This window comes from Oncorhynchus mykiss, chromosome 21 (genome assembly GCF_013265735.2).
Source record: "Oncorhynchus mykiss isolate Arlee chromosome 21, USDA_OmykA_1.1, whole genome shotgun sequence".
Taxonomy (NCBI): domain Eukaryota; kingdom Metazoa; phylum Chordata; class Actinopteri; order Salmoniformes; family Salmonidae; genus Oncorhynchus; species Oncorhynchus mykiss.
Genome location: NC_048585.1, coordinates 14280220 through 14424398, shown reverse-complemented (window position 1 = coordinate 14424398; position 144179 = coordinate 14280220). Strand labels below are relative to the sequence as shown.

Here is a 144179-nt window from a genome sequence, read left to right as displayed (position 1 = left end):
CTTTCTGGCACAGTCTTAGGAACTATGTTTGACGGGTAAACAGGCCAGCATAGTGCTCCTCTGCCTGACTAGACTCAGTAGGGTTGAAAAGGTAAAATAGTCAAAGATGAGTGTCAGTGGGAATGATGACCAATCCTCCACACACCATTATAGTTTAGAGTGTCAGTGGGAATGATGAACAATCTTCCACACACCATTATAGTTTAGAGTGTCAGTGGGAATGATGAACAATCCTCCACACACCATTATAGTTTAGAGTGTCAGTGGGAATGATGAACAATCTTCCACACACCATTATAGTTTAGAGTGTCAGTGGGAATGATGACCAATCCTCCACACACCATTATAGTTTAGAGTGTCAGTGGGAATGATGAACAATCCTCCACACACCATTATAGTTTAGAGTGTCAGTGGGAATGATGAACAATCCTCCACACACCATTATAGTTTAGAGTGTCAGTGGGAATGATGAACAATCCTCCACACACCATTATAGTTTATAGTGTCAGTGGGAATGATGACCAATCCTCCACACACCATTATAGTTTAGAGTGTCAGTGGGAATGATGAACAATCCTCCACACACCATTATAGTGTGTCAGTGGGAATGATGAACAATCCTCCACACACCATTATAGTTTAGAATGAGAAGCACTAACAGAGGGTGTCATCCTTTCTCTTTAACCTAATTGGCCGGTTGGGGTCAACTGTATGAACATCATATTCATCATTCTACATGAGAGACGAGGACAGCCTTTTCCCCCTTTTCTTAAGACATATCCCAATAGCCCTGTGGTGTCAGACCACATTGCCCAGTGGCCTTTCTGTTCTCTCACAGAACAGTCTTGAAAATGACCGATTTGTGTACCGCATATCTGCAAGGGCAGTCTGTAAAGGAAAATGTGAAGGACTTGACTTTCACTTTGCAGTTTAGTTCAACAAAGGAATGGCCGTCATTTACCATGGTTGTGTGGAGTCGCAGTAAGTTTCAAGGATTTGTGATAAGTAATTCTGCCTCTGTGCTCACAGTATAGACTCTGAAACACATCTAGACTCTGAGCAGATGCAGGTTCTTAATTTGAGCCAGTTTGCTACAGCAGGAAATGTGAATTACTACTACTATTATAATCAATGGCCATTTTTGTAGGGGTTAATACATTTTTTATAAGGGAAAATCAAATCTGACATTTCAAAGTGGAAATTCCAAACTTCAGAAGCCTTTTAAAACCTTAAATACACTACAAGTATTACATTTCCTGCATGGCAGGAAAGTTCTCCTGCAGAAGGGTGATCAAATTAAGATCCTACATCTGTAAAAGTCAACAACTCATATGCAGCCTGTTGGTTTCCCATTGGACGTCATGTACTGTAACACAACACCTTTCTTTAGGGGAGAGGGAACCGGTTCACTTGTAACATATTTGACTTGCAGTTTCCATCTAACCAATACATGTACATAGTATGATGTAGTATATGACAAAGTTTGATCTAAGAAAAATACTTGTTCTGCTAAGATGTACGTTTCCTGCCCCCATCTCTGTAATTTTACTTCACCTGGGTCAGTGAAGTAAGTGAATCCCAAATGGCGCCCTATTAGCTTTGTCGTGCACTACATTTGACCAGGGCCCATAGGGTAATGCACTATATAGGGAATAGGGTGCCATTTAGGACTCACAGAGTGTGTACATCCCTTAGTGAAACTTACTACAGTGTGATATTGCTATTCCCCGCCTGTTATTTTCACACCCAGGGAGTCCGTTGAGTCATCGTCTGAGACGGCTGCTCCGTACAGCTCTCTGCCAGGCCCGTGTGCTTCTGTCTTTACTCCCTCTGTCCGAATGACGGATGTAGCGCCGGGCTCCAGTCCCGTGTAAATACTTCAGAAGACGTCTGCTCGAGAATTCTGCCGGAAAGGATGAACACGTACCCACGGTCTTGAGAAGTGCAGTCACTGAGCATGTGTGTCTCACTCTGGTTTTCCCTTTCACCCTCTCTATCTCGCTCTTTATCTCTCCTCTCTGCACCTCAGAGATCTAAACCATTTAGACCCATTTAGACCCATTTAGACCATTTAGACCCCCCCCCAAGAGCGAAGGCTGCCAGATAACCCACATGCCTACACTACTTCCATTTGATAAAGAATGAAACCTCGTAAAATGCAGAGGGCGATGCTTTATTTTGATGTACATTGCATTTGTCTTCAAAAGACCATCGCACAGTGATCAGAAAATGATACATTTTGGATGATGTTAAAGGGCTTGTGTTGAATGGGGCTTTGTCATGTTGAGATGAGCAGATTCTTAAGGCTGGCAGAGGAGCTGAAGGAAGGGAACTGTCCAAAAGAATCCATTTAAATCTAATTACAAGTACAGAACTATTTCGCCCCCGGTATCAACCAGAAAAAAGTGCATTGGAAATTGCCCAGGCTTTCAGCTATTTGAGCATGGAGCCTTTCTCATTGCCAATTGAGGAATCAAACTTGATAGTTGAAGAAATTAAATATTCTTCTTGCTTTTTCGGAGTGTATCTATTCATTTTGAGGTTTTGTATGAACAATTGACCACGATATCACAACTGAAACAAATTGGAATGCTCTGCAGTATTGCACCAATGTTCAATATTAGAACGTGTTGGACCAAGGTGGTATGGCTGATATTTCACTTGCTGTCAATCAGGGGTGGACTGGGACTCAAATACAAATAGTTTTCCTTCTAGGCCCCCACACTGGCCCATTTTTCCTAAAGGCCTCCATTATTAGCCAAATAATTATAATTTTGAGCCACCTGAGCTAAAGACAGACCAGCCCATCTGGCATTTGCCAGAATTGCCCGATGGGCCCGTTTGTCCCTGCTCTTGATTCTCTCTGAAATACAGCCATCACAAGGTGTAAGAATTAGGTAAATAATAAAGTGAATTAAATGGATCCTGATATATGATCAGTACCAATTCAGCCAACTCCAAAGCAATCATTACCATCATTGGGGGTGTAATAATAGTAGTAGTGGTGGTAATAGTAGTAATAGCAGTCTCGTGGGTGATAAAGCAATCATTTGCCCCAGTCCCTAATCACACACTTGACCCTACACGCTAACCAGCCATTTTAACCCACTGTGGAACAATAAACTCACTCTTCAACACATTGAAATGATGGGCCTCTTTACCATTGTTGTTACGCCCTGACCTTAGAGATCCTTATTATTCTCTATGTTTGGTTAGGTCAGGGTGTGACTCGGGTGGGAATTTCTATGTCTTCTGTTTCTTTGTTTTTGGCCGAGTGTGGTTCCCAATCAGAGGCAGCTGTCTATCGTTGTCTCTGATTGGGGATCATACTTAGACAGCCCTTTTTCCCACCATTAGGTTGTGGGATCTTGTTTTCTGTTTAGTTTCTTAGCCTTACAGAACTGTGCGCTTTCGCTTTTTGTCTTTGTTATTTTGTTTTGGTGTCATCAATAAAAAGACAATGTACGTCTACCACGCTGCACCTTGGTCCACTCTTCATTCTACAAACGAGAGCCGTTACAATTGTGACAAAAGCTGCCGCTTTCAAGGAGTGGGACTCTAACCCAGAAGCTATGCCTTCCGACGAATCATCAAATAGGCAAAGCTCAGGACTAAGATTGAGTCGTGCTCTGACACTCGTCAGATGTGGCAGAGCTTGCAAGCCATTACAGACTACAAAGGGAAGCCCAGCCGAGAGCTGCCTAGTGACACGAGCCTACCAGATGAGCTAAACTACTTCAATGCTCGCTTCGAGGCAAATAACACTGAAACATGCATGAGAGCACCAGCTGTACCGGAAGACAGTGTGATCACGCTCTCCGCAGCCGTTGTGAGTAAGACCTTTAGACAGGTCAATATTCACAAGGCCGCAGGGCCAGACGGATTACCAGGATGTGTACTGCGAGCATGCACTGACCAACTAGCAAGTGTCTTCACTGACATTTTCAACCTCTCTCTGTCTGAATCGTAGTGCCTGTGCCCCAGAACACTAAGGTAACCTGCCTAGATGACTACCGACTCATAGCACTCACGTCTGTAGCCATGAAGTGCTTCGAAAGGCTGGTCGTGGCTCACATCAACACCATCATCCCAGAAACCCTAGACCCACTCCAATTTGCATACCGCCCAAACAGATCCACAGATCCACAGATGATGCAATCTCTACTGCCCTTTCCCACCTGGACAAAAATAACACCTAACACGACTCGAGCACCATCATTACATTTGCCGATGACAGAACAGTGGTAGGCATGAACACCGACAACAAAGAGACAGCCTATAGGGAGAAGGTCAGAGACCTGGTCGTGTGGTGCCAGGACAACAACCTCTCCCTCAATGTGATCAAGACAAAGTAGATGATTGTGGACTACAGGAAAAAGAGGACCGAGAGCTTAAAGTTCCTTGGTGTCCACATCACAAACAAACTAACATGGTCCAAGCAAACCAAAACCTATTCCCCCTCAGGAGACTGAAAATATTTGGCATGGGTCCTCAGATCCTCAAAAGGTTCTACAGCTGCACCATCGAGAGCATCCTGACTGGTTGCATCACTGCCTGGTATGGCAACTGCTTAGCCTCCGATAGCAAGGCACTACAGAGGGTTTATTTTTTTATTTTTTTTTTATTTCACCTTTATTTAACCAGGTAGGCTAGTTGAGAACAAGTTCTCATTTGCAACTGCGACCTGGCCAAGATAAGGCATAGCAGTGTGAACAGACAACACAGAGTTACACATGGAGTAAACAATTAACAAGTCAATAACACAGTAGAAAAAAGGGGAGTCTATATATACATTGTGTGCAAAAGGCATGAGAAGGTAGGCAAATAATTACAATTATGCAGATTAACACTGGAGTGATAAATGATCAGATGGTTATGTACAGGTAGAGATATTGGTGTGCAAAAGAGCAGAAAAATAAAAATAAATAAATAAAAACAGTATGGGGATGAGGTAGGTGAAAATGGGTGGGCTATTTACCAATAGACTATGTACAGCTGCAGCGATCGGTTAGCTGCTCAGATAGCAGATGTTTGAAGTTGGTGAGGGAGATAAAAGTCTCCAACTTCAGCGATTTTTGCAATTCGTTCCAGTCACAGGCAGCAGAGAACTGGAACGAAAGGCGGCCAAATGAGGTGTTGGCTTTAGGGATGATCAGTGAGATACACCTGCTGGAGCGCGTGCTACGGATGGGTGTTGCCATCGTAACCAGTGAACTGAGATAAGGCGGAGCTTTACCTAGCATGGACTTGTAGATGAAGGGTAGTGCGAACGGCCCAGTACCTCACTGGGGCCAAGCTTCCTGCCATCCAGGACCTCTATACCAGGCGGTGTCAGAGAAAGGCCCTTAAAATTGTCAAAGACTCCAGCCACCCTAGTCATAGACTGTTCTCTCTGCTACCGCACGGCAAGCGGTACCAGAGTGCCAAGTCTAGGTCTAAGAGGCTTCTAAACAGCTTCTACCCCCAAGCCATAAGACTCCTGAACATCTAGTCAAATGGCTACCCAGACTATTTGTATTGTCCCCTCCCCTCTCCACACCACTGCCACTCTCTGTTGTCATCTATGCATAGTCACTTTAATAACTCTACCTACATGTACATACTACCTCAACTAACCAGTGCCCCGCACATTGACTCTGTACCGGCACCCCCCTGTATATGTTGTTATTTTTTACTGCTGCTCTTTAAAAACTTCTTACTTTTATCTCTAATTCTTATGCGTAGTTTAGCTTGTAAGTAAGTAAGCATTTTACGGTAAGGTCTACTACACCTGTTGATTTCGGCGCATGTGACTAATAAAATTTGATTTGACTAAGAGCGCTATGGCGAGGCCTTTACTCTTGTTTATTTAGTCTCGCGTGTCTCTTGGATGGTTGCCTGTGTTTTCTCACCTCAGGGAGGTCTCAGGAGAGGTGTTATTGAATGTGTTATTCATGTTCTGTTTTGAAAATACAGTAGAAAGGACCGTTTGTAATAAAAAAAGGTGGATATACAGTATGCTAATGGCTAACGTCTCACCTGCAGCCTTGTAGCATTAGTTTTAGGGTGTACCTCTGCTGTTGTTGTTCTGCCAAGAATATACACCCGGGTTATCTCTGTAATCCAGAACTAAAATATTGCGTAATTGTGTAAGATCCCAATTAGGTCTTGGGGAGAGATGAGATAAGATACTCATCTGATTCGAGAAGTCTCCACCCCTCCAAACAGAAAGCCTCATCCAAAGCCCCCTCCCCTTCTGAAAAACAAAGCACCTGAACTACTGTTCCTCGTTAGTCTTCCCTTCCCACAGTCTGTTGACAGACGCTATGACACCATTTATGTCACATAATCTGTCCACGAGACAATATTTAGTCTGAAGTATCGCTCCCTGATGGCCTTTTAGCACCCAGAAAGCATTGAGGCTCCCAAGATGCTCAGAGACAAAGTAGACCTAGAGCTCTACTGGCAACCAGGGAGCTGCTCTAGGTGTGTGTGTGTATGTGTGTGGGTGTGTGTGTATGTGTGCATGTATGTGTGTGTTTCTGTATGTATATATGTGTGTATATATGTGTGTATGTGTGGGTGTGTGTGTGTGTAGGGCTGGGGGCTGAGTCACAATTTTTTTTATCGTTCCACTCACATCCAGACGGACGTTTTCAGGTCAAAGCGGTGCCAGAGATACTCGGCACTCAGATGCTAATAATCAAATGCACTAATGAATCAAGGAGACTTTCGGGGAGCCTGGGGAGAGTATCGGCTGCACTGTGATTAGAGCACAAATCCGCCACAGTTTTCACAATCAGGCCCTGCAGGATCGCAGGCCCAGGGGGCGGGGAAATGGAATGGACCAATAGCCTTGGTGGAAAAACAAGAAGAAAAAAGCTTTTTAGGAGGGATCTGAAAAAACAAAACCAGTGTGTTGCAGGCTACTCTACGTAAAGTGCACACACATGATATGGAGAATGCAACATCCACGAGATGCTGATCAAGCCGGGAATAGTCCATCTGCAAAGCCTCATTATGCTTACTGCAGTTCTTGTTAGGCCAATTATCACTGGGAAAGGACATGATGGCTAACAATCTTTCTTCAGGAGTATAAATACCCCAAGCCTCCATGGTAGACAGTATAAATACCACAAGCCTCCATGGTAGACAGTATAAATACCACAAGCCTCCATGGTAGACAGTATAAATACCCCAAGCCTCCATGGTAGACAGTATAAATACCACAAGCCTCCATGGTAGATAGTATAAATACCACAAGCCTCGATGGCTGTGACTGTGCCTTTAAACAGCTTAGAAAATTCCAGAAAATGTCATATCTTTAGAAGCTTCTGATTGACTAATTGACATCATTTGAGTCAATTGGAGGTGTACCTATGGATGTATTTCAAGGCCTACCTTCAAACTCAGTGCCTCTTTGCTTGACATCATGGGAAAATCTAAAGAAACCAGCCACGACCTCAGAAAAAAATTGTAGACTCCCACAAGTCTGGTTCATCCTTGGGAGCAATTTCCAAATGCCTGAAGGTACCACGTTCTTCTGTGCAAACAACAGTGCGCAAGTATAAACACCATGGGACCACGCAGCCGTCATACCACTCAGGTAGGAGACGCGTTCTGTCTCCTAGAGATGAACATACTTTGGTGTGAAAAGTGCAAATCAATCTCAGAACAACAGCAAAAGACCTTCTGAAGATGCAGGAGGAAACGGGTACAAAAGTATCTATATCCACAGTAAAACGAGTCCTATATCGACATAACCTGAAAGGTCGCTAAGAAAGGAAGAAGCCACTGCTCCAAAGCCACCATAAAAAATACAGACTACGGTTTGCAACTGCACATGGGGACAAATATTGTGCTTTTTGGAGAAATCTCCTCTGGTCTGATGAAACAAAAATAGAACTGTTTGGCCATAATGACCATCGTTATGTTTGGAGGAAAAGGGGGAGGCTTGCTAGTCGAAGAACACCATCCCAATCGTGAAGCACGGGGGTGGCAGCATCCTGTTGTGGGGGTGCTTTGCTGCAGGAGGGACTGGTTCACTTCACAAAATAGATGGCATCATGAGGATGGAAAATTATGTGGATATATTGAACTAACATCTCAAGACATCAATCAGGAATTTAAAGCTTGGTCATAAATGGGTCTTCCAAATGGACAATGAGCCCAAGCATACTTCCAAAGTTGTGGCAAAATTGTTTAAGGACAACAAAGTCAAGGTATTGGAGGGGCCCAAAGCCCTGACCTCAATCCAATAAAAAATGTGTGGGCAGAACTGAAAAAGCATGTGCGAGCAAGGAGGCCTACAAACCTGACTCAGTTACACCAGCTCTGTTAGGAGGAATGGCCCAAATTATTAACCAAAGAAAAAGAACCCAGGCGGCCATCTCAGTGCGGCCAAGCAAGAACACATCAATGGGATAATTGGCACTCTCTTGCCTCAGGCTCCTATTGAAGGCGAATGACTCTCTTGTAATTGATGAAACCACAGTTTTCCAATGGGGTGAAAACCAGAGTCTTGCAATGGGGTGAAAACCAGAGTCTTGCAATGGGGTGAAAACCAGAGTCTTGCAATGGGGTGAAAACCAGAGTCTTGCAATGGGGTGAAAACCAGAGTCTTGCAATGGGGTGAAAACCAGAGTCTTGCAATGGGGTGAAAACCAGAGTGACAAAAAGTCAAATGAAGGACATGAGCTCCTGAAATGCTCAAACACAATGGAGGTGGTAGGGTGTGTGTGTGTGTGCGTGTGTGTGTGAGAGAGAGTGTGAGCCCAGAGGTGAGAGAAACTTAACTGCTTGCCAGATACTGCTATCAGAAAACAACATTCTCCAAGCTTCATGACACGCTTTTTTGCTTTCGGACCCCAGGTGGCAAATCCGGTAAGAGCTATGGAGTTGAAATCTCAGCAAAATGTTATGAGTCTCAGAGGTAACAGGATTCATTTCACCATTACCGGGTGGGAACTGCGTAATGTGTTGGGACTGCAGGTGCTCGTCTCGCCTCCAATCATGTCTACATGCTACCGCTTTAGGGTTGCATCCAAAATGGCACTCTATTCCCTACATAGTGCACTAATTTTGACCAGGGCCCAAAGTAGTGCACTATATACTTTGCAAAGCTCTGAGCACAAGCTGAAACAGAGGTTGAAGAAAATAAATAGTGGGTAACGTGAGCATATCTTGTGGGTTACAGTAATACGCTAGTTACTGGCCGTCATGATTAGAACCTGGGCTACTACCTGTAGAAGGCAGTCAGAAATGGGTGCCATTTGAGACACAACCCAGAAGGACCCAATGAAACACAGATTGTAACTAATTAATCATCCTAAGACTGTCTGTTTATATCAAACCCTCTACAGAGCTGTCCCAAAGTATTCTCAGATGAAGAGGGCTGAATCAATGGCTAGTGAAGACTACTTGTCTGGGCGGAGGATACAGGAGAAGTGATACCAGAAAGCGTTAAGAGTCAACTAGCCTTTTTTACATGATCATGCTGACTCAAACCGTACAGCCCTGGCTATGATATTTTTCTTTCAGAGCAAGGTACCATAAACTGTGTTGGATGCTAGCACAGGACAGCTCGACTTGGCTTTGCTAAGTTCAGTTCAGAAAGGAAACACACCTAGAAATATGTTTAACCATTCATTAAAGAAGATAATTCAAGACTTGGTGATATAGGCTCTGTTCCTTCAGGGTAGCACACTGCCCAAGCAAAGAGTCAACATATACAATTACCTACAAGCAGTGAGTGCGGTAAGCTACAACAATCCCCCAGCAGGAAAACAGAACCGAACAGGTGGATGCTGGGCAGGTGGTGGGAGTAAAAGCAAACGCATACTAGCAGTAGCAGCAAACGGCAGCAGGATGTGAGAGCTTCTATGGAGGAACTTCAAATGTCTTTTGAGCTAGCTAGCTAGCTAGCTAACAAGTTTGTGTTTGCAGAGCGGCACCAGAATTTAAAAACACGTCTTACCTTTTCATAAATTCAACGTGAAATAGGATAACTAGGCCTATAGTATCCTTAACTAGCATTGAAAAATGTAATCCATTCTTCTCTAACTAATTACAAATATCTCTCCCTATCTTCTGAAGCACACTTGTAACGTTAGTACTGTAGCGTATGGTTCGGAGGAGGTAGGGGCAGGTAGCCTAAACACACACAGGTAAAGATTTTCAGCTTGCAGGCAGACAATGGAATACGTTTCTGAGTGACAGAGTGAGGGCTTTGCATTGGCGCTTTGTTGAGTTTCTTTGTGGGACTAGAATAAAATGACTGGAATGTAAAATAACGTTATTAACCGGTTCCCATGCTTTTAGAATAACTGTTCTGTTCCGGAACAGTATGGATCACTTTCGTTAAAGATTCCGTTTCTGTTCCTTGAAAAATGTCCTTATTTTCCGGTTTTTGGTTCTGTTCGCTGAACCAGTTCCAACCCCTGGTTAAGAGTACTACATCATCCTAATGGAGGTCTTTCTCCTCAGATCTCTCCATACTGAAGAACTTACTCTCTTATTTGTATGGTAGAGTAGGGCAACCAACAAACCAAATCACATCTCCCTGTGGCAGCCTCTCTCCAAAGTCACAGTCACCTTCAGGGTCTCTCATATCAACCTACCCTTGTGCTCAGAATAGTCAGTGACATTCAGTCTAAGATATCACCCATTCCTATCTGTGTCTGTAGAATAACTATACATATTACTAAAATTACTAACTATACATATTACTAGCCTCTATTTCTATACTAATGGAAATAAAAACACATCTTTGTTAGACGATACTGTCCTTCAGTCATTTCATAAAGGACAGCACTGTGGGTTTGCATTAGTCACTTTCCATTTCTGAGGGCAATTTCAGAATTTACTAAATTATACTTTTTCAGCTACAAATGGCAGTAGGTCTCATCCGGTCTCAACCTTTTACACATATTACATCTATGACATTTTCTAGTTTCCGGATCCTGAATATCACTAAAGGGATATGTGTTTCCTAGCTGACGGATCCTGAATATCACTAAAGGGATATGTGTTTCCTAGCTGACGGATCCTGAATATCACTAAAGGGATATGTGTTTCCTAGCTGACGGATTCTGAATATCACTAAAGGGATATGTGTTTCCTAGCTGACGGATCCTGAATATCCCTAAAGGGATATGTGTTTCCTAGCTGACGGATCCTGAATATCACTAAAGGGATATGTGTTTGTGTATAATGGATTAGTGTTTAGTCTATCTCATCCATTCCTCCACAGAAAGTTTAGACATACACTTTTACCAGCAAACAAATTATCCTCCACACAATGCTCATGGTTAAATGTTAGTTTAGCAACTTGGCATATCTCCAGGCTCTCTGAAGTGACAAGGCCAAGAGGGCCTCTGAGGTCATTTGAGGTGAATTTCACCGGGAACGTCACACGGATAACAGGAGAGGTGACATTCCCTTGTTGGGCCCTTGAGGTGTGCCGTGCTTAATTACACATGGATTAATAAACTGATACGGCTAATGAATCTTGACTATGGAAGCAGGTGAGGGGGATTATGGAAGTAATTAGCTAGCCGGATCTGTCCGATAGAGGGCAAACTGTTGTCCGTGCCGACTAGAAAACCCAGCTGAATTATAAAAGTCGACATTGTCATTTGGCGAAACTGCTCTGAGACATTAGCGACAACACACCAGAAGTGGTTTACGAGGCAAGTGAATAGGGACTAAGCGGTTTGACATTGAGAACAATCAAAAGGAAGAGAGAGGAAATTAGCATGTTTAATTGGAATGTATGCATAGTTTGTAATGCGGACCTTCATATTTTTCCAAGTGTAACTCTATTCTAAGGCCCTGTATGGCAGATCTGTCAATGACAAACGTGCTTTAATAAACAGTTGATTATTTGACCCTTACAAGTGGCATGGACGCTCACCTCAGATCGATTGCATGTCAATGTGACTTTACAGGCAATCTCTGTAATTGGATGAGGTGGCTGAGTAACTCTTGATGGTCAGATAAGGAGAGTTAGAGCTTCAGCACCATAGAAATTGAATGAATAGAACAGACTTGGAACCTCAGACCATGGAAATTTGACCGGTAAACTCATGGGGAAGTTTAAAATTGCAAATCAAATTAATTCTAATTCTATGTTCAGTAAAGCCTATATCTAGACACAGTCTTAGCATCCAGTCAAAAAACTATTATTCAAGGTTCTTACATGCATTAAGTTACTGCTTATAGGCTACAGCACTGCTTTTTCCAATATGCCACCCAATATACATTCAGATTACAGATAACCTTTGTGAACATTAGCAGTGCCAGCCAATGAATATCTATGACAGAGGTAGTGATATAAATCAGATTAGATTACTTTTAATACATTTTTTTACAGTAAGAGGCAACTCCTATAGTGCAACGCAACATTAGACTGCACTGTGGCAGGTCACTCCAGACATTACCAATGGTCTACCCATGAATACTGCGAAAACATGCCCTGGACACATTTTCATTTGGCAGTTGGGTTGCAATATTTTGTTCCTTTAGCATGGAGATCAACAAATGCTGCTTGGTGAATTACAGTAGGCCTTCTTCTCTCAACTCAGTGGAGGCTGCTGAGAGGAGGACAGAATGGAGTCTCCACCCGGCACAGCCAGAAGAGGACTGGCCACCCCTCATAGCCTGGTTCCTCTCTAGGTTTCTTCCTAGTTTTTGGTCTTTCTAGGGAGTTTTTCCTAGCCACCGTGCTTCTACACCTGCATTGCTTGCTGTTTGGGGTTTTAGGCTGGGTTTCTGTACAGCACTTTGAGATATCAGCTGATGTACGAAGGGCTTTATAAATACATTTGATTTGATTTGAGTCAATGTGGTTGATACCTTCCATTGACTCAATTCCAGCCATTATTTTGAGCCATCCTCCCCTCAGCAGCCTCCACTGCTCTCAACGCCCTCCAACACTAACTTCATTGCCCTGCCCGCTATCTTCTACAAGCAGTGGAATTATTAACTGACTATTTTACAGTTCACACAGTTGCAGAAGGCATCAGCATGAATATGGCATCATAGGAACACTAAGGCCCTGGCTCTTTTTATTTTTATTTTACCTTTATTTAACCAGGCAAGTCAGTTAAGAACAAATTCTTATTTTCAATGACGGCCTGGGAACAGTGGGTTAACTGCCTGTTCAGGGGCAGAACGACAGATTTGTACCTTGTCAGCTCGGGGGTTTGAACTCGCAACCTTCCGGTTACTAGTCCAACGCTCTAACCACTAGGCTACCCTGCCGGCTCTAACGAACTTCATTAGCTATGTAACCCAACGCCTGCTCACCTATAAAACAAAACCTGATGGAGCGCTCCCCTAACGGCGGGGAAATGTTATGGATGGCGAATCAAATGTCAACATCGGGGGAAATTAACGGGAGCAGTGTTGAATAAACGTGTGGATTGATTGTCTTATGGCAGCAACATGTCAAAAGCTCTTTTTACTTGACTGCCTTAACAGCCAAACACAGACACACCAGCCTGGAGATTTGGGAATTAAATAAGGAAAGATGGTTTACTACAAAATGGAGAATTACTGAGCAAGGATTATGGTGTTGTGAACACCACAGGGAGACACAGAGCGTGAAATCAGGAGAATTAGGACGGAAAACTACAACATACCGAGCTAGCACATAATGTTTTGAGAACCATATGTTTATTAGAGCTTGGTGAGAGTGTGGTTGTCCTATGGTTGTTTTTCATTCAGAACAGAACGTTTCCAACAAGTTCAAACATGGTTAGATTTAATTAAATTTTTTGCCATTTTCTAGGATCGTTCTAAAACTGGTTTGACATTGGTGTCGTGTCTTTGGCTATGCCGGATTAAGTGATGTGACATGCTATTCTATAAAATAATTTATCCGTAATTAATATCACCTGATTGAGCTAATCATGTAAATGTAATTAACTAGAGAGTCGGGCACCACAAAATAATATTTATAGAGCTGTTATCTTCCGAATAAACTCTTAAAGACCTAGTAATATTTTACATCAATAGCAGTCAATATCAATTGTCATCTTAATTCAGTCTCATCTGAAAGTTGTAAATTCTTGGTTATGTGCACGAACCCTGGCTAACAATTTGAATCAGCAATACAAAATTGGATAAAATTATTTATTTACTAAATACCTAACTAATCACACAGAATTACACATACACATAATTAAATCATAACTTGATTACAAATTACGTCATAAAGGAAAACGGGCAGAACAGATATGACAGCTTGTTACACAAAGGAAAAGGGCTGGATTTGAGGGAAAGAGCGGGAAGACTGAGGGACACAGGGAGAAGCTGTGCTATCGTAAATACAGTATCGGATGCATTCTAAATTACCGCCCATTTGGAAAAGGAAAATGCAATAAATATTTACTCTGAGCTGCGCTTCGATAAGTTGGTGGTAGATGGAAGGCCGTGTTGCCAAACCGAGTCCTTTGAAGAATGTCTCTGGTTGCCAATTGGATACGTTGTAGTAACGTCGTTGGGTGATAGACGGGATACTCTGTCTGTTCCATCCTAACCCTCGTTGCATCTGCTGTTGCTAACTCAAAGGCTAGGAGGCATCACTTCTGTAGTGAATAAGATTTTAAAGTTCACACCATTCGCAACCAAAGCTCACGCTGATTATTGGCTTCGTTCTGTAGTTATTATCTGAACCATTCTAGGACCGTCGTCCTACATCCTCGGAACAGGAAGTTATATTGTCGTCAAGGGCTTATATAGGAAGGGAGAGGAGGGCGTGTTTGAAAAGTTTTATAGCCCATGTCCCTTCACAGGGACGGGCCACTGATTGAGCAGCCCTATCTTATGAAAACCCACATCTCACATTTTAGAAGCTAAAATAACATTTCATCCCATCACAAATATTTTCATATTCAAACATTTAAATTGAACAACAATTCCATGAGAATCTGATAACTCTTATGTGTAAACTTTCCACTGTAGAGTTTATGTCATCTGATCATTGATGAGAATGTCTCAGATGACAACCAAACTGACATAATATTCATTAAGTACCACCGCATATGTTCAATTGGTCAGATACCAGAATATAGTTCATTTCCCCCCACCTTCTGATGTTCCCAGAATCTCTATGTTAATCAAGGGTTTTGCAAATGTAACATCAGTAGGGTAGAGAGAGGAAAAAGGGGGAAAGAGGTATTTATGACTGTCATACACCTAACCCCCAGGCCAACGTCATGACATTAGGAATGTTCTCAAATAGTTCAGAGAACGTTAAGAAACAACATTCTTCTGTGGGAATTTCAACACTTCAACAAAACGTTTCCAACAGGTTTCTCCATGGTTCTATTTCAAGTAATGTTCTTAAATTGTTCCGAGAACGTTAAGAAACAACATTCGTCTCTGACAATTTCAGTACTTCAGCATAACGTTTTCTAGGGATTTTCTCATGGTTCTATTTGAAGTCATGCTCTCAGAACATTCAGAGAACATTAAGAATCCTCTTAAGGATACACCCCTTTATTTCAATTTTTGTCTAAAATGACAACTGCCTGTAGCTCAGGTCCAGAAGAAATTATATGCATATTCTTGGTACCATTTGAAAGGAAACACTTCAAAGTTTGTGGAAATCTAAAAGGAATGTAGGAAAATATAACACAATAAATATGGTAAAAGATAATACAAAGAAAAAACCAACTGTACTTTTGTATTTTTTTTGACCCGTCCTCTTTTAAATGCAAGAGAAAGTCCAAAATGTATAATTCCAGCCCAGGTGCAATTACATTTTTGGCCATTAGATAGCAGCAGTGTATGTGCAACGTTTTAGGCTGATCCAATGAACCATTGTATTTCTGTTCAAAATGTATCAAGACTGCCCAAATGTGCCTAATTTGTTAATTAACCTGTTGTGACTAGGGGGCAGTATTTTCATTTTTGGAAAAATAACATTCCCAAAGTAAACGGGATATTTTGTCAGGACAAGATGCTAGAATGTGCATATAATTGACAGCTTAGGATAGAAAACACTCTAAAGTTTCCAAAACTGTAAAAATATTGTCTGTGACTATAACAGAACTGATATTGCAGGCGAAAGCCTGAGAAAAATCCAATCCGGAAGTGACTCATGTTTTGAATGCTCTGCGTTCCGATGCGTCCCTATTGAGCAGTGAATGGGCTATCAACCAGATTCATTTTTCTACGTATTCCCCAAGGTGTCTACAGCATTGTGACGTAGTTTCACGCCTTTATGTTGAAGAATACCCGTAAGCGGCTACATTGCGCAAGTGGTCACCTGATGGCTCTCAGAGTGATTCTTGCGTAGAATACAGAGGTAGCCATTTTTCCTCTCGCTCCTACTGAAAAACCAATTGTCCCGGTGGATATATTATTGAATAGATATTTGAAATACACCTTGAGGATTGATTATAAACAATATTTTTCGGCGTTGTCGTGACCGCAATTTCCGGTCAATTTCTCAACCGAACGTGAAGAACAAACTGAGCTATTTCGCCTACAAAAATAATATTTTTGGAAAAAAGGAACATTTGCTATCTAACTGGGAGTCTCGTGAGTGAAAACATCCGAAGCTCATCAAAGGTAAACGATTTAATTTGATTGCTTTTCTGATTTTCGTGACCAAGTTACCTGCTGCTTGCTGGACATAATGCTATGCTAGGCTATCGATAAACTTACACAAATGCTTGTCTTGCTTTGGCTGTAAAGCATATTTTGAAAATCTGAGATGACATGGTGATTAACAAAAGGCTAAGCTGTGTTTCAATATATTTCACTTGTGATTTTCATGAATAGGAATATAATTAGAGTTATGCTAATTAGTGTCAGATGATGACAATGATCCCGTTCACGGGATGGGAGTTACAACAAGTTAATAACTTTTCAAAATTGTGCACTCTTCTCTGTCACAGGCCGGCTCATAGCCTGTGGCAAAAATGAGGGGACACGAACAACCGGTATAGGCCAATCAAAAAGGTTCTTTATTATAAACCAAACTATGAACAAAGAAAAAGGAATGAGGTGTGAAAGTATCATAATGTAAGATGTATGTAAAGTGCAGGGATGCGTGAATCTGTGTGTGTGAATGACTGAGTGAAAACTATTCAAAACTACAAAGGAATAAACGAAACAGGATCATACCTGGAAGAGCAGAGAGAGAGAGAGAGAGAGAGAGAGAGAGAGAGAGAGAGGTGAAGTGGTTTAAATACCCTGAGCCCAGGTGACTCCAATCACTAACGACCCGTGACACCTCAAACAATATCATGGTATTCTTTCACTGTAATAGCTACTGTAAATTGGACAGTGCAGTTAGATTAACAATAATTTAAGTTGTCTGCCAATATCAGATATGTCTATGTCCTGGGAAATTTTTGTGTTACTTACAACCTCATGCTAATCGCATTAGCTTACGTTAGCTCAACCATCCCGTGGAAGGGACACCAATCCCGAGAAAGAAGAAACAAAGTAATTCTGTGGGAAATTCAGTACTTCAGCATAACGTTTTCTGCAGGTTTCCTCATGGTTTTAGTTAAAGTCATGTTCGCAGAACATTGAGAAGACTTTCCATTTAAAAAAAATACATTGGTAAAGTTCAATGTTCAAAGAATGTTATTTAAAAACAGATACATTCCGTTCTCAACAAAACTCTCTCTATCCTCTATCTTGTTAAGTGTGTTCAGGTGCGTTGTCTACACCACTAATTGGCCACACCTGATCTTAATAAGATCTTTTGAAATGGGGTCTGATTGAATAAACTAAAATTAAAAACTTTGTATGATAAAACATGGCATGCTAGCTCCATTCTGGTGGCACAGTGGACTGATTCCATGGACAGACAACATAAGATCATAGGTTTGAATCTCACTGATGCTGAGCCACCATAAAAAAGAAATGTGTTTGCATGATTAATGCTAAAGAAAATACATTTCCGTATGTCAAATCAAATTTTATCAGTCACATGCGCCGAATACAAAAGGTGTAGACCTTACAGTGAAATGCTTATTTACGAGCCCCTAATCAACCGTGCAGTTTCAAAACAATACAGAGAAGAATAAGAGATAAAAGTAACAAGCAATTTAAGAGCAGCAGTAAAAAATAACAACATATACAGGGGGGTGCCGGTACAGAGTCAATGTGCGGGGGGCACCGGTTAGTTGAGGTAATATGTACACGTAGGTAGAGTAATTAAAGTGATTATGTAGTATGACTCGATCTTAGTCCTGTATTGACGCTTTTCCTGTTTGATGGTTCGTCGAAGGGCATAGCGGGATTTCGTATACGCTTCCAGGTTGGAGTCCCACTCCTTGAAAGTGGTAGCTTTAGCCTTTAGCTCAGTGAGGATGCTGCCTGTAATCCATGGCTTCTGGTTGGGGTATGTACGTATGGTGTGGGGATAACGTCGTTGATGCACTTATTGATGATGTCAATTACAGATGTGGTGTACTCCTCAATGCCATTGGAGGAATCTCGGAACATATTCCAGTCTGTGCTAGCAAAACAGTCCTGTAGCTTAGCATCTGCTTCATCTGACCACTTTTTTATTGATCTAGTCACTGGTGCTTCCTGCTTTAATTTCTGCTTGTAAGCAGGAATCAGGAGGATGGAATTATGGTCAGATTTGCCAAATGGAGGGTGAGGGAGAGCTTTGTATGCAGCTCTGTGTGTGGAGTATAAGTGGTCCAAAGTTATTTTCCTTCTGGTTGCACATTTAACATGCTGATAAAAATTAGGAAAAACTGATTTAAGTTTCCCTGCATTAAATGCCCCGGTTAATAGGAGCGCTGCCTCTGGGTGAGCGTTTTCTTGTTTGCTTATTGCGGAATACAACTCATTCAATGCTATCTTAGTGCCAACCTCTGACTGAAGCGGTATGTAAACAGCAACAAATAATACAGATGAGAACTCTCTCGGTAGGTAGTGTGGTCTACAACTTATCATGATATACTCAACCTTAGGGAGCAATAGCTTGAGACTTCCTTAGATATAGTGCACCAGCTGTTATTTACAAAAATACATAGTCCGCCGCCCCTTGTCTTACTAGACGCTGCTATTCAATCCTGCCGGTACATCGTATAACCAGCCAGCTGTATGTTGATATTGTCGTCATTCAGCCACGACTCCGTGAAGCATAAGATGTTACAGTTTTTAATGTCCCATTGGTAGTTTAATTTACCCCATAACTCTTCGATTTTATTGTCCAAAGATTGCATGTTTGCTAGCAGAATTGAGGTTAGTGGGTTTTTTTTCGATCACCTCTGAAATGTCAGAAGGCAGCCCACTCTCCGGCCTCTCTTTTTCCGCCTCCTCTTCACACAGATCACATCACGGGTGTCGGGCCTGTTCCCAAGAGAGCCGTATATCCTCCGTCTCGGGCTCATCAGAGTTGTGAAAGAAGAAAAAGGATTCTGTAGTCCGTGGTGAGTAATCGCAGCCCTGATGTCTAGAAGTTATTTTCTGTCATAAGAGATGGTAGCGGCAACATTATGTACAAAATGAGTAAAACAACACAGATAAACAAATAAAAAAACACAGACGTAAAACGTCTGCCTTCTGCTTCGGCGCCATCGTCATATCTGTGCTTGGAGTTCAAAACAGTTAACCTAAGCTAGCAGTGTTATTAAAAGTCTTACTTAAACATTCAATGAAAGTTTTAAGGAAGTTATTTAAAAACCTCCAAATATCCTTTACATTTTGTTCAAAAATATTCAGAACATAATAACCTATAATTTCATTCTCAAAACGTTAATAAAACCTCCCTGTCACACCTACTCCTGTTCTCTCCCTCCGGCACTCGACGTCACCGGTCTACTAACCACTGGCCTTGGCAACCCATATTGTGCACACCTGCTCCCCATCGTTAAGCACACCTGGACTTCATCACCACCCTGATTACTCTCCCTACATATAGCCCTCACCAACCTCAGTCATCAGGCTGTGTTGGTTCTGCTTTCATGTCCAGACACGGCTCTTGTTTTTGTAAAGCGCAAGCGTAATGTTTGTTATTATTAAACTCACCATCTGCACATACTTTCCTGACTTCCTGCGGTCTTTGTTACACTCCCAGTAAAACCTTCTGGGAATCATTGTAAAACGTTCTCCGAACCTCCATGTAACCAAAAAATTTACATTCCCAGAACAGGCAAAATGTGTACTTCAGTTCTCAAAACTGTTTTACTGGTTATGAAACGTGTGGCTTCATTCTCAGAACCAATGGGAAACCAACATCTTACATTCCCACAACTTCCAAGGAGCCTAATGTGCTAGCTATAATGCTCATATGGATGTTTTGGTTCAGTTTAGGGATTTAGACTGAATCCCTGAAGATGGTTCACTTTGGGTACACCGTTTATGCCCAATTCAAGGACAAGCTAGCCTAGCACTCACATGCTAAAGTGAGTGCCTCCATTTCAATCATTGACTGTGCAACACAGAATACTGTATTACAGGCCAGTGGGACATTCCAGAAAGCAGGATTATTACATTACCATGGAGCTAAACAGCCACATATAACTCTTGATTATCTGGTTGATTAAGAAAGCAACATTTGTATGTTGGTTGCTGTTGTCAACCCAGTTATACCTTACAAATTTTAAGTGAATATTTCTCCAGAAGATTAAGTTATTTCAAGCACTTTTGGACAATTGGCTGGCAATCTCTTTGATCAAGCTATCTGGAACAGCCCCCAGTGCTGTGAAAATGTAAACAGGGTAACATTCAATGCAGCAGTGCTGTTCACTCATATTAAAAGTAATTTTAGTTGTTTAGCAGATGCTGTTATCCAGAGCGACTTACATTGCATTCATCCTAAAACAGCTTGGGAAACAACCATATATCTCCATAATAGTAAGTAAATTTGTCCTCAATGAAGTAGCTATCAGCAAAGTCAGTGCTATTAGGAGCTAAAACCTTTTTTAGAAATGGGGGCGGTAAAGTAGCCAGGCAATAATGAATGGTTCTAATTAATTTCTCTGCCATCATATTTTAGAGAAACTAAAGTAGGCTATGATACTACACACATGGCTTCACCAAAAGTGGGAGACCGTTCCATCAGGTAAATGGGCAATACAATTTCCATTTCATGTGGGCGTATAGTAGACACTTTATCAAAACACATATCACCTAATATGTCTTGTGTGTTAATGACAATACCTAAAAGCTAGAGCCAGGACGATACCAGTGGTGCAATATTTTTTCCATGGCAAAAATGAAAACACGAAGAAGACCTGGCTGCTCAGTGAAACGTCCTGTCCTGATTTGTCATAGACGCTTGCTAAAAAACTGTCACGCCCTGACCTTAGATTCTCTGTTTTTCTAAATATTTTGGTTAGTTCAGGGTGAGACTAGAGTGGGTACTCTAGTTGTTGTATGTCTAGGGTTTTTGTCATCTAGTGTTTCTGTATGTCTATGTTGGCCTGATATGGTTCCCAATCAGAGACAGCTGTTTATCGTTGTCTCTGATTGGGGATCATATTTAGGTAGCCATTTGCCCCATTGTAAGTTGTGGGATCTTGTATATGTTTAGTTGCCTGTCAGCACTAGTTTGAATAGCGTCTTGGTTGGTTGGTTGGTTGGTTGGTTGGTTTTTGTTCATTCATTAAAAAGAGAATGTACGTATACCACGCTGCGCCTTGGTCCGATCCTTATGACGAACGTGACAAAAACTTTAATGAGCAAGCCTTCCTTCATGACCTGGCCTCTGTAAATTGGTATAGAATCAGCTTGATCCCCTCTATCGAAGAAGCTTGGACCTTCTTTTTTTATATCTTCAGTGATATTGTTAACAAACACACCCCGATAAAGAAAATGATAATTAAAAACAGGTTCAGCCCCTGGTTCGACAGTGATCTGGCAGAGTTACTCCACCTCAAGAATTGCATTTGGCGAAAGGCTCGGCACACTCATACTCAGGCTGACTGGCTCTCGTTCAGGCAAATGAGAAATTAGTGCACTCAGTATATCCACAAGGCCAAAGTTAGTTACTTTAAGGAGCAATTCTCTCTCTGTGGCTCTAACCCCAAGAAGTTCTGTAAAACAGTTAAAGACCTGGAGAATAAATCCTCATCTTCACAGCTGCCCATGTCCCTTAATGTTGATGATGTGGAATTTACTGGCAAGAAGCACATGGCTGAGCTCTTTAATCACCACTTCATTAAGTCAGGATTCCTATTTGACTCAGCCATGCCTCCTTGCCTGTCCAACATTTCTTCATCTCCCATCCCTTCTAATGCGACTAGCCCCGATACTCCTCCCTTTTCCCCCTGGCCCACTACAAAGTTTCTCCCTGCAGGTGGTCACTGAGTTCGAGGTGCTAAAGGAGCTAATTAAACTTGACCCCCAAAAAACATCTGGGTCAGATGGTTTAGACCCTTTCTTCTTTAAGGTTGCTGCCCCTATAATCGCCAAGCCTATCTCTGACCTTTTTAACCTGTCTCTCCTCTCTGGTGAGGTTCCCATTGCTTAGAAGACAGCCACGGTGCATCCTTTATTTAAAGGGGAGATCAAGCTGATCCTTACTGTTATAGGCATATTTCTAATTTGCCCTGTTTATCAAAAGTGTTGGAAAAACTTGTCAATAATCAACTGACTGGTTTTCTTGATGTCTATAGTATTCTCTCTGGTATGCAATCTGGTTTCTGCTCAGGTTAGGGAGGTGTCATTGCAACCTTAAGGTCCTCAATGATGTCACCACTGACCTAGATTCTAAGCAATGCTGTGCTGCTATTTTTATTGACTTGGCCAAAGCTTTTGATACGGTAGATCAGGTATTCCCAAACTGGGGTACATGTACCCCCAGGGGTACGCGCAATGCCGTCGGGGGTACGCCAAATAAAAATATGAAAAAATGTATAATACATTTTCAAACAGTCCATTTATATTTTCCAACGGGGCTATACATTTGAGTTTTTTTCTCACCTGAGTAGCTTCCAAAAATAGAATTAAACCATCTAGTGTTCAGTGAAATAACACAATGTCAAATACAGGTAGCCTAATCAAATAATTATCATCCAATCACATTAACCGTTACTCTCTTGCTGGAATTCCAGTAATGGTCCTTATGTAGCCAAACGTAGCTGCTGCTCATGTTGGCATCTGTACTAATGGCGCAAAAGACATGACAGGGAGACATGGTGGAGTGGTAACGCCCGTACAAGCAGTTGCTCCCGACGCCACTTGGGTACACTGCAGCATCCACCGAGAGGCTCTTGCTGCCAAGGGAATGCCTGACAGCTTGAAAGACGTTTTGGACACTACAGTGAAAATGGTTAACGTTGTTAAAGCAAGGCCCCTGAACTCTCGTGTATTTTCTGCACTATGCAATGATGTGGGCAGCGACCACATAACGCCTTTTACAACATTCAGAACTGCGCTGGTTATCAAGGGGCAAAGTATTGACACGTTTTTTTTTAAATTGAGAGACGAGCTCAAAGTTTTCTTTACTGACCATAATTTTCACTTGTCAGACTGCTTGCATGATGACGAGTTTCTCACACGACTGGCCGGGTTGTGACAAAAACTCACACTCATTCTTATGTTTAATAAATGTATAGCGTGTATGTGGCAGGCTTACAATGGTGGCAAAAAACAACATTTCAGAGTGTACTGACCCTGGTGCAAGAGGGGGTCGCAGCTGGAGGTTGAATGTTTGAAGGGGTATGGGACTATAAAAAGTTTGGGAACTACTGCGGTAGACAGTAGTTCAATCTGGACCCTCTCTTTCTAAAATTATCCACCGCCATTGTTGCAAGCCCTATTACTCGCCTGTTCAACCTCTCTTTCGTATCACCCGAGATTCCTAAAGATTGGAAAGCTGCCGCAGTCATCCCCCTCTTCAAAGGGGGTGACACTCTAGACCCAAACTGTTACAGACCTATATCCATCCTGCTCTGCCTCTTCGAAAGCCAAGTTAACAAACAGATCACTGACCATTTTGAATCCCACCGTACATTTTCCGCTGTGCAATCCGGTTTCAGAGCTGGTCACGGGTGCACCTCAGCTCAAGGTCCTAAACAATATCATAACCGCCATCGATAAAATACAGTATTGTGTGCAGCCATCTTCATCGACCTGGCCAAGGCTTTCGACTCTGCCAATCACTGTATTCTTATCGGCAGACTCAACAGCCTTGGTTTCTCAAATGACTGCCTTGCCTGATTCACCAACTACTTCTCTGATAGAGTTGGGTGTGTCAAATCGGAGGCCTGTTGTCCGGACCTCTGGCAGTCTCTATGGGTTTACCACAGGGTTCAATTCTCAGGCCGACTCTTTTCTCTGTATATATCAATGATGTGCTGCGGGTGATTCCTTGATCCACCTCTACGCAGACGACACCATTCTGTATACATTTGGCCCTTCTTTGGACACTGTGTTAACAAACCTCCAAACGAGCTTCAGTGCCATACAACACTCCTTCCGTGGCCTCCAACTGCTCTTAAATGCTAGTGAAACTAAATGCATGCTCTTCAACCGATTGCTGCCCGCACTAGCTCGACTAGCATCACTACTCTGGACGGTTCTGATTTAGAATATGTGGACAACTACAAGTACCTAGGTGTCTGGCTAGTCTGTAAACTCTCCTTCTAGACTCATATTAAGCATCTCCAATCCAAAAGTAAATCTAGAATCAGCTTCCTATTTTGCAATAAAGCCTCTTTCACTCATGCTGCCAAACATACCCTTGTAAAACTGACTATCCTACCGATCCTCGACTTCGGCGATGTCATTTACAAAATAGCCTCCAACACTCTACTCAGCAAACTGAATACAGTCTATCACAGTGCCATTCATTTTGTCACCAAAGCCCCATATACCACCCACAACTGCGAACTGTATGCTCTCGACGGCTGGCCTTCGCTACATATTTGTTGCCAGACCCACTGGCTCCAGGTCATCTATAGGTCTTTGCTAGGTAAAGCTCCACCTTATCTCAGCTCACTGGTTACCAAAACAACACCTACCCGTAGCATGCACTCCAGCAGGTATATCTCAATGGTCATCCCCAAAGCCAACACCTGCTTTGGCCGCCTTTCCTTACAGTTCTCTGCTGCCAATGACTGGAACGAATTGCAAAAATCACTGAAGTTGGAGACTTATATCTCCCTCACTAACTTTAAGCATCATCTATCTGAGCAGCTTACTGATCACTGCAGCTGCACACAGCCCATCTGTAAATAGCCCATCCAACTACCTGCCTCATCCTCATATTGTTTTTATTGACTTTTTTTGCTCTTTTGCACACCAGTATTTCTACTTGCACATCATCATCTGCACATCTGTCACTCCAGTGTTCATTTGCTAAATTGTAATTGCTTTGCTACTATTGGCCTATTTATTGCCTTACCTCCTTACTCCATTTGCACAACCTATATATAGATTTTTCTATTGTGTTATTGACTGTACTTTTGTTTATCCCATGTGTAACTCTGTTGTTTTTTTGTCGCACTGCTTTGCTTTATCTTGGCCAGGTCGCAGTTGCAAATGAGAACTTGTTCTCAACTGCCTACCTGGTTATATAAAGGCGAAATAAAAATAAAATAAAAAAGACCATACCATTCTTGTGGGCAGGCTAAGGACTATTGGTGTTTCTGAGGGGTATTTGGCCTGGTTTGCTAACTATCTCTCTCACAGAGTGCAGTGTATAAAGTCAGAACATCTGCTGTCTCAGCCACCACCTGTCACCAAAGGTGTACCCCAAGGCTCGATCCTAGGCCCCACGCTCTTCTCAATTTACATCAACAACATAGCTCAGGCAGTAGGAAGCTCTCTCATCCATTTATATGCAGATGATACAATCTTACACTCAACTGGCTTCTCCTCAGATTGGTTAAACGCTCTACAACAAAGCTTTCTTAGTGTCCAACAAGCTTTCTCTGCCCTTAACCTTGTTCTGAACACCTCCAATACAAAGGTCATGTGGTTTTGTAAGAAGATTGCCCCTCTCCCCACAGGTGTGATTACTACCTCTGAGCGATTAGAGCTTGAGGTAGTCACCTCATACAAGTACTTGGGAGTATGGCTAGACGGTACACTGTCCTTCTCGCAGCACATATCAAAGCTGCAGGCTAAAGTTAAATCTAGACTTGGTTTCCTCTATCGTAATCGCTCATCTTTAACCCCAGCTGCCAAACTAATCCTGATTCAGATGACCATCCTACCCCTGCTAAATTATGGAGATGTTATTTATGGATTGGCAGGTAAGGGTGCTCTTGAGCTCTTCTTTACCATTCGGCCATCAAATTTGCCACCAATATAGCACCTTATAGAACACATCACTGCACTCTATACTCTTCTGTAAACTGGTCAGCTCTGTATACCCGTCGCAAGACCCACTGGTTGATGCTTATTTATAAAACCCTCTTAAGCCTCACTCCCCCCTATCTGAGATATCTACTGCTGCCCTCATCCTCCACATACAACACCTGTTCTGCCAGTCACATTCTGTTAAAGGTCCCCAAAGCACACACACCCCTGAGTTGCTCTTCTTTTTAGTTCGCTGCAGCTAGCGACTGGAACGAGCTGCAACAGACACTCAAACTGGACATCATTCAAAGACTCAATCAGTCTTACTGACAGTTGTGGCTGCTTTGCATGATGTATTGTTGTCTCCACCTTCTTGCCCTTTGTGCTGTTGTCTGTGCCCAACAATGTTTGTATCCTGTTTTTGTGCTGCTACCATGTTGTGCTGCTGCCATGTTGTGTTGCTACCATGCTGTTGTCATGTTGTGTTGCTACCATGATGTGTTGTCCTGTATTGCTGCCATGCTATGTTGTCGTCTTAGGTCTCTCTTTGTGTAGTGTTGTGTTGTCTCTCTTGTCGGGATGTGTGTTTTATTTAATACATTTTCATTTTTAATCCCAGCCCCCACCCCCTCGAGGCCTTTTGACTTTTGGTAGGCCGTCATTGTAAATAAGAATTGGTTCCTAACTGAATTGCCTAGTTAAATAAAGGTTAAATAAAATACAATTAAGAAATAACTCATTGTTCCTTTAAAAACCTGCTGTATGTAAAATATTGTGACTGGATGAAAACTTGATGTTTGTTTCCAACATTAGGGCTGTTGAATCCGCTTCGCGTTTTGTTTCCTTGCCGTGATATTAACAAGTATCTTACAGTTTTTTTCGATTGCTAAACGACAGTGGGCACAACTGGAGTCACATGTGCAAAACTCTAACGACAGTCTGCACTACCAACAGTCACCTGAGCTAAACAGTTCACATCACCTGCAAAACTCATTCCAAGCAACACAACTCTTAACACATGGCTCAAAACACGCTCAGTGCAGCCAAACACTATGCACAACCCTCACTGAGATAGCACACACTGTCACTCAGAACACACTGAGAGTAAAAACACTAGCATCAAACACCAATACAGAAAATACAAACTTTTCATCTTTACAGTTTGAACAATTTCAGTGACTTCATACAAAGTAATATTTTCTTCAAAAAAAAGAGTGACATTCTTTCACATGATTTATTAAAATGTTTAGAACATAACAATTATTTAAGGTAAATGAAAATTAGCAGTTTGCTTCAATAGTCTGTAGTAATTTACGGAATTACAGTAATGAGAAAAAAAAGGTAGAAACTAAAAGTACATACTCTAATTCGAACAAATAATTGAGGGGCTAATCCTGCCTCTCTCTAGCATCAGGCCACAGGTTTTCTTCAACATCACATCTAATGTTTTCTCTTGCCATGCACCTGGGGAAGAACCTTCTGGAGTGCCTTATCCATTCCTGGCAGTCCTCTGGACTCGTGTCCTTTTGGAAGCATGGCTTCCAAAAGAGACATTTGGTCATGTGGGTGGTGACCAAACACTTTCCACCTCCAGGCAGAGAAAAACTCCTCTATTGGGTTGAGGAAGGGTGAATATGCAGGCAGGTACAAAACCATAAATCTGTGATGTGCTGCAAACCAATCTGTGACAGCTGCAGAGTGGTGAAAAGCAACGTTATCGCAAACTATGACAAAAACTTGGGGGTTTCTTACTGGCTCCCCCTGTTCTGCTGGCACTAGCTGAGCATAGAGCTGTTCAAGGAACAGTGTTGTATCGGCCAATGAGTGGTGTGTTGAGAAGCAAACCATCATTGGCCATTGCAGCACACATGGTGATATTTCCCCCCCTTTGGCCTGGAATCTCCACAGTGGCCCTTTGACCTATAACATTCCTTCCTCTGCGCCGTGTTTTGACAAGGTTAAATCCAGCTTCATCGATAAATACAAATGAATGTGGTCTTTCCAGTGCTTCCACCTCCATTACTCTCTGAAAAACAGTAAGTGCACAGTTTTACTGTAGAAATGCTAGTGTTTTTTTTTACTGTAAATATTTTGTATAGCTGTGTACGTAACCTCAGACGTCTTACCTGGACATATTGGTGTCTTTGCTCTTTTACCCGTTCACTGTTTCTCTCGAACGGTACAGTGTATAACTGTTTCATTGTAACTTGGTGTTTCTTTAGGACTCGAGCAATAGTTGTTGTGCTGACAGAATTAACATTTTCAAATATATCATTATCAGCCAGCACTCTATCTTGAATCTCCCGCAGTTTTATTGCATTGTTGACAACAACCATGTCAACAATAGCATTTTCCTGCGCATCTGAAAATATTTTTCCTCTTCCCCCTGTTGGGGGCAGCCTTTGGGTCCTGTTGTAAAAATATATTTTACAGTCAAACTTACTGTAATATATATCTGTGTAAATATTCTATAATTGCAATACAAAATAGATTCCTGTAATGTTTTCATTTACTGTAAGGATGTAACTCTCACCTGTTTGCATGATGGAAAATTCGCATTACAGATGCCACTGTGGATCTTTGCAGATTGGGTTGCACCCTCAACCCTGCCTCTCTCAATGAGAGACCATGGTTCACGACATGGTCTATAAGTGTAGCCCTTATTTCATCTGAAATAACAGCTCTTTGTCTTCTTTGTCTTCCTCCACGCATCTGCCCTCTCCCTGCCACCCTTCTCCCTTCACGAACCCATCTTCCTTGTTCCATTTCCAAAATGAGTCTTTCTGAGCTCTACCCATATATGCTGTAATATGTGTGTGTGTTCACTAACAAGTCTAAAACAAGACACCTGCTTAGCCTTTCAGCTGAAATTGCAATCAGCAGTGTTTGAAAGGCACAAGGCTGAAATCTATTCCGTTTTGAATGTGTGGTTCACAGTTTTGACAGCAGTGTGTTAGCATTTGAACAAAGTGCTGTAAATCCACAGTGTTGTGCAGGTTGTGGTTAAAGTCATGGGATAAGTGTGTAGTTTTGAAAACTGTGTTCAAGCAATGAAAAACGAACTAGAGTTTGGTCCACATGAACTGCTGCTGTGCAGACTGTAGTTAGAGTTTTGCACATGTGACTCCAGTTGTGTCCACTGTCGTTTAGCAATCGAAAAAAACTGTAATACTGGTATCGTCACGGACCTACTAAAAACATTAACCTCTTTTGAGGAGCCATGGAAAGAAGCAGAGGAGGCTGGTGGGAGGACCTGAAGGAGAACGGGATCATTGTAATGGCTGGAATGGAATTAATGGAACGCATCAAACATATGGACACCACATTCACCACCACTCCATTTCATTGATTCCTTTCCAGCCATTACAATGAGCCCATCCTCCGATAGCTTCTCCCACCAACCTCCCCTGGAATGAAGGTATTCTCCTATCTTCTGTCTAGTTCCAGTTTCCATCTAGTACTCTTTCAGAGGTCTCTTAAGTACACCTGAAGAGAGAGAACCAGCTGCACCAGCTGCTGATAGTGTATAACATCAGATAAAACCAGGGGTGAAAGTCCACAGACACACTCCATTCACAGGGACAAGCAATGGGTAGCTACAGTAACAGACTGCTAAATTGGCCATTTTTTGTTTGTTATCTAACCGGGTGTGTAAACAGTCAGTAACACATGGCTCAAGCAACATCTCTATGGATTTTCTTCCCGGTAGACTCTGGTTGGCTCTGATTGACCATGCTCAGCCAGGACTGAAAAGCTGAGGTGTTGAGGTACTGTAGGTGTTGAGTGGGCGCCAGCTTGCCACAATGTTCATAAAAGGTGAACGCTTGATCCATAATACCAGGGAGGGAAGATGGGCTGAAGAAGCATCTGTGTTGTTGCTAAAGCCCAGAATCTCTGTATGGCCACTCTCTATTCCATTCTCTCTCCTTTCCCCTCTATTTCTCTGTCTCTGTCTCTGTCCCTGCCTCTCATTTCCCCTCTATTTCTCTGTCTCTCTCTCTCTCTCCCTCTCCTTTCCACTCTATTTCTCCCTTTCCCCTCTATTTCCCTCTCTCTTCCTCTCCTTTCCCTCTATTACCCTGTCTCTCTCCCTCTCATTTCCCCCTGTCTCTTTCCCTCTCATTTCCCCTCTATTTCCCTCTCTCCCTCTCCTTTCCCCTCTATTTCTGTCTTTCTCCCTTTCCCCTCTATTTCCCTCTCTCCCTCTCCTTTCCCTCTATTTATCTGTCTCTCTCTCCTTTCCCCTCTATTTCCCTCTCTCTTCCTCTCCTTTCCCTCTATTACCCTGTCTCTCTCCCTCTCATTTCCCCCTGTCTCTTTCCCTCTCCTTTCCCCTCTATTTCCCTCTCTCCCTCTCATTTCCCCTCTATTTCCCTCTCTCCCTCTCCTTTCCCCTCTATTTCTCTTTCTCCCTTTCCCTTCCCCTCTATTTCTCTGTCTTTCTCCCTCTCCCTTCCCCTCTATGTCTCTGTCTCTCTCCCTCTCCCTTCCCCTCTATTTCTCTGTCTCTCTCCCTCTCCCTTCCCCTCTAAGTCTCTGTCTCTCTCCCTCTCATTTCCCCTCTATTTCTGTCTCTCTCCCTCTCCTTTCCCCTCTATTTCTCTCTCTCTCCCTCTCCCTTCCCCTCTATGTCTCTGTCTCTCTCCCTCTCCCTTCCCCTCTATGTCTATGTCTCTCTCCCTTTATTCATTATAGTCTAGCAATGCCTCATTTTGCCAGCATCCTCCTATTGTTTCTGTGTAAACAAGCTGTATGTTTCATTTAAGACACCTCTCCTTTCTCTGTTCCTTTCTCTGTTTCTTTCTCTCCAAGAAAGTGTCTCTCTCTCACTCTTCCCTTTTCCCTCCCTTTCTCTTGTCTCGCTTTCATTTTGCCTGCATCCTTCCCTTCTCACGCCAACTCTTTATGTGTAAACAAGTTGTACCTTCCTTACCAAGACCCCCCTTCAATCTCGCTCTCTCTCTTTAATCCCCCCCTCTCTCTCTGTAATTCTCCCCCTCTGTCTCTCTATCTCTCTCTAACCCCCCCCCCTCTCTATTTCTCATTCTCTGACTCTTTGCAAGTTGGAAGAGAACCAGACATCTGAAGCCTGTCTATGAATAAACAAAGATGTCACTGTCAGAGTGATTATGTTTCATTATACTGGAAATGAAGGGCAGTGTCGTCTGGCGCCTCACGATCAATAGCCCCTCTGAAGTGTGTTTGCATTCATGCCTGGCTGCTTGAATGGCAGTTTATAAGAACCTAGTCTCCTCTTTAAAGTTGTAGTCTGGGATTGGTACCTCCATGTTTGTGCATGGATGCCTTTAAGGGTTTATTTAAAGCTAGGAAACATCAGAATAAGCCATAGGGACTATACAGTAGGTATGCTTTGTTTTTGATCATCAACACTCAATTATACAATTATTTCAACATATACTGTACGCAGTCTTGACATTGCACATGTGGCAATGATGGATGTGGTCTAGAGTAGTTACCTGTCCTAATTCAAAAGTTAGATAGACAAATGTATTTTATTGTCTAATCAGTGTCAACATATTTCAGTAAACTGCCATAACCAAATACTGTACTAACTGTAAGCTACTGTAGTGTATTAACTTTAAGCTACTGTAGTGTACTAACTGTAAGCTACTGTACTGTATTAACTTTAAGCTACTGTAGTGTACTAACTGTACGCTACTGTAGTGTATTAACTTTAAGCTAATGTAGTGTATTAACTTTAAGCTAATGTACTGTATTAACTTTAAGCTACTGTACTGTATTAACTTTAAGCTAATGTAGTGTATTAACTTTAAGCTACTGTAGTGTATTAACTTTAAGCTAGTGTAGTGTGTTAACTTTAAGCTACTGTAGTGTACTAACGTTAAGCTACTGTAGTGTACTAACTTTAAGCTACTGTAGTGTACTAACTTTAAGCTGCTGTAGTGTACTGTATTAACTTTAAGCTACTGTAGTGTAGTGTACTTACTGTAAGCTACTGTAGTGTACTAACTGTAAGCTACTGTAGTGTACTTACTGTAAGCTACTGTAGTGTACTTACTGTAAGCTACTGTAGTGTACTAACTGTAAGCTAGTGTACTGTATTAACTTTAATCTACTGTAGTGTAGTGTGTTAACTTTAAGCTACTGTAGTGTACTAACTGTAAGCTAGTGTACTGTATTAACTTTAAGCTACTGTAGTCTAGTGTACTTACTGTAAGCTACTGTAGTGTATTAACTTTAAGCTAATGTAGTGTAGTGTACTAACTGTAAGCTAGTGTACTGTATTAACTTTAATCTACTGTAGTGTAGTGTGTTAACTTTAAGCTACTGTAGTGTACTAACTGTAAGCTAGTGTACTGTATTAACTTTAAGCTACTGTAGTCTAGTGTCCTTACTGTAAGCTAATGTAGTGTATTAACTTTAAGCTACTGTAGTGTACTAACTGTAAGCTACTGTAGTGTATTAACTTTAAGCTACTGTAGTGTACTAACTGTAAGCTACTGTAGTGTACTAACTGTAAGCTACTGTAGTGTATTAACTTTAAGCTACTGTAGTGTACTAACTGTAAGCTACTGTAGTGTACTAACTGTAAGCTACTGTAGTGTATTAACTTTAAGCTACTGTAGTGTAGTGTACTTACTGTAAGCTACTGTAGTGTACTAACTGTAAGCTGCTGTAGTGTATTAACTTTAAGATAATGTAGTGTAGTGTATTAACTGTAAGCTACTGTAGTGTACTAACTGTAAGCTACTGTAGTGTATTAACTTTAAGCTAATGTAGTGTAGTGTATTAACTGTAAGCTACTGTAGTGTACTTACTGTAAGCTACTGTAGTGTACTAACTGTAAGCTACTGTAGTGTACTAACTGTAAGCTACTGTAGTGTACTAACTGTAAGCTACTGTAGTGTATTAACTTTAAGCTACTGTAGTGTAGTGTATTAACTGTAAGCTACTGTAGTGTAGTGTACTTACTGTAAGCTACTGTAGTGTACTAACTGTAAGCTACTGTAGTGTATTAACTTTAAGCTAATGTAGTGTAGTGTATTAACTGTAAGCTACTGTAGTGTACTTACTGTAAGCTACTGTAGTGTACTAACTGTAAGCTACTGTAGTGTACTAACTGTAAGCTACTGTAGTGTACTAACTGTAAGCTACTGTAGTGTATTAACTTTAAGCTACTGTAGTGTAGTGTATTAACTGTAAGCTACTGTAGTGTACTAACTGTAAGCTAGTGTAGTGTATTAACTGTAAGCTACTGTAGTGTATTAACTTTAAGCTACTGTAGTGTACTAACTGTAAGCTACTGTAGTGTATTAACTTTAATCTACTGTAGTGTAGTGTGTTAACTTTAAGCTACTGTAGTGTACTAACTGTAAGCTAGTGTACTGTATTAACTTTAATCTACTGTAGTGTAGTGTGTTAACTTTAAGCTACTGTAGTGTACTAACTGTAAGCTAGTGTACTGTATTAACTTTAAGCTACTGTAGTCTAGTGTACTTACTGTAAGCTAATGTAGTGTATTAACTTTAAGCTACTGTAGTGTACTAACTGTAAGCTACTGTAGTGTATTAACTTTAATCTACTGTAGTGTAGTGTGTTAACTTTAAGCTACTGTAGTGTACTAACTGTAAGCTAGTGTACTGTATTAACTTTAAGCTACTGTAGTCTAGTGTACTTACTGTAAGCTAATGTAGTGTATTAACTTTAAGCTACTGTAGTGTACTAACTGTAAGCTACTGTAGTGTATTAACTTTAAGCTACTGTAGTGTACTAACTGTAAGCTACTGTAGTGTACTAACTGTAAGCTACTGTAGTGTATTAACTTTAAGCTACTGTAGTGTACTAACTGTAAGCTACTGTAGTGTACTAACTGTAAGCTACTGTAGTGTATTAACTTTAAGCTACTGTAGTGTAGTGTACTTACTGTAAGGTACTGTAGTGTACTAACTGTAAGCTACTGTAGTGTATTAACTTTAAGATAATGTAGTGTAGTGTATTAACTGTAAGCTACTGTAGTGTACTAACTGTAAGCTACTGTAGTGTATTAACTTTAAGCTAATGTAGTGTAGTGTATTAACTTTAAGCTACTGTAGTGTAGTGTATTAACTTTAAGCTACTGTAGTGTACTAACTGTAAGCTACTGTAGTGTACTAACTGTAAGCTACTGTAGTGTATTAACTTTAAGATAATGTAGTGTAGTGTATTAACTGTAAGCTACTGTAGTGTACTAACTGTAAGCTACTGTAGTGTATTAACTTTAAGCTAATGTAGTGTAGTGTATTAACTGTAAGCTACTGTAGTGTACTAACTGTAAGCTACTGTAGTGTATTAACTTTAAGCTACTGTAGTGTACTAACTGTAAGCTACTGTAGTGTACTAACTGTAAGCTACTGTAGTGTATTAACTTTAAGCTACTGTAGTGTAGTGTACTTACTGTAAGCTACTGTAGTGTACTAACTGTAAGCTACTGTAGTGTATTAACTTTAAGATAATGTAGTGTAGTGTATTAACTGTAAGCTACTGTACTGTATTAACTTTAAGCTACTGTAGTGTACTTACTGTAAGCTACTGTAGTGTACTAACTGTAAGCTACTGTAGTGTACTAACTGTAAGCTACTGTAGTGTACTAACTGTAAGCTACTGTAGTGTATTAACTTTAAGCTACTGTAGTGTACTAACTGTAAACTACTGTAGTGTACTAACTGTAAGCTACTGTAGTGTATTAACTTTAAGCTACTGTAGTGTAGTGTACTTACTGTAAGCTACTGTAGTGTACTAACTGTAAGCTACTGTAGTGCATTAACTTTAAGCTAATGTAATGTAGTGTATTAACTGTAAGCTACTGTAGTGTACTAACTGTAAGCTACTGTAGTGTACTTACTGTAAGCTACTGTAGTGTACTAACTGTAAGCTACTGTAGTGTATTAACTTTAAGCTACTGTAGTGTAGTGTACTTACTGTAAGCTACTGTAGTGTACTAACTGTAAGCTACTGTAGTGTATTAACTTTAAGCTAATGTAATGTAGTGTATTAACTGTAAGCTACTGTAGTGTACTAACTGTAAGCTACTGTAGTGTATTAACTTTAAGCTAATGTAGTGTAGTGTATTAACTGTAAGCTACTGTAGTGTACTAACTGTAAGCTACTGTAGTGTACTTACTGTAAGCTACTGTAGTGTACTAACTGTAAGCTACTGTAGTGTACTAACTGTAAGCTACTGTAGTGTATTAACTTTAAGCTACTGTAGTGTAGTGTATTAACTTTAAGCTACTGTAGTGTACTAACTGTAAGCTACTGTAGTGTAGTGTATTAACTGTAAGCTACTGTAGTGTACTAACTTTAAGCTAGTGTACTGTATTAACTTTAAGCTACTGTAGTGTACTAACTGTAAGCTACTGTAGTGTACTCACTGTAAGCTACTGTAGTGTACTAACTGTAAGCTACTGTAGTGTAGTGTAATCAACCCCATCTTGCAGGTAATGTAGAGTCAACTGCAAGATGAGAAGTCCCTAATTTGACATGGGACAGTCTCCTCTTAATCATTCCTAAGCAGTGTTATTTGAAAAGCTCCTGTTATACTAATAGCAGAGTAGTAATTGGTATGCTGTTAGTGTCTGTCCCCTTGGTGTTCCCTGATGGTGTTTCTAATCCTTTTGGATGTTGCCATATGACTGTTTTGAAGTCAGTTTTCTGGGCAATTACTAGACAACTGGTTTATTAACGCAGGCAGACATACATCTCACGGCTGATCTAAATTACTGTGTTATTGGATTTCCACACAAGTCTAACTGTACTCTAATCCCCCCCCCCCCCCCCCCAAATAAAATTATTGGATTATTCCTATCGGCTCCAAACGCATCATGTCATTTAGCTGCCACGCTTACACAGAAGAGGGATTTTCCGGGGAACAAGAGGAGCCTGGGCTGGTGATGTCACATTCCCTGAGACCTGGGGTGCAACTCAATACTCTCATGTTGCTTCCTCTCCTAGTCTCCCCTGCACTACATTGTGGCACCACCAGGAGTTGGGGCCACACCAGGAGTTGGGGGCACCACCAGGAGTTGGGGGCACCACCAGGAGTTGGGGACACCACCAGGGGTTGGGGGCACCACCAGGAGTTGGGGGAACCACCAGGAGTTGGGGGCACCAGCAGGAGTTGGGGACACCAGCAGGAGTTGGGGACACCACCAAGAGTTGCTTCCTCTCCTAGACTCCTCTGCACTATATTGAGGCACCACCAGGGGTTGGGGGCACCACCAAGAGTCGGGGGCAACAGCGGGACAGTTTGTTTAGGGAATGTAAAAATGTATTATATATATATATTTTTTTAAATAATCACAGAATGTGACTTCAACTTAATCCTTGACTTTAAGTTTTACAAGGAGGACCGGCAGTATGCCCCCTGCATCCATCGTTTTCTTCCTGTAACATGCTTCTGTGCCAGTCTTTATGGTGTGGGGAAATCAGTTTCAATGATTGGCACCTGCTTGGGATAGAATTGCAGTGGGCACATTGCAGCCTTGGGAGAGGGACTACACCTCTCCATAGAGCTGCCCTCCAAAACGTCTCATATAGCTGTTCTGGTTTTCTAGTATGGTAACTTTATTGACTGACAGGGGTTGGATGTTCCCATAGGATAACCCTTTGAATAACCCTTGTTTGGTTCCTGGTAGAACCCTTTTGAGTTCCATGTAGAACCTTTTCCACAGAGGGTTCTACATTGAACCCAAAAGAGTTTTACCTGGCATCAAAAATGGTTCTCTTATGGGGCTAGCCGAAGGACCCTTTTGGATCCCTTTTTATAAGAGTGCAGTCTTCATACTACACTTTACTAAAGGTTGACTTCATTCCACAGTTCAATCATTAGTGAGTTACCACTGCTTTACATATCTGGAGACAAACTACTATTAAACAACTAAGTTACTGCTTACTTCAACGTAGACTTTGTTAGAAGATAAACCATTCTGTCTGCTTCGTGTATAAGTCTATGAACCTATCTAACTTCAGAGTATATTAGCTTTGAGGAAATATCAGCCATCAGAATTTCTCACTGTTCATAGGAGAAGAGGAGGTTGGGGAGTCCACATCTTTAATTAACACTGTTCCTTAACGTTGTACGAGGCTCCAACAATAATAATTGAGTGCATTAGAATTTATCTCCAGGAAAGCTGTTGGCAGCAATCCAGTAGCTAATTAAAATAAGGTAAAAATGGATTTTGTGAAATACAACTTGCCATCTCTTAATTCTCCAATCGAGATCCATTTTCTCACCCATTCACACATGCTCTCCAAGGCATGAGAAGACAAATGGATGTGGGCTTGGCCTAATACAACTGCTCCAAATATGTCAAAACTGCACAGTGATTCAATACACACTGTAGACCACAGTTTCCTGTCTAATTCCTGAGGCTGCTCTGATGTGGTTTCTCTGACCTACAATTCTAACGTTACAGACATTACTGCAGCTTACAGAATGTTTAACTTGTTAATTCTAGGCCTGATGAAAATGAAGTTTCTGTTTGTAGTATGGGTCATGACAGATTTTACATTAGGCACAGAGCATGTTTAAATGTGAAGCATCCGGTTGGAATCTCCACTCCCCACCAAATATGGTGAAGAGAGGAAGCCCAGTGGCCGGCAGTGGGAGAGAATGGAGCGAAATGGAACTGGGCCGATGTTCTGCTGATTTTCTCATCAAAGATCTCAGTACAGTTTTCTGTTTCCAAAAGTAGAATGTGTTACGAACAGAGTGCACTAAGTCTTGTAGTCGTAACCCTTTGCCAAAGTTTCTAAACTTTGTGTTGTTTTCAAGGAGTGCAAGGGTGAATTGTGTTATTGCACACGTGCACTTCACAGAGAAGGCGTTCCCTAACGGAAATATGCAAATAAATACTACAACGCTCCAATAGAATCTCGCTAGCTCATGCTTGACTCTGCCCACCTCCTTGCTTGTTCTGTCCGCTATGCTTCATTTGCTCCACATAGAAAACGACTCAGATGAACTATCTTGGGTTAGTTAATAATATCTTTGCTAATAGGCCTATATTTTATTTAACTAATCAACCAATGATCAAGCCCTTGATGAGTTCTATCAGGTGTGTTATTAGTACTGGGTTGGGACAGAAATGTGCACTCTTGTGTGACCCCAGGATTGAAAAACACTGTCTCTAACAAAAGGACAATCTTTAAGAGACTGATATTACAAAAACAAAAAAACATTTGTTCGATGTCATTTCGAATCCTGGAAGTCACAATTCACAATGATTTCATCACTCGGATCACAATACTTGGCTTTGCCGCTGTATAAATGCAAGCCCAAATGGAATAAGATTAAGATTCGTGTGTGGCTCACACGCTCCACTATAGGAGTGGTTGGGGAAAATGACAGCTTAATTGCCTGTTACTTCATCACGTCTATAAACGCTCCACAGCGTAAATGACATGTCTGAGATGTGTTTTTCAATAACCCGCCCCATTCACAGTATGCATGGCACAATACATCGGCATATTCTTATGTGCTGTGCCTCCACCAGGAGAGCCTACTCTTCTGCATGTAGATTCAGTTTTTTGGCTGCAGGCCTAGTAAATATGAGTTCCAAATTGCACCTTATTCCCTTTATAGTGCACTATTTTTGACTAGAATAGGGTGCCATTAGGGATGCAACCATGAACACATTTCAGTGAGTTATTCTGAGGCAGAAGCTGTTATAAACAGTTATTTATATTGTTCATGTTGATACAGTGGAAGGTTACTGCAGACATTAAGGTTGCTATACGGAAACCCCTTATAAACCAACGTGGAAGAGAGGCTATCTTAAATGGACACTTCGAGATTTTGGCAATGAAGTCCTTTATCTACTTCCCCAGTCAGAGGAACTCGTGGATAGAATGTTTATGTCTCTGTGTGCAGTTTGAAGAAAGTAGCTAACTAGCGCTAGTGCAATCACTGGCAGTCTACTACCTATTTCCTTCAAATCCCAAAGTATCCCTTTAAGTGCTCTAAATGGGAGAGCAACAGTGTTCTCTAATTTGCTGTCTGGCTGCACAGCAAAGCACAAATAAAAAATAAATAAACATGGCTTTGAGGTATTTAATGTATGAAAACCATTAAGATTGTGTTGACCTGAGTTAAGACAAACTAAAAAAGTAGAGTAGAGTAAAACATCCTAATTAAGTGAGTTAGAGTTCTTGCATTTTTTACGAAATCAATTGATAGTTTAGTTTAGTACCTGTTAGAGACAATAATGCATTCTCAATGTAACCTCTTTGATTTCAAACAGCTATGCAATTCCTGACAACGGAGACATCTTCTCTCGTTGATCATATCAACTGTATGTACAGTGCATTTCGGTTGAGCCCATTGCGGTGGGCTTGATCGAGCGTGTAAACACATTTTTTTGAGCTCTGTGCAATCAGAGGGAGAAGATCATCAATACAAGCAGCCAGTCCTGCAGACACAGGGAACATGTTAACCTCGGCTCTGACCTTGAGAATGTAGATACATAATTCACCATTACAATGCCCGATTTAATCAAGTCATCTGTCCAATAGTAACAGACCATTTTGTGGCCGGAGATACTGTATGTCCCCGGTGTAATGGGACCACTGCTTTGTAATTGGACGGTAAGGAACAGTTTTAAACGGCTAAGTTGTGTTATATAGTGGATAGGATAAGATGTAGATAGACATACAGTACCAGTCAAACGTTTGGACACACCTACTCATTCAAGGGTTTTATTTATTGTTTTACTGTTTTCTACATTGTAGAATAATAGTGAAGACATCAAAACTATGAAATAACACATATGGAATCATGTAGTAACCAAAAAAGCGTTAAACAAATCAAAATATATTTTACATTTGAAATTCTTAAAAGTAGCCACCCTTTGCCTTGTTGACAGCTTTGCACACGCGTGGCATTCTCTCAAACAGCTTCACCTGGAATGATTTTCCAACAGTCTTGAAGGAGTTCCCACATATGCTGAGACCTTGTTGGCTGCTTTTACTTCACTCTGTGGTCCAACTCATCCCAAACCACCTCGATTGGGTTGAGGTCGGGTGATTGTGGAGGCCAGGTCATCTGATGCAACACTCCATCACTATCCTTCTTGGTCAAATAGCCCTTACACAGCCTAGAGGTGTGCTGGGTCCTGTTGATTGTCCTGTTGAAAAACAAATGATAGACCCATTAAGTGCAAACCAGATGGGATGGTGCATCACTGCAGAATGCTATGGTAGCCATGCTGGGCGTGCCTTGAATTCTAAATAAATCACAGACTGTGTCACCAGCAAAGCAACCTTACACCATCACACCACCTCCTCCATGCTTCACTGTAGGAAGCACCCATGTGGAGATCATCCGTTCACCTACTCTGTGTCTCACAAAGATACGGCAGTTGGAACCAAAAATATCACATTTGGACTCATCAGACCAAAGGACAAATTTCCACCAGTCTAATGTCCACTGCTCGTGTTTCGTGGCCCAAGTAAGTCTCTTATTATTATTATTGTCCTTTAGTAATGTTTTTTTGTTGTTGCAGCAATTCGACCATAAAGGCCTGATTCACGCAGGCTCCTCTGAACAGTTGATCTTAAGATGTGTCTGTTACTTGAACTATGTGAAGCATTTATTTGGGCTGCAATTTCTGAGGCTGGTAACTCTAATGAACTTATTCTCTGCAGCAGAGGTACCTCTGGGTCTTCTTTTCCTGTGGCGGTTCTCATGAGAGACAGTTCCATCATAGTGCTTGATGTTTTGTTGCGACTGCACTTGAAGAAACTTCTTGAAGAAAGTTCTTGAAATTTTCCGTATTGACTGACCTTCATATCTTAAATGAATAATGGACTCTCGTTTCTCTTTGCTTATTTGAGCTGTTCTTGCCACAATATGGACTTGGTCTTTTACCAAATAGGGCTATCTTCTGTATTGTAATATTTTAAAAATGGTATAACCTGCCTTAATTCTGCTGGACCCCAGGAAGAGTATCTGGGTCCAGCTAGCTGGGGTTAACCTGTTATTCATGTTGTGTAATAAAACATGTATTATGTGTTATTACATTGTATTATAAAATTGATAGTTTGGATCCTGGATGCTGATTGGCTGAAACAGCATTCCAGCCATGTGTATATCAGACAATATACCATGGTGTAAAGCTAAAATAGTTGTTTACTGTTCTTTTTGAAGTATCACTACTCTGTTTGTGATACACCGAATGGAATCACGAGAGAAAAATGCCAATGTCTGTCCCTATGCCCAGCTTAATATCTCCAAGGAACTAAGAATAACCAATATGAAAGCTCCTGTTGATAATTACACACACACACAGAAAACATTTATAGCTTCCTGCGCTGGGGAATTGTCACCAACATCAGACACACTCACCGGAGTCACACTGGGATGCGTTTCTATGGTGACGTGAGGAGGGGCTGGGGATGTGCAGGATTTAAAAGCTTAATCTCTGTCATGCAGCTGCACTTCTAAACCACCAACATATGCCTGTCACTCTAACAAGGAGCTAATGGTGAACTGTTATCTGAGAATCCTGACTTAGGAGACTCGATCAACACCCAATGAGCTGCTTTTGATGACTACGATTTGCGGCTTAATGGTGGCAATGTCATCTTGGTAATGTTGCTCATCAATCATTCAAATACAACTTCTAGCTGATTGTTGTGCAATAAACTGAAGACACAAAAATACATTGTTTACTGACAACCACATAAAAACATATATTTTTTAAATGTTTAACATTTCTCATGACTTTTCTCATTTTGGGTAGGCCTATTTAAATAGCAGATACATTCCATTATGTTCATTTGAAAACCAAATCTAAATGACACATTAAGAAAGTTACATTTCCCAAGAGCTATTATGGCATAGGAGGAGTTTATTTCAATGTGTAGCCAGCCGTCTGATCCAAAGTGCCCAGCAAACATTGAACAGTGTCGTCCCTTCAAGGTTCTCCTTTGGTTATTTGAGAACCACATCCACGGAACCAAATTAGCTGGGTGTTATTTGTTGAGAGGCAAATCTTCCATCTGTCTAGTTCAGGGGTGTCAGACACCTTGTCGTTGTAAAACAGATGTCAAGAATTCTGTTCATGATTTCTGTGTCTGGGGCTGCTGCAGTTCAATGTGTTTGTTAAACAAGTGGTCAGACACTATTAACCATTATTAACCTCTGACCTTGAGACTCACACCAAGGCGTCTACACAGGCCTCTGGAAAAAAGAGACATGAAACCATCTCATCATATAAGAAAAAGCCCCATTTCCACATATCAGGAAAAGTCTGCAGCAACACTAAATACTAATATTACGCCTTCCCAGTAAAAGAGGTAGTATACTTCTTCTAACGAGACCTTGAAGAAAAAACTCAAGGTTCAATGTAGACGTTTTTAGCTCAACATCAAATCATTTCTGGGAAACAATTCATTAAGTGCCTTACTGGGATTGTTTTCAATTCAAATTGACAAAAAGAAACATAAATAGCATATTAGCAAGAGCAATGCCTCAAGCAAGAATTTATTAAGGACTTTCTGGGAGTGGTCTGAGTGGGGAGGGGAAAATTGAAAACTAGCTGTTATTGGCAGAGAAGTTTGGAACTTCCTTTCTTATTGGTCAAAACTCCATCCCACCAAAACAGGCTGAAATTTCAGGTGGTCTTTTCTAACAGCTCTTACACTAAAAGGAGATTGCCATCATTTTCACAATTTCACAGTATTATTCAACCTCATAGTGTGGAAATATACACTGAGTGTACAAACCATCTTAATATTGAGTTGCACCTCTCCCATTTTGCCCTCAGAACAGCCTTAATTCATCGGGACATGAACTCTACAATGGTGGACCATTCTTGATACACACGGGAAACTGCTGAGCGTGAAAAACCCAGCAGCGTTGCAGTTCTTGACACAAATCGGTGCGCCTGGCACCTATTACCATACCCTGTTCAAAGGCACTTAAATCTTGTGTCTTGCCCATTCACCCTCTAAATGGCACACATGCACAATCCATGTCTCAATTTTCTCCAGGCTTAAAATCCTTCTTTAACCTGCCTCCTCCCCTTCATCTACACGGATTGAAGTGTATTTAACAAGTGACATCAGCAAGGGATTATATCTTTCACCTGGATTCACCTGGTCAGTCTATGTCATGGAAAGAGCAGGAGTTGTTAATGTTTTGTACACTCGTGCATATGAAACACAGAAACATCACATGTTGGACTATACTGGACCTTTAAGGAGAAACACATTGAACACTATCAACACCACACATACACATTATACAACTATAGCAGTGTTTAACCCTATCAACACTACACTTACACACTATACAACTATAGCAGTGTTTAACACTATCAACACCACACATACACATTATACAACTATAGCAGTGTTTAACCCTATCAACACCACACATACACACTATACAACTATAGCAGTGTTTAACCCTATCAACACTACACTTACACATTATACAACTATAACAGTGTTTAACCCTATCAACACTACACTTACACACTATACAACTATAGCAGTGTCTAACCCTATCAACACTACACTTACACACTATACAACTATAGCAGTGTTTAACACTATCAACACCACACATACACATTATACAACTATAGCAGTGTTTAACCCTATCAACACCACACTTACACATTATACAACTATAGCAGTGTTTAACCCTATCAACACTACACTTACACACTATACAACTATAGCAGTGTTTAACACTATCAACACCACACATACACATTATACAACTATAGCAGTGTTTAACCCTATCAACACTACACTTACACACTATACAACTATAGCAGTGTTTAACACTATCAACACTACACTTACACACTATACAACTATAGCAGTGTTTAACACTATCAACACTACACTTACACATTATACAACTATAGCAGTGTTTAACACTATCAACACCACACATACACATTATACAACTATAGCAGTGTTTAACCCTATCAACACTACACTTACACACTATACAACTATAGCAGTGTTTAACACTATCAACACTACACATACACATTATACAACTATAGCAGTGTTTAACCCTATCAACACTACACTTACACATTATACAACTATAGCAGTGTTTAACCCTATCAACACTACACTTACACACTATACAACTATAGCAGTGTTTAGCCCTATCAACACCACACATACACACTATACAACTATAACAGTGTTTAACCCTATCAACACTACACATACACATTATACAACTATAGCAGTGTTTAACCCTATCAACACTACACATACACATTATACAACTATAGCAGTGTTTAACCCTATCAACACCACACATACACACTATACAACTATAACAGTGTTTAACCCTATCAACACTACACATACACATTATACAACTATAGCAGTGTTTAACCCTATCAACACTACACTTACACACTATACAACTATAGCAGTGTTTAGCCCTATCAACACCACACATACACATTATACAACTATAGCAGTGTTTAACCCTATCAACACTACACTTACACACTATACAACTATAGCAGTGTTTTTTCCGACTCGCTGAAATGACCAGGCTGATGTAACTGTTATCTGGCGATGAATCATATTTTAACTGGAGGGCCATTATAGCAACACTCATCTCATTGCTGTTTGGGAGAGCTATAACGCTATCATTACTGCTGTAGTGCATCCAGCACTCAGCACACACCACTACAGCAAGCCCCTGTGGTTGTCGACAGAGGCCTCTGTGTCAGTAACTGTAATTGAGAGCATTTTCTGTGGCTTTCTGAGTACAGAACCTGAAACAATGGCTGAAAATGAGACCCACTCTATTCCCTGATTCACTTTGCTCCCTACTCAACTACACCTCTCTCATACCACAGTCATTACACTGTGATTATTAGGATTAAAGCACCACTCTGACGTTGAGAGCTTTGGTTCGATGATCTAAACTTGTTTCCATTCATCAGATATAAATATGAAGTCAATGAAGGTTGGATTCTAACTGATTCTGACAGGTTAATCATAATGGGTTGAGAGCTCATTGACCCCTGTCCCCGCCCTCGTCCCAGTCCCCGAGAACCTGGCACAACTACTCCACAGAGTTACTAAGACACACAGTATACCACTCAACCAGCACTTACCGTCTGCCACCGACACATCCTTCTCTGTCTTTCTCTTTTTGTCGTTGTTTGTTTTTACCATCAAACCTGCAGACGATCAAAGTCTTTCACTGTAGGTTGCAGTAGTACCCAGTTCACAGAGACTTTCAGTACAAGTCTTTCACTGTAGGTTGCAGTAGTACCCAGTTCACAGAGACTTTCAGTACAAGTCTTTCACTGTAGGTTGCAGTAGTACCCAGTTCACAGAGACTTTTAGTACAAGTCTTTCACTGTAGGTTGCAGTAGTGCCCAGTTCACAGAGACTTTCAGTACAAGTCTTTCACTGTAGGTTGCAGTAGTACCCAGTTCACAGAGACTTTTAGTACAAGTCTTTCACTGTAGGTTGCAATAGGGCCTAGTTCACAGACACTTGTCTGTGATGATTCTCACGGCCAAGGAACAGTGCTCTGATGCTATATTCATAGTCACTATTTTGGTATTTAGAAAATTACTGTTGGTTTTTCCCCCTGGCTGTCTAAGGATGTCTCGCGCTCGCTCTTAAGGGAGTTGGGTACAGCCCGGGGTGTGTGGAGTTTCTTCCCCTGTAAAACACACTCCTATCCCCAGCTGTTTACATCTCCACGACACACGTTTGCTGTTTCCATGGTGATGGGTGTAAAGATAGTTGGGATGTCTCTGAGTTACCGGCACGTAGGGGCTGATTGCCGCGCGACGCCAGCTGGAGAATTAGAGGCAGCACAGGAGAGAGAACTGGCAAAAGGCATATCATTATCACAACGACTGCTATCATTATCGTTGACGATAAGCCGTAGGAGTACAGGGTGATGCTAGATATCTGAATGAAAATGGATCCTTCTTCAATTTGTCAACAGCGTAAAATGGTGTAGCTTGAACAAAGACAATTACAATGCAATTACCTGTGTGAGTCTTATGAAAAAGGATGGACCTTAGTTGGATCAGCGTTGTGCTATAGCCGTTCCCCTATCAAAGACAGTACTTCTCCTGCATTTGTGTGAAGTAAAGAAACAACAATGGTTTAAAAGTTAAATATGTTTATGTGATTTTCTCACATGGCATTTCATTTTACACACCGCTTGGAACGTGATATATGTTGTCATCCTGTTTTACAATTTGACATGTTGTCTTTTTTTATAGCATGCACTTCAGAATGCCAACAAATGCTCCACAGATACAGACTTCGAACTAGAATTGTCCTCACATTAAAAGATACAGAACATGAAGCTGGATCAAGCCCAAGTGACAGTTGTGGACGTAATGGAGAGAAACAGTGTTGGGATACTTTGACTTTCACAAGCAAACCAAGCACTCCACAAGAGACACATAATTACATGTTCTGGATTACAAAAAATAAACACATTTAAATCACTTTTGTCATAGAAGAATAGATACTGATTGGTGTCCCTTGACATTTCAGAGTTAAGCAGCATTGCACTACACAGAGAGTTGTGTGTGTGTGTGTGTGTGTGGGGGGGGGGGGGGGGGGGGGGGGGGGTGGGGGGGTGGGGTCCTCACTGTGCAGGTCACAGTATTCCAATCCCCCAATTACTGATGGTCAAAATCAACCCTCACTATCAAGTCAATGGAGGGGTGCTTTAGCATTGTCCTGTTATATAGGCTGTACTAGACCAGTGTATCATTTCTTGTGGCAGGTAGCTAAATTCACAGTGCAAATCGGTGTCTTTTGTTTGGGTGTCATTATTGCAAATTGTATCTGATTGTTGGGGTATGGTGTCCAGGATAACACATCTCTACAGGGTACTTTAAGCTTCCTTGTTATGTGTTCAAACTAGCTGGAAGAGTGAAATGGGTCTCTTATAGGTTTTCATTTTTCTGCTTTACAACTGCATGTTGTCTAGATGTTACCCTGGAGTTGAAAACACACGCATGTAAACGCACACCACAGCAATGTCATGGAATCCACCAAAACGTCTAAGGGAAACAAAAGCATTGATGAAACCCTATGTCACATTTATTCAACTTATCCCACGTTATTCTCTCTTCACTGTATATGAAGCAGAATTCACATATTAATACAGTCCATTTTCAGAACACGTAGTGCCTGATGCATCATAATAACACTGATAACGAGGAGGGAAACCACGGAGACTGATTCATCTGGAGGTCTAAGCAGGACCTTGTACCTGGCTCGCAATCCAGAGGACAGATGAGAGAGAAAGGAGCTCCTTGACCCATGTGCTGTATTATGTTATTATTTACAAACACAATATCTAGATAAAGTAGCTGGCCTCGTCTTCCAAGAAGGGTCCTTTTTCTTCTTCTTGTGACAGTTTTATGCTTCACTCAATATCCATGACATTGAGAATCTGGGAAAAAGACAACTTCCCCTGTCCCATCTATTCCCAGAATTCCAATTGACCTCAGTCTTGGACAGTTCCTGTTTTCCCAGGCAGCGTCATTGGACCTGACGCTTGTCAGTCAACAATCCTTCACCGATGTGAGTGTTCTGGTTGGTTCACGTCCTTGAGTGACGCTGTGTGATCCAACAGGATCCACACACCAATAGGTCTTGTTAGTCCACTGATTGGCTGAGGACTGCTGTCATTCCAATAGGACACGTAAACAGCTAAACAGAATGTAAAGCAGGTCACATCTCTAAATATCAGAAATGCGTCTCTCTAATGATACTAATCTATAGTCATTATACGAATAACCACATGCAGATTCATGCTATTTTTGTGTTCAGATATTTGCTTCTCATTTACAGTTTATATGTAATGATGAATATATACAAATCGATGGCATTCTATGAAGTCATGATCGTAAACACTCAATCAATGAACAGTATTGCAATGGGAGTAGGGGGTGATTCAATAATTATTTTAATATAGAAATATGGAAAGCGCTGGTCGTGAGCTTTTCGTTTGAATTAGGAGACAGTTTGTGTGTTCAGCAACTGTGAGATGCGTCTGACTATGTGCCAGTTGCTTAGCAACCTTCCTGCTACTAGTATAGACAAAGGATTGGGTGAGGCACATTGCTGAATGGTAATGTCCTCTGTCGTGCGACACACCTGTTAGCATCGGCAACAATTTATGTGAGTAGTAAATTCTCTCATCAATAATGAATTACATTGCTATTAATAAAACAAAAGCTCTGTTTGATAGGACCATCAAAGTCATTCCTGCTGTCTTTTAAAGAATATACAGAAATGTGTGTGTGTGTGTGTGTGTGTCACACCCTGGTCGAAGTATTTTTGTGTTTATCTTTATTTATTTGGTCAGGCCAGGGTGTGGCATGGGTTTTTGTATGTGGTGTGTATGTATGGGGATTGTAGCTAGTGGGGTGTTCTAGCTAAGTCTATGGCTGTCTGAAGTGGTTCTCAATCAGAGGCAGGTGTTTATCGTTGTCTCTGATTGGGAACCATATTTAGGCAGCCATATTCTTTGAGTTTGGCGTGGGTGATTGTCCTTAGTGTCCTGATGTTCCTGTCCTTAGTGTTAGTTTGCACCAGTTTAGGCTGTTTCGGTTTTCATTACATTTATTATTTTGCACTGTTTGTATTTAGATTCGTGTTGCTATAGTCACAATAAACATGGATCGTAATCTACACGCCGCATTTTGGTCCGACTCTCCTTCTCATAAAGAAAACCGTTACAGTGTGTGTGTGTGTCTAATGTGTGTGTGTGTGTGTGTGTGTGTGTGTGTGTGTGTCTAATGTGGTGTGTGTGTGTGCACATGCCTGTCAAATGTTTGTGTGTGTATATGAGTGCACATGCACGCATGTGTGTATAAAGCCATGAGTCATGATGCAGAGGGGGTGCCGATGTCATTTCCGTGACTACAATTGTTGAATTACCCCCTTCTGCACACACACTAAAACAAAAGGCCATTAGCCAGAGGTGACCACCAGGGATCAGCAGCACAGTGTTCAGCAGGCAGTTCACATGCCATTCAGAATGACAATGTTACCTTTCCACCAGGGATGTGCCTTCCCCCAGCAATTAAAGAATGCTGCTCTCTGCTTGCGTGAAACCAGTAAAGACAATCTCTTTGCAGTTATCTGTGAGTAAACAATATCAGAGACACTTCAGCTTGGCAACACAGCGATTGACAGTTAAATAAGATCACAGTAAAACATATGAAACAGTAGCAAACCAGCATAGCCCACATGCAGAGAAAACAGAAAAACACTGTTGTGCATTTTATGTTGTGTGTTCAGTCCCCCAGGTGGAGGCCAATGGCACGATGCAGACACACAAGTCCCATGCACAAGTCCCACGGCCCAGGCCCACCGTTTCTAACCTGTCTTCCCTTTAGTTTTTATCTCTCCTTCTCTCTTTCTCACCACACCGCTGGCAGATGATTACACAGGATGATCCATGCAAACAGGATGACCGGGCCAGCCAGAGGCAGGTGAGAGCAACAGGGTGGCAGGTGAGAGCGACAGGGTGGCAGGTGAGAGGGACAGGGTGGCAGGTGAGAGTCACAGGGTGGCAGGTGAGAGTGACAGGGTGGCAGGTGAGAGTGACAGGGTGGCAGGGGAAAGTGACAGGGTGGCAGGTGAGAGTGACAGGGTGGCAGGTCAGAGGGACAAGGTGGCAGGTGAGAGTGACAGGGTGGCAGGTGAGAGTGACAGGGTGGCAGGTGAGAGTGACAGGGGAAAGTGACAGAGTGGCAGGTGAGAGTGACAGGGTGGCAGGTGAGAGTGACAGGGTGGCAGGTGAGAGTGACAGGGTGGCAGGTCAGAATGACAGGGGAAAGTGACAGGGTGGCAGGTGAGAGCAACAGGGTGGCAGGTGAGAGTGACAGGGTGGCAGGTCAGAGGGACAGGGTGGCAGGTGAGAGTCACAGGGTGGCAGGTGAGAGTGACAGGGTGGCAGGTGAGAGTGACAGGGTGGCAGGGTGGCAGGGGAGATGGACAGGGTGGCAGTTGAGAGGGACAGGGTAGCAGGTGAGAGTGACAGGGTGGCAGGTGAGAGTGACAGGGTGGCAGGGGAAAGTGACAGGGTGGCAGGTGAGAGTGACAGGGTGGCAGGTCAGAGGGACAGGGTGGCAGGTGAGAGTGACAGGGTGGCAGGTGAGAGTGACAGGGTGGCAGGTGAGAGTGACAGGGTGGCAGGTCAGAGTGACAGGTGAGAGTGACAGGGTGGAAGGTGAGAGAAACAGGGTGGCAGGTCAGAGGGACAGGGTGGCAGGTCAGAGTGACAGGGGAAAGTGACAGGGTGGCAGGTCAGAGTGACAGGGTGGCAGGTGAGAGTGACAGGGTGGCAGGTCAGAGGGACAGGGTGGCAGGTGAGAGTGACAGGGTGGCAGCTGAGAGTGACAGGGTGGCAGGTCAGAGGGACAGGGTGGCAGGTGAGAGTGACAGGGTGGCAGGTGAGAGCGAGAGGGTGACAGGTGAGAGCGACAGCGTGGCAGGTGAGAGCTAGAGGGTGGCAGGTGAGAGCGAGAGAGTGACAGGTGAGAGTGACAGGGTGGCAGGTGAGAGCGAGAGGGTGGCAGGTGAGAGCGAGAGAGTGACAGGTGAGAGCGAGAGGGTGACAGGTGAGAGCTAGAGGGTGGCAGGTGAGAGCGAGAGGGTGACAGGTGAGAGCTAGAGGGTGGCAGGTGAGAGCTAGAGAGTGACAGGTGAGAGCTAGAGGGTGGCAGGTGAGAGCGTGTGAATCAAGACATAGTCCATGACAAGTCCCCCCCCCCACAAAATAAAGTGACATTTTTCTTATTTTTTATGGAAGCACGTATGTTCTAAGTATCTAAATATAGCAACATGTAAATCTCCCTGATTATGAATACGTATTTACTAAATGTTGTGGCTGCTACTTTTAGAGCCACCATTCAAGAGTCCTTTTATTGCCATTATTAAAGTACAACAAAACTGAAGTAATGGGAATACAAAGTGATGCACAGCTAAGCTACTTCAGGGGTGGTCACCACATCTACAGTTCAAAGCAACGTTTGCATGGAAGAGGAGAAGAGCAGGGTTAGTCTGTGGTCGAAACCACTAAGGTTAGTCTCTAAAGTAGCTAACAACATTCACAAAGTATATTATATGATTCCAGGACGCTACAGAGAGCTAACGCCTATGAAGCTGGCTTCTGTCGGGTGTTTTGGGGGTGGGGGAGGGGAGTGTGCTCAGACGGAAGGCAAGCCTCGCTCTGGGCCGGGCCTCACAGGACGGATGGTATTGGGGAGCGGGAACGCCTCAGGGGGCACGGTGAACCGTAGGGTGAGGTCACTGGAGACAGCCTCAGGGCGTTGCTTAAGCTTGGGGATTTCTCACAGCCTTCGGATGAGTGGGCGAGGGAGCAGGAACGGGACATGAACACACACAGGCACGCGGTCAAGTATTCCAAGTCCAAGCCAGCCACGTGAATGAAACAAGACAGGAGACGGGAGTGAGACAGAGCAGCAGTACATACATACGGTGATTCATGCACATATGTAGTTTCTCATGACACATGTCAGACGGCAAATGTCCATTTAATTGAACATGTTGACAGAACTTTGCTTTAATTACTGCTTATGAAGTTATGCCAATATGAATGTCTCATATAATGGCATCATTACTATGTTTTGTCACACACAATTTATTCAAGCAATAATCTCATACAGATGTGTTCATATTTCAATTGCTAATTAAATATATATATATATATATATCAGGCTGAAAACTGCTTTTCATTCAGGAGCTCTAGCATTTGTGCTGAAATAAAGCCAGCATCAAAAACACAGGGCGTGCAAATGTAAAATAACTGTGCTTAAATGTAAAAGAACTGTGTTTAAATGTAAAATAACTGTGTTTAAATGTAAAATAACTGTGTTTAAATGTAAAATAACTGTGTTTAAATGTAAAATAAATGTGTTCAAATATAAAATAACTGTGTTTAAATGTAAAATAACTGCGTTTAAATGTAAAATAACTGTGTTTAAATGTAAAATAACTGCGTTTAAATGTAAAATAACTGTGTTTAAATGTAAAATAACTGTGTTTAAATGTAAAATAACTGTGTTTAAATGTAAAATAACTGCGTTTAAATGTAAAATAACTGTGTTTAAATGTAAAGCAAGATGATGAGGAGTATGATGATTGTGGAAATGACGGTGATGATAATGGGAAAGAGAACTGATGAGCCTGTAATAATGACTGTGATGATAGACAGTAATCAGGGAAATATCACACTATCCTTAAATGGCCTGATCAGCAGGTGGTGCACACCAACTAAATGTACATTCATTTCTATCAGCAGTCCTTTTTAAATGTCCAGACGCCAGTGAGAAACAAACAAACGACAAACCAGCCAGACCATTAACAGAGCTGGCCAATCAGCTGGCACAAAGACAGAAGGAGAGGAAGAAAGACAAGCTAATGGGATTGCAGCATCATTACCATACTGTAGATGGATCCATTTGTTTCAGCGTTTACTCAAAAGGGACGGCGCGCAAATGAGTCCGCTTCAGAACCAGCCGAGCTGCCAGAACAAAGGGCAGCTTCAGCTTGTGCCGACAGGTAGTGCCGGGGACTAGAAAGGACCTCATGTTTTATGCATTAATCGCTGCACTGCTGCGACCGCCACCGCCGGCTGAGGAGGCTGAGACGAGGGCACAGCTGGACGCTCGCCTTGTGGCACCCAACTGTTCCATAGCCCATGATGAAGCAGAGTCGCCCTGTGGTGGGCACGGGTCCAGGTGGTGGGAGGCCCAGGGTTGTCTCATGCCTGGCAGATTGCCTCAAGACCCAGGTGGGCTGAGCAGGGCACAGCACTGTCCTGGTCAACACGTGGGGGGCTGTGAGGTTTATGAGTTGGTACCCCAGAGAGATTTACTGACTGGCTTTGTGTGTGTCTCCATGTAATGGATGGTTGAGTTAAACAGGAGCACTAACTGTGCAGACATCAGAGCTGCTCTAAGTCAATATCAAATCAATGAATCAACCATAACAATGTAAACCATAGAATTAATCATAATAAGAAAAGACTCCTGCAACAGTTAAAAGTATCCTATAATAATAATGCTATAATTAACATTAACCCCAAATGACAGTTATAACCATGTCCTTCTCCAATTACACACAGAGGAGTGGGTTGATTGCCAGGCCATACAGCAGACCCAGTGTAAGCATGAGATTTAGATTGCCTTCTGGAGAGGCAGTTCACTTCTGATAAGAGGCAATTAGCAAAAGCGTAACGGAGTTCCATATTACAGTGTAGAATAGATTAACACAGCATTAACTGCTCAAGATGACAGAGATAAAGCTTGGGAATTAAGACAGTGAAGCACGATTTAGGCCTAAACGTTCATTAGGCCCGAAATGTAATTTCTCACTCCAACAAAAATGTTATTTTGAAGACACTATACAGTATGGTAATGACTTCTAACTCAACACAGGCACCTGTACAAACAGCAGGTCATTCTAACTCAACACAGGCACCTGTACAAACAGCAGGTCATTCTAACTCAACACAGGCACCTGTACAAACAGCAGGTCATTCTAACTCAACACAGGCACCTGCACAAACAGCAGGTCATTCTAACTCAACACAGGCACCTGTACAAACAGCAGGTCATTCTAGCTCAACACAGGCACCTGTACAAACAGCAGGTCATTCTAACTCAACACAGGCACCTGTACAAACAGCAGGTCATTCTAACTCAACACAGGCACCTGTACAAACAGCAGGTCATTCTAACTCAACACAGGCACCTGCACAAACAGCAGGTCATTCTAACTCAACACAGGCACCTGTACAAACAGCAGGTCATTCTAACTCAACACAGGCACCTGCACAAACAGCAGGTCATTCTAACTCAACACAGGCACCTGCACAAACAGAAGGTCATTCTAACTCAACACAGGCACCTGTACAAACAGCAGGTCATTCTAACTCAACACAGGCATCACCTGTACATTCTATTTCTATTGTTTCTATTTGTCAAGTGTTTAGTATTGTTCTGTGTTGTGTTCTTTAGCCTACATTTTAGTGACGGCATTTAGCATGCCTTTCAAAGATAGAAGGCTTGTCGCGCACTTTGTCTGCTCTGTCTGGTGCTGCAGATGGATACTACCTTCCAGATGACCTTTAGGGCACAGTGGTGGGAAGACTGGGTCACCACACAACATGACCTTTCCATAGACACACTACAGGACTGCGCCACTGCAACATCCCCCCATAGCCTCAGGCTGGATTACATTAGCAGACGAGGGCTCCGTCTTCCTCCCTTTTCCTGGGAGGAATTCAACATGTGGGCAGATACAGGAAGGAGACTTTTCGTGGATCATCTGATCGTTGTCCATATCCCAAGGGGTGAGTAGTGTCAACTGAATGTAGCAGTAGATCTCCCTTATCACACAAGCTAGACTAGTGGATTAGGTTTGGTGGCGGTATTTTAGTGACCGATACCACAAATGAAGCCCCACGGCCTTGAATGAGCAATGACAGAAACGCCTAAACGATTTAGTTATGAATCACCGTTAATGAATGATGATTTATGAATTCCCAATAATGATGTAACAATGAATAATGGATAATAGATAAATGTCAGGGAAGAACATGACATTGACATTTGCCATGCCTTTCAAAACCAAACAAAAGCCATGAAAATAGACACATCCATGATGACGAGTGCTGATGCACATGCATAAAGATCCTGATCCAGAGGGGGGGGTGCAGTACCTGTCTTCCTGACCCCACCGTCGGCAGGGCAGGTGTAGTCACTGGCAGCCAGCAGGAAGCACGTCCCCCCACTCCTCCGCTCCTGCTCTGGGGTGCTGGACCTGCGCATGGGGACCCTCTCCTCTGTGCTGGGGGACATGGTGAGATCACTGCCTCCACTGCCGTCCCCTGACAGCACTGGTGACCGCAGGGAGAGAGGAGGAGGGGCAGGAGGAGGGGTTAAGGGTGGTAGGGCGGAAGAGGGGGCGAGAAAAGGCAGGTCAAGGGATCGAATCAGGACACATCAAACAGCCTCCCACATCAAGAGTGCTTGCCAAATGCCACGAGGACCAGGCGCGCTAGGGGACAAGGGTCAAAGGTGAAATAGACAGGACCCCAATCGATGGTGTCAACGCACCTAGTGTCTGCCTATAAAAGAGTTTGCCAATGTCAAAACAAAACAGGCTGAAATTTAGCATTTATCACATCTTATAATGAAAAGGCTTAGTTAGGATTCATCTATTAAAACAATTCCACTTTGAATTCAGCATACCATTTGATTGCACACAGCAAAAAAAAAGAAAATCATGCTGGCTTCTCAACAGATTGAATCTGTGTTTGAATACATTTATTAAAGCATGTCTAGTTCTGAACTTATTAAATATTAATATTTCACATCTAATAAAGCAACATATTGCAAAGAAACCAGAGCATGTGCATAGCCTGAGGGATTTCTGGATTATAGTTCAAAGACACTAAGGAGACAAGGGTCAACACTCATTTCCATCAATATCACATGTGTCAGAGTGATTTACAGATGAACGCCTGCAGGGGAAAAACGGCCACCTACAGTCAAGTCACAAATGAACAATCCCTACTTTAAAACCTTAAGAGTCAAAGGCTTTTTCTGTTTTCGTCCAAAATCTTATTAGTGAAGAAATATTTCACAGCAATCAGTCTCATCTCCGACCCATCAATTCCTTTTGCGTCATTCTCTTATCTCCGTGGCAACAGAAGTGCAAAACATTCTAAGGACATCAGTGGTGCTAGAGTCTCTCAAGAGGAAAACCATGTGTAAACCCGGGGGGTCTGTCAAAAGGCCACTGTTTTCCACCTGAATGAACCCCCCCCCCCCTTCTGTCTATACATGAATAACCCCTAACCCACTGACAAATTCCACCATAAGTTACAATGGTCTCACCTGATTGGTTGCGCTCCAGCACCCTGCTCCCCTGCATGTTGCAGAGGTCCCCCTGGGGGCTGTTGCAGGTGGTGTTGAGGTCTACTTTGAGGCAGGTTGGGGATCCCCCCAGTGCGACCTGGGGGATGTGCCTCTTCCTCTTCTTGGGAAGCTTCTGCTTGGCCATGGCCAGCGAGTAGTACATTCCAAAGTTGTTGACGATGACGGGCACAGGCATGGCTATCGTCAGCACGCCCGCCAGGGCGCACAACGCGCCCACCAGCATGCCCGACCACGTCTGCGGGTACATGTCACCATAACCCAGAGTGGTCATGGTGACCACGGCCCACCAGAAGCCGATGGGGATGTTCTTGAACATGGTGTGTTCGCCAGCCGTGGGGTCGTTGGGGTTGGCGCCGATGCGCTCGGCGTAGTAGATTGCGGTGGCGAAGATAAGCACACCTAGGGCGAGGAAGATGATGAGGAGGAGGAACTCGTTGGTGCTAGCCTTCAAGGTGTGACCCAGCACCCGCAGCCCCACGAAGTGTCGCGTCAGCTTGAAGATACGCAGGATCCTGACAAACCTTACCACTCTGAGGAAGCCCAAGACGTCCTTAGCTGCTTTAGATGACAGTCCGCTTAAGCCTACCTCCAGGTAGAAAGGCAGGATAGCCACAAAGTCGATTATGTTGAGCAGGCTCTTGACAAACTCCAGCTTGTCTGGGCTGAAGATGACACGCACCATGAACTCCAGGGTGAACCAAAGAACGCAGACACCCTCTACGTAGGTGAGAGCTGGGTCCGTCTCGATAATGTAATCAGGACCCAGGTCCGGCAGGCTGCCGTTGAGCACCGCCTCAGACTTGTTGATGATGGTGATGGTGTTGAATGCCTCATGGGTCTCCAGGCAGAAGGTGGTAATCGAGACCAGGATGAAGAACAAGGAGGCAAAGGCCACAAACTGGAGAAGAGGAGATGAGATAAGGAGAGAGAGGGGGGGGGAGATTAGAGAGAGAGGGAATTAGAGAGACTTTTGAATGTCAAACTCTGTTGTGTCATTGCAGCTCATAAAGCACAATATATGCAATCTGGATAACCTTCTATTTACTAATTAATGTATTCACTCATCACACAGAGAAAGAAAGAGAGAGAAAGAGAGAGAGAAAGAGAGAGAGAAAGAAAGAAGAGAGAGAGAGAAAAAAGAAAGAAAGAAATAGAAAAAGAAAGCGAGAGAGAGAGAGAGAGAGGGAGGGAGGGAGGGAGGGAGGGAGGGAGGGAGGGAGGGAGGGAGGGAGGGAGGGAGGAAGGGAGGGAGGGAGGGAGAACCATAGCAACGTTAATTAACATCACCTTCATCGAATACAATACACTCCAGAGAGAGAGAGAGAGAGAACAATCTATTATTACTAGCAATAAACCCAGCCAGTGGCTCACTGGGCTGTGGCCCGGCAGTCTTAATGCAGTTAAACCTGCTGACTGGCCCACTCATTCCCTCAAACCTATCGGTGAAGGTTCATTGATGCAGAAGGGCTTACAGTATTTAAGTCTTAAAAAACGTTCAGTCACTGTTATAAAGTGTGTTGGAGTGAATGAGGTGTCATCCTGTTGAGTGGATGAGGAAAGATCTGTCCAGTCCATTCGGTAGCCTGGTAGTGGGTACCAGTCTGTTTCTGCCATCATGCCACTCCTTTCCACCCTGTCATGCCATGTTTGGTTTGCATGACCGTATGGAGTAGGTACAAACAGAGAAACGATCAGGCTGGGTTTTTTTCAGCACGTGAGTCACAAATTGTAACAAATATATTTCTAAAAATACTTGATTGATGGATCTCATTGTCTGCGTTTAAACAGGCAGCACAATTCAGATTTTTTTCCTCTCCACTATTTGGTCTTTTGACCAATCACATCAGATCTTTGGGTCACAAGACACCAATTAGTATGGAAATGCAGCCCCTTGTCCTCCACATTACAGATTTACAATCCAGCCCCAATGACTGAGTAGAAAGCGGTATAGAATTGTCGTTCTACACAGCACAAGCCCACATCCTCTGTGTAATGGACTCAGACTACCTCTTCAGGTCAGGTCAGATTGTCTCTGGAAAACTAGTCTGTACACATTGCTTTAGATGAGCAGAGTGGCACAAGGGAATTCAGCTCATAGGTTAGTCAATAACAAATATTTCAGTTGAATGTAGCTAAAGAGGAAATCCTTGAAGTATATTATTTTATAATATAATAGACAACAAAAAAACATTATTTTTTACATGTGGTGAATGTCAACCTTATATTAGTCTAGAAAAACACCTAAATAATAAAGCAATTGTGTGATTTTAACCCAAATATCTGTCACGCCCTGACCTTAGAGATCCTTTTTATTCGCTATGTTCGGTTAGGTCAGGGTGTGACTCGGGTGGGAAAGTCTATGTTTTCTATTTCTTTGTTTTTGGCCGAGTCTGGTTCCCAATCAGAGGCCGCTGTCTATCGTTGTCTCTGATTGGGGATCGCATATAAGTTGTTATTTTTTCCTTTTGGGTTTTGTGGGTTCTTGTTTTCTGTTTAGTGTCTGTACCTGACAGAACTGTGCGCTTTCGTTTTCACTTTTGTTATTTTGTTTGAGTGTTTTTTGAAAATAAAAATCCTGAACACTTTCCACGCTGCACTCTGGTCCACTCCTTTCGACGAGAGTCGTTACAATATCGATGCAGAGAGAGAGAGAGACAGTGACAGAGACATAGAAGGATATATATTCCTAGGAATGAGTCACCTTTTAATTAAACATCAGCTGTTGGTGAGACACAGTGAAGATTCTTTAATCAGTCTCTCTGTCCACTGCCTATACCTCTTTCAGTCTTCACTAGCTGAAATCTCTGTCACTCACAAAACATATCTCAGGGTCTGCACAGTGCCCCCACGGCAAAGTCAAGCAGAGACAGGGATGACTAAATAGCCCTCATTGGTCCTATTCATTAACCGCTGTATAACGATATGCGCTGAGAGTTGGAAAGCAAGTTCAGGGAGTGAGTGTTTTAATAAAATAAACGGACCATAATACAAAACAAGAACCACTAACAGAACACAGACATCAAACTGAAACAGAAACACTGATGCCTGGGGAAGGAACCAAAGGGAGTGACATATATAGAAAAGGTAATCAGGGAAGTGATGGAGTCCAGGTGAGTCTGATGACGCGCAGGTGCGCGTAACGATGGTGACAGGTGTGCGCCATAACGAGCAGCCTGGTGACCTAGAGGCTGGAGAGGGAGCACAAGTGACACCCTGGGTCTAGTTTACTGACCAAAAACCTTGTCTTTATGGACAAGCCAGAGGAAGTGGGAGACGCCAGGGGGATTGATTTCATTGGGACTATGTTGTACAGCCTCAGTGGCAGAGATTGTGACCTTTCTGGTTTACATGCATCCCTGTTCATGTTTTTATGACTACCGTGAAACATTCAATGAATTAGTGTATTCTTCAGTGGAAGGCTTTCAGCTTTGCCCTTTAAAAGTAGCCACTGTATGTATGAATGTCAACAGCATGGTCGCTACACAAAACAATTTACTTCAGAATGTCCACTGCAGCCAGACCTGTTGTACTCAGAAACGGATTTCCTTGGCAGACAAACTTCAGTCTGTTTGACCCAGATGTGTAGACTGTGTGCGCGAGCGTATGCATTTGTGTTTCTATGTGCAAATGGAGCTGGGTCCAGAGAGGTGCACAATTTGCTCCTCTCCCCCCTCCATCGCTCTCCCTCCATCTCTCCTAGAGCTCAGAGGAAGTGGTTTCACACCCTCCCTTGTTTTGAATTGTATACGTTTCTGGTAGAGCACTATCTAGGGAATAGTGTCCCATTTGGAACGCAGGCTATGACTCATGCGGTCTCAGAACGTCATTCTGCACTCATGAAGTGTATCTGTGCATTCATCCTGGCAGTCACTGGTTGCATGCAGCCTTTCACATGTATTATTTATGTCTATTCCAGAACGTGACTTTATTCATAAACTTTCTGTATTTTTTTCACCAGGAGGACAAGTTCTAAAAAGGCAGCAGGCATCAGGCAACTGAGAGAAACTATAAATGAAAACCCCTGAATTTACTTTGCAAAGTTAACAAGCATTCGTTGTTACAGAACCGAGGTACTAGCTATTTAATAATGGATCTCTAGAGCGAGCCAAGTGAATAGTCAAGGCCGCAACAGAACAGAACATGAAATTGTGAAGCACATTTACCATTTTGAAGTAGGAGGCACGGGAGCCATACAATGGACAGAAGCTCAGATGTTTAGTGATTTACAATGTGCCGCAGTGCCATCTGTTCCAGACAACATCTTTACTTTCCAGAGTTTCACAAAAGCCTTCACGTTTTTCTACTGCATCTATTTCAACATAATAATGAGCACCGAAGACAGATTCATAACGCGCTTCCCCCTAACCACAATCTTGTGCAACTTAGGCACAAAAACAGCACTTTGACCAGAAAAACGGTGCGGTGGTATCAACAACAGCCGGGTTAAGTGTGTAAACTGGTCCTCAAAATGGGGAATATCCTCCTTTTAAAGTAACAACCTTACTAATAAATATCTAATGTATCTTGAGAAATAGTATAAGTTATTGTATGAGTTATAAAACTATTTCTCTTTCTTCTGCCATTCTCATGAACAAAAACAAGAAGACTGGCGGCCATGATGCTTCTTTCCTTTCTACCCATGAGGCCCCCTTCTTTCATACCCATGATGCTTCTTTCCTTCCTTCCCATGATGCTTCCTTCCTTCCCATGATGCTTCCTTCCTTCCTACCCATGATGCTTCTTTCCTTCCTTCCCATGATGCTTCTTTCCTTCCCATGATGCTTCTTTCCTTTCTACCCATGAGGCCCCCTTCTTTCATACCCATGATGCTTCTTTCCTTCCTTCCCATGATGCTTCCTTCCTTCCCATGATGCTTCCGTCCTTCCCATGATGCTTCCTTCCTTCCCATGATGCTTCCGTCCTTCCCATGATGCTTTCTTCCTTCCCATGATGCTTCCGTCCTTCCCATGATGCTTCCGTCCTTCCCATGATGCTTCCTTCCTTCCCATGATTCTTTTTTCCTTCCTTCCCATGATTCTTCTTTCCTTCCTTCCCATGATTCTTCTTTCCTTCCTTCCCATGATTCTTCTTTCCTTCCTTCCCATGATTCTTCTTTCCTTCTTTCCCATGATTCTTCTTTCCTTCCTTCCCATGATTCTTCTTTCCTTCCCATGATACTTCTTTCCCTCCCATTATGCTTCTTTCCTTCCTTCCCATGATTCTTCTTTCCTTCTTTCCCATGATGCTTTCTTCCTTCCCATGATACTTCTTTCCTTCCCATTATGCTTCTTTCCTTCCTTCCCATGATGCTTCCTTCCTTCCCATGATGCTGTGAAGAATAATGGCAACTGTCATTTCACGCTGTGGTGTAATTGTCTCGAATACGCACACACACATCATTCCCAGAGATGGGGCATATTATATAGTCTTCCCAGCTTCTGTTGATTAATACATACCCGTCTGCCCCCTGATGACCTGTAACAACTGAATCATGTCATGTAACAACTGAATTATGTCATATATCAACTAAATCATGTCATATAAACCTCTGAATCATGTCATTTAACAACTGAATCATGTCATGTAACAACTGAATCATGTCATATATCAACTAAATAATGTCATGTAACAACTGAATCATGTCATATAACAACTGAATCATGTCATGTAACAGAGAGGGGCTGCCGTTGACACACAGAATACACACATGAATCATGTCATATAACAACTGAATCATGTCATATAACAACTGAATCATGTCATATAACAACTGAATCATGTCATATAACAACTGAATCATGTCATAACAGAGGGGCTGCCGTAGACACACAGAACACACACATGGGAGGACATACATAATGCACACATACACTCTCTTGCATACAGACACACACGCAAGCATACACACATCCTCTCTCTCTCTCTCTCACACACACACACACACACACAGAGAGAGAGAGACACACGCACGCATACACACATCCTCTCTCTCTCACAGAAACACGCACGCATACACACATCCTCTCTCTCTCACACACACACACACACACACACACACACACACACACACACACACACACACACACACACACACACACACACACACACACACACACACACACACACACACACACACACACACACACACACACACACACGTTATGTATGACAGGCATCAAAATGCAAAAAAAGAAATGCTGCTTCCATTCCATCTGATGTAAACACTCTAAACACACTTAGTAGGCCAAATTAGTTTAGGGAGCATTAGCACGTGGAAAGCACACCACCATATAAATCCTACTTTGTGGTGCGTGGAGGTTTGACGCCGTCCCTCCTGGCTGAGTGTTTGGCCCAATGCTCCCCGCACTGAAACAAGTTCCATCCCTCTTAAGGCCTCCATAGTGGCTTGATCTAATCAGAGGGCTCCATCAGCCAACCCAAACACTTGACGGGAAGCAATCTCATGCCCTGGCAGAGAAGACGGGGTAAGACAGGCCCTCTTGACAAGATGAATCACTGCACTTTGCCCGTGTGCATCTGTCGCGTCCGCCGCCTCTTGGACCTACGCATGTTTTCAGATCACAGCAGAGACTTGTGAGGAAAGGGGCCATACGACACAGTTTCATCAGACCACTGCCCCACAGATTAGTTTAACCCCTTTGACTAGAGAGCTGAGAGGAGAGCCAAGCTGCACCCCAAATGGCACCCTAATGTCAGTGTTCTTCAAGGTTCCGTTTTAGGACCACTATTGTTTTCACTATATATTTTACCTCTTGGGGATGTCATTCGAAAACATAATGTTAACTTTCACTGCTATGCGGATGACACAGAGCTGTACATTTCAATGAAACATGGTGAAGCCCCAAAACTGCCCTCGCTAGAAGCCTGTGTTTCAGACATAAGGAAGTGGATGGCTGCAAACTTTCTACTTTTAGACTCGGACAAAACAGAAATGCTTGTTCTAGGTCCCAAGAAACAAAGAGATCTTCTGTTGAATCTGACAATTAATCTTAATGGTTGTACAGTCGTCTCAAATAAAACTGAAGGACCTCAACGTTACTCTGGACCCTGATCTCTCTTTTGATGAACATATCAAGACTGTTTCAAGGACAGCTTTCTTCCATCTACGTAACATTGCAAAAATCAGAAACTTTCCGTGCAAAAATGATGCATAAAAATGTATCCATGCTTTTGTCACTTCTAGGTTAGACTACTGCAATAATCTACTTTCCGGCTACCCGGAAAAGCACTAAATAAACTTCAGTTAGTGCTAAATACGGCTGCTAGAATCCTGACTAGAACCAAACAATTTGATCATATTACTCCAGTGCTAGCCTCCCTACACTGGCTTCCTGTTAAGGCAAGGGCTGATTTCAAGGTTTTACTGCTAACCTACAAAGCATTACATGGGCTTGCTCTTACCTATCTTCCGATTTGGTCCTGCCGTACATACCTACACGTACGCTACGGTCACAAGACGCAGGCCTTCTAATTGTCCCTAGAATTTCTAAGCAAACAGCTGGAGGCAGGGCTTTCTCCTATAGAGCTCCATTTTTATGGAATGGTCTGCCTACCCATGTGAGAGACGCAGACTCGGTCTCAACCTTTAAGTCTTTACTGAAGACTCATCTCTTCAGTAGGTCATATGATTGAGTGTAGACTGGCCCAGGAGTGTGAAGGTGAACGGAAAGGCTCTGGAGCAACGAACCTCCCTTGCTGTCTCTGCCTGGCCGGTTCTCCTCTCTCCACTGGAATTCTCTGCCTCTAAGCCTAATACAGGGGCTGAGTCACTGGCTTACTGGTGCTCTTCCATGCCGAGGGGTGCGTCACTTGAGTGGGTTGAGTCACTGACATGATCTTCCTGTCTGGGTTGGCGCCCCACCTTGGGTTGTGCCGTGGTGGAGATCTTTGTGGGCTATACTCAGCCTTGTCTCAGGATGGTAAGTTGGTGGTTGAAGATATCCCTCTAGTGGTGTGGGGGCTGTGCTTTGGCAAAGTGGGTGGGGTTATATCCTTCCTGTCCCTTCCTGGCCCTGTCCGGAGGTATCATTGCATGGGGCCACAGTGTCTCCTGACCCCTCCTGTCTCAGCCTCCAGTATTTATGCTGCAGTAGATTATGTGTCGGGGAGCTAGGGTCAGTCTGTTATATCTGGAGTACTTCTCCTGTCTTATCCGGTGTCCTGTGTGAATTTAAGTATGCTCTCTCTAATTCTCTCTTTCTTTCTTTCTTTCTTTCTTTCTTTCTTTCTTTCTTTCTTTCTTTCTTTCTTTCTTTCTTTCTTTCTTTCTTTCTTTCTCTCGGAGGACCTGAGCCCTAGGTCCATGCCTCAGGACTACCTGGCATGATGACTCCTTGCTGTCCCCAGTCCACCTGGCCGTGCTGCTACTCCAGTTTCAACTGAACTGCCTGCGGCTATGGAACCCTGACCTGTTCACCGAACGTGGTACCTGTCCCAGACCTGCTGTTTTCAACTCTCTAGAGCAGGAGTGGTAGAGATACTCTTAATGATTGGCTATGAAAAGCCAACTGACATTTACTCCTGGGGTGCTGACTTGTTGCACCCTCGACAACTACTGTGATTATTATTATTTGACCATGCTGGTCTTTTATGAACATTTAAACATCTTGGCCATGTTCTGTTATAATCTCCACCCAGCACAGTCGGAAGACTGGCCACCCCTCATAGCCTGGTTCTTCTCTAGGTTTCTTCCTAGGTTTTGGCCTTTCTAGGGAGTTTTTCCTAGCCACCGTGCTTCTACACCTGCATTGCTTGCTGTTTGGGTTTTTAGGCTGGGTTTCTGTACAGCACTTTGAGATATCAGCTGATGTAAGAAGAGCTATATAAATACATTTGATTTGATTTTATGTATAGAGTACCGAATATACATATGAGATGAGTAATGTAAGAATGTAAACATTATATAAAGTGGCATTGTTTAAAGTGGCTAGTGATACATTTATTACATACATTTTTCCATTATTAAAGTGGCTAGAGTTTAGTCAGTATGTTGGCAGCAGCCCCTCAATGTTAGTGATGGCTGTTTAATAGTCTGATGGCCTTGAGATAGAAGCTGTTTTTCAGTCTCTCTGTCCCAGCTTTGATGCACCTGTACTGACCTCGCCTTCTGGATGATAGCGGGGTGAACAGGCAGAAGTTCTGGAGGGCAGGTAGTTTGCCCCCGGTGATGCGTTGTGCAGACCTCACTACCCTCTGGAGAGCCTTACGGTTATGGGCAGAGCAGTTGCCGTACCAGGCGGTGATACAGCCCAACAGGATGCTCTTGATTGTGCAGCTGTAAAAGTTTGTGAGTGTTTTTGGTGACAAGCTGAATTTCTTCAGCCTCCTGAGGTTGTAGAGGTGCTGCTGCACCTTCTTCACCACACTGTCTGTGTGGGTGGACCATTTCAGTTTGTCCGTGACGTGTAAGCAGAGGAACTTAAAAACTTCCCACCTTCTCCACTACTGTCCCATCGATGTGGATAGGGGGGTCCTCCCTCTCACCTCCTCCCTGTAGGCCGCCTCGTCATTGTTGGTAATCACTGTAGTGTCGTCTGCAAACTTGATGACTGTGTTTGAGGCGTGCATGGCTACGCAGTCATGGGTGAACAGGGAGTACAGGAGAGGGCTGTGAACGCACCCTTGTGGGGCCCCTGTGTTGAGGATCAGCAGGGTGGAGATGTTGTTACCTACCCTCACCACCTGGGGGCGGACCGTCAGGAAGTCCAGTACCCAGTTGCACAGGGCAGGGTCGAGACCCAGGGCCTCGAGCTTAATGACGAGTTTGGAGGGTACTATGGTGTTAAATGCTGAGCTGTAGTTGATGAACAGCATTCTTACATAGGTATTCCTCTTGTTCAGATGGGTTAGGGCAGTGTGCAGTGTGGTTGCAATTGCGTCGTCTGTGGACCTATTGGGGCGGTAAGCAAATTGGAGTGGGTCTAGGGTGTCAGGTAGGGTGGAGGTGATATGGTCCTTGACTAGTCTCTCAAAGCACTTCATGATGACGGAAGTGAGTGCTACGGGGCGGTAGTCATTTAGCTCAGTTACCTTAGCTTTCTTGGGAACAGGAACAATGGTGGCCCTCTTGAAGCATGTGGGAACAGCAGACTGGGATAAGGATTGATTGAATATGTCCGTAAACACACCAGCCAGCTGGTCTACGCATGCTCTGAGGACGCGGATGGGGTGCCGTCTGGGCCTGCAGCATTGCGAGGGTTAACACGTTTAAATGTTTTACTCACATTGGCTGCAGTGAAAGAGAGCCCGCAGGTTTTGGTAGCGGGCCGTGTCGGTGGCACTGTATTGTCCTCAAAGCGACCAAATAAGTTTTTTAGTTTGCCTGGGAGCAAGACATCGTGGTCCGCGATGGGGCTGGCTTTTCTTTTCTAGTCCGTGATTGACTGTAGACCCTGCCACATACCTCTCGTCTCTGAGCCGTTGAATTGCGACTCTACTTTGACTCTATACTGACGCTTAGCTTGTTTGATTGCCTTGCGGAGGGATAGTGAATAGGGTTCCATTTGGAACACACTCCCAGTCCAGCCAACAGACACTATAGTTATACTACTGAGCTGCAGCCGTATCGGATACCACGAGAGCTTTAGCGAGGAGTAGGACATGTTGTTGGTACTGTATAGACATCCTGGATGCAATTTCTACTGGACGCAACAACATACTTACAATTGAGCTATAACTTTACCATAGGGAGTTTGTGAGAACAAATGCATTCAAACCCTGGTCTGTGAGCCACAAGCTTGCTAACTCTCTGAGCTAATGCCATAGGCTTGGGGAGCTAATACGAGTCTTCAGGTATCCGTAAAGGTAATTTGTCATGTGTGGTTCACCAAACCTCTGTTACACTTACAATGAAGCACTATACAGCACAGTCATCCCAGTGGGGGCAAAAACCAGACGGATCCATCTCAGCCTGGAAACAGAACGTCCATCTTGGCTCCAAGTCCACACACATTGCTTTGACTGCTGGCACAACAACAGACGTGGATGGAAAAACCCTGGCGTCAGTCCATCAGAAGAAAAACCTGATCAGGCTACTACTCCTCTGCTATCCGTGTCATCGACAGCCCGACACATTCAACCAATCAGAGGGCCCTTTAGCCCTATTCAGCACTGAGCCTTTGTGACGTCATCTCCCACCAAGGGGAACCCAGAGGTTTCTGACGTTAACATGGAATATTTTCAAAAACCCTGCTTTCCAACCCAGGGGGGCACTGTTTATCTCCTGCTTTCCAACCCAGGGGGGCAATGTGCATCTCCTAAAATGATTACTGTCGCACACAGACCCCCTCATCAAACATGCCATATGGAACATGGAGTGTGCTGGTGGTGGGGGGTGTCATGTAGACGGTTTGGTTTCATCTGAATGTGTTAAAACAGAGGATAACAAGTCAAGAGAGGGATGGTTGGTAGCACTGGTGCACCACCATACATACTAATACTGAATAAGATAAATTAATCATGTCAACCATATTTGCTCGTCTTTTCGGCTCCAGTTTCCTGTGCCTGTTCCAGAAATAAACAGTAGTTAAAACCTACATCATGTACCGCAGTTTCCGGATCTGTTAATTTACAAACGACATAACACATATGTAATTAACCTGCCAAATAATAGATTTTCATCTCAGCTGAATTCTTCAGAGACCTTGAAGAGTCTGGGGTTCATAATAAGGTGAAGCTGATGAAACAGTATTCCCAGGGAATATCCTCGGGAGGAAACAGGAGTGAATTGTCCCCATGTAACAATGAAGTCCCACACAAAGCCATTGTCACACACCCTGCCTGCCCTTCTCTCTTGATCAAGTGCATGGCGCCGTGGTAACGGCAACTTTTTCTGACAACTTGGCATGGTAAAGTCTTGTTGTCGAGAGAGAGACCAGGCTGAAGAGAGAGAGAATGAGAGAGACCAAAAGAGAGAATGGGGGGGGTGAATGGATGTGTTCCTGGCAGAGAAAGGAAAAGGGTTTCCTCATCTTTTCCCCAAACACAAACGCAGCGGAGAAGAGATTTCTGTGCTGACAGACTAAGAGAGAATCCATTGAGGTGAAAAGAGAAAAGGTGGAATCAACCTCAACTGAAGATGATTAGAGGTAGAGAAAGCCCTTCCTCTATGAGAGACATTTTCTATTCTCTCCCTCGCTCTTTTTCTCTCCCACTCTACTTCACTGTCTCCCTCTCACACTTACCCTGGCTTCCGTTCTCATTATGCATCTCGCTGTGACATGACAGCAGATGCGCTCGGGGAACCCTTCTAAAACCCCATAGCTTTTGGCAACCAGCCAGATACCGGGTCTAAAAATAGCCTATCAAACCTTTCCAGACGTTCTAATTTGAATAATTCATTATTACTTTCCCTCATAAAGTCGACGTGGGTGGATGAGAAACTGACAGTTGGATCCTTGCCAGACACAATACTGTCAGTCCATGGAGCTTCGCAGGGCCCCGCAACAATAATACTCAAAGCAGCTGTCCAATAGAGACGAATTGTAAACGGCAGGCCTACACGTGTGCCCTACCATGTGTAGGAAATTAGTGGGAGAAGAAACGCTGACCCATTAGAGGTCAGAGGTCAGGGATGACACAACTACAAGACCAAGGTCATCCTGCTGCTGGGGCAATGACATCAATAGCGGAGACATACACGACAACAGCAGGTAAAAATAGACATAGTTGGTGGCCTGCCCAATGGGGAAACTATTTGGTTGTCATTCACAGGAATGGTGTTTATAGGAAAGGAGTGTTTCAAACACCTTAACAAGTACCAATGTGCAGTTTGACACGTTACAGAGACTGAGGAATGGGCATTCTGAACATGTGAGTACGTATGGGGCATCAGTGAAGGTCTTTCTTGAAATACCCTCCACATAGAACATCCATGTGTTGTCATGCCAACATCACACACAACATACTCTATACGCCGTACTGTTCTTCATTCACTCATCTGGCCATCAATATTTCAAGGCGTGCTTCTATCGCAGACATGCTATTGACTCACCAGAGCTTGTGTTTATGAGAACGCATGATCACTAATCACCCACAAAACACAGGTGGGAAAAGACTACCTAAGTATGATTCTCAATCAGAGACAACGAACGACACCTGCCTCTGATTGAGAACCATACCAGGCCAAACACAAAACCACAATATAGAAAAAGGAACATAGACTACTCACCCCAACTCACGCCCTGACCATACTAAAAAAAAAGGTCAGAATGTGACAAAAATACAGAAATCAACCCGTAGGATGCATTTTGCTAAAACTAAAATATAGTTTTTGGGTGGAGTTTTCCTTTAATAAAAGACAACTCTCCTCAGACTAGTCTGTAAAGTTCTAGTCAGGTTCCCTTCCTCCCTGACTAAATATCAACACATAGAGAAGGCTGTGGCCGGCAGACATCTTTAGCCTGCAGTCTTCTCCAGGTTGAGAACAAAAGGGAGATGAAAGCAGTACATGCTCCAGTTTCCTGATCAATAGCGTGTGTGTGTGTTTATATATGTGTGTGTGTGTTTATATACGTGTGTGTGTCAATGTCAGAATCCAGGCTTTTTTCCTCTTTGATAAAACCTAGTTGGCAGGCATTTGTTCAGCCCTCCCAGAGCTTCCAGAATACATGAATATATTATTGTCATTTTGAAAACCAACATGCTATCACCGTGTGAGGAGAAATACATGGGGGGAAAATCCTTACAGTATGTGTCAGTGCCTTGTCAGATGTATAACACACACACACACACCCTGCATGAACTCAAGAACAGACATCCACATTCACGTGTACACACAAACACACACACACACCTTCCTCCCGGCAAGTCTTGATGAAAAATATCCACTCCTCGAATAAATAGCTCTTTAATTTGTCACTTAATGGACTGATGAATAGTTTGTTCCAGATTTAATATGATGCTTTTTTTAGTATAGCATTAGCAAAGTGGGTCACCCAAAAATAGTGGGTTGGGAGGAAGGTCAGAGGTACAGGCTGTCTGGGTAATTTCCCTTCCCACTAGCCCCGGTGCTGTTGGCTGATTGGCGTTGGCATAAATCATCTGTTTACCATCCACAGTGTCCAGGCCATCCGTTATACAGCCAGAGGGAGTGGATACTGTGTACCCTGTACCATCCACGGTGTCCAGGCCATCCGTTATACAGCCAGAGGGAGTGGATACTGTGTATCCTGTACCATCCACAGTGTCCAGGCCATCCGTTATACAGCCAGAGGGAGTGGATACTGTGTATCCTGTACCATCCACAGTGTCCAGGTCATCCGTTATACAGCCAGAGGGAGTGGATACTGTGTATCCTGTACCATCCACGGTGTCCAGGCCATCCGTTATACAGCCAGAGGGAGTGGATACTGTGTATCCTGTACCATCCACAGTGTCCAGGTCATCCGTTATACAGCCAGAGGGAGTGGATACTGTGTATCCTGTACCATCCACGGTGTCCAGGCCATCCGTTATACAGCCAGAGGGAGTGGATACTGTGTATCCTGTACCATCCACGGTGTCCAGGCCATCCGTTATACAGCCAGAGGGAGTGGATACTGTGTATCCTGCGGACCTGAGAAATAAAGCTTGATAGGGCATTTAACAGTTTAGAGGTCAAGGCTATGGAGGATGGGAGGGAGGATGGGAGAGAGTGATTGAGGGAGGATGGGAGGGAGGTAGGGAGGGAGGATGGGAGAGAGGGATTGAGAGAGGATGGGAGGGAGGATGGGAGAGAGGGATTGAGGGAGGATGGGAGGGAAGATGGGAGGGAGGATGGGAGAGAGGGATTGAGGGAGGATGGGAGGGAGGATGGGAGAGAGGGATTGAGGGAGGATGGGAGGGAGGATGGGAGGGAGGATGGGAGAGAGGGATTGAGGGAGGGGTTACATTTCTGCCTGGCTGGATTTCCCTTGCCCTTCCCTTGTTTGCTTGACCCCAAAGAGGACTGGTCATGATGACAACAACATCTAGTTTGCATCCCAAATGGCACCCTATTCCCTACATAGTGCACTATTTTTGACGCAACCCTTGACTAAATGACTGTTCAGCAAGCAGAGTTTTTTTTTGAATTACATTTGCAAATGTCACATTAATTCAGAGATGTTTTGATCTCGGAGGAGTACAAACAAACAATTATGACCAGAACCGGCATCTCAAATTGATGGAGACATGCATTTAAAATGTAAATTCACATCCACATGATATAGTTGAGTTATTAGGGAGTATTCCACTCTATTGAGCATGTCCACCCCCCTCCCCCCGAGTCATAATAAAACAAGCTGCCAGATCTCTTCCTGAGGGAGCAGCACTGGGTCACTCTACCTGCCAGATCTCTCCCTGAGAGAGCAGTACTGGGTCACTCTACCTGCCAGATCTCTCCCTGAGAGAGCAGCACTGGGTGACTCTACCTGCCAGATCTCTCCCTGAGAGAGCAGCACTGGGTGACTCTACCTGCCAGATCTCTCCCTGAGAGAGCAGCACTGGGTGACTCTACCTGCCAGATCTCTCCCTGAGAGAGCAGCACTGGGTGACTCTACCTGCCAGATCTCTCCCTGAGAGAGCAGCACTGGGTGACTCTACCTGCCAGATCTCTCCCTGAGAGAGCAGCACTGGGTCACTCTACCTGCCAGATCTCTCCCTGAGAGAGCAGCACTGGGTCACTTTACCTGCCAGATCTCTCCCTGAGAGAGCAGCACTGGGTCACTATACCTGCCAGATCTCTCCCCGAGAGAGCAGCACTGGGTGACTCTACCTGCCAGATCTCTCCCTGAGAGAGCAGCACTGGGTCACTCTACCTGCCAGATCTCACCCTGAGAGAGCAGCACTGGGTCACTCTACCTGCCAGATCTCACCCTGAGAGAGCAGCACTGGGTCACTCTACCTGCCAGATATCTCCCTGAGAGAGCAGCACTGGGTCATTATACCTGCCAGATCTCTCCCTGAGAGAGCAGCACTGGGTGACTCTACCTGCCAGATCTCTCCCTGAGAGAGCAGCACTGGGTGACTCTACCTGCCAGATCTCTCCCTGAGAGAGCAGCACTGGGTGACTCTACCTGCCAGATCTCTCCCTGAGAGAGCAGCACTGGGTGACTCTACCTGCCAGATCTCTCCCTGAGAGAGCAGCACTGGGTCACTCTACCTGCCAGATCTCTCCTTGAGAGAGCAGCACTGGTTCACTCTACCTGCCAGATCTCTCCCTGAGAGAGCAGCGCTGGTTCACTATGTCTGCCAGGCTGAGACATTGCCCACCCGAGAGCCATGACTGATTTTCTAAACAGCTGGGTTATAATGCATTTATTTTTATGTTGTTTTTCTCTCTCCCCGACACCTACAAAGGAATTTAAAAATAGAATGTTGGGGTTAACTGCAGATACGTATAATGCCCACGACGTGAAGTCTGTGTGATCACATTTTCCAGTTTTAGCTTTGAAGCGCGAATAAATATAATATCAGGACAACTATTAAAATCTTAATCTTATCGCACACACTGATAGTCCAACATAGTCCAACAGATAACAGCACTTTCAACACTTTCTCCTCTTCCTTTGACATGTAATCTAGAAGTATCGTTGCTATCATCTATGACTTATTATTGGGGCTGTGGCCCTGGCTGGAAGAGACGGATGAGGATGATGTAGTTGCTATGGTGATGCGGAGCATTAGGCCGGGGTTACATAAGTTGTCATTGAGGAAGCGTTCTGAGGACAGAGGACAGGTGTGACGAAGCCTGCCCGTTGTCCCAAAGGCTAGCGGCTGATTGTCATTACTTTTGACAATGTTCAGTCAACGTTCAGAGGACCTTATCGCAACTGAAAAACTCCCAGAGGAAAGAAACCTTGAGAGGAACCAGGTTCAGAGAGGAGGCCCATATTCTTCTGGCCACCCTTATCCCACGCCCAGGCCAGTTGATATGACTCCCCTGCATTTTCACACTTATTTATACACAGTGAGATGGACTCCCAGAGGTAACCACTACTATTCCACACAGTGAGATGGACTCCCAGAGGTAACCACTACTATTCCACACAGTGAGATGGACTCCCAGAGTTAACCACTACTATTCCACACAGTGAGATGGACTCCCAGAGTTAACCACTACTATTCCACACAGTGAGATGGACTCCCAGAGGTAACCACTACTATTCCACACAGTGAGATGGACTCCCAGAGGTAACCACTACTATTCCACACAGTGAGATGGACTCCCAGAGGTAACCACTACTATTCCACACAGTGAGATGGACTCCCAGAGTTAACCACTACTATTCCACACAGTGAGATGGACTCCCAGAGGTAACCACTACTATTCCACACAGTGAGATGGACTCCCAGAGTTAACCACTACTATTCCACACAGTGAGATGGACTCCCAGAGGTAACCACTACTATTCCACACAGTGAGATGGACTCCCAGAGGTAACCACTACTATTCCACACAGTGAGATGGACTCCCAGAGTTAACCACTACTATTCCACACAGTGAGATGGACTCCCAGAGGTAACCACTACTATTCCACACAGTGAGATGGACTCCCAGAGGTAACCACTACTATTCCACACAGTGAGATGGACTCCCAGAGGTAACCACTACTATTCCACACAGTGAGATGGACTCCCAGAGGTAACCACTACTATTCCACACAGTGAGATGGACTCCCAGAGTTAACCACTACTATTCCACACAGTGAGATGGACTCCCAGAGGTAACCACTACTATTCCACACAGTGAGATGGACTCCCAGAGGTAACCACTACTATTCCACACAGTGAGATGGACTCCCAGAGTTAACCACTACTATTCCACACAGTGAGATGGACTCCCAGAGTTAACCACTACTATTCCACACAGTGAGATGGACTCCCAGAGTTAACCACTACTATTCCACACAGTGAGATGGACTCCCAGAGGTAACCACTACTATTCCACACAGTGAGATGGACTCCCAGAGGTAACCACTACTATTCCACACAGTGAGATGGACTCCCAGAGGTAACCACTACTATTCCACACAGTGAGATGGACTCCCAGAGGTAACCACTACTATTCCACACAGTGAGATGGACTCCCAGAGTTAACCACTACTATTCCACACAGTGAGATGGACTCCCAGAGGTAACCACTACTATTCCACACAGTGAGATGGACTCCCAGAGGTAACCACTACTATTCCACACAGTGAGATGGACTCCCAGAGGTAACCACTACTATTCCACACAGTGAGATGGACTCCCAGAGGTAACCACTACTATTCCACACAGTGAGATGGACTCCCAGAGGTAACCACTACTATTCCACACAGTGAGATGGACTCCCAGAGGTAACCACTACTATTCCACACAGTGAGATGGACTCCCAGAGGTAACCACTACTATTCCACACAGTGAGATGGACTCCCAGAGGTAACCACTACTATTCCACACAGTGAGATGGACTCCCAGAGGTAACCACTACTATTCCACACAGTGAGATGGACTCCCAGAGGTAACCACTACTATTCCACACAGTGAGATGGACTCCCAGAGGTAACCACTACTATTCCACACAGTGAGATGGACTCCCAGAGGTAACCACTACTATTCCACACAGTGAGATGGACTCCCAGAGGTAACCACTACTATTCCACACAGTGAGATGGACTCCCAGAGGTAACCACTACTATTCCACACAGTGAGATGGACTCCCAGAGGTAACCACTACTATTCCACACAGTGAGATGGACTCCCAGAGGTAACCACTACTATTCCACACAGTGAGATGGACTCCCAGAGGTAACCACTACTATTCCACACAGTGATGTTGGCAGGTGTTTCACCACTAACTGTAATTTGACCCCTGTAGTATACATAGCTATTCTCCCTATTATATTTTTTAATTTTTTTTATTTGATTTCATCTTTATTTAACCAGGTAGGCAAGTTGAGAACAAGTTCTCATTTACAACTGCGACCTGGCCAAGATAGAGCAAAGCAGTTTGACACATACAACAACACAGAGTTACACATGGAATAAACAAACATACAGTCAATAATACAGTAGAAAAGTCTATATACAGTATGTGCAAATGAGGTAAGATAAGGGAGGTAAGGCAATAAATAGGACATGGTGGCGAAGTAATTACAATATTGCATTTAAACACTGGAATGGTAGATGTGCAAGGTCACTCAGGGAATGCAATCCTTGTAGACAGCATCACACAACGTGTGAATTACATGGATGCTTGGTGGTGCCATGACAATGGTGAAGGAATAGACCATTCTTTTTGCATTTATAGGGATGTCCACATAACATTTATAAGCACAATGGGATGGCTTGACTTGTTGAGGGAGTTCTCACTTCCTAGTGGACAACCCAATAATTTAAACCGTGGGACAAACCACTACTATAACGGAATTATTTCAGTGACTGAAATAATGTCAGACAAAGCTCCATTGGAAAAAGGCCATTTATGCTCCAATTCGCCGCCCCCTCCCTCTCTTCTTAATTACCCAGCCTCAAGGACAAGAGATTCACACACCCTGGGAGGCCTCAGCCAATGCTAGCCCAAACTGGTCTGTGATTGTCCACCCGTGTATGCTGGCCATGGTATAACTATGTCTGGGACTCCCCTGTGGGACCTAAACATGGGAATGGACTTCTGATTGATGAGTAGCCCCCTGGCTGAATGGAAAATACATTGTTTTTCCATTTGACAGAATCATAGGGAAATATATTTAGTTCACTAGGTCCCTGCCCACTGGAGCAACTAAGCAGCAGCGGAGATAAATGGTCCATACGATAAATAAATGATCCACTGTCAGATAGCAGGCTGCTGGGGTCTATACAGTATATTCTACTGGGAGACTATGGGTTCTGGTCTAAAGTAGTGCGCTATATAGGGAATATGGTACCATTTGGGACGGAACCGTGGTACAGACTGCAACAGGCTTGTTCGTTCAGACACCGGAGACACACATGACCTCAATCCAGAGGTCATTGAGAGTGCATGATGGGAGGTGTTGTATCTAAGAGAACAGCCTCATGCTCTACATCAGAATAATGACTGTATAATAACATGCATATGAATGCACACCTTATTCCCTGTTACTACAGAGTATGAAATTATGAAGGCCTTTAACTTTAAGAAGAATACATCACAATACTCATGCATGTGAACTAAACTGGATAAATCTAGACCTCTGTATATTTCATTATCAACAAAATATTGATAATAGATTCATTATATCAACCAACCAACCAACCAACCAACCAACCAACCAACCAACCAACCAACCAACCAACCAATAAATCAACCAACCAACTAATCAAGCAACTAATGAATCAATGAATAAACCAATCAATTTACTGAGCATTCTGTGTGGATATTATTAGTATCATTCTATGACTGTTTGATTTCAGTGGGAATTTATGACACTGCTCCACAACCTTTAGATTACATTTGTCCTTTAAACAGGATCAAAGTGAACAGAGCGACAGCAAACTGGTGTTTGTCGCTTCGCCATTAATCTATTCATGGTGTTTCTGCTGAATTATTAATAGCACTCGTGCTTACAGTCTGATCCCAGATCAGCACCAATTAGTGCACAGGTAAAAAGTCTTGCCTAATTCCCTAAAACAAATGTCAGTTTACTCTGTGTTGCTAAGGCTGTGTGTAAAATGTTGATAACACTGAAATGAGCCATGTGTTTATAAATGGTATTTAGACATCCATTTGTACTAGGTGATCCTCATTTAGAGTCAGTCCAGGTAGGAGGTGCCAGTTGTCCGTATCTTTCAGGGTCAAATGATTTTCTATCATTAAGGCTACAGGTGACACAGTCCTTGCAATTGACTACACAAGGTGGCACAACCATTTACCAAACTGCATGTTCATGAAGTAAACTGATATTCTAATTCAAATTTTCCTCATTGGTTTTCAATTTCAGTTGACTTCCTGTGTTGATTGAACTGAAATGCATCTATCATAGCTCTGGACTGTGGAATTCAGAATGGGAATTCCGTTAATGGAACCCCCAGTCTGGAAAACTCTAATGAAGAGGGATGATGGATGAGCTAGACCCCCAGAAACCAGCCCAACAATCCATCTCCAACCCTCCTCCTTCAATAATGGAGTTCAAATGAAAACACTCAGCATCCACGCTACTGAGTGGAGCAGCGGTCTAAGGCACTGCATCTCAGTGCTAGAGGCATCACTACTGACCCTGGTTCGATCCCGGGCTGTATCACAACCGGCCGTAATTGGGAGTCCCATAGGGTGGCGCACAATTGGCCCAGTGTCATCCGGGTTAGGGGAGGGTTTGGCCGGGGTAGAGGAGGGTTTGTCCGGGATAGGGGAGGGTTTTTGTCCGGGGTAGGCCGTCATTGTAAAATAAGAATTTGCTCTAACTGACTTACCTAGTTAAATAAAGGTTAAATAAATACAAAATCAATCAAATCACTCAAATGCAGAAAAAAATAACCTGATTAAGAAAGATTCGTGAAGATCCCAGTCACTGTCACTGTATATAAGGTTCTAGGGAAATAGTGTGTCGTACTGGAGAGTTCTGAATGACTGAAAACAGTCCTGTGACATGTATCCTCAAAGTGACACATTTTTAACTACAACGCAAATTCAATCTACAGGGAACACTTCAAGTATAGCATCTAGTCATCCATAAGGATGTTTCAAACACAATGCATTCAGATTAGCAGTCCTAATGATGCACGAACTTGGATTTGGTGCATTTTAATAAGAGTGTTTAGTGAATTAACATGCTTGCCTGACTTCTGTGCAGGCTGCCATGCAACCTGAGAGGCACAAAACGACATTTGGGAGCAGCATTAGCTCGGCTCGCTAGCAAGTGCATCACGCAGGCACGCACTGGCAGACAGCGCACGGTCGTATGCATATGCCTGCCTTACCTTGCTCAGAGGCAGGCAGAGAGGTAGGCAAAGAGGAAGACAGGCAAATAGGCAGGCAGGCAGAGAGGCAGGCAGAGAGGCAGGCAGGCAAAGACTACAATCCCCTAGCGGATACATATCAACTCTTAGCATTAGGGGGAAGCTATCTAGGCATTTCACATCCAGTTAGCCCAATTAGTCTGTAGGGAGCCAGGGAGCTCATGGAGAGCAGGGTAGAACAGTACAGTACACAAAGAACTATGGAGCCTCACGGCACCAATTACCAGTAGTGGGGGTGGAGGAGTGGGAGGGGTGGGAGGGGTGGAGGGGTGGGAGGGGTGGAAGGGTTGTAGGGTTTGTAGGGGTGAAGTGGGAGGGGTGGGAGGGTTGGAGGGGTGGAGATGGGTGGAGGGGTGGAGATGGGTGGAGATGGGTGGAGGGGTGGAGATGGGTGGAGGGGTGGAGATGGGTGGAAGGGTTGTAGGGTTGTAGGGGTGAAGTGGGAGGGGTGGGAGGGTTGGAGGGGTGGAGGGGTGGAGATGGGTGGAGGGGTGGAGATGGGTGGAAGGGTTGTAGGGTTGTAGGGGTGAAGTGGGAGGGGTGGAGGGGTGGAGATGGGTGGAGGGGTGGATTAGGGCGACTGCACTTCTTGATTTGGTCTCATTTCGAAGATTGCTCATTAAGAAATGCTAGTGGCCATATGACTGAAGCCAAACGAAAGCTGTCTTGGGGGTGTGGTTTGATGTGGGTGTGTTATGGTCGTATACTGTACCCTGGCTGGTACTCTTGTTTGTCCCTCCGTAGCAACAACATAGCCACTTCCTCAAAATAGTCACTTCCTTAAAATAGTCTGAATTAATCTAAGATAAAGAAATCTGTAATTAATTTAGACTTTTCTTCCTAGATGTTCTTAATGACACAATTCTACATTTAGCTAAGGTGTTTGGTGCAGCATTTCTCATGTAAAAATAGACATTGTACTGCATACAGTCTATCGAGTCGGGAAAGTCTGGCTGTGTGCTCAGGACTGATTTCTGAGAACAATAACACGTCTACAACTTGTCGAACAAGTTGCCAAACTATCGTAAATGAAGCACAAGCTACAGTACACGCTTTTTATCAGTCCCCAAAATCTCTTGCTAACTAGCTAAGTTCCAACTGTGTTTGTTAATGATGCTAGCAAGTAGTAGCTAACAGGCACTTCGAGCATCTAGGCCACAATCAGCTTATCAAGTCACTGGTGAGTGGCGACCTGTGTGCTTCCGTACTGTTTAGTTAACTTTCCCACTGTCTTTTACCAGAGTGTGCATCTGTCTGGCAGTGTTTCACTGGGAATCATGTTACAAATCAGATCACAAGACACAAGATATTTATACAAATAGGTTTTGGAATATTGACAAGTTGCAGTTGGTATACAAGTGCTCTCTGATCGTCTCAATTCTCATTTTGCCCCAAAAAGTGGCAGACTGGAGTGATTGACACTGTCAAACACATCAGCAAGTGGCCACTCCATAAAGGGCCTAGGGCCTGAGGTTATTTCAACATAACTTTGGTGACGTGATGTCTTACCAAAACAAGGCGCTGTGTAATGGGCAGGTCTGTCTCTGTGTGGAGGTTCTGGGAGCTGTGATTGGATAGAGCGTGTGCAGCTGATAGAGTGCAATCAACACAGCTGCTTCTGTCTTGTTAGTGGGCACGGTGCCAGTGGGCATGATCTTAATCCACCCTCCAGTAAGTCGTGGAGAACTCACCTACAAAACTCAGCTTTGGACAAGACAAACTTTACGACCAAAATTATCCTATTTATACTTTGTAGTCAATTTTGAAACTAGAGTTTAAAACCAGAGGAGCAGTTGACCTTTTTACGGGTGTCAGTGCAACAGACATCCCACTGGGCACAGATGTCAGTTCAACGTCTATTTATGCTTAAATTGTCAACTAACGTGAATTCAACGTGAAAAATAAAATACAAAGTCACAATGTTACTGGATTTAGGTAAAAAGTTAGGTATAAAAAAAAACGAAATGTCTTGACTTTTTGCAAATCCAATCAGTTTTCCACGTTGATTCAACGTCTTCACATATCACTTTTTTGTTGAAATGATGTGGAAACAACATGGTTTCTAATAGTTTTTGCCCAGTGGGATTGATTTAAATGTGCTTTGTATAAAAATCCAAATCCAAATTCAGCAGCATCGCTGTGAGGCAGAATGGATCATGTGTACAGTTGGTTATCCCAACTCGACTATGATAAGCATCACAGCAAGGCAGCGTGCATGCAGAGCACAGCCCTGGAGATTGACGTGGGGTAAACATTAAAGGGGTTGCTAGCGGGATGCGGACGGCTACAGTTCAGATAAGAAATCAAATAGCAGTGCAGAGTGTTGTTGTTGTGTGTAAATGAACCGCTGTGTGTGTGCGTGTTTGCGTGTACCTGTGTGCGTGTGTGTGGACAGAAGCAGTATGGACACTCAAAAGACTATGTCTGTGGCGTTACCAGTACCCTGCCTCCTGTCTGTACTGTGCCCTTGCACTTGGCTGCTGGTGGGTATCACCTTGCGTAACCAAAGCACACACTTGCTCGCTCTCTCTCCCCTAAATCCCTAATGTGAAGATCCTGGACTGCTCCTTCGAACAAACGGGTGAAATGAATCCCTTAAAACACTCCTCGAGTTCCTTCGCCCCTCTCCCCAAGTCTCCAAGTGAATGATTCCTGTAATTCCCAGCTGCTTCAAGGTCATTGTTTCTCCATGTCAGACAGAGAGAGAAGAAAGAAAGAGCAGAAGGTAGGGAGGAATGAAGGGAGGGAGAGAGGTAGGAAGGGAGGAATGAGTGCATCCTCCACTCGCTCCTTGATTTCCTCAGTCTCTCCAGGCCCGAATAAAGGCCATCTCATAAATCGCCTACGGCAACCATCAGTCACACCCCGTCGCCAACCGGCGATGAGTGATGACCAATGTCGCTTCTCCATTGTGGAAGTGTGCGCTACGTCCTAGCGCTCCTGGCCATCCCAGGCAACAACACCATTTGAACTCCCTGTATGTGCTATTAACAATCGTTAGGCCATAGTGCTTTTACCACTGGCAGGTGGACAATGGGTGATATTCTTATGAAGTGACAAGTTGAGCGATGTGGGGTTTTCAAATGAGTGGAGTCATTGTTGCCGGGGTTACATATTTGCACCCAAGGAACAGGCTCCAAGCTCCCTGGTGAGTGAGTTGCTTCACACCAATGGAAGTCTAAGTGGCGATAGGGTTCGTCTCAGAAGGTAACAGCCGAATGTCTCCTCTAATGGCACTTCTAAAATATCTCAGTCTTCATGACGAACTGACCAGTCTTAATCCTTAATGAGAAACTGGACACCCAGTGGAATATCACCCCTGTAGAGAGGACGGTGTGCAATTCTGAGGAGAAAAGATAAAAAGGAGCTATTCACTATGAGAGTCCATGATGTGAAGGCAAGCCACGTGGAATGGTGGGATATTTATGGGTTAGTGTGCAGGCAGGGCTCATGGCAGCCTGTGACAGGTGTTAGATGAAGGAGACCCTGTAAGATATGGAGAGCCTGGAGCTGCCTGGTGACCCGGACAGCACCACCCTGGGCCCAGTCTTCCAGTAGATTGGCTGGAGATGACTTGGCAGTCAAACAGGGCTATTTCTGTTTTTAAAGTTTCATTTACTGCTGCTGGCTGGTGACAAATGGTCAATATCTGACCTCTCAGGCTTGCCATTTTCCACCTTCACATGGAGTTTTCACTTCACATTTAAAAATATTGACGCTTGAAATAACAAACCACCTCCACGCTCCCTCGGTGTGAGAGGAAAATAAACCCATTGAAAGGCGTTGGTTGGCTAAAGACCCAACAACTGAAGAAGTCTATGAATAAATAGAGCCATGCTGTGAGAATTGGATGATACTGCCCACCAAACGCCTTCCCTGGGTTTCTTGTGGTACAGACGGAAAGTGAGAGGCAGAGAGATGCATGCTGTCTCATAAAAACAGGGTGAAACACTTTTTCTTCAGTGGGAGAGGAGGAGAGGATTAAAGGAGGTGTGCCAGGGGATCAGTGCCAGCCAGACTTGCAGCGGAACTTGCCACGTCTTGTCTTACAGCACTGGGCGGGGGGCCGAATAGCGCTACAGGGGGGATTACATGGGGGGGGAAAGGGGATATGGGGAGAGAGGGAGGTGGGTTGGGAGACGCACATGGATTGGACTGTTCACACTGTTCCATAAAAGGGGAGAAGTCCAGAGGAGAGTCAGAGGATGGATGGGGTGGAGGGCTGGGGTACTAAAGGCTCGAGGGGGATGGGGTGGAGGGCTGGGGTACTAAAGGTCCAAGGGGGATGGGGTGGAGGCCTGGGGTACTAAAGGTTCGAGGGGGGTGGGGTGGAGGCCTGGGGTCCTAAAGGCTCGATGGGGGTTGTGTGGAGGCCTGGGGTACTAAAGGTACGAGGTGGGTGGGTGGAGGGCTGGGGTACTAAAGGTACGAGGTGGGTGGGTGGAGGGCTGGGGTACTAAAGGTCCAAGGGGGATGGGGTGGAGGCCTGGGGTACTAAAGGTACAAGGGGGATGGGGTGGAGGCCTGGGGTACTAAAGGTACGCGGGGGTGGGGTGGAGGGCTGGGGTACTAAAGGTCCTAGGGGGATGGGGTGGAGGCCTGGGGTACTAAAGGTTTGAGGGGGGTGGGGTGGAGGGCTGGGGTACTAAAGGATCGAGGGGGGTGGGGTGGAGGCCTGAGGTACTAAATGTCAGAGGGGGGTGGGGTGGAGGTCTGGGGTACTAAATGTCAGAGGGGGGTGGGGTGGAGGTCTGGGGTACTAAGGGTCAGAGGGGGGTGGGGTGGAGGCCTGGGGTACTAAGGGTCAGAGGGGGGTGGGGTGGAGGCCTGGGGTACTAAACATCCGAGGGGAGTGGGGTGGAGGCCTGGGGTACTAAGGGTCAGGGGGGGTTGGGGTGGAGGTCTGGGGTACTAAGGGTCAGAGGGGGGTGGGGTGGAGGCCTGGACTACTAAAGGGTGAGGGGGGTGGGGTGGAGGATTGGGGTACTAAAGGTGAGAGGGGGGTGGGGTGGAGGGCTGGGGTACTAAAGGTTCGAGGGGTGGTGGGGTGGGGTGGAGGCCTGGGGTACTAAACGTCCGAGGGGGGTGGGGTGGAGGCCTGGGGTACTAAAGGTTCGAGGGGGGTGGGGTGGAGGCCTGGGGTACTAAACGTCCGAGGGGTGTGGGGTGGAGGCCTGGGGTACTAAACGTCCGAGGGGGGTGGGGTGGAGTCCTGGGGTACTAAGGGTCAGAGGGGGGGGGGGGGGGATTAGGAGGTCTGGAGTACCAAGGGTCAGAGGAGGGTGGGGTGGAGGTCTGGAGTACCAAGGGTCAGAGGGGGGGGTGGGGTGGAGGTCTGGAGTACAAAGGGGCGGGGGGGGCAGAGGGGTGGATGTCTGAAGTACCAGGGGTCAAGGGGGGTGCAGGCCTGGAGTATTAAGGGTCAGAGAATGGGTGGGGTGGAGGCCTGGAGTACTAAGTGTCAGGGGGTGCTGTTGATGATGATGATGAGGATGGTAATGATGATGGTGACGAAGATGATGATGCCTTTATTTGTATCCGTTAGGTAATGATTTCTGTCACACAGTCACACAGCATACCAATGCATACCTCTGTGATCCCTCTCAATACTAAAACCACCAGAGCAAAAACTCTCTATAATATCACAAAGCTGCCTTTAGAATCATCAAGCTCAATTATATGAAAATGTAGGTCAAGGTTAAATGTGGCACAGTCAAAGTCACAGAGGACAGGACTTTTTTGGTAAACCCCAGCATGTAAAGAAACAGCCGATCAACGGCCAACGTTAACTTTTTAATTGAGGCTATGACAGTCTAGGGAAGTTCACAAGATCATCAGGCTATAGTTTTGGATGATCTTCTGTGTAGAAAATAACATCATCATTACACATCTTACACGGCTTGGGGACATTGTGGAGTCTTTCAGAGAGTCTTTCAGTGATGGGGTCAAAATGTGTGTGTGTGTTCTACCTGTTCTGACAGATCACCTCAAGTTTCCACAAGTGAGAGGGCGCTCCATTCTCATCACATGCCCTGGGATGGGCCTGACTGCACAATTAGGTGAGATTGAGGAGCTCTGGGAAACAGCAAACACACACACACACACACACACACAGGTCATCCAGGAACACAAGGAACGCTCCTCTCCCATCCTCTCACTGTGGATTACATTACTTCATCATTACGGGGTGGAGTGCGGCTGACAGCATCTGTCTCAAATAAAAAGTGATCCCATTGATGGGTAATCATCTTGGTCTTCAGGTTTATTCTGGGTGACAGCTCCTCCCCCTTCTCCCTCATTTACAGCGAGACAATGCGTGTTTAAGAGGTAATAGCTACATGTCATGTTCCTGCTTTATCCTCAGCGTTTAGTGAGACTTGGCCCCTGTTCAGGGCTATGTTTGACCTGACTGAAAAGTACACACCGAGCCACTTTGAGTCATTGTAAGCGCGTAGTGTTAACATTTCCCCGAGCACTTAAACATTTGCCCTCTGGTTTAATGGCTATTGATTGGACTTCCCTGTTTAATACATATACAAAAACACTGTTATAAAACAGTGCCGACTGAAGCCGGTGCCAAGCCATAGGGAAAATATAGAAGTTGGCCAGCAGACAAGGATTCCCAGAATTAAACCGTTAACTATTGAAAAGAAGCATCCCCCTTTCTGAGAACGGTTTCCTGTGTAGGTTGGCACCGTTTGCCATTAGAACGCAGTGAGGGAGGAGGCATTTCGGAGAAAGTTCCCTTGGACTCCTTGAAGTCATCATTTAGCAAAGCCCCTTTAGTGTATGCCTCCTCTCTCAGTGATATACAAACCAGGGCTATAATACTGTTAAGAATATAATACTATAATATAATACTAATATAATAATCAATATCATTAGTAATTAATATAATATAATAACTAATATAATACAATAATAAAATAATAATATATTATATATAATACTATATATAATACTGTTAAGAAGTCAACGATGTGTCAACAGTGGTCTCCTGCTCACTCGTCTCCCGGGGCTGGGGCTGTGGCACTGCCGATGCCAGGATATATCAATGAGCAACTCTAAGACTCCTGGTTGGAGTTGGATAGGATGTACGGCCAGAGGGTGACAGACCGGGGCTGTAATGGCCTTGTCACAGTGACAAACGGTGCAGCGTTGCTATTGGGTCATTCTCATGAAACGGACATTTGACCAACAAATTCTCAAGTGTCATTTTCACAAACGTTCCTCTTGGATCACTGATTTTAGGATCTGTATTTAGCTATTTCATAATTATTATGATGTTTTTTCATCCGATTTGATGCATTTTACCACAATTGCCACACAATACCAAAACAGTCCTAATATTTTTTTTTAACATTGCTCCCCTAATGAAAAGGCCTGATTTAAACATTACACTGAAATTACAAATATTCCACTGACACTGTGTTTGTACGTAATAAATATTGTAGTTTAACATAAACTTCAACAAGTATACCATTTTATGATTTATGGACAAACTACAGCAACACATTTTGTGTTTCATTCAAATAAATTAGTTTTTTTCTAAAGTACAATTATATAAAATGACCTGAGAATTTAATCTGGATGCATTTCAGTAATGACAGTTTAGGGTGAAAGTGTTAAATGTATTTAAAATAAGACATCTTTGTCCTCAGAATAGTAGTTGATTTTTGCAGATGCATCTTTACACAATCTCCCTATTATGAGAGCACTGGGTTAAGTGTAAAACAATGCCACTGTGGTAGTTCACCGTGTCATTGGACTCCACAGGCCATAATCACCTCTATTTGGAGGGGTTAGGCGAGAGGACTGTAAAACGTGACCTTTCCTTGGGTGCTAGTGATTCTCGTGGGGCCAGAAACATTACATTCCTATCCTGACAGGTTGAAACCTCCCTGATGACACTATGTAGACAGGAGGACTGTATTCAGCCACAGTCCCAGCTACAGGCTTGGATAATATGTAGACAGGAGGACAGTATACAGCCACAGTCCCAGCTACAGGCTTGGATAATATGTAGGCAGGAGGAACAGTATACAGCCACAGTCCCAGCTACAGGCTTGGATAATATGTAGACAGGAGGACAGTATACAACCACAGTCCCAGCTACAGGCTTGGATAATATGTAGACAGGAGGACAGTATACAACCACAGTCCCAGCTACAGGCTTGGATAATATATAGACAGGAGGACAGTATACAACCACAGTGCCAGCTACAGGCTTGGATAATATATAGACAGGAGGACAGTATACAACCACAGTCCCAGCTACAGGCTTGGATAATATGTAGGTTGGGGGAAGGGGTGAGGAATGGGGGGGGGGGTGAGGAAATTGAGAGAATTAAGGGGGAAGAGGAATTGGGGATGAGGGGGATGTATTCACAGTCACACTGCGAAACCGCATCTGAAAGAATCTGCTCATAGAGTTGTTTTACCCATGATGACTTACAAAAGGAATTCTGGACTTCTCGGAAAGAATCCAGTCCTTGGATTTGTCCGTTCTTGTCGTTAACTCTAGATAGGGCATGGCTATAAATACTGAGTTGCTGGATTTTTGACCTTATAAGCCAAGTCTTCTCAGAGACTTCTTGTCAAACATGCACATCACAGACTGCCAGGGAAGGAAATAGCTCAGTTTGTCTCTCTCTCTCTTTCATTTAGTCTCTCTAAGTTATGGCCAAGAATATCCTAACCAATCTGAGTTTCTGAACAAGAGAGAACACATGCCACCTTCACAGAGAGACAGACAGAGAGAGAGACAGAGAGAGATCATTTAATCAATTTTAGAAGAAGGCTGTAACGTAATAAAATGTGGAAAAAGTGAAGGAGTTTGAATACTTTCTGAATGCTCTATATATTATGACACATGTTATGACATTTTTGTTCAATTTGGTGTTCGGCAGCGTTCGATAGGGATTTTTTCGGGTGGTCAAGCACACCATTTTTTTTCTTGAATCTCGTCGAAGTTCAGTAGCCAAAGTCTATGCCCCTAAGTCTGTGATTGGTCAACAGTAGGGATTTTTCAATGAAGTGTTTGCAGTTAGATGTAAAATTGCTCGACTAAGACCTTGGCAAAAACGTCTAAATTAATTAGAGATTTCTTGAGCCATCTTAGATTAATTTGGGCTATTTTGAGGAAGTGTACTGGCTATGGCATCTAAAGAGGGACAAACAGTAATACTGATATTTTTTCTCAATTTTCAAGCGAACCTATGTATGCAAAACCCTTTATATATACTCCTGTAACACCTGAATCCTCTTTATGAGCTGGCCAATGTCTACTGACGCTACAGTTGAATTCAGTCCCAAAGGACACCCTATTCCCTACATAGTGCACTACTTTCGACCAGATCCCTATGAAGTAGTGCACTATATAGGGTGCCATTTAGGGTGCAACATTGGCCTCTGTGTGACAGCCCACGCTGGCTGTCGATGGGCGTTAGGGTGGGTTGGAACCCACAGTCCAAACACATTGCATCCTGGGTGTGTGGAAGTGAGACCCTGAGGGCCATGGCAGGGATGTCCCAGAATACCACTACCGTTGCTGGGCAGGAGACGCCACCTTTCACCCCTGTCCGCCACACCACCATCACCACCCTCTCACACACACGTGGCAACAACACCCAGGGTTGTCAAAGTCGCTGGTTTCTCCCGAGTGGTTTTATACGTCAGGGTCCATAAAGAGGCCCACCACATATTATACCTCCTCAGCCGTGGGCTCAGAGGTTTACAGTACACAGGTCAGGGTTCTTCCATCAACAACAGTACAGTGATATTGGAAAGCATCCAGAAAACAAAACGTAGTTGAACCTTGTGATAAAGAGAGGGTTACCAGGGATACTGTGGTGCTTATGGAACCGTTTAGACAGCATGGGTCAGGTATATTCCATGCTTGATAGAGTGTAGTGATATCAAGTATACCCAAAATGAGATGGTGGTAGTTGTACAGCGTGGTTTCTAGACAGAGGATCTGTAAATGCAGAGGTGCTATTTTGTTGAACCACCTCAGACATGTGGTCACTGTTAAGATACCAAATGAATGACTGAAGTGCATTATGCAACAAGGGGGAGATAGTGGACTCAGTCTCTCAACGGCAGTGGTTCCCAACCCCTCACAGTTTACCGGGAGGATCGTTGGGCCTTACTTAATTTGAGAGGTGGCATGAAATGCCTCAACTGTGAGATATGTGAAATAGGGGTCACTGGGGGGAAAAGCTTGGGAACCCCTACTGTAAGGTACAAAATGGCATACGTTATTGCTCCGCTTCTTTGCATGCTATGGACTAACAACGTCATACTTATTTCCCCGCTGTCTCTCAGCAGATCCATTAGATCCAGTCAGCCTGCCTCGCCAGGGTTCTGGACAGACATCAGGGCAGCGGCATGTCGACAGTCACGAACAAACGATGCATCGTGGGACAGATCAAGGCAGCGACTCTGACATGTTCAGCCGAGGGAGCCTCAGATCTGCCGTGAGCGATTAGGCCAGAGCTGTGGAGACAACGAGGCTTTTTCCTGATGGCTAGTGATATCGTCTCTTAACATTTACTATGAGCCGATCGCAAATGTATTTATTTTCTCTTTTCTCTCTCAGGACTCTCGGGAGTCTGAGGTGTGATGCTGTAATGTTATGTCTGTATGTCTGCCTCTGGCTGTCTATCAGTCTGTCTCTCTGGCTGTCTGGCTGTCTGTCCCTCTCTCTCTGTCCATCTGTCTGCCTCACTCGCTGTCTGTCTCTCTGTCTGGCTAGCTCCTGTAGTTAAGGAATGGGGAGTGACGTTGGTGGCTCATGTGATCTTTCGCTCGCTTGGCTAGGCCGAGCATGGCACAGATGGTGTCAGTGCAGGGCTTCTCCAGTGCCACAGATATCCTGTGGTATATCACTCACTCTAAAACTGTCCAGTCAGTAACATAACAATGGTCTGTTTACTGAAAGGGAAAGAAGACTGAGAAATATGACTGAGAAATCCCACCCTCATTGAACATTGATAATAGCAAAAACATTTACATATTACAAAAAGCACACGACACCTCAAACAATGCGCTTAGAAAGTGCAATAGCGGTTTGACATCTACACCATCCAATTAGCTGGATGCTACATTGAGGGGTTGAGAGATCCATGGGAGGCCAAGCAAAAGCTAACTGGAGTCAGTGGCTCTGAGAGCAACACACACTCTCATTACAAATCACTAATGAGAAGCGGGCAGGAGGACACAAGACTGTGAGATAGCAAGATAGTCGCTAGACAGCGCGAGGAGGAGCTGCTATAGTGATGTGTTCTGGAGTGCCAGGAGAAGAGGGAGGACAAGTTCTGCATCCTAAATGGCACCCTATTCTACTATATAGTGCACCCTATGGGCCCCTGGTCAAAGCTAGTGCACTGTATATATGAATAGGGTGCCAGACGAGCTATTACGCAGACGAGCTGTGTAATAGACATGGATACAGATGGGGGGCCCTCCACCTCCCTGTCGAATGTCTCATTGGTGTTGATAGCCACTCAAATGGAGTGGACCTAGAGCTCAGTGAGAGACCCTCTAACAAGAGTCACTCCAGCACTGTGCTAAAGGGACTTCTAGACTGGGTCCCAAATGGAAACCTATTCCTTATATAGTACCCTATGGTCCCCGGTCAAAAGTAGTGCACTATATAGGGCATAGGGTGCTATTTGGGACGCAGTTATAACAAGAGAAATTCACGGTTCAGGCAGTGTGTTTGGCTGTGAATGGAGTGAATAGCACAATTGTCTGAGGAGGGAGGGGATACGAAGGTGTTGGAGTGAAAAGGGTATATTTACGTGCTTCTACACCTGCATTGCTTGCTGTTTGGGGTTTTAGGCTGGGTTTCTTTACAGCACTTTGAGATATCAGCTGATGTACGAAGGGCTATATAAATACCTTTGATTTGATTTGATGCTGAGAGTGTTGTGAATGTAGCTAGACACAGAACAACGTTTATACCTGATACTGTCGTTAGTAGGACAGTACAGCTGTCAGACACAGAACAACGTTTATACCTGATACTGTCGTTAGTAGGACAGTACAGCTGTCAGACACAGAACAACGTTTATACCTGATACTGTCGTTAGTAGGACAGTACAGCTGTCAGACACAGAACAACGTTTATACCTGATTCTGTCGTTAGTAGGACAGTACAGCTGTCAGACACAGAACAACATTTATACCTGATTCTGTCGTTAGTAGGACAGTACAGCTGTCAGACACAGAACAACGTTTATACCTGATACTGTCGTTAGTAGGACAGTACAGCTGTGAGACACAGAACAACGTTTATACCTGATACTGTCGTTAGTAGGACAGTACAGCTGTCAGACACAGAACAACGTTTATACCTGATACTGTCGTTAGTAGGACAGTACAGCTGTCAGACACAGAACAACGTTTATACCTGATACTGTCGTTAGTAGGACAGTACAGCTGTCAGACACAGAACAACGTTTATACCTGATACTGTCGTTAGTAGGACAGTACAGCTGTCAGACACAGAACAACGTTTATACCTGATACTGTCGTTAGTAGGACAGTACAGCTGTCAGACACAGAACAACGTTTATACCTGATACTGTCGTTAGTAGGACAGTACAGCTGTCAGACACAGAACAACGTTTATACCTGATACTGTCGTTAGTAGGACAGTACAGCTGTCAGACACAGAACAACGTTTATACCTGATACTGTCGTTAGTAGGACAGTACAGCTGTCAGACACAGAACAACGTTTATACCTGATTCTGTCGTTAGTAGGACAGTACAGCTGTCAGACACAGAACAACGTTTATACCTGATACTGTCGTTAGTAGGACAGTACAGCTGTCAGACACAGAACAACGTTTATACCTGATACTGTCGTTAGTAGGACAGTACAGCTGTCAGACACAGAACAACGTTTATACCTGATACTGTCGTTAGTAGGACAGTACAGCTGTCAGACACAGAACAACGTTTATACCTGATACTGTCGTTAGTAGGACAGTACAGCTGTCAGACACAGAACAACGTTTATACCTGATACTGTCGTTAGTAGGACAGTACAGCTGTCAGACACAGAACAACGTTTATACCTGATACTGTCGTTAGTAGGACAGTACAGCTGTCAGACACAGAACAACGTTTATACCTGATACTGTCGTTAGTAGGACAGTACAGCTGTCAGACACAGAACAACGTTTATACCTGATTCTGTCGTTAGTAGGACAGTACAGCTGTCAGACACAGAACAACGTTTATACCTGATACTGTCGTTAGTAGGACAGTACAGCTGTCAGACACAGAACAACGTTTATACCTGATACTGTCGTTAGTAGGACAGTACAGCTGTCAGACACAGAACGTTTATACCTGATACTGTCGTTAGTAGGACAGTACAGCTGTCAGACACAGAATAACATTTATACCTGATACTGTCGTTAGTAGGACAGTACAGCTGTCAGACACAGAACAACATTTATACCTGATACTGTCGTTAGTAGGACAGTACAGCTGTCAGACACAGAACAACATTTATACCTGATACTGTCGTTAGTAGGACAGTACAGCTGTCAGACACAGAACAACGTTTATACCTGATACTGTCGTTAGTAGGACAGTACAGCTGTCAGACACAGAACGTTTATACCTGATACTGTCGTTAGTAGGACAGTACAGCTGTCAGACACAGAACAACATTTATACCTGATACTGTCGTTAGTAGGACAGTACAGCTGTCAGACACAGAACAACGTTTATACCTGATACTGTCGTTAGTAGGACAGTACAGCTGTCAGACACAGAACAACATTTATACCTGATACTGTCGTTAGTAGGACAGTACAGCTGTCAGACACAGAACAACGTTTATACCTGATACTGTCTTTAGTAGGACAGTACAGCTGTCAGACACAGAACGTTTATACCTGATACTGTCGTTAGTAGGACAGTACAGCTGTCAGACACAGAACAACGTTTATACCTGATACTGTCGTTAGTAGGACAGTACAGCTGTCAGACACAGAACAACGTTTATACCTGATACTGTCGTTAGTAGGACAGTACAGCTGTCAGACACAGAACAACGTTTATACCTGATACTGTCGTTAGTAGGACAGTACAGCTGTCAGACACAGAACAACGTTTATACCTGATACTGTCGTTAGTAGGACAGTACAGCTGTCAGACACAGAACAACGTTTATACCTGATACTGTCGTTAGTAGGACAGTACAGCTGTCAGACACAGAACAACGTTTATACCTGATACTGTCGTTAGTAGGACAGTACAGCTGTCAGACACAGAACAACGTTTATACCTGATACTGTCGTTAGTAGGACAGTACAGCTGTCAGACACAGAACAACGTTTATACCTGATACTGTCGTTAGTAGGACAGTACAGCTGTCAGACACAGAACAACGTTTATACCTGATACTGTCGTTAGTAGGACAGTACAGCTGTCAGACACAGAACAATGTTTATACCTGATACTGTCGTTAGTAGGACAGTACAGCTGTCAGACACAGAACAATGTTTATACCTGATACTGTCGTTAGTAGGACAGTACAGCTGTCAGACACAGAACAACGTTTATACCTGATACTGTCGTTAGTAGGACAGTACAGCTGTCAGACACAGAACAACGTTTATACCTGATTCTGTCGTTAGTAGGACAGTACAGCTGTCAGACACAGAACAACGTTTATACCTGATACTGTCGTTAGTAGGACAGTACAGCTGTCAGACACAGAACAACGTTTATACCTGATACTGTCGTTAGTAGGACAGTACAGCTGTCAGACACAGAACAACGTTTATACCTGATACTGTCGTTAGTAGGACAGTACAGCTGTCAGACACAGAACAACGTTTATACCTGATACTGTCGTTAGTAGGACAGTACAGCTGTCAGACACAGAACAACGTTTATACCTGATACTGTCGTTAGTAGGACAGTACAGCTGTCAGACACAGAACAACGTTTATACCTGATACTGTCGTTAGTAGGACAGTACAGCTGTCAGACACAGAACAACGTTTATACCTGATACTGTCGTTAGTAGGACAGTACAGCTGTCAGACACAGAACAACGTTTATACCTGATACTGTCGTTAGTAGGACAGTACAGCTGTCAGACACAGAACAACGTTTATACCTGATACTGTCGTTAGTAGGACAGTACAGCTGTCAGACACAGAACAACGTTTATACCTGATACTGTCGTTAGTAGGACAGTACAGCTGTCAGACACAGAACAACGTTTATACCTGATACTGTCGTTAGTAGGACAGTACAGCTGTCAGACACAGAACAACGTTTATACCTGATACTGTCGTTAGTAGGACAGTACAGCTGTCAGACACAGAACAACGTTTATACCTGATACTGTCGTTAGTAGGACAGTACAGCTGTCAGACACAGAACAACGTTTATACCTGATACTGTCGTTAGTAGGACAGTACAGCTGTCAGACACAGAACAACGTTTATACCTGATACTGTCTTTAGTAGGACAGTACAGCTGTCAGACACAGAACGTTTATACCTGATACTGTCGTTAGTAGGACAGTACAGCTGTCAGACACAGAACAACGTTTATACCTGATACTGTCGTTAGTAGGACAGTACAGCTGTCAGACACAGAACAACGTTTATACCTGATACTGTCGTTAGTAGGACAGTACAGCTGTCAGACACAGAACAACGTTTATACCTGATACTGTCGTTAGTAGGACAGTACAGCTGTCAGACACAGAACAACGTTTATACCTGATACTGTCGTTAGTAGGACAGTACAGCTGTCAGACACAGAACAACGTTTATACCTGATACTGTCGTTAGTAGGACAGTACAGCTGTCAGACACAGAACAACGTTTATACCTGATACTGTCGTTAGTAGGACAGTACAGCTGTCAGACACAGAACAACGTTTATACCTGATACTGTCGTTAGTAGGACAGTACAGCTGTCAGACACAGAACAACGTTTATACCTGATACTGTCGTTAGTAGGACAGTACAGCTGTCAGACACAGAACAACGTTTATACCTGATACTGTCGTTAGTAGGACAGTACAGCTGTCAGACACAGAACAATGTTTATACCTGATACTGTCGTTAGTAGGACAGTACAGCTGTCAGACACAGAACAATGTTTATACCTGATACTGTCGTTAGTAGGACAGTACAGCTGTCAGACACAGAACAACGTTTATACCTGATACTGTCGTTAGTAGGACAGTACAGCTGTCAGACACAGAACAACGTTTATACCTGATTCTGTCGTTAGTAGGACAGTACAGCTGTCAGACACAGAACAACGTTTATACCTGATACTGTCGTTAGTAGGACAGTACAGCTGTCAGACACAGAACAACGTTTATACCTGATACTGTCGTTAGTAGGACAGTACAGCTGTCAGACACAGAACAACGTTTATACCTGATACTGTCGTTAGTAGGACAGTACAGCTGTCAGACACAGAACAACGTTTATACCTGATACTGTCGTTAGTAGGACAGTACAGCTGTCAGACACAGAACAACATTTATACCTGATACTGTCGTTAGTAGGACAGTACAGCTGTCAGACACAGAACAACGTTTATACCTGATACTGTCGTTAGTAGGACAGTACAGCTGTCAGACACAGAACAACGTTTATACCTGATACTGTCGTTAGTAGGACAGTACAGCTGTCAGACACAGAACAACGTTTATACCTGATACTGTCGTTAGTAGGACAGTACAGCTGTCAGACACAGAACAACGTTTATACCTGATACTGTCGTTAGTAGGACAGTACAGCTGTCAGACACAGAACAACGTTTATACCTGATACTGTCGTTAGTAGGACAGTACAGCTGTCAGACACAGAACAACGTTTATACCTGATACTGTCGTTAGTAGGACAGTACAGCTGTCAGACACAGAACAACGTTTATACCTGATACTGTCGTTAGTAGGACAGTACAGCTGTCAGACACAGAACAACGTTTATACCTGATACTGTCGTTAGTAGGACAGTACAGCTGTCAGACACAGAACAACGTTTATACCTGATACTGTCGTTAGTAGGACAGTACAGCTGTCAGACACAGAACAACGTTTATACCTGATTCTGTCGTTAGTAGGACAGTACAGCTGTCAGACACAGAACAACGTTTATACCTGATACTGTCGTTAGTAGGACAGTACAGCTGTCAGACACAGAACAACGTTTATACCTGATACTGTCGTTAGTAGGACAGTACAGCTGTCAGACACAGAACAACGTTTATACCTGATACTGTCGTTAGTAGGACAGTACAGCTGTCAGACACAGAACAACGTTTATACCTGATACTGTCGTTAGTAGGACAGTACAGCTGTCAGACACAGAACAACGTTTATACCTGATACTGTCGTTAGTAGGACAGTACAGCTGTCAGACACAGAACAACGTTTATACCTGATACTGTCGTTAGTAGGACAGTACAGCTGTCAGACACAGAACAACGTTTATACCTGATTCTGTCGTTAGTAGGACAGTACAGCTGTCAGACACAGAACAACGTTTATACCTGATTCTGTCGTTAGTAGGACAGTACAGCTGTCAGACACAGAACAACGTTTATACCTGATACTGTCGTTAGTAGGACAGTACAGCTGTCAGACACAGAACAACGTTTATACCTGATACTGTCATTAGTAGGACAGTACAGCTGTCAGACACAGAACAACGTTTATACCTGATACTGTCGTTAGTAGGACAGTACAGCTGTCAGACACAGAACAACGTTTATACCTGATACTGTCGTTAGTAGGACAGTACAGCTGTCAGACACAGAACAACGTTTATACCTGATACTGTCGTTACTAGGACAGTACAGCTGTTAGACACAGAACAACGTTTATACCTGATACTGTCGTTAGTAGGACAGTACAGCTGTCAGACACAGAACAACGTTTATACCTGATACTGTCGTTAGTAGGACAGTACAGCTGTCAGACACAGAACAACGTTTATACCTGATACTGTCGTTAGTAGGACAGTACAGCTGTCAGACACAGAACAACGTTTATACCTGATACTGTCGTTAGTAGGACAGTACAGCTGTCAGACACAGAACAACGTTTATACCTGATACTGTCGTTAGTAGGACAGTACAGCTGTTAGACACAGAACAACGTTTATACCTGATACTGTCGTTAGTAGGACAGTACAGCTGTCAGACACAGAACAACGTTTATACCTGATACTGTCGTTACTAGGACAGTACAGCTGTTAGACACAGAACAACGTTTATACCTGATACTGTCGTTAGTAGGACAGTACAGCTGTCAGACACAGAACAACGTTTATACCTGATACTGTCGTTAGTAGGACAGTACAGCTGTTAGACACAGAACAACGTTTATACCTGATACTGTCGTTACTAGGACAGTACAGCTGTTAGACACAGAACAACGTTTATACCTGATACTGTCGTTAGTAGGACAGTACAGCTGTCAGACACAGAACAACGTTTATACCTGATACTGTCGTTAGTAGGACAGTACAGCTGTCAGACACAAGGAGAACATGTAGCAGAACGTATTTGGTAACACTTGTAGTTACTAAGTGGTTACTATGTAACTACATGTTAATACAACGCTACTACAGTTATTACTGTGTAGTAACATACAGTGTAGTAACATACAGTGTGGTAACATACAGTGTAGTAACATACAGTAATGGGGACAGATTAAGGCAAAGTGTTACCGTGTTTTTTTACTCCATAAACTGGTCATGTAAAGTAATGCTATTTTGAGAGGAAACACAGTATTGCTTGAAATCAGATATAAATGAATTGCAGAAAGACGGCCATGGAAAAAGTAGCGAGGATAAATAGACAGCGGTCTTTGAAATTCTATCTGTGTGACAGATGACATTTGAAGCCTGTGATGTCTTCAGTGCTGTTTGTCCACTACTAACCTAACGTAGCAGGCGTATAAGAAATGCCTGAAACTAGATGCCCTACATACTGGTCTTGACAAGAAGAAAAAACCTGTCGGGGGAGGTTCTCTTCTGCACTGTTCAACCAATCCAGTAAATGTGGAGGAGGGGTTAAGATGGAGTGTCGCCTTGTTAACGTCCAATAGTGGAAGTTGCCTCGGAGGCTCTCTTTTCCTTTCAGCAGAGGCTAGCTGACTACAGTAGTCAAACGTTTATTTCTGGGTGGCCGAAGGGAAAAATATCCTTTTGTGTCCTTCAACTAAAGTCTGACTGACACGTTCAGCTTACTACAGCAGGACTTCCAACGGACTTCCCCTAGAGAAAGCTCAAACGTTTGAGAGAGAGAGAGAGAGTGAGTGAGAGTGAGAGAGTGAGAGAGTGAGAGAGTGAGAGAGTGAGTGAGTGAGTGAGTGAGTGAGTGAGTGAGTGAGTGAGTGAGAGAGAGAGAGATAGATAGATAGATAGATAGATAGATAGATAGATAGATAGATAGATAGAGTTTGCCCAGTTCCTGAAGAAGGATCCAAAAAAAGGAGCTACCTCTGACAGGGGCGGTCTGATCTGATGGATCACCACAGCAACCAAAGACCGGGTTACCGGGGGAACAGGGTAAACTGGAGACATTACACTATAGTCCAACATGGCTGAAATAGGCTTACACCAGTGATGAGTTAGTACAAGGGAAGCTATGGTAAATATCATTATAAAAGGTGCCCTTCACGAAACGTTTATTTCATTGCGCTCTGACATATTTGTGGGGGTGTACTGTGGACGTCTCAAATGAACTTTAAATTCCTTATCATACCTTTCCCACCATACCTTTACCTTTCCCAGCGCCTGACAGTACGGCTCTAGACCCATCTATCTGGTTTCCTCATTCACCTCAACTCCTGTGGAAGTGCATCAAATGAATTAGCGTGTTATCTGTCGGGAAAAATGCTTCATCCAGATGCTTTCTAGTCATTCTACTACAGGGAGACGAGCCATGGTGCTGATCCCAGGTCAGAATGTGTCAAGAAAAGGAACGCTTAAAGGGTCAGCAGTTGCTACATCCATTTTTGGACCTCATAAATGAATGATATGTAGGCATCAATTGTTGAAGAATATAACTTCTAAATGTCTCGAGTTTAACAGTGTTAACAGAAGCCAAAATATAAGAATGTTGTATTTCAATGTTTGTAAACAGTCTTTTTGATTTAATTTTATTTAACCTTGCTTTACTAGGCAAGTCAGTTAAGAACAAATTCTTCTTTACATAATAGTACATTTCAACAAACACTATATAGCCTCAAAACATGGTTACAACTATAATTTTGATATGGTCAGTCCTTGCATCCATAGCTCTGTCTATGAATTTGAGAGTGGTTACATTTCTCCAGGTCCATGATTGTTGCTTTAAGGAAGATGGTGGTACAGAACAATGAGCTGTGCTGTTGTTAAGCTTCACCACATTGGAAATAACCACATTTAACAGTTTCATGTGTTATCCTGTGGGATTCCTTTGTACTTTTTAAACTGTACGATCAATCAATCATGTATTATTTTTCAGTTTTCTACTCTGCATGTCTGTAAATGAACAAATTGTTCTTCTTCTCCAGTCCCCTCCCCTCCTACACCAAAGACTGTTGAAGGGCATGTGTATTTTTGCGAGGACAAGCTTTATACATGTGTGGTCAGCTGCCTTGCAAAATAACAGGACATGAGGTAGGCGTCTGAGTTTTTTTACCCCTGCTTTTCAGTCAAAGGTCAAAGGTCAAAAAGCATCCTCAATTAAAGTGCATGTGTGCTGGCTTCACACAGAAAAACATTTAAATTACATTTCTCTCAGAAATCTCTCAAAATGATCAAGCAAATCATTTGTTATTGATTGAGTCACAGTGCAGTGGGAGAAAAATGTACCTCTTGGGCCCACCGAGCGAGAGAACCTCTCTCAAGCCCAGAGATTTCCCCTGCTGCTTGTATTTTCTGAATGCTACTTTATCGTTCTGACTTCGCTCAATAGTGCTCCACAAAAACATTGCCCCCTGGGAACCTATTCAGAGGGGCGGGAAGAGCAAAAAGGTCACTCAGTGCTAGACTCAGGTGCAGTGGCCAAACTCAGTGGTAGTGGACGCCAGGGGGGCTGGCCCAAAAGATCTGCCACCCGCCCTGTGGGGCGGGACCGACCGCCTTGCCGGTTTACAACACTTTGTGTAAGGCCCAATGCGGCGGCCATTATTGTTGCTCTCCAAAGTGCCTCTTCATTTGACCCATGTCTCTTTCTGAGCCATAACAACTGTGTCTCTCCTCCCTTCAGCAACTTAGAGGATGACCCGCTGATGACCCTAACCTGTCAATCACCCAGCCACCTCCTGTTTCTCTGTCTTCTGATTGTAATATAAAGTCAATGTAAAGTGTTATGGGCCGACAATGGTATCAGTAGGTTGAATGAATGGAGCTTGTAATTTAAAGGTGGCACGCTCTAACGCCTAAGGGGCCCTTGAGCTTGCCAATAAATGTTTATGGCACTGTATTAGTGCCTCAAGACCCCAGTTTGAGACAGTTTGCTAAAGGAGGAAAACAATCCTTCCATTAACAGGTCATGTGAATTATTATGTGGATTATAATTAATGGACATTTTTGAAGGGGTTAATACATTTCTCGTAAGGGAAAATCAAGTCTGGAATTTCAAAGTGGAAATGACAGACTTCAGAAGCCTTTTTAAACCTCAAATACACTACAAGTTGTACATTTCCTAAAAGTTCTCCTGAACTGTATTAAAGGGAGAGGATTATTAGTGACCTCCTCCCAAAGGTCCATGTAGGCTCCTGCATGTCTGCTTGGCTGTTCCCATAAACACCTCTTTCTTCCTTTAGACAGGTTTATCTATTTCTCCCCTCTTTTTATATTATTCAGGGGAGCCCAATCGACACCAGAGTCTCATTTTCAATGGTGCCCTGAGGACGTCAAAGAAAATATAAAACTACAAGATACAATAACAGGCACATTACATTAGAACATCACAAACATCACAGGCATCATAAAACAAGTTATTAAAGTCAATCAATCAAAACAATTGCACACCTCGGTGAACACGTTTATCATCAGGGTTTTAAACTGCCCTAGTGGCACCAGAGAATCCAAATGTAATGAATTTTGTAAGTGATTCCCCCCAAAATAAAATAAAAATACAGATATATCTAGTTCTGTGGTGACCCGAGGAACCTCAAGGGTTGACCAACCCTGTGAATGGGTTCGGCATCTCATGTTTTAAACTTTAACAACAAAGTCAGACTGTAATGAGGACCAGCCAACTTACGGGACTGTAATGAGGACCAGCCAACTTACGGGACTTTAATGAGGACCAGCCAACTTACGGGACTTTAATGAGGACCAGCCAACTTACGGGACTGTAATGAGGACCAGCCAACTTACAGGACTGTAATGAGGACCAGCCAACTTACGGGACTTTAATGAGGACCAGCCAATTTACGGGACTTTAATGAGGACCAGCCAACTTACGGGACTGTAATGAGGACCAGCCAACTTACGGGACTTTAATGAGGACCAGCCAACTTACGGGACTGTAATGAGGACCAGCCAACTTACGGGACTGTAATGAGGACCAGCCAACTTACGGGACTTTAATGAGGACCAGCCAACTTACGGGACTGTAATGAGGACCAGCCAACTTACGGGACTTTAATGAGGACCAGCCAACCTTTTGATAAGGGTACAGTGGTGAGTATTGAAACTGTTACCTGTGATAAAACGAAAGGCGCCATTGTAGACGGCATCCAAAGGTTTAAGTGATGTCACCATAGTCAAGAACTGTCAGGAAAGTTGACTGTACAATCTGCTTCCTGTTATTTAGAGAGAGGCAATATCTATTTCTAAAAAAGAAGCCCACTTTAAATCTTAGCTTTTTAACAAATTCATCAATATGTTTTTTAAACATCAAATCTTTATCAATTCAAATGCCCAGATGTATATAGGTGGGAACCCGATCGATGAGAGAACCATCCAATGAATGAAAATGTAGTCCATCTGAAATGTTTTGTTGAGAATTAGAGAACAACGTGTATTTAGTCTTGCCGACACAACACAGCCTGCCTCCCAAATGGTGCACTATTCCCTATATACTCCACTACTTTTGGCCAGGACCCTGTAACGGATGTTGGTGGAAGAAGGTGAGGACCAAGGTGCCGAAACAGTTCTGTCTGGTGCAGACACAAAAACAAAGCAACAACCCACAATATCCTGGTGGGAAAAGGCTACCTAAGTATGGTTCTCAATCAGAGACAACGATAGACAGCTGCCTCTGATTGAGAACCACACCCAGCCAAACACAGAAATCCAAAACATAGAAAATGAACATAGAATGCCCACCCTAGTCACACCCTGGCCTAACCCTGGCCTAGGGAATAAAAGCCTCTCTATGGCCAGGGAGTGACAGACCCATAGGGTCCATTTGGGACAAACCCAGATTCTACTCCCACTTACAGTGCGTTCGGGAAGGATTCAGACCCCTTCCCTTTTTCAAAATTTTGTTAACTTTACAGCCTTATTCTAAAATGTATTCAATATTTTTTTTCTCATCAATCTACATACAATACCCCATTATGACAAAGTGAAAACAGGTTTTTTTTAATGTTTGAAATTTTATGTAGAAAAACTCCCTGAAATATCTATGTATTCTATGTATTTGCTATGAGACTTGAAATTGAGCTCAGGTGCATCCTGTTTCCATTGATCATCCTTGAGACCTTTCCACATCTTGATTGGAGTCCACCTGTGGTAAATTCAATTGATTGGACATGATTTGGAAAGGCACACACCTGTCTATATAAGGTCCCACAGTTGGCAGTGCATGTCAGAGCAAAAACCAAGCAATGAGGTCGAAGATATTGTAGAGCTCCGAAACAGGCTTGGGTCGAGGCACAGATCTGGGGAAGGGTACCAAAACATTTCTGTAGCATTGAAGGTCCCCAAGAACACAGTGGCCTCCATAATTCTTAAATGGAAGGAGTTTGGAACCACCAAGACTCTTCCAAGAGCTGGTCGCCCAGCCAAACTGAGCAATCGGGGGAGAAGGACCTTGGTCAGAGAGGGCTCCAGAGTTCCTCTATGGAGAAGGGAGAACCTTCCAGAAGGACAACCATCTCTGCAGCACTCCACCAATCAGGACTTTATGGTAGAGTGACCAGACGGAAGTCACTCCTCAGTAAAAGGAACATGACAGCCCACTTGGAGTTTGGCAAAAGGCACCTAAAGGACTCTGACCATGAGAAACAAGATTCTATGGTCTGATGAAACCAAGATTGAACTCTTTCACCAGAATGCCAATCGTCACATCTTGAGGAAACCTGTCACTATCCCTACGGTGAAGCATGGTGGTGGCAGCATCACGCTATGGGGATGGTTTTCAGAGGCAGGCACTGGGAGACTAGTTGGGATCGAGGGAAAGATTAACGGAGCAAAGTACAGAGAGATCCTTGATGAAAACCTGCTCCAGAGCACTCAGAACCTCAGACTGGAGCGACGGTTCACCTTCCAACAGGAATGGCTTTGAATGTCCTTGAGTGGCCCAGCCAGAGCCCAGACTTGAACCCAATCGAACATCTCCGGAGAGACCTGAAAATAGCTGTGCAGCGACGTTCCCCATCTAACCTGACAGCGCTTGAGAGGATCTGCAGAGAAAGGATGGGATAAACTCCTCAAATACAGGTGTGCCAAGCTTGTAGTGTCATACCCAAGAAGACTCAAGGCTGTAATCACTGCCAAAGTTGCTTCAACAAAGTACTGAGTAAAGGGTCTGAATACTAATGTAAATGTGATATTTCCATTTTTTTATTATACACTTGCAAAGATTTCTAAAATCCTGTTTTTGCTTTGCCATTATGGGGTATTGTGTACAGATTGATGAGGGTAAAAAACAATTTCATCAATTTTAGAATAAGGCTGTAACGTAATAAAATGTAGAAAAAGTGAAGTGGTCTGAATACTTTCCAAATGCACTGTAGACTTAGGGTTCCAAGTGAAGGCAAGCCACACTCAGGGGACAGATATCCAATGAATAAGGAAAGGACGGACCTTAAAGGATTTTGCCAAAAATAGTTCACCCTCTACGGATCCCATAGCATATGGCTTAACCCCATCTATTAGGATTTATTTACCATACTCAATCAGATGCTGAGGACTTCATGATCCTGCCAGCACACCCACCCAGAACATGAGATTATATAGATGTTCATAGATGTCCACCCCAAATGTAATTATATTTTCCAAATCTGTCCAAAAGAGGTCCGAGCTGGGACAATTAACCGATAATTATTGACACTGACTATAACGACCACTTATCATGGTCATTTTGCTGATATTGCTCATTACGATAAGTAGCCTATACCAGAGAAATGTGAAGTTTGAAATTAAATAAGAGTGCTAATGTGGGTGATTGTTAATGGGACAATTGATAGCTACAACATTCAATCAAGTAGCAGTAGTTTAACCTCTCTTGGGTAGGGGGCAGTATTTTCACGTCCGGATGAATAGCGTGCGCAAAGTAAACTGCCTGTTACTCAGGCCCAGAAGCTAGGATATGCATATAATTAGAAATATTTGGATAGAAAACACTCTAAAGTTTCTAAAACTGTTAAAATAATGTCTGTGAGTATAACAGAACTGATATGGCAGGCAAACCCTGAGGACAAACCATTCCCCCCAAAAAACAATTCAGCATACTACTGTTTTCAATGGCTGTCACTTTTTTTATAAGGCGAAATCCTCCCAGATTGCAGCTCCTAGGGCTTCCATGTCAACAGTCTTTAGAAAGAGTTTCATGCTGGTTTTTGGAAAAAATGGCTCCCATTTTGGCTGTAGTGTTCCCAAGCGCGTAAAAGAGAGCGCGTTCTTTGGTATTTTTCTGCGGAAAAGACAATAACGATTCTCATGAAATATGTTTTTCATGCTTTTGTACGCGGGGCGCTGTCCTCAGATAATCGCATGGTGTGCTTTCGGTGTAAAGCCTTTTTGAAATCTGACACAGCGGCTGGATTAACAAGAAGTTCAGCTTTATTTTGATGTATTACGTGATTTTATGAAAGTTAAATATTTATAATTCTGTAGTTTGAATTTCGCAATTTGCAATTTCACTGGATGTTGGCCAGGTGGGACGCCACCTGCCCATAAGAAGTTTAAAGGGTAGTTAAAAAGATCTGTGGTTGACATTAATGTTGTAAATGTATGATTATATTTATCATTATTGTATTAATTCACGCAATTTATTGCAATATGGATTTTTTTTATAGATATGCTAAAGAGCCCATCTTGAATCTATACAATGGCCTCTTCTGTCACACCCTGATCTGTTTCACCTGTCTTTGTGATTGTCTCCACCCCCCTCCAGGTGTCGCCCATCGTCCCCATTATCCCCTGTGTATTTATTCCTGTGTTCTCTGTTTGCAGCCTGGGAACTACCGATGGATCTCGACTCACTCATCGCCTTGACCATTCGGATGGATGGACGACTACGGGAATGAAGGAAGTAGAAGAGAGTCGATTCCACCTCGCCTCCGAGGTATCCTGGAAATCCCCGATGGCTCCGTTACCGAGGGAACCCGAGGCTACCCAAGCTTCCATGAGAGCCTCCGAAGACTGACGATTCACCTCTTTCCGAGCCCATGCAACAAGGCAGAGATAGGCTGTCTCCAGCTGAACGTCTATACAGGCTTTACACTAAGAGTTGCCTGTATTGCGGGACTACTGGTCATATTTGTCTCCACCTGTCCACTAAAAGACCAGGCTCACCAGTAGGAGCGAGTACTCTGGTGGGCCATATGGAGAACTTTTCCTCTTGCCTTACTCGCATTCCTTTTCATGCCATGTTGCTGTGGGGGAACCAGGCAAAATCTCTCTGGGTACTCCTCGACTCTGGGGCTGATGAGAGCTTTATGGATGCTACCCTGGCCTCCGAGCTGGATATCCCCACTCAGCCTCTCTCCATTCCCATGGACGTTAGAGCACTGGACGGGCACTCTATTGGCCGGGTCACCCACAGTACCACCCCCATCAACCTACGTGTGTCAGGGAACCACAGTGATATGATCACATTGTGGACTCCCAAGCTGCCGGCTTCATCCGTCCTTTTGCCTCCCCCGTCAGCACAGGGTTCTTCTTTGTGGAGAAGAAGGACAAAACCCTGCGTCCGTGCATCGACTAACGAGGTCTCAACGACATCACGGTGAAGAACCGCTACCCGCTGCCTCTCATCTCCTCAGCCTTCGAGCCACTCCGGGGTGCCACCGTGTTCTCCAAGCTGGACCTACAGAACGCCTACCACCTGCTGCGGATACCGGAGGGGAATGAGTGTAAGACTGCCTTCAACACGTCCAGTGGCCACTACGAGTACCTGGTCATGCCCTTTGGCCTTACCAATGCCCCTGCTGTGTTCCAGGCTCTGGTTAATGATGTTCTCCGCGACATGTTGAACCAGTTCGTCATTGTCTACCACGATGACATCCATGTCTTCTCCTGCTCCACCCAAGAACATGTGCTCCACATCTGACAGGTTAGAGATGCCGCTTCAAGGTGCGGGACTCTAACCCGGAAGCTTACAAGAAGAAATCCTGCTATGCCCTGCGACGAACCATCAAACAGGCAAAGCGTCAATACAGGCGAGCTAAATCACTTCTATGCTCGCTTCGAGGCAAGTAACACTGAGGCATGCATGAGAGCATCAGCTGTTCCGGATGACTGTGTGATCACACCTTTAAACAGGTCAACATACACAAGGCTGCGGGGCCAGACAGATTACCAGGACGTGTGCTCCGGGCATGTGCTGACCAACTGGCATGTGACATTTTCAACATGTCCCTGATTGAGTCTGTAATACCAACATGTTTCAAGCAGACCACCATAGTCCCTGTGACCAAGAACACAAAGGCAACCTGCCTAAATGTCTACAGACCCGTAGCACTCACGTCCGTAGCCATGAAGTGCTTTGAAAGGTTGGTAATGGATCACATCAACACCATTATCCCAGAAACCATAGACCCACTCCAATTTGCATACTGCCCAAACAGATCCACAGATGATGCAATCTCTATTGCACTCCACACTGCCCTTTCCCACCTGGACAAAATAAACACTTATGTGAGTATACTATTCATTGACTACAGCTCAGCGTTCAACACCATAGTACCCTCAAAGCTCATCACTAAGCTAAGGATCTTGGGACTAAACATCTGCCACGCTGATCCTCAACACTGGGGCTCCCCAGGGGTGCATGCTCAGTCCCCTCCTGTACGAGACAGCCTATAGGGAGGAGGTCAGATACCTGGCCGTGTGGTGCCAGGACAACAACCTCCCCCTCAATGTGATCAAGACAAAGGAGATGATAGTGGACTACAGGAAAAAGAGGACCGAGCACGCCCCCATTTTCATCGACGGGGCTGTAGTGGAGCAGGTCGAGATCTTCAAGTTCCTTGGTGCCCCTACACATTGACTCTGTACCGGTACCCCCCTGTATATAGTCTCGCTATTGTTATTTTACTGCAGTTCTTTAATTACTTGTTACTTTTATTTCTTTGTATTATTTGTACTGCATTGTTGGTTAGGGGCTCATAAGTAAGCATTTCACTGTAAGGTAATACCTGTTGTATTCCTAGCAAGTGACTAAAAACATTTGATTTGATTTACTCTGCGCTGCCTGGTCTCAGCCAACCCCACCACCTGGAGCCAGCAGCTTGTGTGGGTCGAATACGCCCACAACACCCTTCCCTGCTCTGCCACGGGCCTACCACCTTCTGAGTGTTCCCTTGGGTATCAGCCCCCGCTCTTCCCTGAGCAGGAAGAATATCATATCTTCTGCCCAGATGTTTGTCCGCCATTGTCGTCGTACCTGGAGGAGAGCCCTCCTCAAGACCACATCCAGGTATTGACGACAAGCGGGTCACCACCGGACCCCGGCTCCCCGGGTATAGTCTCGGGCAGAAGGTATGGCTGTCCACCCGGGATCTGCCCCTACAGGTGGAATCCAGCAAACTCTCCCAGTTTATCAGCCCATTTTCCATTACCAAAATCATTAGCCCCTCTGATGTTCGTCTTCTGTTGCCTCGTACCCTTCGTATACATCCTACCTTTCATGTGTCCAGAGTTACACCTCTGTCTCACAGCCCTTTGTCTCCTGCTTCCTGCCTGTTTCTTGCTCCTGTTTTCTAGTCCTCGCCCTCTAGCCACCTCTATGTGTGAATGGCATGGTATCAAGGGCACAGGAAAAATAAATCACGGTTCTGATAGTTTTGACATTGAACTTCACAAGGGGTTCTCCAAATCTCCAGGAAAGTATACCGGGGGGCAAATCATTAGGACTCATGGACATGTCAAATGCCACCTCTGACGCACAGATGGAGCAGTGACTAACAAATAGTTTTCTGATCAATATAAATTGCTGTTGAGTTTTGCATGTCATAATTGAGAAGTGTCCAAGCTTGAGTTGAAACATAAAAACTATGGGTAGGGAAGTTTGATTGCTGAACACAAGGTATGTTAAACATCAACCTAATCAAGTCGCAGTACAGTACTGTATTATTCTCAGAACCAGAGTATGTGAGCGGAGCTGAAAAATAGACAATATGGCAGGCCTATTGGGCCAAATTCAATTATAGCCTATTGTATAGATAATATAACCTCTAAGAGATCAGATTTTTTGTTTATAAACACTTTGTTACAATAACACACTTAGCTAGCTACCCACCTCATTCCTTTCTGCTAGCATATGCACGTAGTAAGTACACAATCATGCTTTCCGGATACGTGTTTTTTCAGATTCCACAATGATTCTTTAGTTGTGGCCACTACATCACAGCACACCTTCTCTTGCTCTTGGTCCTCCTCATCTTTGTAAGTCACCTTGATTTTGCACCTGTGTGTTTCATCAGTTTCTATGAAAATATTTAGCGAACTCCATGACAGTAGCTAAAGCAAGGGGACATAGCAGCACACAAGTAGACTACAAATGCATGCTGGGCCGGTTAAAATCCCTGCCTCCACTTCAAGCACCATGGAATGTGACTATGTGAATATGAAAACCAACTCTGAACTTAAAATAGTAAGTAAAACAGTTCTATTCCAAAATCTTTATGTATCAGCTATTTAGGGATGTTTTTGTAGAAGCATAGTGAAATAATGAAAACCGATTGGATGCTAACATTAGCAATGTGCCAACATGACAAACTAGGACATCCAATCTCCTTAGGTAATAAAACGGTGGTTTGATTCTCCCTAGGTAATAAAACAGTGGTTTGATTCTCCCTAGGTAATAAAACAGTGGTTTGATTCTCCCTAGGTAATAAAACGGTGGTTTGAATCTCCCTAGGTAATAAAACCGTGGTTTGAATCTCCTTAGGTAATAAAACGGTGGTTTGATTCTCCCTAGGTAATAAAACAGTGGTTTGATTCTCCCTAGGTAATAAAACGGTGGTTTGACTCTCCCTAGGTAATAAAACAGTGGTTTGATTCTCCCTAGGTAATAAAACAGTGGTTTGAATCTCCCTTGTTAATAAAACGGTGGTTTGATTCTCCCTAGGTAATAAAATGGTGGTTTGATTCTCCCTAGGTAATAAAACAGTGGTTTGATTCTCCCTAGGTAATAAAACAGTGGTTTGATTCTCCCTAGGTAATAAAACAGTGGTTTGATTCTCCCTAGGTAATAAAACAGTGGTTTGATTCTCCCTAGGTAATAAAACAGTGGTTTGATTCTCCCTAGGTAATACAACAGTGGTTTGATTCTCCCTAGGTAATAAAACAGTGGTTTGATTCCCCCCTAGGTAATAAAACAGTGGTTTGATTCTCCCTAGGTAATAAAACAGTTGTTTGATTCTCCCTAGGTAATAAAACAGTGGCTTGATTCTCCCTAGGTAATAAAACAGTGGTTTGATTCTCCCTAGGTAATAAAACAGTGGTTTGATTCTCCCTAGGTAATAAAACAGTGGATTGATTCTCCCTAGGTAATAAAACAGTGGATTGATTCACCCTAGGTAAGAAACCGATTCTCGCTAGGTAAGAAAACGATTAAAAACCTATCTAACTGTCCTCTGTCCTACTTCCACACAAAAGTTAGAAATATCAAACTTTGATTTCACCTTGGATGATGAAATGCCAAACTTGGCCGCGGGCCACAGTCCTCTTCCTCTAATGAGCCGGTTCTCTCTCGGGCTAGAACCTCGATGTATGATGTTCACACATCTGTCTAAAGAACATGGGGGCTGCCTTTGAGGAACAAAGCTACTCATCACAGGCAGCGCGAACATAGATATATCGTCCCTGACACAGATAAGGCTACTGTCCTGCAAAACCCTGTGGCTCAGACTGACTCCGTAACGGAGCTCCTGATTGTGATTGGTAAAACACAAAACGCACCCGAGCGGGACTCTTCCTGTCAGGGTCAAGAGGGGTCGAGGAGGAGGGGTGGGGGCCCCAGGGGTGTGTGCCAAATGGAGGATTTTTAATAGCGATGGTGGGGTATCTACCTGGCCTGGATCACTGGGCCGTATAGAGGACAAGAGACAGGCAGGGATAGTGCTGTTACTGTTATACTGTATATTCTCCAGGTTGGATTCCCTAACTCCTTGGTAGTCAAAAGAACTGGTCTATACTGTACATTCTCCAGGTTGGATTCCCTAACCCCTGGGTAGTCAAAATAACTGGTCTATACTGTACATTCTCCAGGTTGGATTCCCTAACCCCTGGGTAGTCAAAATAACTGGTCTATACTGCCATGTCCTATTGAGATGTGTGACACTAGGAAGCACATTATAGAAGCCTTGATCCAGGCTTTTTCCAAATATGACACTGACAGGGAAAGGACAGTACTTTTCAAGAATCATGTAAATAAATGTTACTACTAGAGGGGAAAACTAGCCAACCATGAAGGATCTTCTCAACAGTTGGTGTCAGATCTCAGCCTTAATAAATTGTCACCAAGCCCCATGGCAGTACAGTAGATTTCAGCCTTAATAAAGTGTCACCAAGCCCCATGGCAGTACAGTAGATCTCAGCCTTAATAAAGTGTCACCAAGCCCCATGGCAGTACAGTAGATCTCAGCCTTAATAAAGTGTCACCGAGCCCCATGGCAGTACAGTAGATCTCAGCCTTAATAAAGTGTCACCGAGCCCCATGGCAGTACAGTAGATCTCAGCCTTAATAAAGTGACACCAAGCCCCATGGCAGTACAGTAGATCTCAGCCTTAATAAAGTGTCACCGAGCCCCATGGCAGTACAGTAGATCTCAGCCTTAATAAATTGTCACCAAGCCCCATGGCAGTACAGTAGATCTCAGCCTTAATAAAGTGTCACCAAGCCCCATGGCAGTACAGTAGATCTCAGCCTTAATAAAGTGTCACCAAGCCCCATGGCAGTACAGTAGATCTCAGCCTTAATAAAGTGTCACCGAGCCCCATGGCAGTACAGTAGATCTCACCATGGCAGTACAATAGATTTCAGCCTTAATAAAGTGACACCAAGCCCCATGGCAGTACAGTAGATCTCAGCCTTAATAAAGTGTCACCAAGCCCCATGGCAGTACAGTAGATCTCAGCCTTAATAAAGTGTCACCGAGCCCCATGGCAGTACAGTAGATCTCAGCCTTAATAAAGTGACACCAAGCCCCATGGCAGTACAGTAGATCTCAGCCTTAATAAAGTGTCACCGAGCCCCATGGCAGTACAGTAGATCTCAGCCTTAATAAAGTGTCACCAAGCCGCATGGCAGTACAGTAGATCTCAGCCTTAATAAAGTGTCACCAAGCCCCATGGCAGTACAGTAGATCTCAGCCTTAATAAAGTGTCACCAAGCCCCATGGCAGTACAGTAGATCTCAGCCTTAATAAAGTGTCACCAAGCCCCATGGCAGTACAGTAGATCTCAGCCTTAATAAAGTGTCACCAAGCCCCATGGCAGTACAGTAGATCTCAGCCTTAATAAAGTGTCACCGAGCCCCATGGCAGTACAGTAGATCTCAGCCTTAATAAAGTGACACATATAGCAGATGGAGAAGGCTTGTCACAATTATACAGTTGATCTGTGCCTGAGAGAGGAACCGCCTATGAATCTGCCCTTTACCATCCTTAGTGGTGCCATAACCTCACTAATACAGCACTGTGATTATTATTTTATTTTTTCCCCCAATTTCGTGAGTACGATCTTGTCTCATTGCTGCAACTTTTGGGGGTTTTTGGTTACACAGCTTCCAATTTTTTCACTGTGAGAATATCATTTTTGCCCCCTTGATTCCTTGCGTCTTCTCCTCGCCTCCTTTTTAAAACACATTGGAGGAGGTTCCATGGTACTTCCCCTAATCTACTCCTTCGATGCATTTTGAGGAAGGCGTGAGGAGGGGGGACACGAGGACGTGAGGAATCAAGGAAATCCCATTGAGAATTCCACCATCTCTGATGGTGTGTGCCTGATCCTTCCTCTGACGTACAGCAGAGCAGAGATTGACATTCTGATTTCTGCCAGAGGGCAGAGGCAACTCATTGACCCTCTGTGCAACTTGCTTCTTCCCTGAGACGACCTCCAGAGAAGCTTATGTTACATGGGGCCCGTCTCAAATGCACCCTATTCCCTAGAAAGTAAACTATGTTCACATTCTGTATACACCTTATGGGCCGTGGACAAAAATAGTGCACTATGTATAGTAAATAGGGTACCATTTGGGATGCACATGTTCAGTCAATACTCAAGCTGACTGGGCTTTCGCACAGCACCATTTATAATTGTCTTCAAGACACCCACTTGACAGGTAACTAAGATATGTAGATGTACATAATTGGGTCATAGTATATATCAGTATATCATCCAATTCACTTGAGAAACTACCTCACTGATATGATATATTGCATGGATTGAGTGGTGCAGTTAAACGTATATAAATATTGTATTGTGTCATTAATCAATATCAGGTCAATTACATATAATATAGAAGGCGAGGTTGTCAGTATCCCACCCACTGATCCTGTTGAATTCTTATAAATCTAGGCCCATATTCATAAAGAATAAGAGAGCTGATCTAGGGTCAGTTTAGACTTTTAAGTCATAATGAATAAGAAGGGGGACCTGATTCTAGGACAGTACTCTAGGATGATATGTGAATACAGGCCCAGATCTTATTTAAAAATAATGGGCAAACACATACTGAAGTCCAACTTTAACAACAGCTTTGCTGTTCTTACACTGATCACATAATGTGTGTATTAGTAAGGCATCTGCCCTCAACGAACCCATTATCACAGAGACACCATTTACCCTGGCACACTGCAGAAGGGCTGAATGTTTTGTGCCATGATCAATCATCCATTTCAAGCTCTCGCTCTGCCTTTTGGTTTTCTGTACGTCCAAAGTTGAACCACGTCTCGTCTAATTGGCCACCGAGCTCCAGTTGGCTATATTAAATAATGGGCATGTCTTTCAAGCCACGTCTTTGGACCAATGGAAATGATCAGTGCAGCAAGTTGAAAGTCGCATAGTTCATTTCCCAGGATAACCAGGCGTGCAATTAGCATTTGACAAAGATGGGGAAAAGAAATGGCTTCCTTCAGTGTTTGGAGGCCTGTATTTAGAAGGGGGAGGAAGAGAAATTAATGGACTCTGTGGCTTTTTGCTTCTTCAATCGAACCCGTGTCTATCTGACGGGGAGGCAGATGGCCCACCCCTGGTCACGAGGAATCTGACGGGGAGGCAGATGGCCCACCCCTGGTCACGAGGAATCTGACGGGGAGGCAGACGGCCCACCCCTGGTCACGAGGAATCTGACGGGGAGGCAGACGGCCCACCCCTGGTCACGAGGAATCTGACGGCGAGGCAGACGGCCCACCCCTGGTCACGAGGAATCTGACGGGGAGGCAGACGGCCCACCCCTGGTCACGAGGAATCTGACGGGGAGGCAGACGGCCCACCCCTGATCACGAGGAATCTGACGGGGAGGCAGACGGCCCACCCCTGGTCACGAGGAATCTGACGGAGAGGCTGACGGCCCACCCCTGGTCACGAGGAATCTGACGGAGAGGCTGACGGCCCACCCCTGGTCACGAGGAATCTGACGGCGAGGCTGACGGCCCACCCCTGGTCACGAGGAATCTGACGGCGAGGCAGACGGCCCACCCCTGGTCACGAGGAATCTGACGGCGAGGCAGACGGCCCACCCCTGGTCACGAGGAATCTGACGGCGAGGCTGACGGCCCACCCCTGGTCACGAGGAATCTGACGGCGAGGCAGACGGCCCACCCCTGGTCACGAGGAATCTGACGGCGAGGCAGACGGCCCACCCCTGGTCACGAGGAATCTGACGGCGAGGCAGACGGCCCACCCCTGGTCACGAGGAATCTGACGGCGAGGCAGACGGCCCACCCCTGGTCACGAGGAATCTGACGGCGAGGCAGACGGCCCACCCCTGGTCACGAGGAATCTGACGGCGAGGCAGACGGCCCACCCCTGGTCACGAGGAATCTGATGGCGAGGCGGATGGCCCACCCCTGGTCACAGGGAATAAGAGGTGAGAACTTAATTTCATCGCCACGCCGTCAAACGCCTCTGCCAACGTCTCATCGCGGCCATGACGTTTTCAATTTTCTGCCTGGCCTCCAACCGCGTCTGGAAATAAATTCTCTCTCCTCCAAGTGTTAAATGAACGATTGGATATGCAAATCACAGGCCTGCTAAGATGGCCTTCTGCCATGAAGGGAGGAGAGGGGAGTCAGTCCCCAGAATATCCCTTGCTCTAAATATGACAACTTCACTGATTCATTAGTCTGAGTTTTAAACAACATGGGCGCCCCTGAAAAAAGTGTGACAATTGACTAAAGACCTCCAGAAGGCCTTTAAATCCTTACAGACAAAAGCTAACCTTAAGTATGACATACTGTCATGCGAGACACAATTACTATTACCAGAACTCAAACACTCCAACTTTCCCACAGTTTTACTATTCACCGACGGCCAATTGGGGGTTTGATTTGGAGAATTTTTTTAATCAGTTTTATTAATCACGTTTTAAATGTGTGAGCATAAGAGTTGAGGGATGGTGCTGAAAAATGTCATGCTTAATATGCCCATAGTCCTAAGGAGGCACTTGATCTTGGTGAACAGTAGGAACATCAATAATGTAGCAGAACTCCCAGACAAATGGCATTTCTATTAAAACTAATGTGGCCCTGTGTTAGCATCACCCACGTAGGTACCTTTACGTACACTGTATCTGCACGTGTGCACAAGAGAGTGCCTCCTGCTTCATACTTGCTTTGTTTGTGTCTGAAGCTGGGCATTTGTGGTAATGTCACATTGTTGAATGGAGGCCGTTTCAGCTTTGGTAAGATCTTTGGTCAGAGGGCACTAGTATGGACAGAGGTTTTAATAAGAGACGTTTTGAGGTGCTGGAACCTGAAAGCTACCAAGTGGTTCTTCACAATCATATATTCTGGAATAAGCACCTGTGACCAACCAAGAGTCTCTTGTTCACCAAAGGGCTGTTTTAGCCCACTGAGCTCAAGCCTAAATATCGTCTCAGGGAGCGAACGACCTGAAGACTGAAGACTTGCGTTAGCTCCCTGAGACGATATTTAGGCTTGAGCTCAGTGGGCTAAAACAGCCCTTTGATGTGTTTGCCCACATCAATGTGACATTACCACAAATGCCCGGCTTCAGACACAAACAAAGCAAGTATGAAGCAGGAGCCACTCTCTTGTGCACACGTGCAGATACAGTGTACGTAAAGGTACCTACGTGGGTGATGCTAACAAGGGCAGCCTCTTGCTTTACGACCTCTCAATAGAGTCTTTGTTTGTGCCACTGTTTATTCTCAGGTTATATCACTGAGTCTCAGCGCAACAGCTGAACATGTTCCATTCCAAGATCAAGGTTTCTATTTCTAGAACACATGTGTGTTTGATAACATGCATGAGATGCCGCATTCATACATATTTCAAATGCATATCATTCAGAGGGGGTGTAACATTAACCCCCCACTCCCCTGAACATTAACACTAGGTGGGAATTTGCTTTAACAGGTCAGAATCACTCAAGGACAAGGGGAAGACTGTGTGGCAATGAATGACTTCCACAATCCATCAGGCTCCTGTCCTTCCTGAGCGATGATGGAGGTCGTTATTCCATCCTGACACCTCCACGCCACAGCCTCTCCTTCACATGTGGTCCTTTAGACAGTGTGTTTTCTTTTAACTGGTAAGTGTAGTGATATTTCTTTATGGCTTTTGGCCAAGGCGTGAGTTGATGCCGCATGCAGGAAAGGAGGGAGAAAGAGAGAAATGGATGCAGCCTTGTGAAGCTCAGTACATGACAGGGCAGACGCCCTCTACTCTCTGAGGCGTGGGTTACAGGCGTGGATCAGTCACCTGTCAGGGATCAGCCACCTGTCATGGATCAGTCCTACGTCATGCATCAGTCACCTGTCATGGATCAGCCACCTGTCATGGATCAGCCACCTGTCATGGATCAGTCACCTGTTATTATGTGGTTGACTACCATCTTGGATCAGTCACCCGTCATGGATCAGTCCTACGTCATGGATCAGTCCTACATCATGGATCAGTCCTACGTCATGGATCAGTCCTACGTCATGGATCAGTCCTACATCATGGATCAGTCCTACATCATGGATCAGTCCTACGTCATGGATCAATCACCTGCCATAATGTGGTTGACTATCATAAACAACAGTAGGAAAATAAGTCCACTTGTGAGCACTTGATGATGACGAGTCCAAAACGACATGGCGACATGGCTCTCCACTCTCTCTAATATTGTGAGTTATTACACTCCAAAGGAGAGGAGTGTGGGATGATTGACGGGAGAGATTAACGTGACTGGCAGTGGCTACAAACATACCCAGCGACGTGCCGACGCCACCCACGCACAGGCAGGCATTTGCCTTTCCTCCTCTTCCAGCGTCAGGTCCATTCTGTTTACACATCAGGTTGAATTCCCTCAAAGGGCACAGCAGTCAGTTTTTACCACATCACCGGGTTACCTTGCACTCCTAAACTTAGACAGAATAAGCCTATAGGTGCTTGTAATGGCAGAACAGGCCTATAGAAAGGCACAACGGGCATATTATGTGCCAGCATTGACACAGGCAAGCTCTCTCTCACACACCTGTAGCAGTGACAATTCACCACAGAAAGAAGCAGACTAACAAAACCTCCTTCATCCATCTAGCTGCTCAGACGATCTTATAGGAGACAATATTAAAAAGGCATGCATAAAGATGACGGCCCTATTGGCACTCAAAAACATTTAATACCTTTTTTGCATCCAATATGCAAGTACATAAACAGTTATGGAGCGGTGGGGGTGGGGGGTCATATTTGAGCGAATTCCTGAAATCAAATGGTTTCATGGAGCAGGCAGCTCTGAATGAAAACAGGAAGAGAGCGAGCATGTTGCCATGACAACAGGCTGAGCGAGCACAAGCATGGGCTGGGGTCGGAAGCATCTCCAGGCGCGCGGCGGGCGGGCGGTAGCGGCAACCCAGACGGTGTGGGTTTAACCTCTTAAGTGGCGGGAAGCAAAGCGCCAGTCTCTGATGGGATCATGGGAAAGCGTAGGAAAGAGTCAGAACCTGGGCGTAGGGGGACCTCCGCCTCGAGTCACTGTATGCAAGCACAAACAACATGATAATGGTAATGAGTTGTTTTACCACCCCAATCCTGCCACGGCCAACTACAGAGATACAAGGATAGACAAACAAACTGATTAGCAGCACAGGAAAACACACAAACACAACTGGGCATAACTTAAGGGGAGAGGCTGCTCAGCGTGGGGAGAACAGTATGGATTCATGAATCTGTAGGACACACACACACACACACACACACACACACACACACACAACTGCTGTTGTTATCAGCTAGCATAAGCATTCACAGATGGAGGAGCACATTGACATTTGGAAGCCTGCTATGTGACGTCAGCAGGGGGGATTTGAAGGAGCTAATTCTAAGGGTTTTCCTCCAATCAGTAATCGGTTCCCAGCACTACCAGAATTCTCTGAGCATTCTAAGGCCAGTTCTAGCTCCTATTCCATGAGAGAGTTTCAATGAACACTGGGCAAATAGACACTAGACACTAGAACACATCTGTAGAATGATGTCAGAAATGGAGAAACTCGAGTCATATGGAGCTGTAGCTCTTGCACCTTCACATACTGTGCAAACTCATGGTGTGCATCTCAAATGGCACCAAGTTCTCTACATGCTGTGGGAATAGGGTGCCAGGGAATAGGTTGCTATTTGGGACGCACCCATATACATTCTAATTTTATTGGTCACATACAGATGTTATTGTGGGTGTAGCGAAATGCTTGTAATATCCATACACACGTATCATCATAATCACCACCCCAACTACTGTTGTCATTGTCACCATCACCATCATAACCATGCAACACACTGCCCTGTAAACAGAAGCAGCATTGTTCAAAACACATTATCCTCCCTACAGCAAATCCCAGACTGAGATCCTGACTGTGGTGTTGTGGTCTTCCTGTCTGTTTTAGCAGAGGTCCAAGTTGAGGGGCAAGGAGGTCGTCAAAGTTTAGGGGCACGGAAGAGGTCAAAGTTGAGGAGCACGGAGGAGGTCAAAGTTGAGGGGCATGGAAGAGGTCAAAGTTGAGGGACACGGCAGAGGTCAAAGTTGAGGGGCAAGGAGAAGGTCAAAGTTTAGGGGCACGGAAGAGGTCAAAGTTGAAGAGCACGGAGGAGGTCAAAGTTGAGGGGCACGGAAGAGGTCAAAGTTGAGGGACACGGCAGAGGTCAAAGTTGAGGGGCCCGGAAGACTAGATTGCGTTGAGAGAACTCATAATATGACTACCTCAAATGGCAACACCAGTGTTAATTAAAACAACTGGAGATAACTTCTCAAGCTTTAGCATTTATATGTGACAGAAAACAAAGCCAGGATAGGGGACGGGGCCTGTGTTCTGGGACCTGTCCTTGCTTTCATCCGTCATTGCTGAAAGGCATGTGAGATGTGGGGATTTGGTCCCTCCGTTAAGTGTTTGCTGTAGACATGCTCTCTTGTCTTGGTGCGAGTCAGTTCTGGTAGGAAAAGACAAGTGCATTTTTCACTGTCTAATCCGTGGGACTAATTTAAGATAATGCCCACTGGCATCAGTCGTTCTCTGGTATAACAGTGACTGAGGGGAAGGCGGTGGTGGCTGGAGTTGCAGCAACGCCAACCAGCCATCTAATTTACATGGGAATAAGTCTTCATTATTATACTTTAACACCCTGTCAAGGGAGGATTAGGAGCCTGTGGGTTCTCTAGCACACGCAGTCTGGGGAGGTGAGAGATCTCAGCCTCGCAGCGCTCAGGGGAGAAGTGAAGCCCAGGAGCACAGGAATAACATGAGAGAGGGGCTTAGGCATCAAAGTGAAGCAGTCAGGCAGCCTCCTCCACCACACTGAGACATGAGATTACCATGAGCATCATCAGAGGAGCATGGGGGAGCGAACTCTATGAACGCAATTACAGAAATACTGTAGTTGAAGGCTGAGTGGGGGCTTTGTTTGTAATTTCTTATCTGTGTCACTCCGTTCTGACTCCTGAAGAGAGAGAGAGAGAGAGAGAGAGAGAGAGAGAGAGAGAGAGAGAGCGTGCGTGCGTGTGTGGTCATCGTCATAACCCCTCCCACTAACAGTTCGCTAGGTATTGACTGACTGGAAGAAGGCGACAACGCCTCCATTCCTTCCTCCTTGCCACTACCTTAAAAATGTAGATTGCCGGCAGACAGAGCTTCGGATTAGACGGTTGGGGAAATAATGAATTATTGACTGAATCAATGGTCCAGACGTTTTATCGCCTTGTGTGGTGCTCTCTGTACTCCTGGTGTGGTGCTCTCTGTACTCCTGGTGTGGTGCTCTCTGTACTCCTGGTGTGGTGCTCTCTGTACTCCTGGTGTGGTGCTCTCTGTACTCCTGGTGTGGTGCTCTCTGTACTCCTGGTGTGGTGCTCTCTGTACTCCTGGTGTGGTGCTCTCTATACTCCTGGTGTGGTGCTCTCTATACTCCTGGTGTGGTGCTCTCTATACTCCTGGTGTGGTGCTCTCTATACTCCTGGTGTGGTGCTCTCTATACTCCTGGTGTGGTGCTCTCTATACTCCTGGTGTGGTGCTCTTTGTACTCCTGGTGTGGTGCTCTCTGTACTCCTGGTGTGGTGATCTCTATACTCCTGGTGTGATGCTCTCTATACTCCTGGTGTGGTGCTCTCTATACTCCTGGTGTGGTGCTCTCTATACTCCTGGTGTGGTGCTCTCTATACTCCTGGTGTGGTGCTCTCTATACTCCTGGTGTGGTGCTCTCTATACTCCTGGTGTGGTGCTCTCTATACTCCTGGTGTGGTGCTCTCTATACTCCTGGTGTGGTGCTCTCCATACTCCTGGTGTGGTGCTCTCTATACTCCTGGTGTGGTGCTCTCTATACTCCTGATGTGGTGCTCTCTATACTCCTGGTGTGGTGCTCTCTATACTCCTGGTGTGATGCTCTCTATACTCCTGGTGTGGTGCTCTCTATACTCCTGGTGTGGTGCTCTCTATACTCCTGGTGTGATGCTCTCTATACTCCTGGTGTGGTGCTCTCTATACTCCTGGTGTGGTGCTCTCTATACTCCTGGTGTGGTGCTCTCTATACTCCTGGTGTGGTGCTCTCTGTACTCCTGGTGTGGTGCTCTCTATACTCCTGGTGTGGTGCTCTCTATACTCCTGGTGTGGTGCTCTCCATACTCCTGGTGTGGTGCTCTCTATACTCCTGGTGTGGTGCTCTCTATACTCCTGGTGTGGTGCTCTCTATACTCCTGGTGTGGTGCTCTCTATACTCCTGGTGTGGTGCTCTCTATACTCCCCCGGTTTGGGGTCAAAGACAGTTATCTACTGGAGACTTTGATTGACAAGTTATGTCAAGATGCAGGAGAAAGAGAGGGATCAAATAAATAAATAACGTTGTTATTGACTGTATCTATGTATCAAAAGCAAAAGGGAGAGTGGCCAGGTCCTTTATTCATAAAGAGTCTCAGAGAAGGCGTGCTGATCAAATCAAATTGTATGTATCACATGCCCTGAATAGCCCTGGTGTAGACTGTACAGTGAAATGTTGCTTACGAACCATTCCCAACGATGCAGAGTTTAAAAATAATAATATAAAATAAAATAGTAACTAACACAAGAGGAATATGATCAAATACACAATGGAGCTATATACAGGGAGTACCAGTACCAGATTAACGTGGAGCTATATACAGGGAGTACCAGTACCAGATCGATGTGGAGCTATATACAGGTAGTACCAGTACCAGATCAATGTGGAGCTATATACAGGGAGTACCAGTACCAGATCAATGTGGAGCTGTATACAGGAAGTACCAGTACCAGATTAACATGGAGCTATATACAGGGAGTACCAGTACCAGATCAATGTGGAGCTATATACAGGTAGTACCAGTACCAGATCAATGTGGAGCTATATACAGGGAGTACCAGTACCAGATCAATGTGGAGCTATATACAGGGGGTACCAGTACCAGATCAATGTGGAGCTATATACAGGGAGTACCAGTACCAGATCAATGTGGAGCTATATACAGGGGGTACCAGTACCAGATCAATGTGGAGCTATATACAGGGAGTACCAGTACCAGATCAATGTGGAGCTATATACAGGGAGTACCAGTACCAGATTAACGTGGAGCTATATACAGGGAGTACCAGTACCAGATCAATGTGGAGCTATATACAGGGAGTACCAGTACCAGATCAATGTGGAGCTATATACAGGGAGTACCAGTACCAGATCAATGTGGAGCTATATACAGGGGGTACCAGTACCAGATCAATGTGGAGCTATATACAGGGAGTACCAGTACCAGATCAATGTGGAGCTATATACAGGGAGTACCAGTACCAGATTAACGTGGAGCTATATACAGGGAGTACCAGTACCAGATCGATGTGGAGCTATATACAGGTAGTACCAGTACCAGATCAATGTGGAGCTATATACAGGGAGTACCAGTACCAGATCAATGTGGAGCTGTATACAGGAAGTACCAGTACCAGATTAACATGGAGCTATATACAGGGAGTACCAGTACCAGATCAATGTGGAGCTATATACAGGTAGTACCAGTACCAGATCAATGTGGAGCTATATACAGGGAGTACCAGTACCAGATCAATGTGGAGCTATATACAGGGGGTACCAGTACCAGATCAATGTGGAGCTATATACAGGGAGTACCAGTACCAGATCAATGTGGAGCTATATACAGGGGGTACCAGTACCAGATCAATGTGGAGCTATATACAGGGAGTACCAGTACCAGATCAATGTGGAGCTATATACAGGGAGTACCAGTACCAGATTAACGTGGAGCTATATACAGGGAGTACCAGTACCAGATCAATGTGGAGCTATATACAGGGAGTACCAGTACCAGATCAATGTGGAGCTATATACAGGGAGTACCAGTACCAGATCAATGTGGAGCTATATACAGGGGGTACCAGTACCAGATCAATGTGGAGCTATATACAGGGAGTACCAGTACCAGATCAATGTGGAGCTATATACAGGGAGTACCAGTACCAGATTGATGTGGAGCTAAAAACTCATTTTTCAACCACTCCACAAATTTCTTGTTAACAAACTATAGTTTTGGCAAGTCGGTTAGGACATCTACTTTGTGCATGACACAAGTCATTTTTCCAACAATTGTTTACAGACAGATTATTTAACTTATAAATTCACTGTAGCACAATTCCAGTGGGTCAGAGGTTTACATATACTAAGTTGACTGTGCCTTTAAACAGCGTGGAAAATTCCAGAAAATTATGTCATGGCTTTAGAAGCTTCTGATAGGCTAATTGACATGATTTCAGTCAATTTGAGGTGTACCCGTGGATATTGTTCAAGGCCTACCTTCAAACTCAGTGCCTCTTTGCTTGACATCATGGGAAAATCAAAAGAAATCAGCCAAGACATCAGGAAAAAATTGTAGACTTCCACAAGTCTGGTTCATCATTGGGAGCAATTTCCAACTGCCTGAAGGTACCACGTTCTTCTGTACAAACAATAGTATGCAAGTATAATCTCCAGACTAAACTCCGGACCATGCAGCCATCATACCGCTCAGGAAGGAGAGGTGTTCTGTCTCCTAGAGATGAACGTACTTTGGTGCAAAAAGTGCAAATCAATCCCAGAACAACAGCAAAGGACCTTGTGAAAATGCTGGAGGAAACCGGTACAAACGTATCTATATTGACAGTAAAACAAGTCCTATATCAACATAACCTGAAAGGCCACACAGCAAGGAAGAAGCCACTGCTCCAAAACCGCAATAAAAAAGCCAGACTACGGTTTGCAACTGCACATGGGGACAAAGATCGTACTTTTTGGTGAAATGTCCACTGGTCTGATGAAACAAAAATATAACTGTTTGGCCATAATGACCATTGTTATGTTTATAGGGAAAATGGGGAGGCTTGCAAGCCAAAGAACACTATCCTAACCGTGAAGCACAGGGGTGGCAGCATCATGTTGTGGGGGTGCTTTGCTGCAGGAGGGATTGGTGCACTTCACAAAATAGATGGCTTCATGAGAAAGGAAAAATATGTGGATATATTGAAGCAACATTTCAAGACATCAATCAGTAAGTTAAAGTTTGGTCGCAAATTCGTCTTCCAAATGGACAATGACCCCAAGAATACTTCCAAAGTTATGGCAAAATGGCTTAAGGACAACAAAGTCAAGGTATTGGAGTGGCCATCACAAAGCCCTGACCTCAATCCCATAGACAATTTGTGGGCAGAACTGAAAAAGTGTGTGCGAGCAAGGAGGCCTACAAACCTGACTCCGTTACACCAGCTCTGTCAGGAGGAATGGGGCAAAATTCACCCAACTTATTGTGGGAAGCTGTGAAAGGCTACCCGAAACATTTGACCCAAGTTAAACAATTTAAAGGCAATGCTACCAAATACTAATTGAGTGTATGTAAACTTCTGGGAATGTGATGAAAGAAATAAAAGCTGAACTAAATCATTTTCTCTACTATTATTCTGACATTTCACATTCTTAAAATAAAGTGGAGATCCTAACTGACCTAAGACAGGGAATTTTTTACTAGGATTAAATGTCAGGAATTGTGGAAAAACTAAGTTTAAATGTATTTGGCTAAGGTGTATGTACATCCGACTTGAACTGTATATACAGGGAGGACCAGTATCTAATCAATGTATAGCTATTTACATATTTACATGTACATGAAGGCAGGGTAAAGTGACTAGGCATCAGGATAGATAATAATAAGGTATTTGAGGTAGATATGTACATGAAGGCAGGGTAAAGTGACTAGGCATCAGGATAGATAATATTAAGGTATTTGAGGTAGATATGTACATGAAGGCAGGGTAAAGTGACTAGGCATCAGGATAGATAATAATAAGGTATTTGAGGTAGATATGTACATGAAGGCAGGGTAAAGTGACTAGGCATCAGGATAGATTATAATAAGGGTAAAATAAAGAACGGAGTAGCAGCAGCAAATAATGAGTGTAAAAGTGTGTCTGTCTGTGTGAATGTGTGTGTATGTACAGTATGTATGTATGTGTGTGTGTTTGTGTTGTGTCGGTATGCGTGTGTGTGTGTAGTGTTTGTGAATGTGTGAGGGTTTTGTGTCGGTGTAAAAGCTTAGTGTGTGTGAGTGAGTGTGTATATGGTGTGTATATAAAGTGGATGTTCGCAGGGTCAGTGCAAGAGTCAGTACAGACAGTTCGGGTAACATTAATTGTAGTCTGGCTATTTAGCAGCCTTTATGGCTTGGGGTAGAATCTGTCTCTGAGCTTGTTGGTCTGAGAGCAGATGCTTCGATACCGTTTTCCGGTCAGCACCACCCTTTGTAGCGCTTTGCTGTCAAGGGAGGTGATATTGCCATACCAAGTGGTGATGCAGCCAGTCAAGATGCTCTCAATGGTGCAGCTGTATAACTTTTTGAGTATCTGAGGGCTCATGCCAAATCTTTTCAGCCTCCTGGGGAGGAAGAGGCACTGCTGTGCCCTCTTCACAACTGTGCGGGTGTGTGTGGACCATTTTAAGTCATTAGTGACGTGGACACCAAAGAACTTGAAGCTCTCGATCCGGTCCACAAAAGCCCTGTCACTGTGGATGGGAGTGTGCTCTCCCCTCTTTCTCCTATAGTCCACAATCAGCTCCTTGGTCTTACTAACGTTGAGGGAGAGATTGTTATCCTGGCACCACACTGCTAAGTCTCTGACCTCCTCCCTGTAGGCTGACTCATGATGATGGTGTTGAAGTCATGCACGGCCACACAGTCGTGGGTGAACAGGGAGTACATGAGGGGACTAAGCACACACCCCTGAGGGGCCTCGTGTTGAGGGTCAGCGTGGCAGAGGTGTTGTTGCCTACCCTCACCACCTGGGGCAGGCCCGTCAGGATGTCCAGGATCTAGTTGCAGAGGGAGGGGTTCCGTCCCAGGGGCCCAAGCTTGGTGATGAGCTTGGAGGGGACTATTATGTTGAACGCTGAGCTGTAGTCTATGAACAGCAATCTCACATACTTATTTCCCCTCTTGCCCAGGTGGGAGAGGGCAGTGTGAAGTGCAATTGAGATTGTGTCATCTGTGGATCTGTTGGGACGGTATGTGAATTGGAGTGGGTCTAAGGTGTCTGGGATGATGATGTTGATGTGTGACATGACCAGCCTTTCAAAGCACTTCATAATTACAGATGTGAGTGCTACAGGCACTTAGGCAGGTTACCTTGGAGCTCTTGGGAACAGGGACAAGGTGGTCAATTAAAATGATGTTGGGATTACAGACTGGGACAAGGAGAGATTGAAAATGTCTGTGAAGACACCTGCCAGCTGGTCTGCGCATGCTTTGAGAACACACCCTGGTATTCTGTCTGGCCTGGCGGCCTTATGATTGTTAACCTGTTTTAACGTTTTGCTAACATCGGCCATGCAATGCGAGATCACACAGTCATATGGAAAAACAGGGGCTTTCATGCAAGGCACAGTGTTAAATTCCTCGAAACGAACATAAAAGGCCTTTAGCTCGTTTGGGAGTTCTGTATCGCTGGACAGCTCATGGCAGGGTTTCCCTTTGTAATCTGTTATCGTCTGCAAACACTACCACATACAACGAACGTCGTAGCCGGTGAACTAGGATTACACCTTCCTGCTATATTGTCTATTTGCATGTCTTGCATGTTTGATGTCTCTCGTCAGAGGTCGTAGCGGGATTTATTGCATGAGTCCATGTCCATGTCCCGTTCATTGTAAGCGGTAGCGGTAGACTTTAGCCCAGCGTGGATCTAGGATCAGTTGTGCCTTTTAGATCATAATGGAAAATTATTACATGGGCAGTGGGGATCTGATCCTAGATCAGCACTCCTACTCTGAGTGACAAGCTTTGTGGATACGGGCCCTGGCTTCATTATTCTATTAGCCCAAGACAGCCCTGTCTGTTTCAAGGCACCATCAACAGCACAATCTCCCCAGGGAGATGCTATTAATGGGCCTCCTACTAGTGAGAGATGAGCTGGATATAAACAAGGCCGTTTAGGCAGGAGAGAGATGAGACAGGAGGTCATTTTAGAGTCTGTAAATGATGGGGTATACATTGTGACATGACAGTGGCCAGGAGCCTCTGGAGCTCTGACTCCACAGCCAGTCGGCCAATGAGATGGTTATTTACTGCCTATTGAGCAAAACAACTGTATGACAGTAAACACTAGTCCTTCACTGGTCATGTGAGCATACAGTTGGCATGGATAAGGTAGGTAGATATGTCGGAGGCTCACCCTAACATTTCAGTAAGAGAAGACACGTTTGCCAGGTGTACAATGAACAAATGATTGACAGCAACCTATAGAATTCGACAAGAAATCAACAAGAAATAACTGATAGATAACCAAGTATGTAAAAGAGAATTGTAAGTGACAATTAGTCTAATGGCCTCTGCGATACGTAAATATTCTGAAATACTTTCTCACACAGGCTGTTAATATACGGGGCACATCTCACTCCAACGTGTAATATTCTCCATGAGCATTTCAATCTAAAGCAATCCATTCAAGGTCCTGTTTTAGTGTTTACATTGTTGCACTGATCGAATTTAGGCTCATGTCGTGAGTTATTGCGGTAAACATTACAAATGAATTGATATGTTAAACTTATATTTTGAAATGAATTAATAATTTTAAATAAATCACCGCCCGAAACTTGTTCGTAAAAGTAGGCTTAAGGCCAAATTCGTAATGTTTCTGGTATAGGATTGCAGATAATTGGTACAATTTGGGAATATGGTGGTGTGGCTAACCACAGGTTCTACATTAGCCTATTTCTGTTGAGCGATGGACCATTCCATCACCCATCTATTATATGGCATGCTCAATATCAAACAAACCCAACCGACAGAAGAAAAAAACGAATTTGGTGGTATCAGAAAAAAAAACAGTAATCTAATTCGTGAAATATTTCTACTTGATTCTCATTATCATGGATAGGTAGTGTAGCTTAACTTAAATATGTATTTACGCACCTATAGTGCATTGATATGTTTAAATGCATACTTGTGTATGACATAAAGAGGAAAAAGATCGAGTTGAATTATTTGAACTATATCCAAGTTTAAAAGGTCATTATGAAAGCGGTCGTGGGGAAATCATCTTTGACGCACACTGAAATGTGAATAAGCAGACAACCTACGTCCCTTACAGCGAATGTAAAATGTTAATAATGTATGTTATATTTGTGTAATATTTTTTATTTTGTTAGAAGGAATTGATGTCTAATGTAATTACACTTTTCTGTGCAAAGAAGGAATCGGGGGAACTTGTTGTGCATATGGACTGTTATGTGAGCTCTCCACATAAGCGCGCGCTCTTACCCTGGCTGCTCTGGAAGAATAGGGATCCTCAAATAGATTCCAAATCACAGGTCGCCACTTTTTCCAGCGGCTGATATTAGGATCAACCACGTCCTCAATGCCGAGTCTTTTCCCCGTCTCTTCGTCGTCGTCTCCATTGTCAACGTTTATGTCGAACACATCGAGCGCCTCCTCGGCGTCCCTGTGTTGGCGATAGGTCATCCAGCAGCAAGGCTCCACGTCCGTCTCATCGATTCCCCAGAAGGACAGCTCTTCCTCGAACAGCGGACCACAAACATCTGCTGGGCAATGGAGTTTCCCGGTTCGATAGTAGTTAAGGACATAAGCGAATACCCCTGGGTGGCGGTCAAAAAAGTATTCGTTGTTCCGCGTGTTGTACTCTATGAAGCCGGGGACTTGTTGCAGCTGATCCAAAACGGACTCGATGTCAGAATCGGAGGCAAGAAGGGCCAGCCGAGTCCCCGGCAGTGTCCTGAGCGTGTTCTTGTACGTCTCGTGCCTGGTTCCCCCAACGTTGAGGATTATCCTCTCGTTGTCGTCGAACTTACCCATCGCTCTGTATAAGACATGACTTGGTAAATAAGGTATATCGAGTGCAGTCCAGAGTAACAGCGGGCACGGTGCTGTACACACCCAGTTGGGTTAGAAAATCTCACGAAAACCCTTTTGGTTTCAGCTGAGAGCAGCCACTCCAGATCCAGCCTGGAGCTCTCATTACGCTTGGTGAAGGTGCTTTACCAATCTCGTCGTTGTTGGTGATTTGGAAGAGAGGATCTTATCGCTTGTCAGACTCCCTCTAGTTCCTCCTTGTGCGAAGGATCTGTCAGCCAGTAGCTCCAAGCACAGGCAGCGCTAGTGATGTGTGCCTTGGGGGTGTCTTGACTCTCTTCTCCGCTCCACACTTGGACAGGTGAAGTCAAACGAAACCATTCCAATTATTGATTTGTAACCTTGAGCTCTGTGCCCTTTTCGTTAAAGTCATGACAATGCCGTGGTGAATAGCAAGTAAGCAAACCTGGATATGGTTCTCTCCGAAATGTGAGTCTTTGACGAGAAACGACGTCAAGGGCACACCCTCTCCCTTTCTGCACACAGGTTGTCTGTTGCTATAGTGTGTGTGTGTGCGTCCGTGTTACTAGCGATCCTCTCACACGTGCTCATGTTGCTATGTAGCAACGATCGCTCATTACATTTGGATTGGCAATCAAAATAGTTCAAATCTATGCCAACGAATATCTAGTGCAACTTTTTTCAGCTTTTATGATTCGCCGAAATAAGATGTTGAACGTGAGTGTTCTCAACAGGTCAGATTGCTTGACTGAGAAACATGTCTCATGTGGATCCCGTTCTATTTCCATCACAGAGTGTGGTCCTACATTTCATAGTGCAATTATTTATAGGAATTATCTTCGATCTAGTTTCACACTGACGCGAGATGCGCTTTCAAAGCGAGGGAGCTGTCCTTTCAGCACCTTACATCTGTGACATCATCAACCGCAGGAAAATAGTTCAATTTTAGGTTTCATTTGTTGGGTTCTATTTCAACACGTTGATTTAGCTTACATGGCATGCTGAGTGGTTTAATTCTAGCAACATAAGCTATCAATTACATTCTCATAATAACTCGTGATTCGGACCAGTTGCCAAGAGCAGAACAGAACTGGTCAGGTCAGTGTCTCTCTCTCTCTGGTTAATTTATTGAATAGATCGGCCACAATACACTCTTAGAAAAAAATGTTCTGGATTTAACCATCATTTTTTATTTTGGTTCCAAATAGAACCCAATATGGAAGCCTATCTGGAAAGCAATGGTTCTATATGGAACCATTTTCGGTTCTATACAGAACCTTAAGTGTTGCCATATAAGAAGCAAGCATAGAACCCTTTTTGGAGTAACATAACTCATAGGCCTATGTACTAACGCAATAGCTATAGGCCTATACGCTACTAAAGTGCTGGGAATTAGCCAATGCGGAAAATAAACAAAATAAAGACATCGTGAAATCAAGGCACTCAAGCCTAAAATGTGACATCTCTTTGAATGCCTACACTTGGTTGGGTGGCACTAGAGAGCGAGTCTCATTTGATGTTCTCAGCGCAGCTCAATCAACGCGATGAGGCCTTGAGAGGAGGATAGCTATAATTATGCGCATCATATTCCCCGATGTACATGCAGTGAAAACGTGCCACGCTCTGATTGAACAGTAATGAAAACGAATTTCTCATCTACAAAGGGGGAAAACTCCACTCCCATTCAAAGTTTATTTGTTAGATTACAATTTACAAATCGTAGCCAATGAAAAGAGGAGAAAAGGAGAAAAAAAAGAACTAGGCTTTTTCTCAAAATGGAGCCTCAATCTGTGAGATGGCTCTGATCAGAGCAGTTTAACCGTCTGTTTCAATGGCGTTTTGTTTAGTACTATTGGGAGCCATTCATCATGCAACATTATGGCCCTCAGTACATGTGGACTGAAAGGATCTTTCCCAATAATCAGCTCACTGGGCACAGATGCCAATTCAATGTCTAATCCATATGTTGGTTCAATGAAATTTAATTGAAATGACATGGAAACAACGTTGATTCAACCAGTGTGTGCCCAGTGGGAGGTATTCTTCCACATGACCAATACAAGAACCAAACAACCAGCAGCACCTATCTATTTCCCCCCTCTCCCACAGCTCTTTGCTAAAAATAGAACAGCCAGACTGCCAGAGAGCTGATCTTTATCGGGAAGTGAAGGGTAAAAAATAAGTTTCAGAGAGCCAAGGTGGTTCCTAGGCTGCCATACCATGTGGATCTGCATGGACATTTCTCCAGAGAGGGTTCTTGCAGCCTGGGTTTGAATGCATTTGGGTTCAAGTGCAAGTTAAATTTTTACACAATAATTTTTTCATATTTTAAGCCACCCCAGAGGCACATTTAGATGCAGAAAGTACAATGTCCAAACTCTTTAAATATATGTCTCTGGTCTACCCACCCTCTCTGTCTAGTAGGCCTAATAACTATATCACAGATATAGGTAGTCTACCCACCCTCTCTGTCTAGTAGGCCTAATAACTATATCACAGATATAGGTAGAGTCTACCCACCCTCTCTGTCTAGTAGGCCTAATAACTATATCACAGATATAGGTAGAGTCTACCCACCCTCTCTGTCTAGTAGGCCTAATAACTATATCACAGATATAGGTAGTCTACCCACCCTCTCTGTCTAGTAGGCCTAATAACTATATCACAGATATAGGTAGTCTACCCACCCTCTCTGTCTAGTAGGCCTAATAACTATATCACAGATATAGGTAGAGTCTACCCACCCTCTCTGTCTAGTAGGCCTAATAACTATATCATGGATATAGTTCATCTGAATCAACTAGAACTTAAGCAGATAATATAAACAATATAATGAAAAATCTTTCAGAAAGATTACATTTTTATAAAACTAGGATGGGGTTTGTATGAGTAGAGACATTTCCTAAAAATACCCTTCAACTAGCTTAGCTTAATGGCTAATGTTTGACCTTCCATTGTGTGGTACTCACAGCTTATTTTACACAGTTCAGACAAATGAATATTTTCGGGGCAAATCGACTAAGACAAATTCAAATGGCACTAGTCTGAATGTGTCAAATCAGGCCTGACACAAAAACAGAACAGATAGCAGCACTTAGATAACATTTAACATTTGTCAAGGAGCTATGGCAACAAGATACTTTCTTCAAGAGCAAGGAGCCATAGTATTGTAGCGAATGGCGGGGCAGGGAAGTGAACCCGGGTCGCTGGCGTGAAAAGCAAACACTCATTGCGCCAAAAGGGTTAAGCCACTTGGTGGGAATTGTGACATGGCTCATATATAGCGAGGATCGCTACACTGCCCCCTCTGAAAGGGAAGGCACCTCCCCGTGCTTCGACTGCTCAGCCTCCTCACACATCCGGGCTGTGCTCTCCGATGGCTTCAAAGCCCCCATCCCACTTCTGACACCAGCATAGCAAACTGCAGGGTATGGAAGCTGGCTTGAAAGGTCGCTGGCTTGAAAGGCAAACACCATTCACATCGCGCCGACAGGGTTAACACACTTGATGGGAATTGTAACATGGCTCACGTCCAGCATAAGGACCACTAGTATGTTTTGTTCACTGTAAGCTACTCCCATTTGACCAAAGACATTATTATAGTCAGGAAACTAAAAGGTTTTCATGGATATTAGCCTAATCAAAAAAATGAATTTTGTTCAAAAGAGTTTGACCAGTTTGGCTCTGAGGATGAAAATGAAAGATAATTGGTTACAATTGTGATAGAGAAGGCTGTTAAGAAGAGATTCATTCTATACAAAGTCCTGAGAGCTTGCTGAATCGGCAAAGCCTTGCCAATATGAAGCCTTTTCAAACATCAGCTAACACTTTCACAGAACTATGAGAAAGTGACCTTGTGAAGGCTGAGATGCAGTGTTCCTGAACACACACACAAACACACAACCTCCTTGCCTTCATTTCAGCATGAACTTTTTGTGCCGTCCTGTTCGGCCTATCCTAATTTTATCCCAGATCATGAGCTCTCCCTGCTCTCCCTCTCTCCCAGTAGACTAGCTTGCTGACATTTAAGATGCCCAATGAACAAGCATCTACAATTCTCTGTTCGTCCTCCACGATAAAGGTGGAGAGAGGACACAAAGAATCAAGGAAAGACTACATTGCAAACTTGTCCAAAACAAGACCCTGGCAGACAATGGGTGTCTTTAGGCCACACAGAGCTACAGCAAACACCATGTGCTGCTTTCCAGGATACAGATGAAGCCTTGTCCTGGACTAAAAAACATGGTCAATTGAGAATCTCCATGAAAAATGGGTTAGTCCAGGAGTAGGCTTAATCTGTGTCTGGGAAACCAGCCCTTTGAGAAACGTGCAGGGCTTTACTCAGTCTCAGGGGTCCTAGACTACAGGTTTAGTGTAAATTGGCAGACAAAGGAATAACGATTAAAAGTTGTGTACCCACAGGACCACTGATCGTCAGGCTAAACAATTGGTGTCTGTTGTCTATGCCTCCAATTAATATGGGAGCAACTGTACCTAAACAGATAGTTGACTCAAAACGAATCAACATCTAATTTGTGCTCTGTATCTACTGAAAGTGCTCCATAGCAGCACCCACCCGTAGCACGCGCTCCAGCAGGTATATCTCACTGGCCACCCCCAAAGCCAATTCTTCCTTTGGCCACCTCTCCTTCCAGTTCTCTGCTGCCAATAACTGGAACATACTGCAAATATCACTAAAGGTGGAGACTCTTACACCCCTCACTAGCTTTAAGCACCAGTTGTCAGAGCAGCTCACAGATCACTGCACCTGTACATAGCCCATCTGTAAATAGCCCATCCAATCTACCTCATCCCCATACTGTATTTATTTATTTATCTTGCACTTTTGCACCCCAGTATCTCTACTTGCACATTCATCTTCTGCACATTCTACCATTCCAGTGTTTAATTGCTATATTGTAATTACTTCACCACCATGGCCTATTTATTGCCTTACCTCCCTTATCCTACCTCATTTGCACATGCTGTATATAGACTTTTCTACTGTATTATTGACTGTATGTTTGTTCATTCCATGTGTAACTCTGTGTTGTTGTATGTGTCAAACTGCTTTGCTTTATCTTGGCCAGGTCGCAGTTGCAAATGAGAACTTGTTCTCAACTAGCCTACCTGGTTAAAAAAAAGGTTAAATAAAATTAAAATAAATCTTGAAAACTTGACTACTGACATGCAAGACTGTTTGGGATCGTATTAACAGTGGACTATTAAACAAACAAATACTAAGACAGTTTGAGTGAACCATCACAATAAACTTCTGGACACAACCCAAATTAGTAAGGGCTTTGGTATAGTTTGCTTCCGTTTGGTGACATAGCTTATCTTCGGCCTCTATTAGGCTGAGTTTACACAGGCAGCCCAATTCAGATATTCTGCATATCTGATACCTATTTGAACTTCTCCCTAATGTGTAAACAGCAACAACAACAAAAACACATGGAATCTGATCTTTTGACTTCCGGATTTATAGCACCAGTCCTGATACAAATCCCATCCTCCATATGCGACCTCTGTCTAGAAGCTCAGATCAGATGTTTTTGCTCTGAAGTGTTCTTTTGTGTGTTTTTTTTTTTTTGCACAGTACCTTCTGTTACCATGACAACCACCCCAACATATAAAATGAACATTGCATCGGCGTGCTGGTTCAGAGGCTACATCAGTGTGAATACGCAAATCTGATATGGGTCACATGTAAATCTGAGTGTGGACTTTCAGAAAAATAGACTGGATATAGGATGAAAATCAGTTTTGGGTTCTTAGGGTGGCTGTGTAAACACAGCCTTAGGCTAAACAGCATATTCATATGCATTATTCAAGTCTGGAAAGTGATTTGAACCCTACATTTCGAATGACGTCAGTTGCACTGTTAACCTGTAGTTTCCTTAACAGGGTTTAGTGGGTGTGGAAAAGAGGACCACAACAAGCAGAACCGCAGGGTGGTGTTCAATACGGCATAACTCAAAACATTTGGTGCCTGATGAACACGACCCTGGTATCATAGCACTGCTTACATGTGAAAGGACTCCCTTTGCTGCCACGGAGTGTAATTGAAGTTTATTTAACTAATTGACGAGCTCGGGTATTGCAGTGAAAGTCGGTTGAATCTCTGGGGTAAATTTTGACCTGATTAGATGGAAACGGAGGTGCGTTCTGCTAATTAAAAGAGGCATATTAATTTGTGGCGAATGACTGTGAACCTTCACAGTTAAGCTACAAGCATACAGTACATGTCTAGCTAATATAGCTTCAGGATATTATTTAGGGATTTTAATGTTTCTTAAAAAATGTCTTCCCTCTTGCTGAAACATCTGGTCAATTATTTTTGAAGTGTTTGTCTGACATTCAGTCAAGGCAACGCGGTTCTGACTGCTATACAGCTCAGTTGGTAAGAGCATGAAGGAAGCAACATCCAGGATTAGGTTGTGGGTTCAATTCCTGCAGGGAATCACATACACATAGTGTAAGTTGCTTTGGATAACAGTGTCTGGTTAGAGGCATATACTGTTATATAAAGGCAACGGTCAGACTATTTGTGATGTTTTACATTTTAACTGACATTTTGATTTCGCTCAGATAGAAGCAGGTCTAAAAGTATTGAGTGTCTGAATAAGATTCTGCTGGGGAATTGCGTTGAAGTATTGTGTTCCTCTACCGCCATCTTCTGTATACAGAGGAACATTACACACAGAGCAGTCTGACAGCTCTTTTCTCAGTGTAATTATAGCAGTAGATATCCACTGCCTGCTGTGGGTTGGTCCTTTACTTAAAGCTCTATTGTGCTTAGCTCATTCAACCACAAATCAGCCTGAGGGATGAATGAAACTGCAAATCATTTAAACGTGTTAACCCTCGCAAGGCTGCAGGCCCAGACGGCATCCCCAGCCGCGTCCTCAGAGCATGTGCAGACCAGCTGGCTGGTGTGTTTACGGACATATTCAATCAATCCTTATCCCAGTCTGCTGTTCCCACATGCTTCAAGAGGGCCACCATTGTTCCTGTTCCCAAGAAAGCTAAGGTAACTGAGCTAAACGACTACCGCCCCGTAGCACTCACTTCCGTCATCATGAAGTGCTTTGAGAGACTAGTCAAGGACCATATCACCTCCACACTACCTGACACCCTAGACACAGTCCAATTTGCTTACCGCCCCAATAGGTCCACAGACGACGCAATCGCAACCACACTGCACACTGCCCTAACCCATCTGGACAAGAGGAATACCTATGTGAGAATGCTATTCATCGACTTCAGCTCAGCATTTAACACCATAGTACTCTCCAAACTCGTCATCAAGCTCGAGACCATGGGTCTCGACCCCACCCTGTGCAACTGGGTACTGGACTTCCTGACGGGCCGCCCCAGGTGGTGACATCTCCACTCCACTGATCCTCAACACTGGGGCCCCACAAGGGTGCGTTCTGAGCCCTCTCCTGTACTCCCTATTCACCCACGACTGCGTGGCCATGCCTGCCTCCAACTCAATCATCAAGTTTGCGGACGACACAACAGTAGTAGGCTTGATTACAAACAACAACGAGACGGCCTACAGGGAGTAGGTGAGGTCGCTCGGAGTGTGGTGTCAGGAAAATAACCTCACACTCAATGTCAACAAAACAAAGGAGATGATTGTGGACTTCAGGAAACAGCAGAGGGAGCACCCCCCTATCCACATCGATGGGACAGTAGTGGAGAGGGAGGTAAGTTTTAAGTTCCTCGGCGAACACATAACGGACAAACTGAATTGGTCCACCCACACAGACAGCGTTGTGAAGAAGGCGCAGCAGCACCTCTACAACCTCAGGAGGTTGAAGAAATTTGGCTTGTCACCAAAAGCACTTACAAACTTCTACAGATGCACAATCGAGAGCATCCTGTCGGGCTGTATCACCGCCTGGTACGGAAACTGCTCCGCCCACAACCGCAAGGCTCTCCAGAGGGTAGTGAGGTCTGCACAACGCATCACCGGGTGCAAACTACCTGCCCTCCAGGACACCTACACCACCCGATGTCACAGGAAGGCCATAAAGATCAAGGACAACAACCACCCGAACCACTGCCTGTTCACCCCGCTATCATCCTGAAGGCGAGGTCAGTACAGGTGCATCAAAGCAGGGACCGAGAGACTGAAAAACAGCTTCTATCTCAAGGCCATCAGGCTGTTAAACAGCCACCACTAACATTGAGGGGCTGCTGCCAACATACTGACTCAACTCCAGCTCACTTTAATAATGGAAATTGATGGAAATTGAGGTAAAAAATGTATCACTAGCAACTTTAAACAATGCCACTTAATATAATGTTTACATACCCTACATTTCTCATCTCATAAGTATATACTGTACTCGATACCATCTACTGCATCTTGCCTATGCCGTTCTGTACCATCACTCATTCATATATCTTTATGTACATATTCTTTATCCCTTTACACTTGTGTGTATAAGGTAGTAGTTGTGGAATTGTTAGGTTAGATTAGTCGTTGCTTATTACTGCATTGTCGGAACTAGAAGCACAAGCATTTCGCTACACTCGCATTAACATCTGCTAACCATGTGTAGGTGACAAATAAAATTTGATTTGAAATCCAATCAATCCATCAAATAGATTCATGAAATGGAGTAAATATTCACACAAAAAGGGTTGCCACATAGCACCTTTATTTTCTAGTAAGGAGTGGAACATTTTCTCCCATCTTTCAACATTCCTCAGTTATGCCCAAGAGCACAGCTACACAAAATAAATAGAGTTAGCCGAACAAATGACCTCTCAAACAGGAGACAAACATCGCAGTGTTTCTATAGTTTCCAGATATATGAATTGTGTGTTCGCTAAACATTTGCTCCAAAGCTATAGTTATCACAAGACAAGATATTTGTCAGTGTTTTGAAAAGTCTTGTGGTACAGCATTTCTACACAAACGTGATTATTTGATTGCTGGTACAGTATTACTACACAGATCATGTCACCATATTCCCTACTTTTGACCAGAGGCCTACTATATAGGGAATAGGTAGGGTTCAATTTAAGACAAAACCAATGAGATAATTTGATTTCTGTTCTATCCTGTAGTTTCACTGGGTTGGTTCTAACCAGAGGCTAACTTCTGTGTTAACTACAGTCAACGATAGATCACATAAAATACTTAAAAAGGAAACAAATATAAAACAGAGCAGAATGCATGTTTGTGTTGGCTAAATACACACATCGTGCTTAATCTGAACTACATAACTAGACTAACACAAATTAATTCCGACCAGGTCTCTCCAACTCTGCTCCTGAAGAGCTACCCTCCGGTAGGTTCCCACAAACCCCTTATAACTAACTGGATTCCCCTTATCAACCAGCTAATTATTAGGAACACGTGTGCTAGATTAGGGTTGGAGAGAAACCCACTGGACTGTAATTCTCCAGGAACAGGGTTATAGAGAAACCCACTGGACAGTAGCTCTCCAGGAACAGGGTTATAGAGAAACCCACTGGACAGTAGCTCTCCAGGAACAGGGTTATAGAGAAACCCACTGGACAGTAGCTCTCGGGGAACAGGGTAATAGAGAAACCCACTGGACAGTAGCTCTCCAGGAACAGGGTTATAGAGAATCCCAGTGGACAGTAGCTCTCCAGGAACAGGGTTATAGAGAAACCCAGTGGACAGTAGCTCTCCAGGAACAGGGTTATAGAGAAACCCACTGGACTGTAACTCTCCAGGAACAGGGTTATAGAGAAACCCACTGGACAGTAGCTCTCCAGGAACAGGGTTATAGAGAAACCCACTGGACAGTAGCTCTCCAGGAACAGGGTAATAGAGAAACCCACTGGACAGTAGCACTCCAGGAACAGGGTTATAGAGAAACCCACTGGACAGTAGCTCTCCAGGAACAGGGTTATAGAGAAACCCACTGGACTGTAACTCTCCAGGAACAGGGTTATAGAGAAACCCACTGGACAGTAGCTCTCCAGGAACAGGGTTATAGAGAAACCCACTGGACAGTAGCTCTCCAGGAACAGGGTAATAGAGAAACCCACTGGACAGTAGCACTCCAGGAACAGGGTTATAGAGAAACCCACTGGACAGTAGCTCTCCAGGAACAGGGTTGGAGAGGCATGATTTAGACTACGTCATCAATACATTCATGATTGTCCTGCATCTCCCTCTAGTAAGAGAAGTCATGCAGTTTTATCCACCAGGACATTCAAGATCAGTTGCAGAGAAAAACACATGCATAAGATGTCTGAAAACAAGCAAATCATACAAGCCAAACGTCACAAGCTTGCACTTGTAGACTCGAGTACGTAGTAGAAAAACTAAATGTAGCTATTTATAGTTAACTATGTTTGACATTTTTTATTATTTTGACTATTCTATGACATACGGATGGCAGTTGCAAGATTGCATAACACACTGAGGTCTTGATAGTTAGGGCTGAAATGACCGCTTCTAAAAGATGGCAGCATATAATGATAATGTACAGGGTTTCCAAGCAGCAGTCACGTGATGAAAACACATTTACAGGTGCCTTACATACTAACTAACGTTTGGTTCAAGGATGGAAAACTCAGGCCTCATACTTGGGGCCTGACAAGGAAAACCTCCAGACCTAAGTCAAATGTTATATGGAGTTAGGCTTCTGGGGATTTTATTTGTCAGGAGTAAGTCCTAACCCTACACATTGGCCTAGCCAGGGATCTGTTATGCTTTATGGGATGGAACAGAAGAAAAATAATCACCTTCATCACACACAACCTTGGACCAAATTATTATTCAACTGCGAGCCAAAAGCAAGAGCATTACTGAACAGACTGCAGTAGTGCCATTAAGAATGAGAAAATACATGTATGGCTTTATTCATGTACAGTTTAAAACAACCCTCTTTTTCGGTTTATTCCAGCCTGTTGCGTCGTCTGAGCCCAGTTGTAGGCATTTCTTCTGGAATGTTCTGGGCTAGGCCTATGTCCTCAATGTTTGTCTCACAAGAATCCTCCAAGGAGGGCATGTCCTCCTCCTCAGCGTCGGTCACTGAGTGCTCATCCTTGGATTCAGGGTGGTGCTGCTGGTGGACTGGCTCCTCCTCTTTCACCACACCACTTTGATCGTCTTCCGCAGGAGCAACCACCTCTGGCGAGGTGTCGCCGTGGGCTGCCAGAGACTCGATGAGGTCATCCAGGTTCCTCTCGCACTGCGGCTCTGAAAGATGGAAAAGGGAAATGTTGCGACCGTACGCCATAGTCACCGCAAATAGACACCCCATTTCAGGATGGGTGTGTTTGAGTCATGATGTCAATACTGCTCATGTGGATCATGTATGATGGGGTGTGTGACTCTTGCTGCCCAACTCATTTCCCCCAAGTCAAATAAAGTTAATTTTGCACCCCCCAAAAAATAAACTTTCCATACACTTTTGTTCACTGTATATATATATATATATATATATATATTTTTTTTTTATTAAAAAAAGAGTCAGAAAGTTACTTTTTGGAGCTGAAAGCCAAACCATTCAGGAGAGAGCGGTGCTCCAACCTGGCCCATTTTTAGATACCATACCAAGAAAACCAGAGTGATATGAAATAGGGAACACGACAGAAATCATTTAAAATTTGTATTTTTTTGTTGCAACGGAAAACAAAATATAGTTTACTTTTATCCAGGGGCCTCATTTATCAATTGTGCTGAATTTCAAACTAAATTCTGGGCACGTGGAGATCCTAGAATTTGCATACGCAACAAACTGTGGAGGTGTTGGCAGAATGAAAAAGTCACTGTAAAAATGATTAAAACAAACTAAACAGGCGAGACCCAAACTCTGGCCGTGATTTCCGTAAGATTGACTGTCTATTTGAGAAATGTTAAACTAAGTGCTACAGCCCACACTGCTTCAACACAAAAGACCAACTGTTGTTCAATATTTTGTTCATCAATATCTCCTGCCTTGGTATAGGCTCAGAGATGAAATATGTTATGAGGTCACACTCCTGCACGGTAATACTCCATAGCCTACTGTTAAATACTTGAAATAGTCTAGGCTGCTGGTCTATTTCCTGTCAGGAAGCTTGACCTATTGAATGGTAAATATTTGTTGTATAGTAGCAGGAATAAACCATTCATGTCAGAAAAGGACAGATGTCCTGCAATATGATTGAATTGCATAATAAACATACAAGCCCAGTGATCTCCTTACCAACGGAAAATCCGCTTTGTGTTTATCAGCATTGTTAGTAATTACAGTAATTCCGGTGTCACCAAGCAACGCAGCTTCCACAAAATTACAATATTTGCTTGCAATACAATTCTTCAACCACAAGAAGTTGTGTGGAGGCAGAGTCTGAGATGTGTGTGGAGATACACACACTTTCTTGTCGAGGTCAAATATGTAAATACCAACCATAGCGGGAAAACTTGTAGAACGTAAGGTTTAGTCTTTTATTTTTGTCTTTTTTTGTGTTCTTTTTTACAAACCTTTGATAAATGAAACCCAAAGTAGTCCCTATTTGTCTATATTCTTCCATTTGGTGCCTAATGAACATGTCCCAGCAGGAGGTGGGGCCACATACCTTCAATGTTAAGGGATGGACAGTCCATGCCTCTCTTCTTCATCAGGTGGCGGATGGACTGGAGTTGGGACATGATCTCGTTCTTCTGTTCCTGGGCCACAGACTTGACACTGGAGAGGAGCGAAATGGCCAGGAGAGAGCGGGGTCACTGAGGACAGAACTCTGGGAAACGCAGTCCCTGACCGGTTGCCCTTCGTAGGTTCAGTTCATAGCTCCGGGGTGAAGTTTCTCTAGGTACAGATCTAGGATCAGCTTCCCCAATCCTAACCTTAACCATTAGTCGGGGAAATGCGAAACAGACTCAAAAATCGACGTCTAGACCCTAGGGGCCACTTCACCCAACACCCAGTTGATACAGAAATGTGTGTCGGTAAGACACTATCTCCCATTTGGTGCCTGGTCAACACACCCCAGAGTCCCATTACCATAAACGCTCTTAGATTCAGCAGGGTCAATAGTGTCAACAGTTTATCAAGACCACGCAACGTCCCCTAATAACTGCTATTACTACCTGGTCAGGACAAACTGGTCTTAATCACGACAGACATGTATTTAATTACATGGGGTGTTATTTACAGAGCAATATTACACACAAATGGAAGACAAACCGGAGCTCTGTGGTTTATGGGTAAGTTGGCTTACTTACCAACTTGTCAATGGGTCCAGTTGGGTCAGAATGGAGTTGAGCATCTTCTCTGTTTGCGCTAGCCGCTGCTCCAGCTCTGTAAGCTGATTCTCTATGGAAAGAGACAAAGCCACCATGTAAAACAAACAGCTGATTCTCTATGGAAAGTGAAAGCCACCATGTAAAACCATGTAAAAAAGCATCTGCATGATGGGTAAGATGAACAAAGGTATGCAAACAGACCCTTGTGGCACACCACATGGACACAGCACACACCTGTCTCCTCCGACTTCTTGGGACCTTTGGCATCCTTGTTCTTTTGGGCTTGGGAGTCATCTGCAGACTTGATCTTAGAGAGAAGGGAGATATCAAAAGACTGAGCTGTATGTGTGTTTAGTCCACTCAGGCTCAGACTGACAGTATTACCATAGTTCACCACAATCACGTTTGCTCTGATTAGCAATCTACTCCAATCCAGCTCTCTCTCTCTCTCTCTGTCTGTGTAGGCGTTTGCACGCATGCCTGTTTAGATATCCCCAAGCAGCCCCATCACAATCATCACTGCTACAACATTTTTCAGTGGTGGAATTCCTGCTACAGCCTATACCTTCAGAAATTTGTACGCTGCAAAGAGGCCGACTCCGATGGCGTAGAGCGGCATCAGCGTGAACACGTAGCCCTTGTTGCTGTTGGTTTTGTATTTGTCACCCTTCATCTCCTGCTCCATCATCACCTTCATCTGCTGCATGTTCTCCAGGGTCTGTGCTTTGCTCATGGAGCCAGCAGTGTTCCTGTTGACCGGCTGCCCTCTCACTGCACCCGGTCCTGGTCCCGGACCCGCTGAGAAATAATATGAGAGAATTAGAAGACGATGGTGATGATTATGATGATGATGAACAGGCCTATTCATGACATTTGTCTTATTGCAAAATCCTTAAGAGGCTACGATATTGCACATTTTTGCAAATTAACATATCTTGTTTTAAATACGTTTGACAATTTTGAACATAGTAAAACGTTAGGCTACTAAACAAATATACCATGGCAGGAGCAAAACATTGCATAGGCTAGGCCTACACAATATGACGGTGCAGACCCATTGCCAATTCAAAAACTATTTTAAAATTCATGCTACCTTTTCTGTTGTAGCGTGCATCAAAACCTCTTGTTTCCTTCGCTCCGGATCCTACGCCGAACATTCTAGGGAACACCACAAACGCAAACAACACCGCCGTAAATGCGACCACCACTTGCTGGGACGATGAGAAAACCATATCCTTCTGCACCGTAAAGCACCAGAACAGCGACGAAAACAACCGGAGCCTTTGGTCCAGACGTGCAACACCGAATCTTTAGCGTTTCTAGGCTATTACACAGAAGGGAAACTGACTCATTGCCATTTCAAGCTGAAAACCACGTAAATCTTGTGGTGACTATTGAGGTAAATATGAACCGTGCTGACTGAGGATAAACAGCTGCTTCTTCTTTTTCTTCGTCGTCATCTTCTTCAGGATTTGGTTGACGGATCGCATCCAACTTCTAGCTCTATACACCGCCACCTATTGTACTGGAGTGTGAGGCCAGTCACGGTCTATCTATTCGGATACAAATATATATGCAACATGTAAAGTGTTGGTCCCATGTTTCATGAGCTAAAATAAAAGATCCCAGAAATGTTCCATATGCACAAAAAGTTTCTCAAATTGTGTGCACACATTTGTTTAAAAATCAAATCAGAGGAGGGGTTTCTCCCTTGCCAAGATAATCCATCCACCCGACAGGTATAGCATATCAATAAGCTGGTTAAACAACATGATCAATACACTAGTGCACCTTGTGCTGGGGAAAATAAAAGGCCACTCTAAAATGTGCTGTTTTGTCACACAAAACATGCCACAAATGTCTCAAGTTTTGAGGGAGTGTGCAATTGGCATGCTGACTGCGGGAATGTCAACCAGAGATGTTGCCAGATAATTGAAAGTTAATTTCTCTACCATAAGTCGCCTACAACATCGTTTTAGAGAATTTGTCAGTATGTCCAACCGGCCTCACAACTGCAAACCATGTGTATGGCGTTGTGTGGGTGAGGGGTTTATGGATGTTGTTAACAAAGTGCACCATGGTGAAGGTGGGGTTAAGGTATGGACAGGCTTAAGCTTAAGCAATGGCATTTTATCGATTGCAATTTTGATGCACAGAGGTACCGTGACGAGATCCTGAGATCCTTCTAAAGAAATGTACTTTTTACTCCATACATTTTCCCTGACTCCCAAAAGTACTCGTAACATTTTGAATGCTTAGCAGGACAGGAAAGGGGTCCAATTCACACACTTATCAAGAGAACCTCCCTAGTCATCCCTACTGCTCTGATCTGGCGGACTTACTAAACACACTTAATTTGTAAATGATGTCTGAGTGTTGGAGTGTGCCCCTGGCTTTCCAGGAAATAAAAATAACACTAATGGTGCCATCTGGTATGCTTATTATAAGGAATTTGAAACAATTTGTACTTTTACTTTTGATAATTAAGTATATTTTAGCAATTACATTTACTTTTGATTCTTAAGTATATTTAAAACCAAATACTTTAAAAAACATTTACTCAAGTAGTATTTTACTGGGTGACTCACTCTAACTTGAGTCATTTTCTATTAAGGTATCTTTACTTTTACTCAAATATGTCAATTGGGTAGGTTTTCCACCAGTGTATTACCATGCCATTCATCTGCTGCCATCACCTCATCATCACAATCATCACAGCATCACACTGCACGGCCCCATGTCACAAGGATCAGTGCACAATTCCTGGAAGCTGAACTTCACACAGCCATTGAAGAGGAGTTGGACAACATTCCACAGGCCACAATCAACATCCTGATCAACTCGATGCGAATGAGATGTGTTGCGCTGCATGAGGCAAATTGTGGTCACAACAGATTGGTTCTCTGATCCACGCCCATGGCTTTAAAAAAAAAAGGTATCTGTGACCAACAGATGCATGTCTGTATCCCCAGTCATGTGAAATCCAGAGATTAGGGCCTAATTTATTTATTTCAATTGACTGATTTCCTTATGTGAACTATGACTCAGTAAAATCTTGGAAATCATTGCACGGTGCGTTGTTATTTAAAAAATATTATTACCTTCAGTAGTCCTCTTCCTCTAAGAAAGTGAAATATAGCCCTAGACACCACCTCCTACACTCATTAAAAACACACTGCCCCATTGCACTACTTTGACCCTATCTGCTGGTGCACTATGCCAACGGCCTGGGAGAACGGGACACCACCCCTCAACACACCCTTGGAACTCTTCTGAAGTCAAATTTCGTACAGCCAAATACATCTCTGCAGCTGCCACCACAACATCT

The 144179-nt window shown here is 43.9% G+C and overlaps 2 protein-coding genes across 3 annotated transcripts; both read right to left on the bottom strand.

The window, feature by feature from the left end:
- Positions 1-46355: 46355 nt before the first annotated feature.
- On the bottom strand, positions 46356-128432 carry LOC110499784 (potassium voltage-gated channel subfamily C member 2). 2 transcript variants are annotated; one of them, XM_036957033.1, is made up of 5 exons: positions 127051-128429; positions 56154-57093; positions 54974-55150; positions 49272-49362; positions 46356-47925 (listed from the first exon to the last, which is right to left on the bottom strand). In XM_036957033.1, the coding sequence occupies exons 1-4, from the start codon at positions 127600-127602 to the stop codon at positions 49304-49306; spliced, it is 1728 nt and encodes a 575-aa protein (XP_036812928.1). In that variant the 5' UTR covers positions 127603-128429; the 3' UTR covers positions 46356-47925; positions 49272-49303. The 2 variants fall into 2 exon arrangements, with proteins under 2 accessions (XP_036812928.1, XP_036812926.1); XM_036957031.1 differs by lacking the exons at positions 46356-47925; positions 49272-49362 and adding an exon at positions 50209-51585 and having other exon boundaries at positions 127051-128432.
- Positions 128433-136278: 7846 nt separating this feature from the next.
- LOC110499776 lies at positions 136279-142347 on the bottom strand. Its single transcript, XM_036957030.1, has 6 exons — positions 141945-142347; positions 141417-141649; positions 141086-141158; positions 140831-140921; positions 140185-140294; positions 136279-138820 (listed from the first exon to the last, which is right to left on the bottom strand). Exons 1-6 carry the CDS (start codon positions 142081-142083, stop codon positions 138516-138518), a joined length of 951 nt encoding a protein of 316 aa, XP_036812925.1. The 5' UTR covers positions 142084-142347; the 3' UTR covers positions 136279-138515.
- Between the last annotated feature and the right edge of the window lie 1832 nt (positions 142348-144179).

Excerpts from the sequence above, each read along its gene's own strand:
- LOC110499784 (XM_036957031.1), bottom strand. The coding sequence starts at position 127,602 with ATGGGTAAGTTCGACGACAACGAGAGGATAATCCTCAACGTTGGGGGA. Across the intron at positions 57,094-127,050 it reads ATTCTTCCAGAGCAGCCAGG|TTTGTGGCCTTTGCCTCCTT; the intron begins GTAAGAGCGCGC and ends CCTCTTCTCCAG. Across the intron at positions 51,586-54,973 it reads CGGTGGGGTCAGGAAGACAG|GCTGTGAGAAATCCCCAAGC; the intron begins GTACTGCACCCC and ends ACTCATCCGAAG.
- LOC110499776 (XM_036957030.1), bottom strand. The coding sequence starts at position 142,083 with ATGGTTTTCTCATCGTCCCAGCAAGTGGTGGTCGCATTTACGGCGGTG. Across the intron at positions 141,159-141,416 it reads CAGCGTACAAATTTCTGAAG|ATCAAGTCTGCAGATGACTC; the intron begins GTATAGGCTGTA and ends CTTCTCTCTAAG. Across the intron at positions 140,295-140,830 it reads CTGGACCCATTGACAAGTTG|TGTCAAGTCTGTGGCCCAGG; the intron begins GTAAGTAAGCCA and ends GCTCCTCTCCAG.